The 144,179-nt window shown below is 40.1% G+C and overlaps 4 protein-coding genes across 8 annotated transcripts; 2 read left to right on the top strand and 2 right to left on the bottom strand.

Moving 5' to 3' along the window:
• The first annotated feature begins 29,132 nt into the window (after window positions 1–29,132).
• On the top strand, window positions 29,133–66,148 carry fam169a (family with sequence similarity 169 member A). Of its 2 annotated transcripts, none has more exons than XM_002934825.5 (13): window positions 29,133–29,291; window positions 50,073–50,209; window positions 51,650–51,749; window positions 53,753–53,838; window positions 55,148–55,319; window positions 55,935–56,114; window positions 57,507–57,635; window positions 58,241–58,401; window positions 59,079–59,121; window positions 60,417–60,549; window positions 61,003–61,186; window positions 61,702–61,986; window positions 63,534–66,148. In XM_002934825.5, exons 2-13 carry the CDS (start codon window positions 50,075–50,077, stop codon window positions 64,056–64,058), a joined length of 2,133 nt encoding a protein of 710 aa, XP_002934871.1. In that variant the 5' UTR covers window positions 29,133–29,291; window positions 50,073–50,074; the 3' UTR covers window positions 64,059–66,148. The 2 variants fall into 2 exon arrangements, with proteins under 2 accessions (XP_002934871.1, XP_017946259.1); XM_018090770.2 differs by lacking the exon at window positions 29,133–29,291 and adding an exon at window positions 29,438–29,459.
• A 2,578-nt stretch (window positions 66,149–68,726) lies between these two features.
• Window positions 68,727–73,503, bottom strand: nsa2 (NSA2, ribosome biogenesis homolog). Its single transcript, NM_001017326.3, is given in 6 exon segments — window positions 68,727–68,849; window positions 69,162–69,354; window positions 70,452–70,631; window positions 70,749–70,899; window positions 71,161–71,348; window positions 73,363–73,503. Coding segments are annotated over 6 exon segments (783 nt in total). The 5' UTR covers window positions 73,366–73,503; the 3' UTR covers window positions 68,727–68,781.
• A 299-nt stretch (window positions 73,504–73,802) lies between these two features.
• Window positions 73,803–94,502, top strand: gfm2 (G elongation factor, mitochondrial 2). 2 transcript variants are annotated; one of them, XM_004910397.3, is made up of 21 exons: window positions 73,803–73,950; window positions 74,676–74,804; window positions 75,218–75,305; window positions 77,432–77,477; window positions 78,335–78,432; window positions 79,201–79,326; window positions 79,417–79,505; window positions 80,327–80,415; window positions 80,584–80,644; window positions 81,857–82,042; window positions 82,625–82,705; window positions 83,931–84,079; window positions 84,174–84,314; window positions 84,400–84,499; window positions 85,677–85,866; window positions 86,715–86,791; window positions 87,167–87,305; window positions 88,563–88,748; window positions 89,633–89,748; window positions 91,049–91,231; window positions 94,002–94,502. In XM_004910397.3, exons 2-21 carry the CDS (start codon window positions 74,742–74,744, stop codon window positions 94,125–94,127), a joined length of 2,334 nt encoding a protein of 777 aa, XP_004910454.1. In that variant the 5' UTR covers window positions 73,803–73,950; window positions 74,676–74,741; the 3' UTR covers window positions 94,128–94,502. The 2 variants fall into 2 exon arrangements, with proteins under 2 accessions (XP_004910454.1, XP_002934886.2); XM_002934840.4 differs by lacking the exons at window positions 73,803–73,950; window positions 74,676–74,804 and having other exon boundaries at window positions 75,281–75,305; window positions 77,432–77,483.
• Window positions 94,503–96,334: 1,832 nt separating this feature from the next.
• hexb (hexosaminidase B (beta polypeptide)) lies at window positions 96,335–121,798 on the bottom strand. 3 transcript variants are annotated; one of them, XR_004221057.1, is made up of 15 exons: window positions 121,427–121,798; window positions 114,587–114,735; window positions 113,979–114,044; window positions 112,530–112,576; window positions 111,366–111,476; window positions 110,684–110,785; window positions 107,118–107,250; window positions 106,574–106,754; window positions 106,146–106,232; window positions 104,633–104,705; window positions 103,920–104,094; window positions 100,185–100,359; window positions 97,884–97,974; window positions 97,619–97,723; window positions 96,335–96,680 (listed from the first exon to the last, which is right to left on the bottom strand). XR_004221057.1 is itself a non-coding variant. In NM_001126987.1 (14 exon segments), coding segments are annotated over 14 exon segments (1,674 nt in total). In that variant the 5' UTR covers window positions 121,720–121,730; the 3' UTR covers window positions 96,337–96,619.
• Window positions 121,799–144,179: the final 22,381 nt, after the last annotated feature.

Below are 144,179 nucleotides of genomic sequence, written 5' to 3'. Positions count from 1 at the left end.
CACAAAGGCTTGGTCCTGCCTGTAGCCTGGGGCAACACTGGGAGTCTGGCCAGGTTTCTAGAGAATTTAGGGATAGGTCCCTGTACGTAAATGCCTGCAGAACACACAGGCATTTTGGTTATTTGGATTTGTACTAACAATCAAAAACCCAGCTTCCCACTGGGAGCCCGAAACCCACAATTATCAGCAGAAAACTTGCATCAGCAGCCAGTAGAAACTTCAAGTCTCTGGCAGGTGGTGGAGATATACTTACAAAAAAGCTGGAGAACACATGTGAGACCTCCTGGTTTAGTTGTCTGTGGTTTTCCAGAGTGGTGATAGGGTCCCAAAATAACACTAGGGATCTACTATCGCCATATATTAGTGAGCTGACAAGATCCAAAAAATTATTTTCCCTGTAGGACATCATCTGAGCCTGGAGGAAAGGTGGTATCACCACCAGTATAGGAAGGGGTTGATTATTGTATGGACAACACAGTTATGGCATTCCTTACAGGAAGGGAGCTACGGGTTGGTTTTAATTTAGCTACTTCTCTAGTTGTCAGTGGTTGACCAGAGTGGCAATGGGGCCCAAAATGACTCTACTGCCAGATCTTAGTGAGCTTTCCTAGAGCTGACAAATAAATACAAGCCCAGTATAAAGGTTTGTCTAATGTTCTACCTTTTCTTCCTTTGAGACTTTAGGAAAGGAAGAAGCAGTGTAGGAAGGAACTGATTTCTATCAGGACAATAAAGTTGGAATTCCCTAGTGAGGGAGCGAGTTATTCATGACTTGGACGTCTTTCTAGCAAGAAGTTGTTTGTTCTTGTGATGCTGATGCTTACAAAGTACTGGATCCCTAAATATCCCACAAGGAACATCACACACTAATAGCTGTGTCTGTAATGTGCTATTGATCACATGGAGAGGAATCAGAATAATGAGCAGAAACAGTGATCTGGGTACCTTCTCTTTTCAGCAAGAAGGTTTTTTTGCACTTTGCACTGAATTTTTCGACATAAATGACTGAGTATGTGTAAATGCTTCTAGGGTAATTTATTTGCATAAGAGTTGTGTCTATGGCATCCTCCATAGACTTTACTGAAACATCACCATGGCCACCATGGTTTTGATGAAGTTTTAGACAGCAATATGGCTTCTCACACTTTTCTAAAAAGGAAACATACATAATGAAATGGTAACTAACAGAATATCAGGGATAATGTCTCACTAGCATACTGACCAATTCAGGCCCGGATTTGTGGGAAGGCCTGGGCCTAGGGCAGCAGGATTTTAGAGGCGGCATGCCACCCAGCCACATCTAAATGCATTCCAAAGCACTGGGGATTGCTCCTTAAATCTACTAATACTAATCCCTAGTGCTCCCGAAAATCGTGTGTATGTGTATGTGCGCGCACACGTTCAGTGCAAGAGGGAGGGGGGGTGAGGGTGATGAGCGGCGCAGGCTTTGGGACGCCCGCAGTTTAAATCCGGGCCTGGACCAAATAGACCACTGATTGTCAGCCCGTGGGTTTCCTTTTTAGTTCTTCTTTAAGGTAGATTTATCCCAATAGATTGCAGATTACAGTATATTCTCTATGCCAGTTAGTGAGGATAACTAGGACAGTATAGAGAATATAACCATATAGCAGAAGGTCTTGTTATTTTCGATTTTACCCCTACTGACCCTACTTATATTCACTTCCAATTAATAGAACAGATCGCAATTAAGCTCAAAATAAAATGTTCTTATCAAATAATAAGATATAATTATCTATGTTGCTGGCCTTGCCAAGTGTAAATTGGTGGTAAGGCTAATTAGCATGAGTAAAGTCAGTCCAAAAGAGAAAATGTTTTCCTCTGTCGCAATAACACCATCAGTTCTTATCATTATCAGTCATGGCTATATAAAAGGAACGTGAAAAACACAGCCAGTATGGAGAGGGCAATAGCATATTAATCTCTGTATGTGACAACTTAATAGCACTGTCTTATTGTCCTCTCATTGTGTCTAAATGCAATTATTATTATTATTAACAACATGTATTTATAAAAAGCTAACATATTCTGCAGCGCTGTACAATAAGTGGGTTTATGCATTAGCTATTCAGAATTCCATACAAAACCCTCATACAATAATGTCTGTAGGGGACAGGACAGTCCTTAGTGGGTAAGGGGCCTGGGGCAAGTACCCAGCTGCTCATATCTAAGGCTCTACCTCTAAAGCCCAGGGTGCTGCCCCTAATTGCTACCCACTAGCCACAGCTTTGGTTCAGAATATTATTACCCCCCCATCATTTAAAAAAAAAAAAAAAAACATTCTAAGTAATAATGGACTTGATTAATTGAATGATTAATTGAAATAGTCATCTCATTATTCTATACAGGTATGGGACCTGTTATCCAGAATGCTCGGGATCTGGGGTTTTCCGGATAAGGGATCTTTCTGTAATTTGGATCTCCATACCTTAAGTTTACTAAAAAATCATTTAAACGATAAATAACCCCAATAGGATTGTTTTGCCTCCAATAAGGTTTAATTATATCTTAGTTGGGATCATTATTACAGAGAAAAAGGAAAACTTTTTTAAAAATGTGAATTATTTCCTTATAATGGAGTCTATGGTAGATGGTCTTTTCGTAATTCGGAACTTTCTGGATAATGGGTTTCTGGATAACGGGTCCCATACCTGTACAAGATTTTCATTAGATTTCAATCTAATGTGATAAACAATAAAATCTAGTTTTCTTATTGAATTGAATAATGGGGCAGATTTACTTCCATGAGAAAATGTTATTGGTTGATAAACCCAATTTACTGTTCCACTTCCACTTCTTCTTCTTCCACTTCTGATTAGTCAATGGGAAAATTGGGGTGTTCAGAGCAGCGCCACAAAAAGACGGGGGGTGGGATCGCTTAGAAAAGCACAAGCAACCTGCTCCGCTATAGGGCGAAGATGTGTGGGGAGTTTGGGTGTTGTACCCCAAAAACTGTAGAAAAAGGGGGCACACCCACCAGCAACCAATTACAATTCACCTATTGACTTTTATTGGTTTAAATTTAAACTGCTGCTGTTCTGTAACTATTAATCCCAGGGTCACTAAACTTTGCAGAGTTAGTCACTGGGTAACTGCAGTTCCAGGTTAGAAACAAGTGGAGCCACCAACTGTCAATTAGATATCACTCATTAACTTTCACAGGAGAAATTTAAATTGCTGCTATTCAGACACTATTAAATCCAGGGTCCCCAAACTTTGCAGATTTCATTCAGTGACTATGTTTTTCAAAACAACATGAAGTTTGTTGTCAAACTTCCCTTTCTAGTTCAGATTAAGTCCCCCCCCCCCCCCCATAGACTGCAATAGAGTTTACTTGTGATAAACAATGACATAAGTTTTTCCATTGAACTGCATCTGGATCTTTGGGAAAGTCTGGAGATTAGGAGATACGATTTTTCTCATCTAATTGATTCTGGCCCTGTTTCCGACAGTGACCTTGGAAGGAAGATCCTGGAATGAATGTGACACTACAGGAAGCAAACTGTTAAATACAAGCTGCCTAAAGCTCTGGCCTGTGAAGTGAAGCATAAATAAAGTATTTCCTCCTATACTTTAAACGTGAAGACAAACATATGCAGTATGTCAATTTATCTTTACCATGCAAAGAATGGACATATTCTATAACAGTGACACTGAGGCTGCTTCTAAGTTTAACACACCTACACCAATTTATCTATAGCCGAAAAAATTATAGAAAAAGTCATACTACCTTCTCAAGTGTAAATATCACTTATAATGTCAAAACAAGCAGAGTGACATACATTCATTAAAAGTAACACTTTTTCATGTGCAGAAGGGACAGACCACCCCACTATAGTCCAGATACTGAGCATAGGGTTGTTACCAATTGCCACATCATAGCCCCACACCTGTGACATCACTTCTCAGTGACATCACTGTCCCTGCCTCATGAAGTCACACCCCCTGCCTGGCTTTTGGGAGGGGGAAAGGTGGCAACCCTAACTGAGCACCAATAAAAACAATCCTTAGCATTTCCCTCTCCTTTTCTTTGGATTATAAGATACTGACCTCCAGAATTGAATGTAATTGTTATTATTCCTTTTATTTGCAGATCACAAGGACTTTGCTCTCTTTACACGTTATCTCTTTAAAAAAAATAAATAAAATCCCACTTTGTCCCAGTCATACTAGATGTTCTGCATATTTTTATCACTTTAAATGTAATAACCCACGAAGAGAGGGAAGTTATTTTCTAATTTTTCTCTGATTATACCTAAGGGTTGTGCCTTCCTAGCCAAGTATTGTCTTCAGCAAACTATGTCATCAGTCAGACGTCAGTATATGGAGACAATGGCCTGGCAAATTCTAAACCTACTTTGCTCACTATGCTACAATGCCAGCATTTACGTACTGCATAATGACTATTTTTCAGTGAATGACAATAAGTGCTGGAGAATTTTAAGGGCTCCATACACATTTATATATAATGTTCTTATAAAACCTGTACATATGTATAACTTTATTTATAAAGCGCTACTAGGAAATGCTGTACAATCTTACAATGTACAAGTACAAGTCGCCCAGTTTTTGAAGTGGCATTAATATGATTAGAGAAATAAAGGGACTGGCCTTTTTACTTTATAGGTTTTTTACCATGTTTACAAATAGGTTCCTTTGTATTAACAGAGGCAGCCATTCAGGGACCCAGAAGACCCACTTTGCAGGCCACTGCTCTATCAGGCTAAAGGCAGCCCTGTAATAAGCAGACTTAGGGGCACATTTACTTACCCACGAACGGGCCGAATGCGTCCGATTGCGTTTTTTTCGTAATGATCGGTATTTGGCGATTTTTCGGAAAATTGTCGCGACTTTTTTGTTGCCATTCCGAATGTTGCGCAAAATTTGGCGATTTTTTCGTAGCGTTACTACTTGCACGAAAAGTCGCAACTTTTTCGTAGCCTTCTCACCGAGTACGAAAGATTCGGATTCATTCAAGCTTCAGTATGGTGACTTTTCTTGGGCCAGGTTGGAGCTGCAGGGTGCCATTGAGTCCTATGGGAGGCTTCCAAAATCATGCTAAGTCTGAAAGTTTTGCCCGCCGCTTACGAGCGCTCAATACGAAAAAGTCACGACAAGATACGAGCGCATCGTAATGGCTACGAAAAACTCGTGTTTTTTTGCACAAATCGTATTGGTAACGAAAAAGTCGCGACAATTTCCGAAAAGTCGTAAAGGCGCCGAAAAAATCGCTAAAAATACGAAAAAGTCGCAAAATGTTCGTTTTCCAATTGGAATTTTTCCAATTCGGATTCGGATTCGTGGGTTAGTAAATGTGCCCCTTAATGTTGGGTTCCTTAGCTCTTTGCACCCCATTAGCCTACCTAGTTTGTGTGTTCGAAATCATGCAACAGCCCTTTCCCATCTCTGAATATAGTGCCTCTGAGCCCAGGCAACAGAGTGAGGCACAATTTTGTTTTTCATTCTTGGTGTCCCCAAGTGTACCTCTGGTCTCAAGAAGTAGGGGAAAAAATATATGGCTCTTTTTCACTTTGCACTTTGCCCTACCTTTGTAAATAAGCCCTTATTTTATTTAGCTTAAAAGGTATGTAGTGGCCTGAATGTGGCTGTGTTACTGTTGCTCAAACAGAGGCAGGAATGTGTGAGCAGGTGTTACACCAGTTAGAGCCCGTGCTATTGTGTGTGGTACGACACAGTAGATATTTTCAATAAACATGGACAATATATTTATTATTTCAGCTAGTTAATTTGTACTGGAAAGGAAACCAACACAGAAGGGATAAAAATAAAAAGCACACCCTGGGCTGCAGTCATGTCATAGAACAACGTACGTATTTTATTCTCTGTTCACTGATTTCTATGTCATTGTTTAAGTACCAGGCATATAGTAATAGCAATATTTTAAAACACAAGAGTCATGAATAAGCTTTAATAAACATCCCTATAAATAGTTCTTAGTGAGGTTATTGGATATAACTGGTTTCTACTTTTGTCACGTGACTCATTTAGACATGGAAAATGGGAGGGAATTAGAAATATCTATGGTTTATATGTTCAAAGAACTCCTTTGTGCATTTTAATAGGTGGTACACAGTTTGGAGATAAGGGGAGTACCAATTTCTTATGCGTCTGGCACCTGTGCAAGGACTATCCTGCCCATGTGCTGACTGCGGGGGGACAGGCAGATGCCTGGGGCAGTGCTGACTAAATGTATGTATGTATAAACATATATAAAGCCTTCCTTGTCTGGAAGCTTAAGAGAACTGTAGCAATTAGGGAAAGAAGGAGGTTTGTTTAGACAGAAAATATTGGTCCAAATTCAATTTAATAAGAAAAACATTTTGTATAGTTTATCAAAATGGGAAAATTTGGAATCAAATTAGGAGATATGTTTTTCTAATCTCTGACTGCATTGCACTTCATCTCTGTATATTTATTCTTTCTTCATTACAGTGTTTGTCCTCCCTGTGTGGACTTTTCTATACTGTAAGTGCAGTGGCACATGGGGAGAATAGTCACCTGTGGTTAAATCTCGGATACTGCTGGCGACTAATCTCACCAAAATGCCTTCCCACTGGTGATAAAGTGAATTGCTAAATGGAACATATACTTATTGCTTCATTTTCTTTTGCCCATTAATTGGCTGACCTAACATGTATGTGTGCCCTTGGTTTGTTTGTGTGCACATAAATCATATAAGCCCAGGAGGCAGCCCTTAATTCTTAAAATGGCAGTTTTCTATTTAGCATTACCCAATGGCACATACTACTAAAAAGGCATATTTTAGATGAAGCAAGGTTTTACATATGAGCTGTTTATGCAATATATTTTATAGAGTCCTACATTGTTCAGGGGTATAGCTTTTCTTTAAAAGATGTAATGATACCTGCTGTTCCCCTAATCGCAAAGAAGATGCCTGGAAATGGGATTTGTCTGTAATTTGACCTCATGGATAGAATCAATAGTAAAGTTATAAACAAGAGCTTTCAAGCCTTTTCTCATTATTCAGAAAAGATGTGCAAACTGTGAATCTGAGCATTGCCCAAACATAAGTGCTGAGGGATGAGATCAGTTGCACTATAAAGCAATTCTAATGGGAAACAATAAAAGCTGCAAGGCTGGAAGTTGGAGCCTTTACCACCATAAGTGCTAGAATATTTATGGTTTTCTGGATTTCAGAATATCTGCACAAAGTCATTTCACTTTCTGCCGGGGCTTGATGGCAATACACAGCAGAAAAGAAATGCATTATCACAATCCCACGGCCCAATTAAAATATAATGAATTATCGCTTTCGGTGTAGCTCTGAATGGCCGGCCAGCTCTTTGCTATTTAATGTTAGGACAGAAAATCAAATATTTGGAATGAGACAGAAATGCATAGGGTAACCCTAATACATTACAGACTGCAAGCACTGAAAGAAAGGTGTTACTGCCATGAAATAAATATTCAGAGAGTGATGAATAAATCAGAGAATATGTTAAGTGATTAATATTACCTTTTGCCCCCTCCATTCCCAACATTTGCTGCTTATTTCTTGGAAGTCTTCTCCATTTTTCTCTACCAGTAAGTACAAATGCATACAGGTATTTACTTAGAATATGCATACAGGCTGCTTAGAATATAATTTGCAGCGCAAGCTTTGTTGAAAGCCAGTTGGATACAGCCCAGTGACATTTGCCCACAGGAATGGGCACAACAAGAACCAAGTTATACTGAGTCGGAGAGAAGTAGAAGAGAAGATACTTAAAGAAAGATTTGTATGTATTTATCTGAAATGATAAAACTTGTTGGCATATCCCTGACTGGTTTACAAACTGCCGATATTTTGTATGTAGTAGATGATGTTGCTTCTTCTGTATAATGATTTATATCACAATTTATTGAGATTATAAAAAAGGGAAATTGACCTTAAACTGCACTGAGTTTACCTCTCTGACTATATTCCAAGAAACTTTAGAACACAAAATATACCAGCAATTTGTTGTAACAACATAGAAATTTGCAAGGGTTGGTGCCAGATTCTTAATAACTGCGCCCTGGCCATATGCTACTTGTCACTGAGGAAGTCTCTAAGAATATGAGTTTAACTTGCATTGAAAGTGAGGCATTTGAAATAGCACACTAACCAAAATTTTCCTTTCCTGGTCACTATGGGCAGCCTTCACGCCTATGGGTTCCCCGCCCATAGGTGTGAAGGCTGCCATAGTGACCATGGAAAAGTGGCTTGATAAGTTACAGAATCAGATTGCACTTTACACTGCTGAATTGCACATATTTAAAAATCATGAGCTTCAGACATTCACATCTGATTACCAGAACAGGCATGTTTGTAAGTGGCGAATGGGTGGGGCATATACTTTCAGAGGTAATTCTTTAAAGGTTCACTTAAAGGAGAATGCAAGTCAAAATTTAAAAAGCATACTGCCCAATAGTCCTCCTATTGTTTAGTAAAAACGCCACACTTTTGGCTCAACTAATCAAATATGTACTCAGTCACACTTACTTTACATTTTCTAGAACAGGCAGCCATCTCTAAAATGGTATTCTCCCTTCCTTTCCCTCCTTGCTTCATACTGCACATGTGTTTCATTCCCTCCCCCCCTCCCCTCTGCCAGATCCGCTTCTGATTGGCTGGTGGGCATGTGTAGCTCAGAACAGGAGGCAGGATCAAGTTACACACATGCTCAGAGAATAGGAAGGCTGCCGCTGGCACCTACAGGAAGGGGAGAGAGATTTCAGTGATGTCACTGTAGGCTTCACACTGCTGTAGGCTGCCAGCACCATATCTCAGAGAAGCAAGCAGGGATCTGGGAATTTAGATATGCAGTAAGTACTTAAAAAGAATGCCTTTAGGCTTACTTTTAATTTATATTAACCTTTCCTTGCCCTTCAACATGATATAATCTGTTGGTTGTATTCATTCTGGGGGTGTAGTTTTCCTTTGAACCATTTCCTTACAGCAGCTCCTCCTCAACACGCCAGGCAGCAACCACATCTACATTTACAGTATGATTACAAAATATCTCATTTTATATTGCTTAACAATAGTGCAGCCACCAATCCACACTCTCCCCTTAGGCCTATGTAGCTATTCAGTCCTTCAGTAAAAAAAAAAAAAAAAGATTTAATTTCCTTGCTGGATTTGTTTCGCACCAAAGGCAACTGCACAAGTAAAAATAATTCTCTCACAAATGCTATCCCTTAAGGTGGCCACACACGTGGCGATTTGCGATCTTTCATGTGACCATCGGTCACACGAAAGATTGTACAATCAGCCACACACCGTTCAGGGCTGAAACAGCAGATAAGGAGGTAGAAACAATAGGATTTCTACCTCCTTCTGCCGATTCAACGCTGAAGGCAGATTTTGGTCAGGCGCCTTCTATGGCGCTCGATCAAAATCTTTTAACTGGCCCAATCGGCGAGTCGATCGATATCAGCAGCCTCCTGCGATATCGGTCGACTCACCGACTTGCCATACACGCATCGAATATCGTACGAAACAAGGTTTCGTACAATATTATCGGTGCGTGTATGGCCAGCTTTACAGAGCAGGAGAAAGGAAAGAGAAACTTTATCAGAATGAGCAGATATTTGCCCAATTTTACCCCCGCAGGGATCTCAAGGAAAGCAGGAGGGAGAAGCATCTTCCTTCACTTCCAAGCACACTGAAGGGAAGCATTTCTGGATACCATTTACCATCTACAGATTTACAAGCTGCTTGTTGGTTTCAACTGGGAAACAGATCTGTAACTTTGTAGTAGGAGGGGAAAAAAACTAGAAGCATTTAAGAATTTAAAAAGAAAACTGCCTGCAGGGGTAGTTCAAGGGGCAGTTTACACCTTACAGTTCACTTTCAGTGTGATGTAGACATCAGTATACTAAAGCCATACACATAATGATTTTTCTTTACTTAATGACCAATTTCAGTGAGATCCAACAAAATTGTCAAATTATGGTAAGGTTGGTAGGCACCAAGCGATCTGGCAATTTTTCATCCAACATTGATCAAGAAAATGATCAGGCAGGTATACAATTTTTCATCTTTAAAGGAAAACTATACCCCTGCCCATATGTGAAATCCTGCTTCATATAAGTAAATCATTTTATTTATGAACTGTATTCATTCTAGGGATACAGTTCTCCTTTAAACAATGAAAATTGTCTATGGGATAGATTTCGATTGCTTAACAATTTATAGAGGCGGTGCTTAGACGACAAAATGTGGCACACAGGGAGATTTGGCGCAGCATATCTGCACTACCACAGGTGACAAATCTTCCAAAAATGCCTTCCACTTCACTTACCTTGGGATTGCTACAAGTAAATCATACTGCCCCCCCATGATGACAGCCCTGCATTCAAGTGGGGCAGTGTGCCATTTGCACACTGTGCTTCTTATACAGGGAGTGTTAGATAGACAACTAGAAAGAGCAGCCTTGTGCCAATGGGACAAATTTAGCCAGTAAATGTTATTAAATTCCTAGAGAACTTAGTGTATGTGTGCCACAGTACCTGATGTATAGAACTGTCGGATTTTTAGATAAGATAATTATTAATTACAAGAATATTCTGATTTGTTAATGATAACGTGATTATGTTACTTAATAGAATATATATTCATGAATGATATTATGCTTTTTGATGAATCATATAGGAATAAATAATGAATGTTATTTTGTTTAGTTGATCAGAAACGTATGTGTTGAAAAAGGAGGTTTGTATCGGATTACTAGCCCAGATGTATAACCTTTGTGTTAAAGCAAATATCAAAGGTTATATAATCCTTGGTGTCTAGGTGAACAAGATGAGAACACCTTGAAGGATCTTACAAACTCTCCACAATATAGAGCACACCTGTTGAGAGGGTAATAATTAATCAAGGACAGACCAATGACATATATTGTATGTGTACTAAGGTATTAAGTAGTTACACAGCATTGTTCTAGTGTGGAGCAATGTCAACAATAGTGTGTAACATCGAATTAAGGAAGGTCAAAAGTTATTTTATATTTTCTGAATATTTTCAGACCACAATATTGAGGAAACAGTGACATCCACAGATGGTGGAGGACATGACGGGTCCAAAGGTCACTGTAATAAATATTTAAATCAACTGGTGACAGTTTAACTTAAAGACTGCCCTTTGATGCCAGTTGGCTAGTTGATAAATCCCTGAGGTGGAGTTTTAGATAGAGATGAGGGATAAGTTAGGAGACAGAGGAAACTAAAAAAGAAAGGACTAAGAACTAATAAGAAAAAAGAGGGATCTAAAAGAAAGAACCTGAAAAAGAAAATCTAAGGGGATCTAAAAACTGGAAGAGGAAGGAGAAACTACTCTCAACTATAAGAAAACTCTACTCTGGTAAATATAAATTTTATTATACTTTTTCTCGATTAAGTTGTATGCTTGGATATTTATCATTCCTATGTATATTATAGTCTTACCCTAAACATTGACTTTCCCAGAGTTGCAAACTGGGAATAATCTGCTTAATTTGGGTCCATTTTATTTTTCATTAGTATAGATATATGATATCCAAGTTAGCGATTTAATGGAGAAATAAGAAAATTTAAGGATAGAATTCCTTAAGACCTCAAAATCAATTATTTACCCTTCCTTTGATTCAACATATTTAATTACCTTGTTATTAAGTATTGAAAGTGAACGTACATATATAATCTTGTGGATGCTTGCCATTTATTGAAGAATGTCTATTGGTCAATGTTCATTTTGATTAATTATTAGATAGATATCAGGGAGTGTTAAGTAATAATTTCATTTTTGTAATATTCATATTTAAATAAATTAATTATTTTATTAAATAATTGTCATGATTTCTCACCTTTGTACCAATTGATTGGGAAAGCTCGATATCGAATTCAGAGTTGGGCATATATTATTTAAGACTCCTCCTGTTACTAATAAGGAGCCTTGAATTCTTTTAGATATACGCAGAATTAGCCCGACATATATTTGGAGGCACTGCTGAGATAGAGATTATTTTCTCATATTGGTACAAATAGTGAAAAACCATTCCAATACTTCTGTCAAGCTAATTATTTTGTTTATTAATTGAGACCATGAGTGTTGCAAGCAGTGAGAATGGGAATACCCCAGAGCAAATGATCCACAGAATTGTTGAATTCATATATACACGGGTAAAATTTGATATAGGGATGGATGTTTGGATTAATGATTTGAAGAGAAATGCTAGTTGCAGGTATTGGGATAGTATGGAATAATATATTCCCAGAGATATCCACAGGATACAAGATTGGTTCCAAAAGTAGCCAAGTCGCAGAGCTTGCCGCTGTGTACAAAGCCGTACAAATGGCTATTGAATATGATATTAAAGAATTTGTTTTAATTACAGATTCCGATTATGTTCGGAACAGCTTTGTGGAATATTTTCCCGGATGGAAAAGATCCAATATGATGAGAAGTAATAAGAAACCAGTCAAACATGGTAAGTTGTTTTGTAAAATCGATGAATTAGTTACTACCCACGGCCTTAACATATATTGGAAGAAGGTAAGGGGTCATTCGAAACATCCAGGTGCAGATAAAGATGGAAATGACTTAGCAGATTCCCTTGCCAAGAAAGCAGCCATGGAGGGAGAGATCTTGGATATTGATGACCTCATGGGAACTATCCAAGTGAATGCCACAACCAGGAGTCAGACCCAAAAGGAATCTCAACCTAATGTGGCAATGTGGAGCCAAGATTCCCCTAGCGAAGATCTCATTGAGAGTCAGAAAGGGGATCCTATTATTGGTTTATTTTATAAATATATTCAAAATCCAAAGGATCATCCCATAACCATGGAAGAATGTGCTGATAAAGAGGAGTTACGTATTTTGGTGAAAGGCGAGTCCCAATTTTCATTACAAGATGGATTGCTGATACGAACCTCGAAAAATGGTATTACACAATGGGTAGTACCCGCAGCATATCGGGGTTTGATGTTACAACATGCTCATGATGCCCCGACAGCTGGTCATCGAGGAGAGAAAATAACATATGAATTGTTAAGGGATTATGCTTATTGGCCACACATGTTACAGGATGTCAGGACTTATTGTCAAGGATGTTTGATATGTCCTCAATTCCAGCCACAAGGACCCAATCACCGGGCACCGCTGATGAAAAGAGGAATATCCATGCCATGGTCAGACCTCCAAATTGATTTCATTGGACCAGTAACAACATCCTCAAAAGGAAACCGGTATATGCTAACTGTAACTTGTTTATTTACAAAATGGGTAGAATGTTTGCCATGTAAGACGTGTAGTTCTAGTGTATGCGCATCACTGCTCATTAACCATATATTTTCCAGATTTGGTCTTCCCCAACGTATTGAATCTGACCGCGGAAGTCACTTCACCAGCAAAGTGATGACTAAGATGTGGGAAATTCTAGGAGTAAAAAGGAAGCTACACATAGCTTACAGACCAGCTTCTAGTGGTGGAGTAGAGCGTTACAATCAATCAATCATAAACATTCTGAAAAAGTTTGTCAAAGAATCTGGTAAAGACTGGGATGTCAAATTACCACTAGTTCTCATGGCTATTAGAGCCACCCCGAGTGCGGCAACCAAAATTTCTCCATTTGAGATGATTACGGGTAGAAAAATGGTATTACCTCAACATCTACTTTATAGAACCACAGATCACAATTTGATGAATGCAATGACTGCACATCAATATGTAGAAAATTTACGAAAGCATCTACAGCATGCTTTTGCGTTTGCTCAAAGAAATATTGAAAAAGCTGCAGTAAGTACAAAAACGTACTATGATCTAAAAACAACTCAAAAGGAATATCAGGTTGATGACAAAGTTTATCTTTATAACTTTGCCAGAGACCAAGTAAAGGAAAGGAAATTCTTACCTTCCTGGAAAGGTCCATATATAATCACTGATAAATTATCTCCTGTGGTTTATAAAGTTAAAATTCCTAAGGGGGATGATTTTGTTGAAAAATGGGTGCACATTAACCAATTACGTGTTTGTCATCCTAGCTCACAGCTTCGGAGAATAGAGCAAGTCGAGAGCTGAGTAGTAAGAAATCAGGAGATTTTAGTTAAAGATGGAAGTAGAAATTAATATTGTATATAGATGTTGTATCATGATATGTCTATGTCTCTCTACCTTCCAAATATCCTTTATATTATCAGGGAACTGAAGTTTGCTGTGTATATATGACGGCTGAACCTAATGATTTCTTTTGATTATCTATAGGTGCAAAGATGCCATCCAAGATGATCGCTATTTTATATGCAGTCCTGATCTTGGGGAAAGAGTTACACGCTGAGCGGATTGTGATGCCAGGTCCATCATCTGGGATCATGCTACAGGATACAGCGGGATTCATCATGACCAACAAGAGAATCTTGTCCCAGAAGATTTATATGAGCCTAGATCCACGTTGTGTCATCGAAAGACAAGTCAACGAATCCAATATTCGATCACCGGAGATTCAAACCTGGTACCAGCTGCATATTGAATATTCACAAAAGCGGATTACTCAAATCCTGGAGCAAACCCGGAAAACTTTAATCAGAGAGCCTTTTTCGTCAAACCAAAGACCAAAACGGTTCATTTCTGCTATTGTTGCTACTATAATCTTTGCAATAGTAGGAAACGTGTTTGCAGCCGGAGTAACAATCGCTAATTCCATATCCTGTAAACATTGAGGACACTGAAGGAGAGGTGGAAAGCATTGATGCATTCCAAAATCAGGAGATTACTATAAGTCCGGATTTAAAATTTTTGTTGGACAATAAGCCCAGCCATACCATCCGTATGGTTATAAAAAAACATAATATCACCATGGATACTCCACAATTTTCACCAACCGATGACGAAATACTGTTTCCTTCTGTTTGGTCATGGGGGGAAAACTATATATGGAGTATATTGATCACAATTATAGTAGGGTGGTTAACTCTAGATAAACTATGGCTTAAATCTCGCCGATCAAGTTTACATAATGAGTATGATGAAAGAGTTTGAAAACCCTAATTAATTTTCCTAAAATGTTCATATTATAAGAAACATTTTAGAAAAATAAGGGGGATTTGTCGGATTTTTAGATAAGATAATTATTAATTACAAGAATATTCTGATTTGTTAATGATAACGTGATTATGTTACTTAATAGAATATATATTCATGAATGATATTATGCTTTTTGATGAATCATATAGGAATAAATAATGAATGTTATTTTGTTTAGTTGATCAGAAACGTATGTGTTGAAAAAGGAGGTTTGTATCGGATTACTAGCCCAGATGTATAACCTTTGTGTTAAAGCAAATATCAAAGGTTATATAATCCTTGGTGTCTAGGTGAACAAGATGAGAACACCTTGAAGGATCTTACAAACTCTCCACAATATAGAGCACACCTGTTGAGAGGGTAATAATTAATCAAGGACAGACCAATGACATATATTGTATGTGTACTAAGGTATTAAGTAGTTACACAGCATTGTTCTAGTGTGGAGCAATGTCAACAATAGTGTGTAACATCGAATTAAGGAAGGTCAAAAGTTATTTTATATTTTCTGAATATTTTCAGACCACAATATTGAGGAAACAGTGACATCCACAGATGGTGGAGGACATTACGGGTCCAAAGGTCACTGTAATAAATATTTAAATCAACTGGTGATAGTTTAACTTAAAGACTGCCCTTTGATGCCAGTTGGCTAGTTGATAAATCCCTGAGGTGGAGTTTTAGATAGAGATGAGGGATAAGTTAGGAGACAGAGGAAACTAAAAAAGAAAGGACTAAGAACTAATAAGAAAAAAGAGGGATCTAAAAGAAAGAACCTGAAAAAGAAAATCTAAGGGGATCTAAAAACTGGAAGAGGAAGGAGAAACTACTCTCAACTATAAGAAAACTCTACTCTGGTAAATATAAATTTTATTATACTTTTTCTCGATTAAGTTGTATGCTTGGATATTTATTATTCCTATGTATATTATAGTCTTACCCTAAACATTGACTTTCCCAGAGTTGCAAACTGGGAATAATCTGCTTAATTTGGGTCCATTTTATTTTTCATTAGTATAGATATATGATATCCAAGTTAGCGATTTAATGGAGAAATAAGAAAATTTAAGGATAGAATTCCTTAAGACCTCAAAATCAATTATTTACCCTTCCTTTGATTCAACATATTTAATTACCTTGTTATTAAGTATTGAAAGTGAACGTACATATATAATCTTGTGGATGCTTGCCATTTATTGAAGAATGTCTATTGGTCAATGTTCATTTTGATTAATTATTAGATAGATATCAGGGAGTGTTAAGTAATAATTTCATTTTTGTAATATTCATATTTAAATAAATTAATTATTTTATTAAATAATTGTCATGATTTCTCACCTTTGTACCAATTGATTGGGAAAGCTCGATATCGAATTCAGAGTTGGGCATATATTATTTAAGACTCCTCCTGTTACTAATAAGGAGCCTTGAATTCTTTTAGATATACGCAGAATTAGCCCGACAGAACATATTGAGAAGTATCTGCTGTTATTTTGTTAAATAAATTGTTACTTACTGCAAAAACCTCAGGTGCCCATCACTGTGTTAAGATTTACAGTTCAGCCACATCTGACCCCTCCCTCTACCTTTCAGTGTGTTCTGTAATTGCAAAACTATAAAATGGGTCATGGGCCTTCACAGAGGAGGAGATGGTGATGTTCCAGGTCTTTACATAGAAACAGACCTGTAATCTCCCCCTTTCACCAATGAATGAATAAGCTCTTAGCCTTATTTGCAAGTGATTCTGTGTGTTATACTTATTTAATTTGAGCGCAGTAACGTTTCATGGAGCCGACAAGGAACAGTCAGAAGACAGAAGGTACCTACGTCATGAAGTCAGTGTTTGCGTTACGCTCAACTACCCAAGGCATTATGGGGATTATAATAGAAAGACAGAGATCACGTGAAGGTGAATGAATGGTTAAAGATCAGTAACCAGTGATTAGCTTTAGGCTAATGGCACATGGCTCATTTTCTTTCCTGGAGTTTCCACATCAGTGGAGAAAACATCATTAGCCTTATGGTTACTTGGCCAGTCAGCTCTGTAACATGCATTTACCATGAAAATCACACAATTTGACATACTCTTATAGTCTCACAGGTAGGGCAGGTAAATCAGAAAATGTCAATGTGCCTGTCTGACAGCAGCAAAACATTTTAAGTCCTGGAAAATGTTAAAATTACTGTATGTGTCCCACTTATACCTTCCCCCATCTCCCAAGCCTGCACAAACATATAGAACAATACGTAGTTATTCAGGGACGTCACTACATATTTCTCATTAAAATTAACCAATTGCAAAACAATAAAAACATTGGGTTTTGGAATGAAATGAAAGCATATAGCACAATGAAGTTCAAAGGACCAAGGCCAAGGCTGGTAAAGTCTTTTAAAATCTCAAATATTTCAAGAATTCTAAATGTTATTTTCCTTGTTGCTTTCCAGTATGGCTAACCACAAAGGTATTACAGATATGCACCCCATAGGCGTTGCATGTATCTTATAACTTCCCTTTGTTGTGTGATTTACTTTTAATGACTGCAGTTAAGCAAGAAAAACCTCAATTTGTGGTGTACTTGAAACTTTATTTTTTATTTGTCGGTTCAGAAGGGTATAATGTGTTTTATTTGTTTATGCTCTATTTTGTAACATAACAATGGAGGGTTCTTGAAAATGCTTTTTATCAATGGACTATATTTATGAATGACCCTCTCCATTTCTGTACTGTTACGATTCAAAAATGAAACAAAAGGCAATGTTTGGTTTTCTCATTCTCTGTCTTAATTTTTTAATAAAAGGTAAAAGGTCATTCCTTTACAGGTTATGAGCCTAGTTAATTGCAGGTTGTATTATTGTTTTAATAAACATTTTGGTCAAATTTACCTTAGCTTTCTCACACATCTTGGGGAATGCAAAAGAAAAAATATCTTCTGATTTGGTAGATTGGGTCAGTGGGACACTGGGAAAAAAATATGTTGGGCCCCGCCAATCCAGACCCTATCTGAAGCATTCATACTAGTGATGAGATTTATTTTACCAGGCATGGATTCGCAGCACATTTCCGCATTTTGCCATTGATGAACTGTTTTGCAAAACTTCAGTGACATGACAAAAAAAAGTTGTGGTTGTGTCAAAAATGGGCGTGTCCATGGCAAAATGGGTATGGTTGTGAAAAAAAAAAAGACACGGCATCAAAAAAGTTGCGCGTCAAATGCATGTCGCAATTTTTCCGCCGTTTTATGGCAAAGCGAAACAGAACAGATTCGCTTGTCACTAGTTGGCACCCTCCTGCCGCCCTCTCTCCCCTGATCGTGGCAAAGTTAATATAAGGGGGGTTGACCTGTCATTAGTGGGGCCCCTGGGTTGGCAGTCCCGGTGGGCTCTGTACACCCCAGTCTGACGCTGGATATTCAGAGCCTTTATACTTCTATTTCCCAGAACTAGGGGTTGGCAACATAGGTGGGTTACCAGCAGGAAAGCAGATATGCATCAGCGTGGGTGTACCAGCTATCAGTTGTGTCAGTGGGTTAGGGGTTTGTAAGTTGGGAGAAATTGCTGGTTGCAGGGGTTTGCAAGTGAAGGGGGAAGGCGGGATAGGTGGGTGCCAAACCTTGGGCACAAACAGCACTTGGCCCAGCACCGCTATTCTGAGGAGGGTACAGTTTGTGTAGAGGAAGTCCTACTTGACTACAAGTAGCCATACTGACATACTGGCCATTGAAAAATGGCTGTTGAACATTCTCATGCGCAAGTTAAGCTTAAGGACATGCTTAAAGGTTACATTTTTTTTTTTGCCAGGTTATGACATTTCCAGTGAGAAGGCTTGCCACATGTACTGTGGACTAACACACAATTAAAAAAGCACAAATATGGGTGGATTCAGGGTGTGGCCACTGACAATGTAGGTGCTTGGGTGCAGTAAGGAGGGACCCTTTCAATAATTGGAAGCCACAAGCCTCTGGTTACTTTCCTAATCTGTACAAAGAAGAAAATGCTCATTTTTTTCAGTAGTGACTTCCTTTGAATTACCCCATTAGTAATGTTATGAGGGTGTAGATGGAATCATTTATTAGATTATTTACAGAATTGAGAGTTCTGGTTGGTACATTGCTGGCTTTCAATTTCTTTCTTGAAGTAGACCAATTAAAGCTTATTGATTAGTTGCAGTGAGTAGCTGCACCTGTGGCCCTTCACTTGTTGCCCAACTGCCCCTCCCATCCAACCCCTTTAGCGGTTAGTGGAATGCTCGAGGCTGGTCAACCCTAAAATAAAATGTTCCCCTAATTCTGGGGCTCTCAGCCTTCCTGCAGGGGCCCCTTATCACTAACTGGATCACTGGTGCAAAATATGGGCAGAACCCCCAGAGCAGAGCTGGAAATCACTAGGTGGATCAGTGTGCTCAGACTCTGATTGTAGGGGCAAGTAGCATATATCACAATTCTTTGGGAGAAAAATAGTAAGGGGCAGACTGTGCAATACCCTGTATACTCAGTTGGGAGACCTTCTCAGGTCGTATGGAGAGCCCACAGAATCCTGCCAGGTTTAATAAGCAAATATTTAAACCCCATTTCCATAACTAAAACCCCACTGCATATTAACATAGCATTGGAGCGTGTCCTATTGGCTCCTAAGGGTGGCATACAGAGTAAGAAAATCAACAGTTCTGGCATGAAAGTCAACTTGTTTGCAGACCTGCTTATTTCCCTGGACTGCCCACAGGAGAGTATAGCTGTTATATTTAAGTTAATAGAGGAGTTCCTGGCTTTCTCTAGTCACACCCTTCATTTCCACAAGGCTGAATGGATCCTGTTATGGGAAACCCAAAGAACCTAAATATAACATGAAAAGAACTTCTTAACGAAAATGTACCCACCCCAACCTTTAATTATATAGGGGCACATTCTCCCAGACACAGCAGGCACAGACAGGGAATTATAAACCTGAAGAGAGGGGCCATAGAGATTTCATTTTGAAGATTTCTTCTTATCATGGCTTTACTAAAGATGGTGCAATACTCCAGTATATTTAGGGTTCTGCTGACATTTTCTTTATCCATATCAGAGCTCATAAACTCAAGATTAAAAACAGAAGCATAATCAGCCTAATCACTGGGGAAAGGCTAACTGTCTCATTGTTCCAGGTAATGGTAAAATTCAACTTACAGGCATAGAATGCAAGGCTTAATCTTTAGAGGGAAAACCCAGTTCAAACTTGATCTAAAAAAAAGCTTGTCAGATTTTTTCAGTTCAAGTCCTACTGGAAGGAACCTTTAATCAGAGCCCCACTTTGCTCATGAAATAAGTACAGGTATGGGAAAATATCAGCGTATTAGTCATTTATCTGTAGTTCCAAGAATATCTAGCAAAGCAAATATATATTCACCCCAAATTTCACCCTAAGTAACGTTCAAGCTAGACTTTCAGGCGCATCAAGGAAAACAAATGGCCAATATCTCCAATCCTCATCCTACCTGGCCTTCAGGCTGAACCCTCACGTCACTAGTCCAAATTTCCCCAGGGAGGTACTTGGTGTATAATAAAAAAAGCAGCTAATGCTAATGCTTTTACATGTGTTTGCTGCCATCTTGTGGCTATTGTTTTGATAATCTGCCATAAAAATATGAATGCATTCTCTCAGACTGAGGCTCACAGCCTGATTTATTATTGCTCAGAAAATGTTACTAAGGGGTATATTTATCATTCTGTGTACAAAGTGGAGTAAAACATTACCAGTGATGTTGCTCATAGCAGCCAATCAGAAGCTTTGGTTTGGTATTCTAACTGTAATCCAATTGCTGATTGGTTGCCCTGGGCAACATCACTGCTAATGCTGTACTTCACTTTTTTACACAGCCTGATAAATATACCCCTTAAGTCTGCTCTGAAACACAGAAAGTAATTTCTGACTTTTTCAGCATGTAACAGGCACTGGGGAGTAAGAATTTGGATGGGTGTAAGTGTTGATGCTGAACTGCAAATAGCGCTTGACAAAGCAGATCTGCCACAACTGTCTGTTATGCAAACTGGCACTCTCATAATGGCAAACAATCTGTCTCTCACACACCCCTCCTACCCACTCTCTGCAGGGCAGGCTAGAACCATCCCTCTTTCTGGGCCTGATACCAACGGTGGCAGCAGACATTATCCTCCCCCATCCTGACTGGCACTGGTTATACAACACACATCACTATCCTGTGCCCCCATCAAAATCATGGGACTTATATCATTCATTAAATGGTATTTATTTACATTAACATCTATAGAATTTAAAATATGTGTATGGACTGTAGGGCCCAGTAACTTCTAGTTATAGTGTAATTGCACTTTTTGTTGGGGTGACACACTTGCTAGGCCCTTTGTGCAAACCATAATAGTAAGTTTAGTAACACCTGTAATTCTGGTTCATTTCAGATCATCCCATTGCTGCTGTTAGTGGGTCTCACACAAACTCCTACTGAACAGTGATTAAAAACACAAGGTATTTACTATAAACAATGCTTTCTTAAGAAACACAAACATTGCCATTTTAAGCCCTAATAATTTATTAATATGTTTGCAATCGCCATTGCATTTGCAAGTACAATTTAAATTAGGCGCAACTACTTTCTTTCCAATATAGTTACATAGTTACATAGTTACATAGTTACATAGGGTTGAAAAAAGACCATTGTCCATCAAGTTCAACCCATCCGAGTAAACCCAGCACACAACCTATACTAACCAATCTATACACTCACATACATAAACTATATACATACAACCAGTAATACTAACTGTAGATATTAGTATCACAATAGCCTTGGATATTCTGCTTGTTCAAAAACTCATCCAGGCCCCTCTTAAAGGCATTAACAGAGTCTGCCATTACCACATCACTAGGAAGGGCATTCCACAGCCTCACTGCCCTCACCGTGAAAAACCACCTACGCTGCTTCAAATGGAAGCTCTGTTCCTCTAATCTATAGGGGTGACCTCTGGTGCGCTGATTGTTTTTATGGGAAAAAAGAACATCCCCCAACTGCCTATAATCCCCTCTAATGTACTTGTACAGAGTAATCATGTCCCCTCGCAAGCGCCTCTTTTCCAGAGAAAACAACCCCAACCTCGACAGTCTAACCTCATAGCTTAAATCTTCCATCCCCTTTACCAGTTTAGTTGCACGTCTCTGCACTCTCTCCAGCTCATTAATATCCTTCTTAAGGACTGGAGCCCAAAACTGCACTGCATACTCAAGGTGAGGCCTTACCAGGGACCTATAAAGCGGCAAAAATATGTTCTCATCCCTTGAGTCAATGCCCTTTTTTATACAAGACAGCACTTTATTTGCTGTAGTAGCCACAGAATGACACTGCCTGGAATTAGACAACTTGTGATCTACAAAAACCCCTAGATCCTTCTCCATTAAGGATGCCCCCAACACACTACCATTCAGTAGATAGTTTGCGTTTATATTATTCCTACCAAAGTGCATAACTTTGCACTTGTCAACATTGAACCTCATTTTCCAGTTTGCTGCCCAGTTTTCCAATTTTGTCAAATCGCTCTGCAAAGCGGCAGCATCCTGCATGGAACTTATAGTTTTGCACAATTTAGTGTCATCAGCAAAAATAGAAACAGTACTCTCTATGCCCACCTCCAGGTCATTAATAAACAAGTTAAAAAGCAAAGGACCAAGGACTGACCCCTGCGGTACTCCACTAACCACACTGGCCCAATTAGAAAATGTTCCATTTACCACCACTCTTTGTACTCTATCCTTCAGCCAGTTTTCTATCCAATTACAAATATTATGTTCTAGGCCAATATTCCTCAATTTGATCATTAACCTTCTGTGAGGTACTGTATCAAACGCTTTAGCAAAATCTAAGTAGATGACATCAACTGCCATTCCAGCATCAAGGTTCCTGCTCACCTCCTCATAAAAGGCAACTAAATTAGTCTGGCAAGATCTGTTACGCATAAAACCATGCTGGCACAAACTAATAGTATTGTGAACTGCAATGTATTCAACTATCCTATCCCTTATTACCCCTTCCAGAAGCTTTCCTACTACTGATGTCAGACTAACAGGCCTATAGTTTTCAGGCTGAGAACGAGATCCCTTTTTAAATAACGGCACATAATGCAACATTCTCATTGCAGTTGGATATTTAGATGGCCCTGTGCTGCCACCATGTGGACACTTAGCAAATGGCATTAATGACAGAGCTGTAGAGAAATACACAGCACCTTGAAATGCAGTAAAACACTGCAGCTCTTACATCTAAATTGATCATTTCAGACACTGATGTTTGATGGTAGCACAGGCCTGGCCCCTATTGCCCATTGGTCTATTTACTACAGCACTAAAATGGTGTGGAAAAAGGATATTTTTCATGAAGAGGTGCTTAACGGGAGTTATAATAACTTTATATAAATTAAGAAGGGAATCATATAATAATCTCTCTAATGCTTTATTTACCAGTAGGTCCTTCCAGCAGATTCAAGGGCATCCATTTAAGTTAGAAGAAAAGAGGTTCCATCCAAAGATGCAAAAATGTAACTATATAGAAGTGCAAGGAGTGGCTTTGGATGCATTTACCTTCAATAAATGGCGTAGATTTGTGCAATGACTGTGGCAAAAGTTGGACTAGTAAATGAGCCCTATTATTACTGGCACACTGCTAGGGAGCCATATTTTTAGCTTTTTCATAAAGGCCCATTTAAGTATAACAAATTGTCATTACTTTCAATTATCACTTAAAAACTCAAGATTGCACTGTCTGACAATTAGCTACAGGGGCAAGACAAGCCTGCCAGGCACCCTAGGCAACCCAGCTGGCCATCTCACCCCAGGCACCCTCACCTCAATACTACCCAATACTGAGCAGTTGTAATTACTACTTGCAACCAGCAGATGGCTCCTTGCAACCATCAGGTAAATCAGCGATACCCAACCTTTTTTACTTGTGAGTAGGGTTGCCACCTGTCTGGATTTGACCCAGACTGCCTGGTCTATTTTTTATGCTGTTTTAGGCTAATGCCAGACGTGGCGTTTGGCGTATATTTTCAGCAAGCCAAAAATCGCTTGCCGAAAATATCGCCATACGCCTCCTACCTGTGCCTGCACCCAAATGAAATACGCTCAGGGGCTGGAACATATAGCCGATATCCTCCAAAAACCGCGAGACTTCATATCGGCTACATGTGCCTGCAGCCGAGCGTATTCCATTCATTCGGGTGCAGGCACAGGTAGGAGGCGTATGGCGCTATTTTCGGCAATTGATTTTCGGCTTGCTGAAAATATACGCCAAACTCCACGTCTGGCATTAGCCTAAGGTGAGTAATCTGTGTCTCTGTCTTTCTGTCCTTAGAGTTGGGGTGGGCTTTTGTATGATAGGGATAGTATGAGTTGTAAATATGTGTATATATGTTGTTATGTGCAGAGTATCCTACCATGATATTTATCTTAAAGACTTTTGTTGAAGTAGGTAAATGCTTGTAAATATATGATTTGATTTGAGAAGGAAGTTCAAGTTTATTGATACATTTTGTTTTGTTTATGGATTTATATCTGCTTTTGTTTTGTAAACATATTATTTTTGTGTGTTTCTTAAGTTGCTTGTTTTTCAATAAAAATGGCAGTTTGTACCATCCTCTGGAACACTTCCCTGCCCCATTAGACACTCAGAGCCTCCAGGCTTTCAAATGGTCACTTAAAACCCAATTTTTCATTCAAGCCTATGACCTAAGTCCTCAGCAGCTTGACCACCCATCAAGCCCCCTACTCATTGCAGGTTACACATACTCACTAGCTACTGGCATTCGCCTCTTACTCTGCACTTACCATTACTAACCAACAGGAACTCTAGAATCACTATCCTCACTGTATGTCTCACTCACTTCCTCTCCCTCTTAGAATGTAAGCTCTTGAGACATTGCAGCCATATACTCACCTGACCACACACCTATTCTGCCTCCAGTTCAACCAAATTCAGTGTGAAGCCTTCATCCTTTAGGATTCCTACCTTGCCTAATGTTGGCCATGACCAAAAGTGTCTACAGTAGACAGCTGTCTGTCCAACATCTTATTCTAAAATTAGGGTTGTCAACTATTTAGGCAGTGGCGGGCCAAGCCAGGAGGCTGCCCTTGGCATGTATGTGCAATGACTATGGGGGGTGGTAAATGATAAACCATTGGTGGGAGTCAAGAGTCTGAACTAAGGGTAGACAAAACAAAAGCGATGTACTTCGTGACCCCCCCCACACACACACACACATTTTTGTGCACAAGGCACGTATCTCTTCTGCCTACCCCTTGTTGCAGTGTTCAGATACTTTTTGCCAATGAAGCATATGCCTGACCAGACCCCTATTTACATACCAGGTGCCCCTAGGCACTCACTGATAATGTTCCTATGAGTACCAATGGTGATCAAATCCCCTCTGTTTCAGGAACTTGCTGCCAAAGATTTTATCTTGTTTGCACTGACCAACATTCATACAGTAGGTTACTCACGAGCCCTGTCATACCTCCATACAGCACAGTAAATGTGTTCCTATGGGCACTGGATGGTTGAAGAACACATGCTTCGTTGATCAGTTTCCTTTATTTACTCTCTCTGCACATACACAGCATATCCTGCTTAGCAGGTTCTTCTTGCCATGATGGACTGTAATCAGCCTCAAAACCTTTTTTCTGTAATTCTTTTTAATTCCCTGGGGGCAAGTCTATACTGTATTCCACTAGGGCTTGTCACTACTTGCTATTTACAATGGATAGAAACCCCTAGCAATTACTGCAGGGTTTTTTACTCTATTTTTGTATTTAAGCGCCCTATGTTGTCCAACATAAGGTCAGGTCCTCTTATATATGACATGGTTGTTTGTGCTTCTGTGTGACAAGTACATTCAGCACAGCAAATCAGTATCACAAATGCACAGGCAAGTTACTAAGCTGTGCCTGACTGGGCTCCAGAAATAATGGACCCCTGTACCCCACTGATGGCTGCCCTGTCTGCACCCTGAGTGAGCTCCTGCTCACAGAAGTAGCAGCTGAAGAAGAGATGCTCCAGGAGAGGACACCAGAAGCATAAGTGACCTGTGCACCTTTAGTATGGTTTAATATGGGGCACCATGTAAAGGGTGTCATGTGGGTATCACCTTGGACATCATGAAGTGGCTCCTTTTAAGAAACTGTGAAAGCAAAGCATTGTGAGAGCATTTATGAACCATAATTTGGATATTGGGAATTTAGCAGCAGCTGAACCATCATGTGATTCTGTAGCCATGATATCTGAATGGTGCTCAAGGAGGTAGGGTGCCTATGTGCCTCCCCCCACCCCCACTCATGAATACAGCACTGGCAACCACAGGCAGCACTGCATTCATCAGGGGAACTCAGGCCTCTGCACTCTGTTTTGGCAACATTTTAAAGTGCAGTGCAGGGTACAAAGTACTCAAAACATGGCGTATTTCATCCAAGTCTGAATGCCACCAATTCCTGAACCAGATGGTGAGTGTAACCCTAGAATGTTGTGCATAGTGCCAAGAAAGGGCTCAGACTGCCTATGCTGGTGAATTTGCATTTAAGTGATATTCACTTTGCTTCCCACACCTACCGCCATTGAAACATGAATGTGCAAAGCAGTGCACTTTTCTGCATTCCGCAGCACAGCACTGCATGTGTTAATTGATCCAATTGGGCCCTGTGGATACCCATGAGTGCCACCATGCAGAAAACATCAGCCATGAAAATAATTGTGACTGTACCTGTGTGTATTAACCCATACAGGAGGATTGGATTGCCATGCAGATGCAATGGGTGTACAAATTGGTGTTTAATAAGCTGTGGGTAGGTACCCTTACACTTACCTGCCCTGATTTAACTTACACCTCACTTTATATGATATACTCAGAAACTGAATAGTGGCCGCCCTATCATGACATATTTTCCCTGGCCCTGCTTGCATCCCCCACTCAGCTGTTTTGCTTTGACAAATACTTAAGCTGTGCCTCTGCAGGAAGGGGGCCGTGCCCCTGGTGGGGCCCACAAGCCAGTGTGGATAACACTGGTTACTTTGTCTCTTAAAGGACAACTGCAGCTACAAGCAGCACTGTATTTGTGTTGCACGCTTCCCTATGTAAATAAACACAGAGCTATATATTTAAAGATGCATACCTTTCATGGTAACTGGAAGAGTGTAACCTTGAAAACAAAACAAAAATATATATGCATGACTTAAAATTAACAAAACTTTAAAGCTAAATATTAAAAAAACAGGATTTTCTGTGTATTCCTTTTCCTTTATATAGACTTCAAAGCATAAGGGTATGTCCATATGTACATGTAGAACATTCCTTACTTGCATGGTTGCATTTATACTGTATTTGTTGTTTAGTAAAGACCACGGGAGCACTTACCGGACCATCAGTGTGTGCTCAACGTACAGCCGGAACCCAGACGGCAAAATAGACTGCAATACCAAAACTTTATACGGAGCAACGCCAACACTGTTGTTTTCATAAAAATCTTTCTTTATTTATCCAGTCTTTTTAAAAAAGCATGTTGTGCTTATACAGAAAAAACATGATGCAGCTTTTGAGAAAGTGGTGTGATACCACGAAACGCGTCAAGCGTATGGTTTTTTCTGTATAAGCACAACATACTTTTTTAAAAAGACTGGATAAATAAAGAAAGATTTTTATGAAAACAACAGTGTTGGCGTTGCTCCGTATAAAGTTTTGGTATTGCAGTCTATTATACTGTACTTGTTGTTCTGCCTCAGTGGAGCTACAGTCCAGTCCTGTTGAAGTTTACAGAAAACATATCAGCCAAGGCAAGCAATATGGCATCTCCCACTGTTATTAAAAGTATAAGTATATAGAAACCCAAAGTAAGATGAACTCAGGGTGCTCATACCAACTCACTGCTTACTAAATAAAACATCAGACTAGGTTAAGTGAATATATGTTGTTGCTTTGAGCTGTATATTGAAGCCCCAAAATTTTATAGGGGGGTCAGATACTGATCCCTGCTACTTCAGATTGCCACATTTTCTGGAAAATATGCCTGCTTTCTTCTTATCTCTGTTACGTTAATGATCAAGGATCACCAATCAGGTAAAATACAGGCTGGGCTGCAACCCTTCTGTAATTGGTGCTCTTAGAATTTATAGGGCATGCTGATGCTCCAATAGTGAAACAGTGAAAGCTCCAGTCATGCGAGAGCAGCATAGGTCAGTTTCTGCCAACGGCTGAGGGGAAGGTCTGTTTACATAAACTCAGCTTGGTTTGTAGGGCTTGTCCCAAGTCTTAACTTCTGTGGCATAAACTGTATGTGAGTTATCAATTCAGCGCCATTCACACAACTGACCTCTTATAAACAAGTCACTGGTCTGAGATCTGATGCCCAATTGGGTCAAAGATGCATCAGTGCCATGTTGGATGAATACTTAGGCAGTCTGCTCTTCAGTTTGTAGTTCACTTTGGGTTCCTCATAAAAAACAAGGCAACCTTTATTTTATTTTGCTACAACTATTCAGCTATAAGTAGCCTGTGTGGCATATACCTATAGAAGTGCAATGTGGGGGAAATGTAATATCTATATAGGAAGTGCCAAAGATTGGTGGGCCAATGCAGGAAGATAGGCCAGACACCATGCAATCTCTAATTAGCAACTACATTTCCCAGCACCTCTTGAGAAACAGGATGATATTCAACCTATATATACATATTTTACAAATGCCAAGAAACTGGACTTGGCTGCATGTGGCCCCTGTGCCCCACACAGGGGAAAATATAATATTTCAGGGATTAACATGCAGTAGCTAAAGAACCAATCCCATAAGGAGCTTTCTCTATGGTATTTGAGAGTTATTTTTGGAATCCTGCTTGTAGCAATAAAAGGCTGATTAACTGTCCTGTTACTCAACACAATATAAGGTCAGATGGCTGCTATTCTACGGGGGATATTTTTATTCCTATGAAACTTTCCCTTTCTTGTATATTTAGCAGTGAGCCTGTGTAGGGCTGTGAGGTAAAAGCAAAGAGAGAGGATGGGAGGTGTGCCTGTCGCTTTAAGGCTGTAGGCAGTGCAGGGACTGATGACAACGTCAGAGAGGTAGGGGCAGCAGACAGCGGCTTAGGGGGAAGGGGAGAGGATTCAGCCTGGCAGTGTCCGCTCGGCGCAACCATTCAGCACCTAGGGAGGACCACCTTTAGCCAAGGTAAGTGCCCATGTGCAGAGGAAGGAGCTGCCATGCACGCTGGCCTAGGGTACCGCTGATAGGAGCGCTGGGCATGGCCACTGTGCGCAGCATTGACTGGGGGCACTGGTACCACCCAACTTGTATTTCATGGAATAATCATTGTCCTTTCCAGGGGCTCCCAGGCAGGTATGCACAGCAGCCAGGATTATGGCATCCGTGTCTATTTATTTATCTATTTATTCATGTCATTGCATTTGGTGCCACCGGGCTTTAATATAAGGTGCCAGAGATGGTTGCCCATCGGTGCTGCTTGGTGCCCTATAGCAGGGTGCAACCATTGTACATATTTGGGGGGGGGGGTGTTGTTTAAAGTGAGTGTTTCATTTCATTGCTGCTGCTGTTAGCAGCCAGTGACAGCAGGAGAGCTCCAGCCTCAGACTGGCAGATTGATAGAAAGCCTTTGTTGCAGTACATGCCCATCATAGCTGGATGCCATAGCTGGCATTGTCCTTCCCCATACCTTATCATTACTGTCATGTATTTATTTCCTTTCTTCTTCAGGCCATTCTAATGAGTCTGCCTTGTGTAGCTGCTTGTTTCATTTAGCAGCTGCTGTTATTATCATTATTGTGCTTTTTGGTGATATAAACACCATTTGTTCCTACAGGCCATTCCTGCACAAAAGCCTATGCCACGGATGGCTACAAACTTACTTTGCTTATTCTCCTCTTAGCGGCGCATGTATTATGTTCCTTGCAAGTCTGGGCCTGCTTGTATTCCTGATAACAGTATAATGCCTTTATTTATCATCACTGGGGGAGAGTGGGAAAATGTTTAAATAACACTACATTTCCAGAAGCGCATGGGTATTGTCTTATGTAACAGAAAGTGAATGGCAAGACCGGCTTATCGGCTTAGGGATATGCCAGCTTCCAACTGTAATGTAGATAGGAGCAGAACAGAGAGACATCAGGATTTCTGCTCAGTTGTGGGGTTACATGTTAATGCTTGTGTACTTGTAGTTATTCTCTCCCAATGATCAGTATTAGAGCTAGGCATGCACCAAATCCACTTCTTTGGATTCGACTGAACCCCTGAACCCTTGTAAAGGATTTGGCCGAATACTGAATCCGAATCCTAATTAGCATAAGCTAATAAGGTTTTGGAAGGGTTAAATCTGGAAAAAATGGGAAAATTTTTCAACTTCTGTGTTTACGTGACAAAAAGCCACGTGATTTTTAGGATTCGGATTCGGTTTGGCATAGATTTGGCTGAATCCTGCCGAAAAAGACAGAATCCTTAACCGAATCCTGGATTCGGTGCATCCCTAGTTAGAGCTCAGCTGCCCAACCACAGGCATACCAATCGAAACCACAGACGCCGCAGCGAGGCCCAGTTATATGTAAGCAATATACTTGTGTAAAACTATCGATATTTCCTCCCATATATTGGTACATAGGAACATGTTAATGGTCAAGTTTTGCCCAAATTGGCCAACATATAAATTCTGAACCGATTTTGAGAAGACTTATTGAGAATTGTTGCTATATACAATCCTATAACTATAACAATAATGATCTGATTGTTTATCCATTCCTCAAATGGCCAAATCAGAATCTGAATTGGCTAGTTTGGCTGTGTAGCCTGGTTTACCAGTGATCTACCAAGTCTGCCATTGGCAGAGATTTGTGCAACACAACCCAGCTTTTACTCTTCTGTGGGAAGGAATAATTACCTGTTATATGCACGCATATATATTACCCAGAAATATCCATGGAGTTTGTTAGGTGTCAGGGTCTAAAATATTTTTTATTTTTTAATATTTATTATTTATTTCTTGTTATTTATATAGTGTTGACACATTTCTGCAGCACTTTACTGAGATTATTCATCATTCACATCAGTCCCTGCCCCAGTAAGTTTACAATCTAAGGTCCCTATTCCATTCACACACACTATGGGTCAATTTTATCAAAAGCCATTTAACCTGCCTGTATGTTTTTGGAGAGTGGGAGGAAACCGTCACAGACGTTGTCTGTGCTTAAAGGGACAGTATCACCAAAAAATGAAAGTGTATAAAAGTAATTACTATATAATGTAATGCTGCCTGTACTGGTACAACTGGTGTGTTTTCCTTAGAAAGACTACTATAGTTTATATCAGTGATCCCCAACCAGTGGCTCGTGAGCAACATGTTGCTCCCCAACCCCTTGGATGTTGCTCTTAGTGCCAAAAAAGATGGTAGTTATTTTTGATTTCCTGACTTGGAGGCAAGTTTTGGTTGAATAAAAACAAGATTTCCTACCAAATAAAGCCCTGTAAGCTGATAGGGTGCATAGAGGCCCCTAATAGCCAATCACAGCCCTTATTTGGCACCTCCATGAACTTTTATGGTGCTTGTGTTGCTCTCCAAGTCTTTTTACATTTGACTGTGGCTCACGAGTAAGAAAGGTTGGGGATCCCTGGTTTATATAATAAAGCTTCTGTGTAGCCACGGGGGCAGCCATTTACAGGAGAAAAGGCACAGGTTACTTAGCAGATAACAGATAAAACCCCATTATATTCTACAAAGCTTATCTGTTATCTGCTATGTGCCTGTGCCTTTTCTCCTTTTTCCCAGCTTCAATGGCTGCCCCCGTGTTGACATAGCAGCTCAATTATATAAAATATAGTAGCGTTTCTGTTGCAAACTTACCAGTTTTACCAGCGCAGGGCAACTGTACATTATATTTTAATTACTTTAAAACACTTTCATTTTTTGGTGTTACTGTTCCTTTAATCTTGGCTACTGTAGGCGACTAATCTCCCCAATATGCCTTTTCACCGGCTATAAAGTGAATCACTGGTGGAAAGGCATACAGGTTGTTTACTTTTCTGAAGTCCCGTGAAATTGCCTGCAGGAGGAAACTTTGCTTGACTTCGGGAAAGTGAAGCGACGTATACCTTTCCACTGGCAACTCACTTTGTTGCCTGTGAAAAGGCATTTCGGAGAGATAAATCCCAGCGGTAGCAGAGATTTTCACCATGGGCGACTAATCTACCTATCGGACATCAGCCTATAAACTCCACCAGTGAAGGGATTGATGTAAAGCGCTGCAGAATTGTGTCAACACCTTTTAAATAGCAGGAAATAAAATTTAAAAAAAAATGTTTTCCAACAAACATCCTATTTAAATGTGAAAGGTTTTTATAATCCTGTAGAGAGCCATGAGATGCATTTGACCCCTGTTTATCTCCCCAGTAAATGCTAAAACCTTTGTATTCTACACAGCTTATCAGTTATTTGCTAAGTAAACATGTGACCTATTGCCCTAGTTCAACTACATGGCTACAGGGCAGCTTATCTATAGAGTCTATTGAAGCATGATAACAATAAAAAAGACTTTTTTATTGTTGCTGATGATAACACGAACACCTCATTAAAAACCACTGGTCTGGGTGGTCCCCCCCTCCACAACTGAGCAATGTAGTGATTTCTGGCCGCAGTTCTTCATATGTTGTGTCCTCTTACCAGGGAATTCACTTGTTCGATTATGATTTACATGAGCATATGAGCCTAACCTTGTACTCCAGCTTGATGCATTGTTTTAGTCATGCTTTGATATCACAGCACACTAAATGGTGGAGTTAACATTCATTTTGTTTGTATACTATGCTAACAGAAACCCCTGGCCGGGGATTTCAGGTAAGCGAGGACAGTCACTGGGGGGTGCCTAACATTTTGTCACCTCCCAGTGATTTAGCCTTTTTTCTCCTTTAATTATATCTTAGTAAGACTCAATTACAGAGAAAAAGGAATTATTTAATAAAAATAAGGGATGTGGGAGATGGCTCACATATATCATTATTATTATCATAAAAAAAATAGATAGATAGAAGACAAGAGGTCCTCCAGTCAAACTGAGCAGTAGATGGAACTCTCTATAGCAAGGAAAATGCCCCTGTGTTTTCTCATATTCTGTACTGTGATACAGTGGAGGAAATAATTATTTGACCCCTCACTGATTTTGTAAGTTTGTCCAATGACAAAGAAATGAAAAGTCTCAGAACAGTATCATTTCAATGGTAGGTTTATTTTAACAGTGGCAGATAGCACATCAAAAGGAAAATCGAAAAAATAACTTTAAATAAAAGATAGCAACTGATTTGCATTTCATTGAGTGAAATAAGTTTTTGAACCCTCTAACAAAAAAAGACTTAATACTTAGTGGAAAAACCCTTGTTTGCAAGCACAGAGGTCAAACGTTTCTTGTAATTGATGACCAAGTTTGCGCACATTTTAGGAGGAATGTTGGTCCCACTCCTCTTTGCAGATCATCTCTAAATCCCTATGGTTTCGAGGCTGTCTCTGTGCAACTCTGAGCTTGAGCTCCCTCCATAGGTTTTCTATTGGATTAAGGTCCGGAGACTGACTAGGCCACTCCATGACCTTAATGTGCTTCTTCTTGAGCCACTCCTTTGTTGCCTTTGCTGTATGTTTTGGGTCATTGTCGTGCTGGAACACCCATCCACGACCCATTTTCAGTTTCCTGGCAGAGGGAAGGAGGTTGTCGTTCAGGATTTCACGATACATGGCTCCGTCCATTTTCCCGTTAATGCGAATAAGTTGTCCTGTGCCCTTAGCAGAAAAACACCCCCAAAGCAAAATGTTTCCACCCACATGCTTGACGGTGGGGACGGTGTTTTGGGGGTCATAGGCAGCATTTTTCTTCCTCCAAACACAGCGAGTTGAGTTAATGCCAAAGAGCTCTATTTTGGTCTCATCAGACCACAGCACCTTCTCCCAGTCACTCACAGAATCATTCAGGTGTTCATTGGCAAACTTCAGACGGGCCTGCACATGTGCATTCTTGAGCAGGGGGACCTTGCGAGCCCTGCAGGATTTTAATCCATTGCGGTGTAATGTGTTTCCAATGGTTTTCTTGGTGACTGTGGTCCCTGCTAATTTGAGGTCATTAACTAACTCCTCCCGTGTAGTTCTAGGATGTTTTTTCACCTTTCTCAGAATCATTGACACCCCACGAGGTGAGATCTTGCGTGGAGCCCCAGAGCGAGGTCGATTGATGGTCATTTTGTGCTCCTTCCATTTTCGAACAATCGCACCAACAGTTGTCACCTTCTCTCCCAGCTTCTTGCTAATGGTTTTGTAGCCCATTCCAGCCTTGTGCAGGTCTACAATTTTGTCTCTGACATCCTTGGACAGCTCTTTGGTCTTTCCCATGTTGGAGAGTTTGGAGTCTGCTTGATTGATTCTGTGGACAGGTGTCTTTTATACAGGTGACTAGTTAAGACAGGTGTCCTTAATGAGGTTGACTAATTGAGTAGAAGTGTCTAACCACTCTGTGGGAGCCAGAACTCTTAAAGGAACAGTAAAACCAAAAAATAAAAGTTTTTTAAAGTAATTAAAATATAATGTACTGTTGCTCTGCACTGGTAAAAGTTGTGTGTTTGCTACAGTAACACTACTATAGTTTATATAAACAAGCTGCTGTGTAGCCCCGGGGGCAGCCATTCAAGCTGGAAAAAAGGAGAAAAGGCACAGGTTACATAGCAGATAACAGATGACCTCTCTAGAATACAATGGTGTTTTATCTGTTATCTCCTTTGTGCCTGTGCCTTTTCTCCTTTGAATGGCTGCCCCCATGGCTAAACAGCAGCTTTGTTTATATAAATTTCTGGGGCAAACACACCAGTTGTACCAGTGCAGGGCAGCAGTATATTTTATTCTTATTACTTTTATACTCTTTCATTTTTTGGTGTTACTGTTCCTTTAATGGTTGGTAGGGGTTCAAAAACTTATTTCACTCAATGAAATGCAAATCAGTTGCTATCTTTTATTTAAAGTTATTTTTTCGATTTTCCTTTTGATGTGCTACCTGCCACTGTTAAAATAAACCTACCATTGAAATGATACTGTTCTGAGACTTTTCATTTCTTTGTCATTGGACAAACTTACAAAATCAGTGAGGGGTCAAATAATTATTTCCTCCACTGTATACAGGTATCAAACCCCTTATCCGGAAACCTATTTTCCAGAAAGTTCCGAATTACGGAAAGGCCATCTCCCATAGACTCCATTTTAATTAAATAATTCATATTTTTAAAAATGGTTTCCTTTCTCTGTTATAATAAAACAGTACCTTATACTTGATCCCAACAAAGATATACGTAATCCTTATTGGAGCAAAAACAATCCTATTGGGTTTAATTACTGTTCAAATATTTTTTTTCAATAGACTTAAAGTAGGAGATTCAATTTACAGAAAGACCCCTTATCTGGAAAACCCCAGGTCCTGAGAATACTGGATAATGGGTCCCATACCTGTGCTATACAATTATGTCACGTGTAACTAAGTACAGTTCAGCAGGAAAATAGGAGAATGGCCCTTTAAAGGAGAGCTAAAACTTACTAATGACTAGGTTGGAAATGAAGTAGCTTATGCATTGGGCTTTTTGCCCCAGTCCTGAGGCCAATGAAAGTAAAGATTCTTGTTGTCCAAGCTGTTTGTGGAGCTCACAATTTTTCTTTCCATAAGTCCTGTGTCCAGAGGCCTTGAACATAGGCAGGGATTCTGTGTGACTCACTTCTTAGGGACAGTGGAAAAGGGACATGGTGGAACAGAAATCAGGACTTCTCTATACTCTAACTTTGCCATGCACTCATTTGCAGACATTATGAAATGATTACAAGGGAATTGTCAGCCATACCTTTGGGAGTGGATTTCAAACAGACATTTCTTTTATACATAGGGTTATTTATCCTTCATGTCCCTTATCTTGTGTTTAAAATGCTCATCCCCAGTAATTTTTGTTCACCCTCTATTATAACTACGTACTTGACACAGGCAGTACCACCTCCCAGTTAACTCACTCCCAGTTATACATACCCCCCTTTCAGTGACATGTAATTGTTGGACAAGTGAGCAGCCATTAAGTGCAGTGTGAGTATTTTACATATGTCACTCAATATGGAAAATAAATAAATCCGGTACACCATGCTCTATAGCATGATGAGTACATTTCCATGTAATTTATTATTAATACATTCAGAAAATGGCAGTGACAGAGTGGTGACTTGAATTTCTCAGGCAGTGTTTTACCTATTTATACAGATCAGGCAATAAAAAGTAAGAATTTGTTTTGCGGGTAACAGTGGAAAGCTCATTCCCATCTACAGTTTATTTTCATATTTAATTCACACCTCAGTACAATATTCTAGCCATTTTTCAGGTTTGCTGGTTATTTTTCAGTTACATAAGAAAATTTTGGCAACCTACAGTGATGTAACAGTACTTTAAATATGCTCACATTACAGACCTTTTTGAAAAGCTTTCTGTTCCAAAATGGCTCCAGCCCTGTGGTAATAACAGTGTTTATCGAGCACTGCGGGTATAATAGGCCCCGGCTTTTAGCACTGTGTGATGTGCCAGTCTAGTCTGTGTGCTGTTTGCTGCACCTGTGCATTTGGTAGCATTTCTAGATATTTATTTGACGGTTTTTATGACTGCTGAACTGAAATAGAAAATATACAGCATTTAAAGTGAAAGTTTACCCACCACTTACTTCTTTATACATAGTCTGAAATGCAGTGGTTGTAGGACTTATGCAGTTCACCATAAAACCTTGGGTCAACCCCTCCTCCAGAGTACCTGACTCAGGGGCCCAGAATAAGAAAAGTATTAGTAAAAGTAGCAAACATAATTACATATGTAAACATAATTACATAAGGTAAGGTACAGTCATTTTGCAGGTATATTCAGTTGAGCCCTGTTAGCATGACACATACGGAAAGTGCAGTTCAATCCTGCACATCTAGTACCACTAAAGAAAGTTTAATTGAGGAGTCCTTTGGCTAAAGTATAAACATATATATATATAAAACGACTCCCTATCTTTATCAAAATTATGAAAAATCAATGGAATAGAGAGGATATAGAAAAGAGGGAGAATTAGGAAAAAACAGCAAAAGAGAAGAGAAGAAATTAATAAGTGGGAGCATGCTAACCAGTTGTATCCACTGGTCAGTTGTAGGTAGATGCGGACTTATCCACTTCATTGCCACCAATTTCTTAGCATAGAATATGTTCTATATATAGAGGGTTTTAATTTTATTCAGCGGTACCAGCTCATAAACTAAACCAAGCAGGTACACTTTTTGGACAGATATTCCTGGTAAAAGGATGTGGTCGCTCAATTATTTTGTCACTTTTGACCAGTATTTGTAAAATGTGGGACATTCCCATATTAAGTAAAAAAAGCCAGCATCAGTGGCATGGCATTTGGGACAGGTGGCATTTCGGTTTTTGCCAATTATTTTTTTAACCTCTATGGCGTAATATACATCCTATTAATTATTCTGAAGGGAACCATTCTGTCTTTTGTTACATCTCCCAACATATCATCATCTAGTTGAAGAATATCATCCTCCCATTTGCCTTTGGCTGGCTCAGTGGAGCTCCTGGAGATGTTATAAGCATACAGATCTGATACAAACTTTTAGGGGTTCAACTTCCATAATTGTGGGGCCATCTGGCAGTCAAATTGTGCTGTGAATGCATGGTGCAGTTGGAGGTAGAATAATGGATGGCTGGTTTCTTGTAGCTGGTCCAGAGCTGGGAATGTGCCATCAACCAGGAGCTCTTTTAGATGATAGACTCCAAGTCTGGGCCAGTAATGATAGTCTGGCAGGTGCAGAACGTGCTAATAATTATAGTTTCTCTACAAGGGAGAGCAGAGTGCAGGCTGGGAGGCAGCCTTTGTGGTTAGTGGCTAGTGACAAAGTTTTTTGTGGAACCTTCAGAACAGGGGGTAGCTCGGGGGTCCCTAGTTTTCTGTATGGGCTTCTTTGTATCCTGCACAGTTGGCATACAGGGCTGCAGAGATGTAGTAGGGCTAGTCTCCCTTTGTCCTTTCGGGCCATAAGCGACTTTCTGTTTACCCTAGGAGGCTTCCGGGCCCAGAGGAAGGAAAAAAGGAGTCAATTTGGTTAAAAGTTTGCGAAGTCAGCCATATGGGTGCCTGTTGCACGACATACACAAATTTGGGCAAATACACCATACAGTGAGTGGTAGGTTTAGAAAACATTTAAATTATGGAGTGAAAAAATAGCCAGAACACTACTTCCTCCTTTGCATCTCTCTTACCTGTTTAAAGTTAGTAACAAATTAGTGACCTCGGGGGTGGGGGGCACATGCACATAGTAAAAAACAGAACCAGTGGCTTGTGAGCAACATGTTGCCCACCAACCCCTCTGATATTGCTCCCAGAGGCCTCAAAGCAGGTTTTCATTTTTTAATATCTGACTATATAATATATTTATCATTCTGTGTAAAAAGTGAATTAAAACATTATCGGTGATGTTGCTCATAGCATAGCTACCTACTAGCAACTTCTCCTTCCCCATGATATATATATATATATATATATATATATATAATTTCACTTATTTATACTTGTGATATGGGGGTTATGATTTTGAATGTCTGAAAATTATAGACTGCTTGGTTGGAAAACCTTTCTAGCCTTTTTTTCTTTGTGAAACCCTGGAAAAATGGACAAATTGGTGTCTGTGTCTAAACCCATGTATGGGCACTACCGACGGGCCTGCCCGACCAATATCTGGCCTGAAATCGGGCAGATCTCGATCGGGCAGGTTAGAAAATCTAGTTGGATCGGGGACCACATCGGCTCGACTTTTGCTATGCCCATCTTTATAATCCGACCGTTTGGCCCCAGGGCCAAACAATCGAATTATCCTGGATTCTCCCGATATCGCCCACCCATAGGTGGGGATATCGGGAGAAGATCCGCTTGCTTGGCAACATCGCCAAGCGAGCGGATCTGACTGTGTATGGGGACCCTAACTGAGTAATCATGATATTGTGTAGGGGCTTCTGGCTGTGTGCAGAGTCAAAGAAATCATGGAGTTGCTTTTATTTGTGAGCATTTTACAAGTGAGACAGCTGATTATGTTAATTCTAAATTGGTTGAAAATCAGATTTTTTGGTAAGGCAAAGTTCACTAAGTGGAAGCCTTGGCAGCTTAAACGTGGTGGAACATTTGCATAAGGAGTATGAGGATCTACCAAGTACATACTGATTTAAAATAATGTGTTCATTGACTTTTTTTCTTACCCACTTTCTGCAAAGGGAACCAACTGAGAAAACAATATTTTTTCCCAATATGTTTCCCTTCTGGAGGCCTTTGCATAAGATTTGTGGCTTAACAGAGTGCCTCTCCCCAGCTGTGTTTAGCACTTGCATGCAGAATGTATCTAAGACTTTTCAGCCAGAAAGAATGCCCCTGAGGGAACCCCATTGCATTCTTATCTAATATGGAAAGACTGTTGCACACACATTATTATTATTAGCCTTTATTTATATAGAGTGCCGATATATTCCACAGCCCTTTACATCAAGTGTATAAGTTACATGTGCCTCCAGGATTTAAGACTGTTGAGTTTTGCTGCATTTAATAATAAGGGATCTAAAGCATTTTTACTCTCCAGCAGGAAAGGCTGGTCTCTTTAAAAATGTGTTTTGGAAACAGACAAAGAAAGTGTATAAGTTTGAACTAAGCATTTTCATTGCTTTTTATAGGACATACCTCCTGTGCTGCTCCCCATTTCTAAATGTAATTGCAATTGAAAGCAGTGTTTATCTGTAACTTTCTATTTCTGACTTATTGCATTATTTTGTGTTCATTTATTTTTTGAGTTGATTATCATTAATTGTTTTCATTCAGCCAAAATATTTCTAAAATGTTTTATTTTGAACTTAATTAAACTGGACCTAAAGTATAAAAACAAAAATGTACTTTCTGGTTCCCCACATAAAATCATATCGTTCCCACATATAATCATATCACCAATATAGATGCATTTGCTACTGTCTCTCTAATAACTGCATTTACCCTGTGTTCTCAGAGCTGTTGGCAATAGAACCCTAGTCTGCCGCTGGCTGCACTGCTTGAAAGTTTGGGTCCGTGCTTGGACTGCCAGGCAGTATGAAAGCTGTGGCTGTGTTTGTTTTCATTGAAAATTTACCTGTTGTAATGCCAAACAAACATGGCTGCCAGCTGCATAATGCATTTTGGTAGAAGTAAACTATTATGTGAACAGTTTTAACGACAAAGTGTTGGCTGATTTTTTACATTCTCCTTCCTTCCCTGCCTGTGCAGGGCAATATATGAATTAGTTTGATAAACTTTAATTTTCTGGTGTTACTGTTTCTTTAAGGAAATAACTAGCCACACACAATGTAACTACAGATAATTACATCTTTATATATATATATATATATATATATATACTTGAAATATGATAACAGTGACAACTGACGGTGTATTGCGTGCTGTACAAGTAGCTAATCAAGTCTCGGACACTTCAGCTCAATACATTCATGCAGTGTAGAACTATGTTACCTTTGTCCCAGTTCCATTTTCTCTGCATACAGCACTTTTGCAGTGTTCTATAGCTGTCCTCCCAGTAGAACTCCCAGCAGAACTTGCCTCACATTGAGGCCCTTATTTCCAGTTTCCAGTATTTGAAAATAATTCTCATGTTGCAGTGGGAAACGTGTTGAGTTGGCCTCAAAAATAGCAGTGGTGCAGATCTCCAGCCAGGTACAGTAGCATAGGGCTAAATAAATTGCTCATGACATGGTGGGGATTGAAAACTTTTTTTAGATGTATACCAGCACGTATCCCTGATGCGAATATGGTAGCTTGCTAGTTCTAGGGTCTAAAAGAATTAAAGATAAAAAATGATTTGGAGAGATGAGAACCACCAAAAAAAGCTGTGTTCAAGAGACCAGAGATTTGGAAAATTGGAGCTGAAAAAAAACCTTGGCAGCTGAATGGTTAAGAACACTGTACCCAGAAGTACTACAGATACTGCCAGTATTTATAGACAGCAAGGGATCCCGGAGAGCATGCAAAGTCAGACGGTGTTTTAGGCAATTGTAGAGAGGTAACTGGGTTGATTGGTACTGTAAGAAAGAGAAGGGGAAGCTTAAGTACACAAAACCTAAGGACCAAAATGTATATGGTATATGTAAGACTTTTGTCAGTTCAGTGCATTTACATGTATATATTTACATACACATTTTTATATAAATTATAGATGATGTTTAAAGGGGTAGTTCTCCTTTAAATGAACTTTTAGTATGATGCAGACATTGATATTCTGAGACAAGTTGCATGTCGTGTTGATGTTTTATTGTTATGGTTTTTCAGTTATTTAGCTTTTTGTTCAGCAGTTCTCCAGATATTTTAACAGCTATCAAGTAGCTAGGTTCTCATTTACCCAGCAACCAGTCAGTGAGTCAAGTGAGAGTAGGGTTGCCACCTGTACTGTTTTGACCCAGACAGCCTAGTTTTTTGAAAATAAATGGAAAATAGATTGCATTAACGTAAAGTTTGGGTGCAAACTATACTATGCTATGTCAGTTTTACCCATAGTGGCATTTAGTAACAAAGTATCCGGTGCCATGAGAGAGCCCATAGCATGGCCAGATGGCACTGTTAGAGCTTGACCACAACTCTGCTTTTCATCTGTAGTTTGCAGACCTGAAAGTAGTTTTTAATTATTCATGTAAAATGACATGCTCTCTGTGGGGACAATAGTAACCTATATGTTCTGAAACATGTTTTATACAACAGTAACTGCTCTGAACCTGGGGTTTTCCAGATTGGATGATATTTCCAAAATCATTTAAACATTAGACATTAAATAAATAGGAATCCTAATAGGATTGTTTTGCCTCCAGTAAGGATTAATTATATTCAAGCACAGGGTCCAGTTTCATTATTACAGAGAAAAGGGAAATTCATTTTAGAAAATTACATTTTTAGATTAAAATTGAGTCTATGGGAGATGACCTTCATGTATTTCAAAGCTTTCTTGATAATGGGTTGTTTCCAGATAACAGATCCCATACCTGTACAATACTGACTATAGACAATTTCAGACAGTTTCTTAGTTGTCCTAAGTTCAGGTTTTTGGGGTCAATGGAGGTTTTTGTAGGCCATATAAATGACAATGTAGTTGAATGATGTTCCAAACGGATGAGACCTATTTATTGATTACAATAGCCATGTAAATATTTTGAGAACCCCATTGAACACAGTTTTCTGTTAAATGGTTCCTGAGAAATGTGTCACTTGGGAAAACCAATCCTACAGCCAAACATGCATTCTTTTCCTGTTCTAATGACCCCACACTGGTAACATAATCCTAGAAAAGTATACATTTTATAAATGCAGTGGTTTTAGAGAACTAAAAAAATATACAAATATCTGCCAAACCTTTTGCTGAAAAGTGCTGTTTTAGGATTATTTCCAAGTATTATAAAGAAGAAAAGAGTCAGACACAAATTTACATTTGTTAGTAATGTATATTTTTTTTACAGACATCTCTTTTTCATTTAATTTATTGCTTTACTCAATATGCACAAGATGCTAAGTGCAGTGCTTCAGCTACAGCCCCTTTCATGATATCTTGGATGGGCAGAGTGAAATCCACTTTTGTGGACAGAACCAGAGTATTTTGGGTTCTGCATAGATTAACTGATACAGCACCAAACTGAAAGACTTATAATTAATTTTTAAAGGATCTTTATTCTTTTGTGTTATTCCAGAGGAAACCAAATAAAACCTCCAACCCAGCCCTTATAGCATGACAACTCCTTCTTGTACTTAGGGTACTTCCTGTGGTCCCAGGTCTTGTTACCTGCATTACACGGGCAATTAAGGGACTGATTTACAAACATAGGGGATAAATTGCACAAGTGCATTTGCTGATAATCAGCAGTAAAGCTGGCCATACACACTCAGATTTTAGTCTTGTTTGGATATCGGTTTTATGTTAAAATGTAACAATCTGAAACTGTAGGATAAAGCCCTAAAAATACAAACTGGAGGGTGTTCTGAACATAAAATAGTTGGCACCAATTGTAATAAAGTGACTTTTATTGTAGGTCCCCCAAGGATATCGTCCGACACACAATACATGCGCAGATTTTATCATTATGTGACCAAAATTTTCTAATTTGCCAGTTTGACTAAACGACCGATCGCCACGGTCCGAAAATTATCGGAACAATAATTCTGAGCCCACACACGGTCTGCAAAAACCTAGTTCTGTGCAATTTTATCAGTACGTGTATGGCCATCTTTAGTTCTGAATGGTTAAAAATAAAAGGTTGTCTTTGAAGCTGGCCGTATACTGGCCAATAAAAGCTGTGGACATGACCTCTCCAGACCAAGTTGGTAGCTTATTAAATGGTGTATGGGGTGTACGTAACTTACAGAGGGTTACTGTATTTTGCAGTAGAAACATGCTCACAAATGACTACACGTGTTAATGTGTAAAGAATACTACAATACTAGACTGTCAGTGCTATTATTATTTTTTTATTATGTTTTTGTTAAAATATATATAAGTGGCTGTCTACTGCCCCATTCCTTTCTACAGTGTATTGATCCATTTTCTGTTCAGGGTGGAGCTGAACAATAGTTTTGAAATCTACTTGTGTTATGTTGCTTATATCTTAAGTGAAGCTTCTTGCCTTTACAAGCTGTGGGATCCTTTTTATGTGCTACATATACCTGCCCTTTCCATGCAACTGACTGGTCAGTAGGAGAGTGAAACATATACATTACATGAATACTCCCCCTTCTTTTCTCCATTATGTAAATGATACAGTTCTTGGAAATCGATTGCGGTGAAATATATTGTGCTTGGCAGAATAGTAAGCACTTCTCCCCACAGCCAAGTGCTGCCCGTGCAGTTGCTATGGTAACTACAGAAATGAAACCATTTATTTGAAATAAGTTACTGTCTAAAATGATATATTTTTCTTTTGGATATTGACAGAACATAGAGTATTAACTCATATTTATTTAAAATACTTTCTTGTAATTGGTAGGTAGAGATATACACAGCAATATTTTAACAGTAACAGAACTAAAAAAAGTGTCATACATCTATTGTGGTTTAGAATTCAATACCACCAGGTTGAAATTTTAGCCGAAATATTCCCAAACTGTAGAGGACCTTAGCTGGGAATGGGGCGGTCAGTAAAGCGTGAAGGTTGATAAGAATTAGATTTGGGGCAATTGCTTATTTTCTGTACTGGGTACACCATTTTACTTGGGGAAGGGCTCAGGGCTCAGGGGCTATTAATTGGGGGCTGATTGAGGGACTGGAGTACATTGGCCGATCATTTTAAAGTACTAAAAATGGAAGGTTTAGCGGTCAGTGGTTATACAGTACATATACGTGGAGTAGGTTTCTCCCTCACACTTAGGGGCACATTTACTAACCCACGAATCCGAACCGAATTGGAAAAATTCCGATTAAAAAACGAACATTTTGCGACTTTTTCGTATTTTTTGCGATTTTTTCGGCACCTTTACACCTTTTCGGAAATTGTCGTGACTTTTTTGTTACCAATACGATTTGCGCGAAAAAACACGAGTTTTTCGTAGCCATTACGATTCGCTCGTATCTTGTCACAACTTTTTCGTATTGAGCGCTCGTAAGCGGCGGGCGAAACTTTCAGACTTAGCATGATTTTGGAAGCCTCCCATAGGACTCAATGGCACCCTGCAGCTCCAACCCGGCCCAAGGAAAGTCTCCCATAGGACTCAATGGCACTCTGCAGCTCCAACCCGGCCCAAGGAAAGTCTCCCATAGGGCTCAATGGCACTCTGCAGCTCCAACCTGGCCCAAGGAAAGTCTCCCATAGGGCTCAATGGCACTCTGCAGCTCCAACCCGGCCCAAGGAAAGTCTCCCATAGGGCTCAATGGCACCCTGCAGCTCCAACCCGGCCCAAGGAAACTCTCCCATAGGGCTCAATGGCACTCTGCAGCTCCAACCCGGCCCAAGGAAAGTCTCCCATAGGGCTCAATGGCACTCTGCAGCTCCAACCTGGCCCAAGGAAAGTCTCCCATAGGGCTCAATGGCACTCTGCAGCTCCAACCCGGCCCAAGGAAAGTCTCCCATAGGGCTCAATGGCACTCTGCAGCTCCAACCCGGCCCAAGGAAAGTCTCCCATAGGGCTCAATGGCACTCTGCAGCTCCAACCTGGCCCAAGGAAAGTCTCCCATAGGGCTCAGTGGCACTCTGCAGCTCCAACCCGGCCCAAGGAAAGTCTCCCATAGGGCTCAATGGCACTCTGCAGCTCCAACCCGGCCCAAGGAAAGTCTCCCATAGGGCTCAATGGCACTCTGCAGCTCCAACCTGGCCCAAAGAAAGTCTCCCATAGGGCTCAATGGCACTCTGCAGCTCCAACCCGGCCCAAGGAAAGCCTCCCATAGGGCTCAATGGCACTCTGCAGCTCCAATCTGGCCCAAGGAAAGTCTCCCATAGGACTCAATGGCACCCTGCAGCTCCAACCTGGCCCAAGAAAAGTCACCATACTGAAGCTTGAATGAATCCGAATCTTTCTTACTCGGTGCGAAGGCTACGAAAAAGTCGCGACTTTTCGCGCAAGTTTTAATGCTACAAAAAAATCGCCAGATTTTGCGCAACATTCGGAATGGCAACGAAAAAGTCGCGACAATTTTCTGAAAAATCGCAAAATACCAACCATTACGAAAAAAACGCAATCGGACGCCGTCGGAACGATCGTGAGTAAGTAAATGTGCCCCTAAGTAAATAGTATAACTGTTGCTGGATGCCCTGACTCTTCAATAGGGTTGCACCTTTAGTGGGAAAAAAAATACCTGTTTACCTATATTTTTTTGCCTTATTAATAACACTGGTACCAAGCATAATTTTTCCCAGCCATGGTAAAAAAAATTAAAAAAAAACAACCTCCCTACTTTTCATACATAAAGAACTGACAGGAGTCAATATATTTGTGCTAATCTAGATATTTTGGGGCATACTTATTAAAGTGTGTAAGCCAACATCACTGTTAATGTTGCCAGTAACAACCAATCAGCTATTAGATTTGAACAGTCTCCTACAAAAAGCAAAGATCTGATTGGTTGTTATGGGCAACATTACCAGTGATTTTGGCTAACACAATATAATAAATATGCCCCTTAATCTCCTGGCCTACATTGCAGTCTCTTAGCTGCAAAACTGCTGTTAAAAACCAGTGTTGCTTGAGGGCATTTACTTAGTTCTTTCACACAATTTCTTATTTGTTTATCAGAAAACACTGTTTATTGACTTTTCTTGTTCTATATTCACTTTTTAAATAAAAACACTATAGTACAGGGTATAGTTAATTGATAGAGTTAATTTTGAATCTGTATTGAGCTCTCAATCTCAAGACTCCAGGCCTCATTTTCACTTGCTTGTGTCACCGCCTCAGAATCCCTCCCTGACAGAGACCATTTTCTAACCCAATGTTCTTGCTTAAAGCAGTTTTACAGATCATCAATTCCTTTATTATTACAGAGAAAAAGCTAATCATTTATAAAAATTTGAATTATTTAATCCAAATGGGCTCTGCTTTCATATGAAGTTGAAATCTAAAATATTGCATTAGAGAAGTAATGTTGTGTCTTAGTACTGGTTCAGCCTCATAGCATTGGGAACCTCATACCCTGTATGTCTTCCCAGCCCTGAGACATTGATCTGATGTTGCTGTACGTCCTGTTTGACACATTGTTAATATACATAGATAAGCATGTATAAATCTCTTTTTTTAGGAGTGAGTTATGGTGAATTTGGGTCCCCCTTGGAGCCTCCTCTTGGTGATCATCAAATCACCTACAGTATAATTCTCCACTGCAAAGAATAGCACTGTCTACAGCCTATTAGATTTATCTGTATTTTGTCAAAGAAATAGCACTGTGGGATAGTATATAATAAAAAAGTGCAATTTATTGTCATAATCACACTGTATATTGATTGTTCAGTGTAAGGCCTCTAGCTGTTATTAGACTGTAACTTCCAGGAAGCTGGAATTTGCAGTTCAGAAACTGGAGGGAACCAGGATGCATAAGCCCTGCTTAAAATAAATAATATAAGTATGGGTGCACCATACAGAAAATATTTGTCATGGGCCTTTCCATCACTCACAGCAAATCTGGGGCCCCTGCAATCAGCTGCAAGCTTTCCCATAATTCTGCGTAGTGTCTGTTTTTCCAGGCATCCAGCTTTGTAAAGTAATAGCCTAAACGTCATCTCTAGGTCTTCAGACGCCTCTTGTGATGTCTTGTGTGTATGATATTGGTTCATTTACATCTGACTACTTATTTTCCTTAACTTATCTTTTTTTATTCATATTTGAATGCACCAAAATACATTCTCCTAATGTTTATGTAGTGATGGGTAGAGTACTGCTCACAGCAGCTCTTCCTATCCACTGGAATTACAGAATTGGAGTGAAAACAAAATGGTATCCATAACCACTTCTGATTTTCTTCAGTAATCAGCCAGGGATCCTACATATTGAAGTGTTATCGTATTTCTGTAAAATACACAGGGTACATTTTTATCTGCTTCATTTGAACATTCTTTTCCACTTCAATATCCGTTCCGCATGAGTGCGTTTGACGAGATGGGTTGCTCGAGGCTGCTTTTACTTTACTCGGTCGGGCGGAATGTTTTTTGGCCAATCAAAGTGCAGATTCATGAGAAACCACATGATGTGACACATATGTGACCTGACGGGTTTGTTGGCATATAATACAGCTGTCTCTGCAGTTTGCTTTGTAATTCCCAATATCATTGCATATTACTGCCTAGATTGTGCCAATAGAATATATGGCATCAGGGCATCCGCGGGCAATTAATATTCTAGTTTATTGGGGGGTGCCCACTCCTTTTGGTAGAGAGCCTAGAAACAGATATCTGGGGTAATTCTTGATGTAAAAGATTTTAATGTAGATTTTTGTGCTTGTATGATAAGAAACATAAATGTATGGACATTATATGGTGATATGGTTTACACATGGAGGCACATTTATCAATTTTAGAGTTTTTTGAAACCACAAATAAAGTTATTTCCACAAATGTCTAGTCATTTATAAATGATTCAAATTAAAAAAGCACAAATGAATTAAAATGCAGAACGAAAACAACACAAAACCGAGGTTTTCATAAGGATTTTCATGAACTTCCAAATGAAAAACCCAGAAAACCTCTAAAACCACAAATTAAATCAGGATTGTTACAGTTGTGTAGGACAGCCCCCTTTGACTTCTACATGACCTCGACAGTTTTTAATAAATCAGGTTTTTTTTTTGAGTTTTCAGGTAATTAGTAAAATTCATGATTTTTAGCACTATTGCACTTGTTGCTATTGGTAAATTCACTGAAGCAATTTATTACCTGTGTTAGTAAATCAACCCCATGGTAATTTGGGTGAGCACTAGACATCAGCTGGCTTCCAAAAAACACATTGAGGGTGGCAGTGTTATGGTACTAAATTAAAAATGTTCCCCTTTATTGCCTTCTTTATATAGAGATATAGAGATTATGTAGCTGTACATATATATATATTATTGTGATACTTATGTTCACAGCACTGTGCAGCAGAACAGTAAATTAATAAACAAACTGGTCATTGCGATAATAAATGCAAAGTACAGTTACATTAAAGAGTTAAGGAGCAGATTTATCAAAATGTGGTTTTAGAGCTTAAAGGGGAAGGAAAGGCTTAGTCACTTGGGGGTGCTAAAATGTTAAGCACCCCCAAGTGACTTGAATCGCTTACCTCGTGCCCCGGGCTGGTGCCCCTGTTAGGAGAAAACAGCACCAGCCCGGGGCACCTGGGGCGATGCGCTTCCTCCTTCCGGCTTCCTTTCCCTGAGACTTCAAGTCCGGCGCATGCACAGTAGAGTGAAAAAGCCGACTTCTCTGTTAAAGTTCCACTATTCACTCTAATGCGCATGCGCGCGCGATCGATACAGGAAGCGATCACTGCTAGCCCGGGCTGGTGCTGTTCTCTCCGTACAGGGGCACCAGCCTGGGGTAGAAGGTAAGTGATTCAAGTCACTTGGGGGTGCCTAACATTTTGGCACCCCCAAGTGACTTAGCTTTTCCTTTCCCTTTAATACATAAAAACTCACCCATATTCTATTCATTCCGATGGGATTTTTAGAAATGTGTTTATCAATGGGTGAAAGTTAAAGTTTACCAATTGGTTTTTAAAATCCCATACAAATGAATAGAACATGTCTATTTTTATGTTTTAAGCTCTAAACTCACGTTTTAATAAATCTGCCCCTAAGGGGCTGATTTACTTACCCACGAACGGGTCGAATGGAGTCCGATTGCGTTTTTTTCGTAATGATCGGTATTTTGCGATTTTTTCGTATGTTTTGCGATTTTTTCGGATTCTTTACGAATTTTTCGTTACCAATACGATTTTTGCGTAAAAACGCGAGTTTTCCTATCCATTACGAAAGTTGCGTAAAAAGTTGCGCATTTTTCGTAGCGTTAAAACTTACGCAAAAAATGCGCAACTTTTCGCGTAAGTTTTAACGCTACGAAAAATGCGCAACTTTTTACGCAACTTTCGTAATGGATACGAAAAACTCGCGTTTTTACGCAAAAATCGTATTGGTAACGAAAAATTCGTACAGAATCCGAAAAAATCGCAAAACATACGAAAAAGTCGCAAAATGTTCATTTTCAAGTCGGAACTTTTCCAATTCGGGTCGGATTCGTGGGTTAGTAAATCAGCCCCTAAGTGTCAAAGAGACAAGAGGAAGGATATCCCTGCCCCACAGAGCTTACAAGAGATAGAAACAAACATGGATAGATAGACAGTTCATGCTTATATAATCTTTGAATAAAACCTAATTATCTGTATAATATAATTCTTTTTCAGGCATGGCTTTCCCTGTTGATATCCTGGATAATTGCAGCCTTAACGAACTGGAGAACTCAGCAGAGGACTATCTGGCTGACCTGCGCTGTGCTGATCCTGACAATTCAGAGTATTTCACCCTAGCAGATCGCAGAGAGGTAATAATACTGCAGTGAGCGCCACCAGCAGGCGCTGCTCTGAGGGCCGTGCTACAGCAGGAGTGCCAGTGCAGCATATTTCAAATTGCTGAAATAATTGTGTATTCGTCTACCATTGGAGACCAGCTACTTGTTTACTGAGGCATTTAAACACAGCAAGCCTAAGAGTATATAATAGAGTTTCTAGATCAAAAAACTGGATTGCAGTAATTAATCATGTTGCCAGTAGGTATATAAACCCCAAGACTGACTGTGTAATTACTGCCTAACATGGTAATATAATTCAGAGCTTATGCAATAAAGCAGTAAATGAATTGCCTCTTCATTTTCCCCCTTTCTGGGGGGGGGGGGGGGAATGGGATAGGGAGGCGAGAGAGCCTTTTTTAATTTCATATTAAAGAAACAGTATAAAATCAATTAAAAATAATGTACTATTGCACTAGTAAACATTGTATATTTGCTTCCAAAACTATATAATAAGCTGCTGTGTAGCCATGAGGGCAGCCATTCAATCAGGAAACAGGAAAAATTGCACAGGTTACATAGCAGATAACAGATAAGTTCTGTAGAATACAATGGTGTTTTACAGATCTTAATTGTTATCTGCTATGTAACCTGTGCCATTTGGTGCCATTTCAGTTGAAATAGCCATCCCCATGGCTACACAGCAGCTTTGTTTATGTAAACTATAGTAATGTTTCTAATACAAACACACAACTTTTACCAGTGCAGGGCAAAAGTACATTATATTAAAATGACTTTGATAAACTCATTTTTTTGGTGTTACTGTTCTTTTAAAGCTCTACATGTGACCATAACATGAAGCAAAGGAATACAAAGGATGTTCCACGTGGTATTCGTGGTTCATTTCCTAACACTATGCAACTTTTTGGTATAGACTTTTGGGCTTCCTCATATAGATACATACAGCAGCCCTACTCAACAATAATCACAAACATAAAATGTAATCTTCTTATAAAAAACATATGTGAGTAGTCTCTAACTGGGAACAGTGGGGCTCAGTTATCATGGAAACAGTATATTTGGGGACTCAAATATATTACAATGTATTCTGGGTTGTTTGCATAATTATTTATCTCCTGAATTTATATAGTGCCACACATTTCTGCCCCGCTTTACAGAGATAACACATCATTCACATCAGACCCTGCCCTAGTGGAGCTTACAGTCTAAAGGTGGCTACACACGTGGCGATTTCCGATCGTACAATCGGCCACTAACCGTTCAGGGCTGAGACCCGACAATAGCTTGCGGATGTCGGCACAAACTTGCCCCACCGGCTGGCAAACCTGAAGACTCATTAGAAGAGCATACAAATTTCTTGTAGCTAGTGCCCAAAGTGAAATTGAACTTAGGACCCCAGCACTGCAAGGCAGATCCAATGAGCCACAATATAATTGTTTTTATATTGCTTTGTAGGTTCAAATCAGCTTGTCTACAGTAGGTTTTGTGCCTCTCTTTGGAGGAGATCAGTCACACAAAGTCCTTGCTCTCTTTGCACCCCAGGATACACTAACAGGTATGTATGTATGTATGAATATGTATTTTTATTTTATTTGTATAGCTCTGCTTGTATAGGCTATGCACAGTGGATGTGGAGATGTGGTAAATGCACTTAATGGATACCTGCACATCTGGATAGTGCTTCTTCCTGCACATCTAAATAGTAACGAAATGCACAAAAATCTTAAAAGTTTAAAAAGGATAGAACTGGCAGTTATTAGTGCTCCCCAGATTAGCCAGTACAGCTACAAAGCTATGTTTAGCATTTAGTGCATTATTTATTTTTTGTGATGATATGAAGGAGCTTTGAGATTCATCCATATATATGGAAATATATGGATGATGGAAAAGTGTAGTAAGATTGCATAAAGATGTTCAGAGGGATGTTACCACTGATACTGGCAGTTGCTTCATTCAGATGAGACTGCAGTATGTGCTTGGCTCCAGGTAGAACCCAATGTCCCGACGACAGCATTTTATTGTTTTTACTTGTAAGCTCCCAAACTTCTAGGCCCAAGTCACTATGGAGTTTAAGAGGCATGGTTCCTGCCTGTTTTTGTCTATGGAAGCATATAGCAGACCAACTTAAATTTGTTCTTGATTCAATAGGTGTGGATTTGCAGGCTACTATAGCTCAAAAATGTAAAAAAAATGCAATCCCAAATCAGATCCTGATGGTAGCAATTTTTAAAAATTTCAAATAATATCGATTCAACACAAATCAGATATTTGAATTTGTTTGTGTTACATGGAATAACCCCAACCCCTTTCATGCTCTAGGGATTATAACATAAAGTAAACAGTGATTTTCAGTACAGCTAGTCACTCAGCTATAATCTGGTGAGAACCTCTAGTGCTCTGACCTACATATTGTTTGCCTGTGAGATTTTTAACCTCAGTACATTATATTAACTGAAGCAATAAATGCAGCAGGACCCAAATACCATGAGGTAGCCAGTCTCTAGTCATAACTAGATTTTACTACAACTATAACATTTCTGTTTAAAATAATGTGTAAAATAGCATTGTAATGAAAATGTATTGAAAAGTAGAGATCTGGAGAAAAAAAACTGATTTATGTGAAGTGTAATGAGCTTGTATTACTCAGGAATCTGGCAAGGAAAGGAAGAAACTTCGCAGCAGTTTTATTATGCAGTATGCAGTATCCCCATTTTTTTTTCCAGGGGACCAGATAAAAATGGTGTAAATGCAGGAAAATGTAAAATCAAAAAAATATATTATGCAATATTATTGGTGGGACCATGGCCTAACTGTGTAAAATGATGGAAAACTTCATCAGTGGATGTAAAATTGAGGCTTTACTGTATGTCATATTATGAAATGGGGTAGAATCTGCAACAGAAACCTGTCTAGCACTGATCAGAAATGCTGTTATTCAGAATGCTCGGGACCTGGGTTTTTTTGGATAAGGGATCTTGCCGTAATTTGGATCTCCATAACTTAAGTCTGCTAAAAATCATTTAAATATTAAATAAACCCAATAGGCTTGTTTTGCCTCCAGTAAGGATTAATTATATCTTAGTTGGGATTAAGGTTCTTTTTATAATTACAGAGATAAAGGAAATAATTTTTATAAATTAGAATTATTTGCTTATAATGGAGTCTATGGGAGATGGTCCTTCCGTAATTTGGAACTTTCTGGATAATGGGTTTCTGGATAAGGGATCCCATACCTGTACAGATAAAAAAGGGAACTTTAAGGATTATAGTATCCATGTAAATATAAAAAGAATTGCTGATTTGTTAATGTACCACTGCTATAATATAAGAAGTATAAGGTTCTATTGATGATATTTCTAGTAAAACTATTCAACCAGTGATAATGTTCTGACCTACATAACGTTTATTCCTAAAAGAGTGCCATATGTTGTTCCTTCCAGTCCAGTACATTTGTTCTCAAGATTATAGCTACCTTTTCATAATTTATATGAAGAATATACTTTAATGGTAAGGAAGACATTTTTTTAATTGTAAAATATTCTCCTTTCTGTGTTGCAGCTGTGGCTTTCTACCTTGCTGATCAGTGGTGGGCTGTTGAAGACATTGTAAGGACATCCAATCCTTCCCGGGAAGGCCTTCAACAGGTTAATATCCCAGACATGTACTGTAGGCCTTTGAAGTGGAAAGATGGTGGTACATGGACCATTCAATAAATACAAGTTATGCCATTTATAAAGAGAGAGTAACACTGGAGAAATTGATTTTATTGGTAAATTTGGTTACATTTAGCCTGATATGGTCATTATGCTACAGTCAAGTTTCTAGTTGACTGCACAATAAGGAAGTCATTCTGTATAAAATGTGAGGTGTTTTGTTTGAGAACTGTGTACCCTGCATAACATCAGATTGGTTTGGTTACATGGGTACCCCTTTGATTGCATGGACCAGTTCCTCTAATATTATTTGGCCTATATTGTCATTATGTTTGTAGAATATATAAGGCACAGCCCTCCGATTACCAGATCCCATAAGTAAAGATGGGCTAGAGCAGTGGTTCTCAACCTTCCTAATGCCGCAACCCTTTAATACAGTTCCTCATGTTGTGGTGACCCCCAACCATAAAATTATTCCTAAGACGATCAGAAATATGTGTTTCCCGATGGTCTTAGGCGAACCCTGTGAAAGGGTTGTTCAACCCCCATAGGGGTCACGACCCACAGGTTGAGAGCCGCTGGGCTAGAGCATGGGTTAAAAGAATATTCTAATTGCAGATTTCTCTGATTGCAGTTGCCATTTTAGCTTAGTGTTCATAGCAGATGACACATTCCTAAGAGTGGGGGGAGTGAGTTTTATGAATTCTTAAGGAAGGGGGGAGCAGGAGAGAGGCGAGAGCTCTGGCCCCTGGAATGAATGATTTTTCTGAGAGAGGAGATCAGATACTCTAAGAACATGTTTTCAATAAAGGAGACAAGAAATCCTGTGTTTCTTTTAATAGAGGACTCTGTTTCTGTGAGTGCTTATGGCTGTATTTACATAGACCTTTCTGATAAAGCTTACTTAGTTTTTACCTTTCCTTCTCCTTTAAGGAAGCAGTGTATGCAAAAAATATAATTAGTAGATGCTGCATATTTATTGACACTGCCCTTTTAATATAATTAGTTTTATTTATAAAAAAAAAAAATCATTAAAAAAATATTCCCTTTTAGTCAAGACAAGATTCCTGTGAAATAGCATTGATGACTAATTCATTAAACAAGAAGGAAGAATTAATTATGAATCGTCTTTCTATTGGAGAACAGAAATCAGGCACTGATGACATGTGGCACATCTGTTGCTAAGTTACAGCAAAAAACCCCCAGAATATTTCTTTTAAATATGACTGTTGTATAAGCTTACTCTAAAGTAGTCCATGTAGGGTATGTGACAGACCTTAGATCAATTTTTATTTTGCAGGTCAGGACTCTGGGAGAACGAGTGGTTCTTTATGTCCTAAATCGCATTATATATCGAAAGCAAGAGATGGGGAGAGATGAAGTTCCATTTTTGTGCCACAGCAGTTCAGATTATGCAAAGATCTTCTGGAAGAGCGGGGAGGCTGTGGGATTTTATTCTGTCAAACCCCCTGGTCAGTGGTGTTTTTGTTTAATGTTACTAAGTTCTGTAGTCATGCCTAATTTTTTAAAATTTGTTAGAAAACTGTCATTATGTTCCTTTTTAGAAATAGGTTTAGAGCTATATTAGTAATTGATATATCATCAGCAAATATGGCTTCCATTGGATCTAGCCTACTACTTCTTGTGCTTTACTCTCCTTAATATTTGCCAACTCTCCTCTTATAGGCTTAAACAGCCCCACAGCATGGAGAGAGGCAAAGTGCCAAGGAGTTTGCTAGAAGAATAGTGACATCTGAAAAAGGGATAGATAAATAATAGGAATGAATGGAATCCATAATTTTTTAAATTGGTCATATACTGAATCCTCTACAAAATGTTGACATTACCTTGTATATTCAAATGAGGGATAAATCAAAACATTGTATGTATCTGTGATGACAACATATTTGCCTTTAGTTGTTCTAAGCCGCCAAACTAAATCCAGACAATAAAAATGTCATCAGAATCCTGGACTTGGTGTATTTCAAATAGAGATATTTTACAGAGATGGCCAGAGTTGTTGGTGATTCGCAGTTCACTGTTGCGCATGTTTAAATGGCTGCACTGTGATTTGATTGCATTCACAGGAAGTATGTGTCCCGCTTACCTAACGCAAAGTTATCAGCTGCCTGTGCTGGATACCCTGTATGTCAGGAAGAAATATCAGGATAAGGAATTAGCTCTACAGATACTGGAAGACTTTGTAGATTCCTTCACTGAAGAGAACCTTGGCCTGAGATATCCTATGTCCACATTGATGTATACAGGTAACTGCTTGGGTCAATCTAAGACTTTACTTAAATTAATTTCATTCCCGCATTATAAATGTGCTTTTGCTTCAAAACCTATTAAAGAACATAGAGCATGTACTGATATTATTATTAGTATAGTTAGCAGTATTTGTAGTATTATTCAAGTTCAAGTCATATCTAAAGCTCGGAAACATTATATTGCACTTTTTCATAAAATCTACTGGTGAGACCAGTGCATATAGCATTTCCAGTAGGAGGTTCTAGCATTTGAAAGGGAACAGAATATAGCTATCCAGATTATAAGTATAACAGTGCTTTATTGAAGACAGTAATTTCATTAAAAATGCTGTACTTGAGGGTGCTCTGCCATATCAGTAATCTTATTTTCCATTACAATGAACTTACGAATATCATTGAAATTAGAGTTTTAGATTCCTTTAAAGGAACAATAAATGTTAATATACTGTTGCCCTTGCCTGGTAAAAGTTCAGTTCAGTTCAGATGCTTTATTGTCATCACAATACATAGTAATATATACCATTTCTTCTCCTCTGGGCCCAAATTACATGCCCATAAAAGAATTAACAATACACAACACATATTACAGCAAAAAAGTGAATAAGACAGCAATGCAATGTGCAATTCAATGCAATTCCAATTTTACAAAGTTTTGTGTTTGCTTGAGAAACACTACTATAGTTTGTATAAAAGCTGCTGAGTAGCCATGGGGGCAGCCATTCAAGCTGAAAAAAGGCAAAGAATACATAGCAGATCACAGATAAGTTCTGTAGAATTGAATGGATCTGTGTATCAGTGTATCTGTTATCTGCTATGTAAACTGTGCCCGGTGGGATGGCATATGCAGCGGCGCGATTTGCCGAAGTCGCAGAAGTTTCAAGTCTCAAGGCAACTTCCGCGACTTCGGCAAATCGCGACACTGCGTATGCCATCCCACCGGAGATTTACATTCTAGCCGATGGTATGGCATTTCGGGGAGATTAGTCGCCCGTGACAAGGGAGATTTGTCACGCGGCGACTAATCTCCCCGTCTGTCACAGCCCTTAGCCCTGTTTTAATTTGAATAGCTGCCCCCATAGCTACACAGTAGTCTTTCAGAAGCAAATACATAACTTTTACCAGACAAGGGCAACAGTACATTATATTCTAATTACTTTGATACATTTTTTGGTGACACTGTTCCTTTAATTGACCCCATGCTTTGATTGAAATAAGAGGCTTGGGGTTTGGGGGGAAACTGTAATTTATTTCAAATTGGAAATAAAGATGCTTTTTTTCTCAGTAACTAATACTGGAAGATGTAGTTTACAACCTGCCATTCTGAAATCTTGGACAATACAGTTTTGGACAGTTCATTGAATATATTATTGTATTGGCTCTACATTTTAGCCTGCCAGCAGTATCTAGAAAAGTACCCCGGAGACCGGGAACTCTTGTGGGAGGTGGAAGGAGTTGGTCACTGGTTCCAGAGGACTCTCATTTCAAGTGCATTTCAGAAGAAAACACAGAGACTGTCAGGTATATATACTACACGAAAGTAAATATTAAAGGGTTGTTCACCTTTGTGCAACATTCACAAATCTAACAGTTCACATTAATAGAACAATCTTTGCCATATACATAGTTACCAAAAAATGTGCACCTGAAGAGATATTTACCTCAGAATCATCCCTTCTGCACAGACTCTGTGCTGGGGGGGGGGTCAGTGACCCCTATAAACACTACAGTTGCTTTTTACTTCCTTATATGACGTCATAGTACTGGCAGCAGACTTAACTCCTATTGGTTGTGCCTCCTGTCAGTCTGATACTGCTTCCTGTGCCTGTGGCAGAGTTTCATCATTGCTGAGTCTGTTTGCCATTGCAACAGAAAAATTAACCAATGAGCTTTTACTTTATGCAGCGTGTTAGAGTGCACAAGCAACCAATGAATTGGTCCAGTAGGAAGCCATTCTACTTTTTTTATGGAAAATGTATTTTCTAACATGCTGACAGCATTGTCGGTGGTTTAATAAGATTTGGACATTGAAGGTGAACAACCCCTTTAATGTCCTATAAAAGTGCTGCATTTTATAACTACTTCTGAAGTTTTTAGGTTTATCCTTTATTTTTTGTTACCTGTAGAGGCATCAAAAAGCGATTCAGCTCTAGACACACTACGCAAAGAACCCTGCTCACTGCAACCAGAACCTGTACCTGAAGTAAAGGATCCAGTCTGCGAGTGTCAGAGTGAGCTGAGTGAGCCGAGTGAGCCAAGCGAGCCGTGCTTACCGATGGATATCCAGGTCTGTTTTTGATTTAGAAAAAATTCCATGTCTGATCTCCATCCCTTCAGAAAGTCATGGTAATAACAAGCAGAGCAATATTCAGGTGGAGGAGGTCAGTGCTTAACAGGGGGCACAAATACTTTTTCTGTTAGTCATCTGCATTATTACAGTGTGAAGCTGGCTTTGTCTGTCTATATGGAGTGTTGGCAACACTTTATTGAGATGTGGATTAAAAGCGGGTAATGCAGGCTTCACAAGAGACAACATAGAACATATTATTTGTAATCAGAATGTACACAGCATGAGAGCTTTCATGTCTCAATGAGAAATGACATTTATCCAAAGATGTAAAGTGAGGTTCAACAATAAGTTTGCCTTTGTCCTGACATTTATGGAAGCAAATCTCTGAAATATAAACCCTCAGGTAGTGCTCTAGAGATGGTTGAGCGTTTAGGAGTTCTGAGAGAGGAAAATTTTTAAGGGCAGATGCAGATCAGGTAAAATGCTTACAAATAACAAATCTAAAACAGGTGGTGGCCCCCATAAACTTGATTTACTTTTAGATATATAAATAGATTAATGTGTGTGTATGTTATTAAAAAATAATCACAGTTAATGTCCACCTTAAAGCATATTGAAGATAAAGTTGCCAAATCATATATAGTTCTCTTTAGTCTCAAAGTTCTTTTTTTTAGGAAGATCCTGAAGAGGAGAAACTTCTGGAAGATAACGCTGAAGGTAAAGAGCTTCTTGGAGAAATTTATTTCTATTCTTGCATCATGTTTATAAGAAGCATTAGAGCCAAACAGCAAGGGTGTGTACTGGGCCCTGAACTATATTAGGGGTCATTTATAGTCATGCCAGACGCAAGTGAAAGAGCAGTAAGGGGCGCAAAAGCAAATCCTTTACTGTTGATTTAAAAAGCACTTGTGTAAGGGGTCTGGCTGTGTTCTGCACAATGTGGCAGATAGAAAATCTGGGGTGTACAGATGCCTTCCCCCACATTCCCCTCATAATTACAGTGGGGCTGAATGCAGCCGGCACTGTATTTATCAGACAAACACATGTGTCTGCTTTATGTTATGGATTGTGGAGACTTGCGGCAATTATTCTATGTGTGGGGCAGGGTGCAAAGTGCAAAAAAAATTCGAATTGCACATGTTTTCACTCTCTGCAATGCATGTAGCAAATGACCCCTACTGTTTGGCTTAAAAGCAAAGAACTTATATTAGTTCTCTGTTTAACAATTTAAAGATATTTAACCAAAAATGTTTGGTTTGTATCTCAAATATTATTCGCTATAAATAATAAACAAATAATAAAACCAGTTATTTAACATCCACTACAGTTTGGGTGTATTTATTAGTTATTAAATATACAATGTTGGTATATGCAGTTTATGTATGTGAGTGTATAGATAGGTCGATATATGTTTATGTGTGTGCCGGGTTCACTTGGAAGGGTTGAACTTGATGGACTTTTTTTTAACCCAACTTTACTATGTAACTATATAATAATGATCATTTTTATGGTACAGTGGATAGAGGCACAAAGAAGAGAGCTCATGAAATATGATATTTATTATGTTTTTTTTGTAAAGTATAGGAGAACAAAATAACAAAGAACTATAGAGAATTTATCATTGTGTCAGTCCTTCTCCCTTTTAAGCCTTTTTCAGCTCTCCATTCTATTCAGTTTCTTCTTTCCGAGAAGTAACTAATAAGGTCATACAGTCAGTAAAATCCAAAGTGGGTTTTCCTGTAGTCAATGAGCTACTAGTTAGTTTAGGATTAATTCTGTATTTCCTGTAGAATAAACAGTGTCATGGGGCAGGCAAATAACAGTGACTTACGACTATGAAGATTTTCATTCATCCAGGTCATGGTTTATCTAGTATAAGTAAATCTAAAGCAGCTGGACTTGCTAATAATCAATTAATTTATTGATTAAGAAGGACTTACGTTGTCTAGTTAAGATGTATTGGGGGGGGGGTGATATGTAATAAAAGACACATACTTTCTGTCCTGTAACAGAGCCGGATCCGACACCTGTTTCAACTCGTGTTCGAATCAGCCAGTTAAATTGCCCAAAGGTTTTAAGAAATGAACTGGAAACTGAAGAGCAGGAGGTGGAGGACAACAGCAGCAGTCATAATGAACCATCAAAGTAATAATGTTACTCAATAACTGCTTTTAGATTTGGATTATAACTTTATTTACAAAATGTAGAGCAGTCAACTTAATAGATATGTGTTTCCAATGTTTTTTGTGTTCTAGATATAAGGTCTAGATGTATGGTTAAGTGACAATCAAGGTCAGGGCTCCAGTGAATTGGGTGGGTTCGGCTGTTCAGATTACTGTCTGTGAGGGCCCTAAATGAAATTGAATATCAGAGCAGGAGAGAAAAGAAAACCACTGCCACATAAACATTTTATACAAATACCTGTAGATCGTATGTAAATAGAAATGAACAGGATCGTAGAAAAATATATATAATATCAAAATATGATCCACTTTGCTGGAGTAGAAACACCAGTTAAGGACTTGGCTAAATGATTTGTGTTATAGTTGTTATTATCTAGACAGATGGGTTTTCAATAAAAACTTATGCTGTTTGCAGACTGGAATCCAAGGAACAGATAGTAGAAAACTTTACAGAACTCATACAGCAGCTAGCGGAAGACAAGGATGACAGTGACATGGCCAAGCTGCAAGAGGAGATTTCATGTAAACCTGTTGGTCACCTTTTGGAGGACAGTCAGGATATTCTGAGACACCCAGAAGAAAGTGGTGGCAGTAATCAGGTGGGGAAATAATTCTACACTCATACTTCTACCCTCATACTTCTACACTCAGAATGGTTAAAAGAAAATTAGTCTGTATGTACATTGCATTTATACAGAATAATGGTGGTGTACATGAGGTGATGTATATGATATATAGCACTGCTGTATTTTGAAGCTTTCTAGATAATGGGTTACTGAACAACGGGTTTCCTGGATAACAGCCTTTCTTTGGAGAGTAAAACTTCTTGGCACAACAGTTACAAATATATAATGATATAATACCATCTGTTGAGTATGGTCTCTTTTGGCATGCTAGTTGTAGTGCACACTTACAAGAGGTTTCATGTATGCCAGAGGCTCAGCAGCAAAATATGGCTGGGATTTATTTTATGTGTGGGCTTGCATGTACTCATCCAAATTGTATCTACAATTATTGATTAATTTATATCTTTAATACAAATTAATTGCTATATTAAATACAAAATGTAAGACTATTGTCGTCCTGATGTTTTGTACATTTTCTGGTTATTTAGAGCACAGAACCAGAACCAGTAGTGCCAGAACCATTTAATGGTGACGTGACAAAGGAAAGTGATGATACAGCAAAGGATGGCACAGCTGAAACAGATGACACAGTAGCACAGGACATAATAAAGGAGCCTCTGGAACCTCAGGTGCTGGATACACAAGAAATAGAAAGGGAAGTACTGGATACTGAGTCGAATCTAGAGCCTGGAGACACAGATGAAAAATCACTAACAACCCTTGTTTCAGTTAATATGGATTTAGAGAAATCCTTGGATTCCTTTCCTGATCAGGTGAGAATTATAAATGGCTTAAATGTGTTCCTAGCATGGGAATAACATTACCGGTATTATCCTTTATATATGTAAGGCTCACAGCATTTTACAGAGAATGTTTTCCATTTACATTACTCCCTGCCCCAGTGTCCCAGTGGTGATATCAAACCAGTTACATTTCTACTGTATCTCTCAACAAAATAGCATGAATGTACTGTTTGGGAGAAAATCATTTACTTTAATGCTGAAAAAAGAATATTTTGGAATTATTAAAGGGAAAACTAAGCCCCAGAATGAATAATTAACCAACAGATCAGATATATCATATAAGTGGCATATTTATTACAGATTAAACTGGAATATATATATATATAAATATTTTCATCTTTTCCCTTGAGCCACCATTTAGTGATGGGCTGTGTGCTCCCTCAGAGATCACCGGACAGGAAATAATGCAGCTCTAACAGGAAGAAGTGTGGGAGCAAAAGACAGCAATTTGCCCATTAATAGGCTGTGTTACCTAACATATATGTGTGCCCTTGGTTTGTTTCTGTGCACTGTGAATTGTATCATGCCAGGGGGCTGACCTTAGTACTTAAAATGGCAATTTTCTATTCAGGATTACCTTATCAGTGATTGATGACAAGGAGCATGTAAACTGGAAGTCTTTCATCCCTCTTTATCATTCATCCTACTGTCATTCCATAAATATCTAGGGCAGCATATGTGCCCACTCCATAGCTGACAATAACTGTCCCCCGCTTTGTGTGTCTATAAATATCTAGATATTAAGGAAAGCAAACTATTAATCATTTTTAACAATGCACTGCACTGATGCAGTCTAATCAGATGGACAACTGTGTTATTTGGGGATACATGGATAAACGGACTAAGACTAAGCGCCTTTGAAACCTCCTAGATACCATTTGTTACTGCTATAGAGTTATAGGCCCACCTACTGACCAACATTGTAGAACTCCATGATACTGGAGAACCACTCAGCAGCAGAATTTTGTGTGTGTGGGTGTGCATGCGCACATATAAAACCTGAATTGTTAGAAGTTCAAGAAACTTTGGAATGAAAAAATATTCAACCTTTTCATTATTCTTAATATAATAATATGGGTTGGAGCAGTTCTCTAAGCCCCGCCCCCTGTTGATCTGGCTGACTACTCTGAGACTCCTGCATCCTCCAAATCCCACAATCCCTGTACATGTGACATCAGTAAGGAAAGGAACATCACAGAGCAATGCATTGTGGGTTATGTAGTTCCTGCATGCTGTCTGTAAACTACCAATTGTAACAACTACGAAGTTGTTACAATTGGTAACATCAATGTTTTAGTCCCTCCTCCCCTGCCACCATTCAAATGATGCAGAAAGAGAATAACTGTTTTGCAGCTGAATTTCAGCATATACAAGTCATATTTATTCATATGTTTTGAAGGAGCAGATTACAGGGATATTGGTATATTAGGGGTTTCTGAGTTGTGTGGGCTGTTTAACATATTTTGTTTTAGAAGCTGAAATTGCCCTTTAAATGATCAAATCTGTCTTACTTACAGGTCATCAGTTCAGATGACTTAGAGACCTCCTCCCAAGAGAACATGGCCGTTGAATTAGAAAACACTGTGATGAGGCAGGAAGAAGACATAAAAGAGGCCCTGGAAGTAAAAGACACAGAGGCATGCATCCCAGAGCTCTCAGGTAACGGACTGGCAAGCTATGAGGAGACTGATGGTGCGGAAGAGTGCTCCACCTCTGATACAACTGAAACCATGGACACAGGATCACTTGAAAAGCACCCCCTCAATGTGATGACAGACACACTGCCCACCCTTCGGCAAGGTCCCTTGCTTGTTGTTGAACTGCAAGATGTAGCATTTCAGCAACTCTCAGAGGGACAGAGGGATCAGTCGGAAGAGTCGGCAGTGGAGACAGATCAGTCGGCGCAGAAATCTTTGGAACGAGGCGGAGAGAGCAGTTCGGAGGAAGCGGAAGCAGAAGTACCAGTAATAGAGAGGAGGGGCTTACGCAGGAAGGCCAGGGCATATAAAGGACCAGCCAAGAAGAGGAATAAGGTTGTCTAGCTGAGCGCCACCTTTGCATAATTGTTGTTATTCACATATTTGTAAAACTAAATACCTGAGATTTTTTTTAAAGTTCTATAAAGTTGTTGGACCTAGGGCACAGGCATTTGTATTTGTACAATTTTCTGGTTGATGTTATTTGCTGTTTTTTTTTAATGCCACTTAAAGACCACCCCTCCCCACCACCCCGCCCAGTTTGTGGTAATGACACAGGTACAAAAATATCAAAGCAGGCTTGAAGCACAAAAATGACTTCCAATCCACTACAAAGCAGGACTTATGGTTCTCATGGACACTTCCTCTCTGCAAATTCATTTGAAACAACAGCATCACCTGCTGATCATTTTGGCTGACAAGGGACAGTCCGTAGAAAGTTTAGTTAGTGATAAATATGAGGTTGCTCATTATTTGCTCTGCTTAGAACTGACCAGAGAAATGTCATGACTCTTCGCTGTTCACAAACTTAATTTTTTGAGCACAGCAGCATCACAGGTCTTTCCATTTTTCACAAACTTAATTTTCTACTGACTGTATCCACTTGGCCAAAATGAACAGCAGGCGGCGCTGTTGTTTCAAATTTAATATATTAACAGTGTAAAAACTGCTAATATCTTGAATACTAGAACTACATAAACTGCAAAAGTATTCAGAAGAAGACTCTGACCAGTTTTCCATTTATTTATTTGAAGCGTTTCATTTCCTTTTAGCTACAACTCGGAGCATCCCACCAACAACTGGGGGTGCTAGGGTCTTAATGCAGGCAACCTTTTCAACTGGAGAAAGGAATACAAAGGCAGATTAAAAGTAATGCTTTTACAAAGTATGCTAAATATAAGAAGTGATAGTATAAAAAGTGAATTTCTATGATGAGGTAAATGCAGATTTATAAGGACAACCGAGACAAAAAATTGTTTTTTTCCATTTATTTCTGTTTTCTGATTCCTTTATAGTGTACTCCCCTCTGCCCAGCATGTATAGTTGCAAATACATGACAGTATTCAGTATTCTCAGCATTCAATAAGCTATCAACCCTGGGAGAGGTTATATCTTTCATGTTAAATGACCCACGTGAGACAAACCGTTGTTAAATTGTGCTATAGCAGGTACAATATATTTTTTAATTACAATTTACTTATTTTTAAATTTCTACTGCTTTTCAGGGACTAATTGGCTGTTTCACACTTAAACACATTAGTAGCATTTACTTCCATTTTAAATGTTCTCCCTTTTTCTCTTCCTGGGGAAACAACTAGGTAAGCCCCAACAGGCAGGACAGGTATGAATGAATAAACTGGGAAGGCTGCCCCCCAACCTACATTCCACTTTCTGTGCACTCCGCTTTGCTGTTGGAGATGTACCCCCCACTGAGGTATATACACACTGCTATCGGATTGCAGTCTTCCACTGCCGCCTGGATTTCTCCCTCTAGATATCGTTTACTTTTATATTTTTACAGAAGTGCAAAATAAATATGTCACTTTGAACATTGCTGCATCCTTAATGGCACCCTTGGGGGTGAAGGCAGATTTTGGGGAAGGCACAAATCAGCACCCAGCAGTGTTCTATAAATGCAGTGGCACATGTTGTCTTCTTCTGCTTCCATGAATGGTCCCATGAACATGCCAAGAATTTGTGATGTTTGGGAAACTTTAACCCCCACCCCCGTCAGTGTAGAGGACTTTTAAGTGAATTCTATGGAGAACTGTGCATTGCTTTATACGTTAGTATGTTTCAACTTTTGTTACAAACATGTTTAGCAGGTTGGTTTGTAAAATAAACATGAGCTTTATTACTTATCTGATGAGGAATTATGGTGCCAGTGCTGAAGGAAAGGCTATGTTTATCATACGCCGCCGAAACACCCAAGGAAGCCTACAAGTGAGAAGCTATAATATATATGTATATATTAACATTTACATAATGATTATATATACATGACCTACAACAGCTGTAAAGCAAATCTCCTTCCTTTCTGATACATAAAAAGTTCTACTGCTTTTATAATAACTGTATTTTGTCTCATGGAATAAGCAGACATGTTTATTAAAATGACTTTTCTGAAGAAGGTACATAAAGCCATCTCCTTTTCATTTTTTGTACTGTATTTGTAGATCATAAACCCCCATTTAAGTGCCCATATTAGCAGCTCATTCCTGCGTATAAATGGTTTCTTTTAAAGGGTAAGTAAAAAAATGTTACGTAAAATTTCTCAGGGTACATTTCTAAGCATGTTTGCTGATTACATTCATTTTTTATTATTTCCAATTTCCAAACAAGTTTTTATTAGCTGCCACCTGCTGGTCATTTGATGTAACTGTACAGTCAGAGAGAGAGATACCTTCAGAAGGAAAACAGAGAAGTATTCTGATGTTGCTCTGCTCAAAAGAGAGATGAGAAAAGTGCTTAGAAAAGAACCCTGAGCAATTTTACATTCAAATTTTTTATTTTTACGTATGCGTCATGTCCATAAAGTAAGTTTCAGAATATATATATATATATATATATATATATATATATATATATATATATATATATATATATATATATATAGCAAACCCAGGGTGGCACTCTGCTTCAGCTCTTAGCTCGGGTGCAAGGTAAATGACTTAAATATCCAAAAAAGACCAGCAACACCGAGTTATGTTCCAAAAACAATCAATTGTGTATTAAAAACGCATGAACAGCCAACGTTACGTTTCGGTCCCCATCGGGACCTTTCTCAAGGCCTTGAGAAAGGTCCCGATGGGGACCGAAACGTAACGTTGGCTGTTCATGCGTTTTTAATACACAATTGATTGTTTTTGGAACATAACTCGGTGTTGCTGGTCTTTTTTGGATATATATATATATATATATATATAAATAATGCATAGCTTATACTGGTTTTCTCCAGGAGAATTGTGTTGTGTAACACATTTTTATAACAATCAGGACATTTTCCTGGATAATAAACACCCTTGGAATTAAAGGAAATGTAAACACTCAGAACTAAAGTTAAAACTGCTAAGAGCGCTCTCATTTACAACTTACATTTTGTTTCCCTAAATTTTAAGATATTAGCAGTTTTGAAACCATAACTATATTGGAATTGAAACAACAGCCCCACCTGCTGCCATGACATATGTCGTCTGAAGGTGGCAGAACTTTGCATTGCAGAAAGTCAGCCTATCCCCATTTAGCAGACAAACAGCCACTCGCTTTGGTATCTAGCCACACAGGAAGCAGAAAAGATACTTTCATGGGACAAATCCAACGTGGAAGCTTTCCTGGTGGTTCAAATGATAGAGGCCTATCAGGGGGAAGGCACAACTCTAGGGGCGCATTGTGGTCACTACTACACTACCTTTTGTCTGTGCTTTAAGTGACTATTTTATACTATTTAACTCACAGTCTCTGGCCTCAGAGGCCCATAAAAACAGTTTGGCAAAAATAAAATGTGTTTGATTTGATTATAGTCAGATTACAAGGAAATAGCATTTGGTTTGAACTGATTGCACGGAGAGTTAAAGAGACTGCTGATAAAACAGACTATATAGTGTGAATAAATTGACAGGCAGGGTTGGACTGGCTTACAAGGATACCTTGAAAAATCTTAGTTATTCCCAGTCCTGGCAGGTTCTGCCACCCCAGCAGGTCCAGCTCAAGGGACCCAAGATTCAGAAGGAACTGCCCTCCTTCCTGGCAGTCCTCACACCCACCTTTAATCTCCCCATTTGCTGCACAGATGCTCAATATTTAGGCCATTTACTTTACAAATTTAACCAATTAGTTGGGCTAATACTTTCCTGCACCTACCCAATCAAAACACAGCTCTCCATTCCAGACAGGCAAATGTACCTATCCAGTGCTTCACACAGAGCAGAAGCAGGCAGGCAGGCCAGGGAAGAAGTTCAAGATAAATGTAGGACAGAAGAAAAGAATGAGAAACAAACTCAGCTGTAAGTAGTACTTGAGGTGAAGTCTTATGGTGGGATCAAGTTACCCTGCTCTGGCACGGGAGAGGGACCATGAATTGTAAGATCCACCGAGGCACGGACTGATGTTTAATCTTTATAAAACCTGAAGCCTCCGATTTGGCATACATGACCCCTAACTTTTGCTGTATCTGCCCAGCTGATCTGTATAGAGTTATTGACACCATTACCTAAGGCTGATGCTCAGCCTCTGGATAAACAAAGGCTGAGAGTCTGCCTCTATGTGTCAAAATATTGTTGTGCCTGCTCGCGTAAGCAGTTTTGTGCCAAATTCAGCGTACGGGCAGATTCTTGGCCAATCCTCACCAGTCTGGCATCAGCCTAAAATGCTGCTTTGTGAATAGCAAATCTTTAGACTCAGTAATGTTTAATCAGTTTGCGCTCAGATCACTGTTCTCCAACAACCTGTGCCTTTCCTTCCTTCTAGGCCCCTATAGTTACTGCAGTGAGCAATGTAAAAGGAAAATAGTACCTGAGAGCAAGTAAAATACCTGCAACTCTTGCCCAGTGCCTAAACCAAACCAGCCTCAAATTACAGATGCCATTTGGATATTGCCTGGTGTGCTTTACCCAGATCCGATCCTGTTCCCAAATAAAACTAAACAAGTATCTGGCACTTGTAACTGCAAGAAAAAAAAAAACAGACATGCAATCATTTCATTTTCTACAAATTCCATTTCCATAAATACCAACATTTTATTGGGAAATCCATTTTATTTGACAATTTTGCAGAAAAAAAATAATCAGTGTTATACTAGCAGAACTGCATTTATACACCCATCATTTTCTGGATTATTTGTGACTTGTGCATATTTTCCTAAAGGGGAAAAAAGACAAGAGAAATAGGTTAAAAAATAAATATTTAAAGGTGCACCCATCAAAGCAGATTTTTTTTTTAAATGCATTAAAGCCATTAACTACATCTAAAGTAAGAATTAGGCATAAGTGGTAAAGACTAAATTATTATAAAATGTTTTTTTTTGTCTGTTTTTTCATTGTACCATGGGCCAACTACCTGCCTATAACACTAGGGAATAGTAAGTGATCCTGCCCCAGGTCTGTAATATAGCCAAATAACATTCCCAACAACATAATATCTGTTTAGCTCATATAAGAAAAGACTACTTACCCCAAACGACTTTGCCTCCTTGTGTGACAAGACCGAGCTCGCTTACGTTCACCTCTATAACTGTCCCTTTAGTAATGACACCTAATGTTGTATATAGTGGAGAGGAGGGGTTCTTCTTTACACCAAGAATAGGAAGGCAGAATGTGGCTTTAAGTTCAGGATGTGTCACGTGTGCTTTCTTAAAACGTAAGCCCTGTAGAGAAAATGTATGTTAGAGAAAGGGAACCTTCATGGCTATTGCATTAAAAATGGTGTCACACAAGGTCTATGGAGCTCTTGAGCAAGGTTGGGGGACTTCCAAAGTTTTTTTATCTGGTATGCAGGCTCCCATAACACAACACTTACAATATAAATGAAAAAAAAAAGACTGGGTCTGGGTTAGAGGCACAGTAGTTCTACTTCAGCCTATTATTTTATATACAAACTTAGGGACTCCCTGGAATCAAATGGTAGCAATATGTGGGCTCCACATATGATCTGATAAAATCTTCAACGCTTGAAATAAAACTAGAGTGGAAATGCTTTTACTACATGATATACCTGTCAGTCAAGCCTCTGCTACTTAAAGGACAATGAAAGGTTAATATAAATTAAAAGTAAGTCTAAAGGCATTCTTTTTAAGTACTTACTGCATATCTAAATTCCCATATCCCTGCTTGCTTCTCTGAGATATGGTGCTGGCAGCCTACAGCAGTGTGAAGCCTACAGTGACATCACTGAAATCTCTCTCCCCTTCCTGTAGGTGCCAGCGGCAGCCTTCCTATTCTCTGAGCATGTGTGTAACTTGATCCTGTCTGCTGTTCTTATCTACACATGCCCACCAGCCAATCAGAAGCGGATCTGGCAGATGGGAGGGGGGGAGGGAATGAAACACATGTGCAGTATGAAACAAGGAGGGAAAGGAAGGGAGAATACCTGTTTAGAGATGGCTGCCTGTTCTAGAAAATGTGAAGTAAGTTTGAGTAAATATTTGATTAGGTGAGCCAAAAGTGTGGCGTTTTTACTAAACAATAGGAGGACTATTGGGCAGTATGCTTTTTAAATTTTGACTTGCATTCTCCTTTAAACTCCTGTGTGTGGAAAGGCTGAAATGATGTGACCCATGTCTACCACCATATACAATCACCAGTAGTTTTGCAATCTACAAAGCTAGTCTGTAAACTACAAAATGGGTACAAGAGGGCCCACCTCAATATAAATAATATTTGCGTTCCCGTAGTAAAACACTTTTATAAAGGGCAGGATACGAACACACTGAAACCCAAGAAACCTCAACTATAAATAACTCACCATAGGTCTGATGAATCTTTCATACTTGGGAGGCTTTCGGGTAAAGCCATCGCCTACAAAGCACACTTTGGTGACCATTCTTTTCCAGGCCTTCTTCTTTCTCTTGCCAGTGCGGATTACTTTCAGCACTTCTGTCTCTCCTTGAGCACGCACTTTAGGCAGTGGCACTTCCCATTTACCCTAAAGTCAAAAAGGAACAACCAAAAAATGCAATAAGTGGTCATAATGCTGCAAATGGGAGAGGCCCAATTGGCAAGGCCGGTAACTGTCTGTTGTTTACCATACAATATTACTTACAGCTTTCTCTTTCCTCTTTTGCTTTATCATATTGGATAGAACTTTGGCGCGAGTCTGACCCTCTCTGTCCAACAGATATGCTGGTACAGCGCCTTCTGGTGTCTTTTCATCATTCTTCTGCTTTGTGTTTCGTTTTTCATGCATCTTTATACTAAAGGAGAATATTTTAATTAAAACAAAGCCAAAAATGTTGCTGTTTCCTGTCTCCCATACATCTAATAATATCAATAAATATCTAGTCCCACACTCTAGAATAGCTCACTCTAGGTCACTTTTACTTTACCCATGAACTCTGCCTGGCCAGTCACCCACATAAATATCAATTTATAAACACACACAGGGAGAGGAGAAATACAGCTGGTAACACTTTACTACTTAAACCAAAGGCGCTAGTGAAGCTTCAGATACTCACGTTTTTTTCATCTGTATTTTCTCAGCATGTCGCTGCTTGTGGTACAGCTTAGCTTTGAGACCAATAAGCTTCTTGGCCTTCTGTGAGCGTTCATGAGCCTCACGGCTCTCCTTCTTCCTCTTCTTTTCATGGTAATCCAGGCGATAGCCATAGCGTTTGCGATGTAATTCGATGTAGTCGTTCTGAGGCTGTTTGTAAACAGAACAAAAGCAGCAATTAAGGCAAGAAAAAGATAACAGTGTAATCGCACGTATTTTTTTTTTAAATGAACAAGTGGAATCTACCAATAATGTGACACTATCATTGACCATCTAGGCTCTGTTGGTGAGATATAGAGAAACTGAAATGAAAGGTGTGGTTTACCTTTATGTTATCTTGTAGGATGTTATAGAAAGTCCTATTTCTAGCAACTTTTTAATCTGTCTTCATTATTTATTTTATGTACCTTTTCCTCTTCTGCTTCTTTCCAGATTTCACTGACCCAGGCAGCCAAAAACTATTGCTCTGTGAGGTTACAATTTATTGTTATTTTTTTTATCACTTATCTTGCTATTCAGTCATATTCCAGCCCTTAATTTAAACCACTGCCTGGTTGCTAGGATAAATAAGACCCTACCAACTAAAGAGGTGCTGCATACCAAATTGGGGAGCTGGTGAACAAAAAGCTTAATTATAGAAAAAACACAAAACATACAAGTACTACAGCAGGGAGTGCTAACATGTGGCGCTCCACTTGTTGCTGACTGCCACCCTTGAGTGCACCCCTGGAGCTGTAGTTTAACAACATCAGGAGGACCCTATGGAGGAAATTCAAATTCCTATACCTATACAGGACAATGCTCGTTTGGCAACCTTTGCCAAAATGCTCACTTTAAGGTGGACAAGGTGTGGGTGATATTGGGCTGATCCGATTGTTTGGCCTTTTTGTCACAAGACTGGATCACAAAAAGATGTGCAGGCCATCGGGGCAAGCATCACATCAACAAGCCAAAGTAATTCTTGTCCCAACGTGATTTTTAAGCATGTCCAATCGATGGGCACATGCATAGGATGTCTCTATACACAGGCAAAAAATCTGTCACCTTGGCAGCTTAAATCTCACCGTGTATGGCCACCTTTAGCTTGCTATGCAGTATGTATATTTCCTGGTTGCTGCAGTGATGTCACCCTAATCCTCCTTTACTGCAGTGACGTATAGGGTGCTGTCACCTACTCAGACCAATCCAATAGACAGTAAAGCTGGCCATAGTCTTTTTCCGACAAAAGTCGGTCATCCGTTTAAATGCAATGATCTGAAACTAACATTCAGACTGAAACTGTAGGATAAAGCCCTACAAATATCAGGATGTTCTAAACATGAAATAGTTGGCAGGCACGAATTGTACAAAAGTGGCTGCCATTGTAGGTCCCCCAGTGATATTGCCCAATATACAATACATGTGCAGATTGTATCCTTATCCAACCAAAATGCTCTAACCTGTCTGATCAACTAAATGACTGATCGCTATGGTACGAAAATTATCGGGATGATAATTCTGAGCCCAAACATGGTCCAAAAATCATACAAAACTAGGTTTCATACAATTTTATCAGTACATGTATGGCCAGTTTAGCCCAATAGAAATATTACACCAGGAATTCTGTAAGCACCTTCTCCAAGCGCTCTGAAGCTGGGGCACAAAACGCCTTAGTGAATAAAAGCCAGGGCAAACAGTGTGCCCTGAAACAAGTCATCATTGGCCAGTCATGTGACCATGAGGCAGGGAGTATGGGGCCCATATTATGTTACACTGCCCCAAACACTGGGCACTGAGGGGCACTCACTCCCACAGACAATATGCACAACCTGTTACTGTCACTGACTGAGAGAAACAGCACACAGTATGGGCTAATATCCCTTATCCCAGGACTCATCCCCCTTATTATCCGATTTAATGCCTTCCCATAACCAAACCCATTACAATTCCCCGCAATGTTAAACATGTATGTGTGCCAGCCAATACAGCTGTTTTGATTTCAGAGAGAGAAATACCAATTGAGAGAGACAAGACTGAGCCACAGGCAGCGATGGAGAGACAGTGACAGATACCAATGCAGAAAGAGACAGAGAGCCAGCGGCGGAGAGAGCAGAATGTTAGGCAGACACAGGGAAACCATGAGACGGAGTGTTTGGGTAGAGAAGGCGGAGCGCCATGTTCTCACCATGCTGGCGGCGGGTTCGGCTCTTCCTTTAGCTCTGACTTTACGGCCGCCTTGTCCCTGTTCTTATGAGACCTTTTTTTGCCCCCTGTCCGTGTTCCGGCGCTCCCCGGTAACACTTAGATGGTAACTGCCGCAGGAGAGCCACACGGCTGCACTCCTAATGTGGAGGCGGAGTTTAGTAAAGAAAGTTGTCCCCCCCCGCCTTGGCGATTAGGTCACTTCCTGTTACTTCAGCACACATGGGATTCCCCGTCAGATTTGCTAATCTTAATTTGCGCTCGTAAAGCATTTTTTTATATATAGCTGCTGCTTGTATACAAAACTTAAATAAACGCAACTTAAATATACACATTTTAAAAAAATAGAACGCCACGGAACAGAATAAGCGTACCGCAGTTTCCAGCCGGAAGCTAAACTAAGAGGTACACATGCGTGCAGGGGATTCTGGGAAGTAGGTCAAGTACTCGAGTAACAGTGACGTCCCTCTGCGTAATGTCTCCCTGACGTTTATCAGGAAATAGAGCGAAAGGTCACATGTTTAGAATGTGTCATTTCCAATGGGGACAGGGGGAATCCTGGCTAGGGTTGGTAAGTTGAATTAAAGTGTACCTTGAGCTGACTGCTTTGGTTGCGCTGGGAAATATTAGTGCATACTAAAGTCTTTTATTAAGGTTTTGGCTCACACTCGGTATAAGGTACACCTTTACTGAACATGAGGACAATACATTATTATTAATAACACATATTTTTAAGGAACCAGTATATGGTTTTTCTTCTTTTAATCATATATTATCCATGTTTTCCTTTTTTGTTGTTGCTCTTATAAATCACTAATGGAATATTGTTTTGTTTTACTGAGCATCCCCCTCTCCATATGTAACCAGGGTCATTTGTTCAAATGGAGTTAATGAGCTCTGTATAAACAAACCCCCCCTTTACCTAAGCAGGAGTCTTTCTTAATCTTTGACATAAGAAGCATCTTATAATACAGAGGGTGTATTTATTGGCTGGTTAAGTGTTGTACTACCCACTCACATGTGACACTGTGGCTGCAGAGAAGAGATGCTCCTCCTCCCTGAAAAGTTTTTCTGTGTGAACTGCAGCTATTACAGTAAGTTTATTGAGACACATAGAAACACAGTCTTTGCATGACACATGCATGACACATATTATCATACTCAGGGGAACATAATCTATCATGTTTTGGGTAGAAGTGAGAAAAGATGGACAACCCCAAGAAGTGATGTATGTCAATAAATCGGCTTTATTATATTGCAAGAGGATTGATGTTGGCTAAAATTTTTATTTTATAGAAAGGTGAAGTTACCTGCTATCGAACTTAATGTTTATGCTGCGTGAAAATAAAATTGGGAGCAAACATGTTAAAAGTACTAAACCTATTACCTGGGAAGCTTTCCACCATAAGCTGCCTACATACAGAGGTAAGAAATGCTTCTATTCCAGTTATGCCACATGTGACTGGTATTAATTGCAGTCATAACTTTCTAAAGAGAACAGGGCCCGACCTCAGGTAAGTGATGCTTTAGTACATGTACAGCTTTAGTAGTATTTTATTTTTATTTGGTTTATATCTGTTGGCTGAAGGGTCAGCTATTAGTGCCGTGGTACAGGGTATGAGAGGAGGAAAGGGAACCCAATCCATGGTCTTGTACCCCTCTGTTGTTCCCATCCATCTGGTATCTGTAAATGAAGGGCAAATATGCTCAAGATGTGCTCTTCATTGGCACTTATAAGTTTGCTTTTCCAAAAGAATGTATGTGGATATCCTGATTATTCTGAAATAAAGAATTTATTTATCATTTTGTTTCCATTGTTTCCTCTGAAATTCCCCTAGTGCCTGCAGTGCTGTAGAAGAAGAGCTTTTCAGAATAGAAAAATAAAATATTATATTCACCATCACCGACAGTTTAACTTATCAGCAGGTATGTACCCTCTCACCTCAGCTCCATTATTCACATCAAGTAACCTTTGTGTGGCATAATATACAGTATGCTGCTCTCATTTTAAAGTGGCTTGCGCTGAACATAGTTTTTGGCTTATGTTTGAAGTAGGAAATATGTAAGATTATTTCTTGCATTTAACAGGGCAAACTATTAAAAGCAGCACAATTATCATCATCATCATCATCATCATCATCATCATCATCATTTACAGTGGAGGAAATAATTATTTGACCCCTCACTGATTTTGTAAGTTTGTCCAATGACAAAGAAATGAAAAGTCTCAGAACAGTATCATTTCAATGGTAGGTTTATTTTAACAGTGGCAGATAGCACATCAAAAGGAAAATCGAAAAAATAACTTCAAATAAAAGATAGCAACTGATTTGCATTTCATTGAGTGAAATAAGTTTTTGAACCCCTACCAACCATTAAGAGTTCTGGCTCCCACAGAGTGGTTAGACACTTCTACTCAATTAGTCAACCTCATTAAGGACACCTGTCTTAACTAGTCACCTGTATAAAAGACACCTGTCCACAGAATCAATCAATCAAGCAGACTCCAAACTCTCCAACATGGGAAAGACCAAAGAGCTGTCCAAGGATGTCAGAGACAAAATTGTAGACCTGCACAAGGCTGGAATGGGCTACAAAACCATTAGCAAGAAGCTGGGAGAGAAGGTGACAACTGTTGGTGCGATTGTTCGAAAATGGAAGGAGCACAAAATGACCATCAATCAACCTCGCTCTGGGGCTCCACGCAAGATCTCACCTCGTGGGGTGTCAATGATTCTGAGAAAGGTGAAAAAGCATCCTAGAACTACACGGGAGGAGTTAATTAATGACCTCAAATTAGCAGGGACCACAGTCACCAAGAAAACCATTGGAAACACATTACACCGCAATGGATTAAAATCCTGCAGGGCTCGCAAGGTCCCCCTGCTCAAGAAGGCACATGTGCAGGCCCGTCTGAAGTTTGCCAATGAACACCTGAATGATTCTGTGAGTGACTGGGAGAAGGTGCTGTGGTCTGATGAGACCAAAATAGAGCTCTTTGGCATTAACTCAACTTGCTGTGTTTGGAGGAAGAAAAATGCTGCCTATGACCCCCAAAACACCGTCCCCACCGTCAAGCATGGGGGTGGAAACATTTTGCTTTGGGGGTGTTTTTCTGCTAAGGGCACAGGACAACTTATTCGCATTAACGGGAAAATGGACGGAGCCATGTATCGTGAAATCCTGAACGACAACCTCCTTCCCTCTGCCAGGAAACTGAAAATGGGTCGTGGATGGGTGTTCCAGCACGACAATGACCCAAAACATACAGCAAAGGCAACAAAGGAGTGGCTCAAGAAGAAGCACATTAAGGTCATGGAGTGGCCTAGTCAGTCTCCGGACCTTAATCCAGTAGAAAACCTATGGAGGGAGCTCAAGCTCAGAGTTGCACAGAGACAGCCTCGAAACCTTAGGGATTTAGAGATGATCGGCAAAGAGGAGTGGACCAACATTCCTCCTAAAATGTGCGCAAACTTGGTCATTAATTACAAGAAACGTTTGACCTCTGTGCTTGCAAACAAGGGTTTTTCCACTAAGTATTAAGTCTTTTTTTGTTAGAGGGTTCAAAACTTATTTCACTCAATGAAATGCAAATCAGTTGCTATCTTTTATTTAAAGTTATTTTTTCGATTTTCCTTTTGATGTGCTATCTGCCACTGTTAAAATAAACCTACCATTGAAATGATACTGTTCTGAGGCTTTTCATTTCTTTGTCATTGGACAAACTTACAAAATCAGTGAGGGGTCAAATAATTATTTCCTCCACTGTATTTATTTATTTATACAGTATATATAGTGGAGGGAGGTATATATTAATATATGACAAGCAAGACTTAAAGGATATAAATGGTATCAGAGGGCCCTGCTCACAAGAGCTCACGATCAAAACAAATTAGCAGGCCAGTGAGCAGCCCTCTTTATAAACAAAACCTTAATTTGAGCTGGAGCCTTCATTAGACTTTGTCATAAGGAGCAGCTCATTTTACAAAGACTGGTTGTTTGTAACAAAAACGTTCAGTTTAAGGAGGTCTTGTCTTTTCTTTGCCTTTCAGGAGATGTCAAATCACTGCGGACCATCATAAACCCTCCAGTATCCAAGTAAATGTAATTTTCATTACAAAAAAAAGTGAATATTTAAGTATTTTTTTAAGGCAACTGACACCTAATAAATATTACCTAACATCATAATGGCTGCTGTACCTGCTTGTGGGTAAAGAAGCCCTATGAAACCTAAACTTTGTTTCTCCACCATTCTGTGTGCTGGTCAGTTGATGTTGTATTTATATGTAGTAAACAAATCTATGGGACATGGGCCTGATCTTCATTGTCATGTGATGTATTGGGCTTCAGGCTGGTACAGTAATGCTTTGACTTGGTATGGTCTTTGGTCAGACAAAACCTATTTGTAAATCATCTTTATTATGTTAAATGTTTAGCTTTAGGCTACAGACCAGGATCAGTGCTGCTAAAATGCTCACCGATCATTGATACCATTGGCTAGCAAGATTCAACCAATCCGAATAATGATATGCATATGAAGCAGGAGAAGGAATGCATGTGCAGTAACCAGTTCATTGTCAACTTCCTGTTTGGGCAAAATTAAAATTGGTGTCTGTGATCCCTTCCAAAGAGAGAGGAGTGAGAGTTTTAGCAACGCTGGTCCTGGCCTATAGCTTCAAAACTAAACATTTTAAATAATAAAGATTAATTACTTAGATTAATTAAAATGTTTTCTGACAGCTGCTCTTCAAATGCAGACTATTGTCTGAAGGTGAATATCCCCCTCAAACTATTTGGCATTCAGGAGAATGTTTTGTAAATGTGCTAGAGTTCAAACTACTGGCAACCCTTCAGGATTCCACTTCTGTGTTCATAGGGTGAATTGAACTGAAAGTTATTAAGCATTTTCTAGGGGTTTTCATAGAGGGTTTTTTTATGTTGTCATTTTCTGGTAGGATCAGAAATATTGGTATCATGGCACATATCGATGCAGGCAAGACAACTACCACTGAAAGAATGCTTTACTACTCTGGATATATCAGGGCACTGGGAGGTAAGATAATTCCATCTTTCGTGCTGTTTCTCATCTTAAAGAGCTGAAAAAAATAATTGTATGCTTTTCATTATCTTATTGTTTAAAGGGGAAGGAAAGGCTAAGTCACTTGGGGGTGCTAAAATGTTAGGCACCCCCAAGTGACTTGAATCGCTTACCTCGTACCCCGGCCTGGTGCCCCTGTTAGGAGAAAACCGCACCAGCCTGGAGTAGCTGGGGCGATGCGCTTCCTCCTCCCGCATTCATTTCGCTGCGACTCCGAGTCCGGTGCATGCGCAGTACCGTGAAAAAGCTGACTTCTCTGTTAAAATTCGGCTTTTCACTCTACTGCGCATGCGCGCGCAACTAAAAAGGAAGGAGGAAGCGATCGCTGCTACCCCGGGATGGTGCTGTTCTCTCCATACAGGGGCAGCAGCCTGGGGTAGAAGGTAAGCGATTCAAGTAATTTGGGGGTGCCTAACATTTTGGCACCCCCAAGTGACTTAGCTTTTCCTTCTCCTTTAATAGCACATAGCTATATGTGCTATATTATAGTTAAGTTGGATTGAAAAAGGACCAAAGTCCATCAAGTTCAACCCTTCCACACAACCCCCAGCACATACAGAACCAAAGATGTCCATTTTGACTCTTGCCTGCATCTGTGCACAAAGCATACACATCATGTCCTGAGACACGGAGCAGACTTACTTGATGTATCTAAGGAACACAATCACACCCTATTTCTGCTGTATTTGTCTCTTCCTTTCATATGAATGTTATTTATCATAGATGTTGATGATGGGGATACAGTGACTGATTATATGGCGCAAGAAAGGGAGCGGGGAATCACCATTCAGTCAGCTGCTGTTACATTTGACTGGAACGGTCACAGGATAAACCTGATTGACACGCCAGGTGATTACCATGACTTGACTTGAAGTCTCTGATGCACAGACAGTCTCATTGGGCTTGACATTAACACTGCATCACTGTTATTGCCTTTAGGGCATGTGGATTTCACTGTTGAGGTAGAACGATCCCTGAGGGTGCTTGATGGGGCAGTTGCTGTATTTGATGCTTCAGCTGGAGTGGAGGTAACTGTTTAGTGTTGATACTGCAAATCAGATCTCTCTTCTAAAAGATTCTCCTTACAAAAAAAAAAAAATGAGCAAACTGGCACACCTTTTACATAAGAAGTCACTTAATTCCAGAAGAGCTGCATTGTCCTTTTATAGAGGAAGGGTATTATATTGTAAGAATAACTACACATACTCCTAACCAACACAAAATGTGCACTAGAGAAAACAATATTTTAATATAACTGATGGAAGAGGGGTCAGCCCAAGGACTGGGATATAAGGTGATCCCCAGCTCAATGTCTCTCTGCTCTCTAATCTCTCTAATCTAATTAAAGTAGATTTTTTTACCTGATAGGCCAGTTACATGTATTAAACCCACACGACAAACCAGTGTCTGGAGGAAAGTAGTATGGGTGTTTTATCTGTAGTGACAGGCCAAATCAACTGGACTGCATTTTTCTTGAGAGAGAACACACACAGAGCAAACAAAGTAATAGTTGCTAATCTAAATACAAGATGAGTATAGTGGGTATAGTGTTGCATCTCCATCTTGTTCACTCTTCTCAGGTTCTTTGGTGCAGCTCTGAACTGGGCACGTGCATAGTAGTGTATATTAGGGAAACCCCCTCTAACTTTGAACTGTCCAAAGACCAGAATACACCACAAACCTTAATATGTAGGGCTTGGTTTCCAACTTTGTTAGTGTCCTTAGCTATTACTGCCAGATATGTTTGACTTCCTATACACACTCTTGTTCTTGGTATCATCCATAAATGTACTTACCAGTTATAAATTGGTCAGTAAATATCCACACAAAATGATTTTGCGTTTCCCAGGCTCAGACACTGACAGTGTGGAGACAAGCGGACAGACACACCATCCCACGCCTGTGTTTCATAAACAAGATGGACAAAACTGGAGCCAGGTAAAAGCACTGGGCTGTACAACTCTACACACGGGATAGATATTCTAAAAGTTGAAAATTATTAAACATTTTCATGTTCACCAACTGAGTACAGCATGGCTTGAGCAGCTTCAATTCAACATTATACAGGATTGTTAATTTTATTTTTTTTTGTTTTTTTAATTCTAGTTTTAATTATGCAGTGGAAAGCATCAAGGAAAAGTTAAAAGTAAAGCCGTTGGTGTTACAGGTACAATTAAATAAATCACTGACTCACTAACTTAAAGGAGACATATTGGATAAATGGGGAGCAACGCTAATTTTGTAGGCAATTATGAATAATATCCGGTGCTGGTTTCACTTTGTGCTAAAAATAAATTCTCTCTGTAAAAATGGCCCCTTTATTGGAGCTCCCTATAGATCCTCTCACTTCTCCCTCCAGTGTGAAATGGAGAGTGGGCGTGTCCTAACGGTCCCTGCCAGATACACAGTAGGAGGGGGAGAGCCAATCACAGCCCTGCACTCACACAAGCACAGAGAGGCTTCAGTTCCCTATCAGGTCAGCCTAGCTGCTGATTGGTTCCTATCCTACAGTGCAGGGTATGGAGGGCCGCCGGCTCCCCAGCTCATCCAGAGAATTCAGCCAGCAGGAAGTGGCACAGATGGGCGGGGCTAGTGGGGGTTTTGTGGAATTTCTCAAAAAATCAGTCAGAAACACAACTTTTTAAGCACAATCCTTCTATATCTAGAGGAGTATAATTCCCTGGTACATTCATCATTTTTATAGGATATGTCTCCTTTAAAATAGACCATGGTTCAGGTAGTTGGGAGTCAGCTATGCAAGTTTTAAATGTATTTCTGTTACTATCATCAAAGCTTCTTTGATAGTATATCTGTCTTATTACATTTATCACAGTCTGCAGTGGCCTGTGGCCCTATTATGAAACTACATACTTTCCCAAGTATATTTGTGCTGGTTTGTAAAATAGCACAATATCTATAGGGCAGTTGATGAAACAAAATAATGCCTACTGTCTAGTTATTAAAACATTACATTATAATGATATGGGACCGGATTACTTCTAATAGAGAATGCTTTCTCCCTACATGCATTGGGGATTAAGGCTATCACCTTTGATAATTGTGTCAGTTCATTAACACTTTCCTAACTCTTAATTAATTAATAAATAATTTGATAAACAGGTAATATGATACAACTGCTGGGAGTCCTTAATTCTCTGGTTTAATATATATATGTATTTAATGTACCCCTATACACAGAAGAGTGCTGATTCAAGTGTAGGGGAGGTTAAACAAAGGCTGAGAATCCACCATGTGTGGTATAAGCCTATATGAGTCGGCCAGTTAATGAAATAATATGAAATAAACAGGATGCTTGACATTTTTTAATCACTATGGAGAACTGTATCAGATTTGTAATTCTGTATGGTTTGTTTTTAAGTTACCAGTGGGCGAGGGCAAATCATTCAAAGGACTGGTGGACCTGGTCAGCATGGAAACAATTCTGTGGAATCCGAGAGCCCAGGAGGATGATGGGAGACACTTTGAGAAGAAGGCTGTAAAGGAAATAAGTGATGTAGAAATACTGGACATTGCCACTGATGGAAGGAATGCTTTAATAGAACAAGTAAAGTGTTCAAGTAAATATGTTTAAAACTACAGACATTTCTTTCCATTGTAACACAACAGTCAGTTCCAGTGCCTCATATAAGTGTCCAGACTACAATACAACATTTGGGGGGCTCTGGACAAAAAAAAACATCAGTCATTGCTCGCCGTTCCTACACCATGCATGTATGTCTCATAGACAGTATTGTTAGAGTGGTGGCAGTGACAACCAGGGGCACAGTCTAGGAACAGCATTTACTCAGATCCAAATAGAAGTCCCAGGTTCATAAGAGAGATTTAGGGCAACATACCAGCATGATGTTTAAAAACAGAGGGGCAGTATAGATATTCTTACATAATGTGTTTTGTGGGCAACTAAAATCTTCATAGTGTACCATTTTTCTTATCGATAGCTGCTGATTGGAGGAGAGCTCATACAATAAGTTGGCCACTACAGATACCAGGGTACATTTTTTTTATCGGAGATATTTTTGTAGCTGTTAAAACTGACCCCTCGCACTCCTCCAGCTTTAGGTTGAAAAGCTAGAATGCATTATGTATTATGTATTATTATTTTAACCTAATCCCTCATTGTGTGCAGGTTGCAGATCTGGATGATGAATTTGCTGCCTTGATTCTAGGTGAATACAGTGACCATTTTGATTTAGTGCCGCTTGAAAAGGTAACTCAACATTTTAATATTCAGCCTTTGTTGTATCAGAAGTGACACAATTTCTCAGTATCTATATCGCCTGTTTAGACAACTGACCTGTTCTCCTCTTGTTCTAACCTTTTTGAGACTCCTCCATATCAGCCATTTGTTAAAGTTAGTGCCACATTTAAAGAAATGAGCATGCATAATGTATTTCTTTTATAATAGGCCAAGCTTACAAGAATTATTGTTTATGTCTAGACCACAGAATTCTCATTATAATATTCACAACACATTTAAAATGGAATAAAACAGGAGGAGTACGGAGCCCTAGTAACAAGAACTTGAATTCCTAGCTTTTATCATACTACCACATAGCCAAATCATTTTTAGCTTCTGCATAATTGTCCATATACAGCATTGTCCAGGTCATATGATATATAATGTAATAAATAAGGTCTGGGGAGCTCATGAACCACATAAGTGTTGCCATAATATTTTTAAGGGCCACATCTTGCTCACAGGCCTTCAGTTGGACAGCTCTGTGTAAGGTGGATACATGATATTGTCATTTAACAGGCCTGGTCATAAGACTGTGATATATGATTGTGTGTAGACAAGGTCGGATGTCAGTATGCAAAGACAGAAGTTGTTTATTAAACTAAAATTAACTTTAAGAATGATGTAGAGCTTGAGATTCTGAGACAATTTGCATTTGGTCTTTACTTTTTATTTTCTGAGGTTTTTTTGAATTATTTAGCATTTTGTTCAACAGCTCTCCAGTTTGAAATTTCATCAAGTAAAGTAAGAAAATAGAAATAACAATTAAAGTGTTAAAGTGTAGTCTCGCAGAGCAATAGTTTCAGGCTGCTGGGGTCAGTGATCCCATTTTGAAAGCTGGAAAGAGTCAGAAATAAAAAACTATAACAAAGACCAATTGAAAAGTTACTAAAAATTGGACATTCTATAGCTTAATAAAAGTTAATTGAAAGGTTTCAGCATCTGGAAAGATGGTACTGTTGTTATAGCAAGATTAGCCGTACCCTTACACATTGACAGAGGAGACACAACTAAAATGTTTCAGCATGAAAAGACAGCAGACGTATATTAAGTTACACCACCGTTGGATAATTGCAAGATATCATTAAGGGGGACAATATAAGGATTTTGTATCCTAAAATGAACAGAAGATAAGTATGAATGTGCTTGAAAAGACTTGTTTGCTTATACATGTTTTGAACTTCTGCCTGTGCAGTTACAGATGGCAATACGGCGCATCACTCTAGCACAGTTGGCGGTCCCCATCCTGTGTGGAAGTGCTTTAAAGAATAAAGGTGTTCAGCCTCTGCTGGATGCAATTACATTATACTTGCCTTCTCCAGAAGATTTTTCTCATGATTTTGTGTAAGTGAAAAAGTGGTTAGATTTTGTACAGAGTGGTTACAAACCAATTCCATCATCTATTCATGACCACCTGTGTCTCTGTATCTCTGTGCAGAAAGTGGTATCAAGGGGACTTGTGTGCATTGGCATTTAAAGTTATGCATGACAAGCAGCGGGGGCCCATGGTGTTTGTGCGGATATATTCGGGAAACATGAAACCACAATCTGCACTATATAATGTGAACCAAAACTGCACGTGGGTATAGCCATCCATTTTTTTTTAATTTATTCTTTTGTATCGCTGCATTGATTGATGATAAGCTTATGTATATATTCTACAGAGAGAGGATGAGCCGTTTGCTGCTGCCATTTGCTGACCAACATGTTGAAATTCCTTCACTGTCATCAGGCAACATTGCTCTAACTGTTGGCCTGAAGCAGGTAAGCATAGATCTGTCTGCACTTGCACAAATAATAATGTCTTTATGCTTAAATTAGGGTTCATGTACGAAACTAAAGGGTAAAGGAAGATATTACACCTCTCTAAAGTGGCTTCAAATATGCTGGAGCCTAAAGGGGATCAATAACTTCATGTGAACAGTGAGAATAAAGAATTAAGTTGTAGTACACATTTGGGATGTGGTCTCCACATCCTCCACACCAAATTAGGAGGAGGAGACAGAAACAAAATGGCACGGGGCAGGGGCACAAGTGCATAAGACAAGGGGGTGTTGCTGCAGAGAAAGTGATTTTAAGGAAGAGTTAGAGTGGGGGCTTTCCTGATGCAATAGAGCATTCTAGGAATATGGTGTCATCAGCGAGAAAGGTTTTCTGCACTACTCTTCTGGTAAATTGTATGGTCAGTAGATTGCCCTGTGCTGTGTGCAGGGAAGGGACAGAGGGTATGGAGAGATGAGAGCAGAATTATATAAGAGTGCAGGGCCATAAAGGACAGGGTAAGAAGTTTATACTTTATGTGCAATGGGTGAAGATATGATTCAGGGAGACCAGCTAGCAATATGTTACAGTAGTCTGTCCTGGAGAGTATGAGGGCCTGGAGCAGTGTATTTTTACATTATTCTTTAGAAAGGAGCTGCAAGTTTTGGTCAGGGATCCAATGTGGGCTGTGAAGGGAGGGAAGGGGTCCGAAGTAACATCTGCTGTGGGAAACTGGATGACAATTCCTAGGAACAATGCCCACCCAGTGGATAAATTGTGATGGCAAATATGGCAAACACCTGATTTAATTAGGGAAAAACCCCTCTCTCTTACATGGGGGTTATGCTTCACCTATCAGTGTCATGCTTTACTGAGAAAACATTTACTTGTATATGTCAATGCCTGCATTAAACCACTGGTTGATAAAAGGACAATGTATTGTGTATTTAAATGTGTGCATATGGTAGGTCACAACACAGGCTATTGTGAAGGGACTCACATCTTAAATCTTTTGGGCCTCTCTTCCTCTGACAGCATGTTGAAAAAACTGTTTAATGTTGTCTAATGTTAACTAGACACGTACATGACTCTTGACTCTTTGCATGACTGTGAGCATATAGTGAAATGCCTTGTCTTTATGATATTGTTTCTTAAAAATATTGTGCTCTGTATTTTTTAGGCAGCTACAGGGGATACCATTGTCTCCTCTAAGGCGGCGGCAGCGGCTGCTGCACGCAGAGCAGGCCGGGAGGGGGACAAGAAGCACAGAGATGGGAAGACAGAGGGAAGCCTTGTTCTGGCTGGTGTGGAGATACCAGAACCTGTCTTTTTTTGTACCATTGAGCCTCCCTCTGCAGCCAGACAGCCAGGTATGCACAGCCAGGCATCCGGGATATGGGCAGCCAGGCAGCCGGGTATGCGCAACCATAAGGGTCATATGCTAAAACCTAAGTAATGATAAACAGCAGATTTTATTGTGTGGTTTTTGAATGGATACCCTTTGTGTTCTGGTTGTTGGAGTCTGTGATTCTCAGCAGGCAGAGAGTACATTATTTTCTCACCTATTCATTCTTTGCTGGTACATAGAAACACTTTTTCATTTGATGAGATTATCTCTTTAAAGGAGACATATCCTATAAAAATGATGAATGTACCAGGGAATTATACTCCTCTAGATATAGAAGGATTGTGCTTAAAAAGTTGTGTTTCTGACTGATTTATTGAGAAATTCCCCCCAAACCCCACTAGCCCCACCCATCTGTGCCACTTCCTGCTGGCTGAATTCTCTGGATGAGCTGGGGAGCCGGCGGCCCTCCGTACCCTGCACTGTAGGATAGGAACCAATCAGCAGCTAGGCTGACCTGATAGGGAACTGAAGCCTGTCTGTGCTTGTGTGACTGCAGGGCTGTGATTGGCTCTCCCCCTCCTACTGTGCTTCTGGCAGGGACCGTTAGGACACGCCCACTCTCCATTTCACACTGGACAGAGAAGTGAGAGGATCTATAGGGAGCTCCAATAAAGGGGCCATTTTTACAGAGAGGATTAATTTTTAGCCCAAAGGGAAACCAGCAACGGATATTATTCATAATTGCCTACAAAATTAGCCATTTTTTCCATTTATCCAATATGTCTCCTTTAAAGGAAAAAGGAAAACCCAGCAAGATTATTTGGAAATTATTATTTTTAATTACACTTGCCTTTATTATCTTTTCTCTAGATTTGGAAAATGCTTTAAGGTGTCTCCAGCGGGAAGATCCAAGCCTGAAAGTAAAGGTGGATGCTGACTCTGGCCAGGTAAGCTGTATTAATGCCTTAGTTTAGAAGATAATCAGATTTAACTATAGGTCTGCATACAGAGGCAGCCAAGTTCTTTTACCATGTTGTATTGTGTTATGTCTCTTCCAGTTAATACAGGGAAAAAAATACCTGTGGTCAGCATGGCGTATAGCATTTTCTATTGTGTTTTGCTGGCAAGTTTTTGCACTCTGGCACCATCTAGAAGCAGGATTTAACACTCAGAAAATGGTGTCTGGACATAGTAAGACAAAATGTGAAAATTTCCTGGCTGCATGTATATGTCACATAATATAGGTAAATGAAAATCTCAATGCCAGGTTAAAAGAGAAAAATGTGCAATAATCTCACTGGTTGTTCTGCTGACGCCACTAGATGATCCTGTGTGGGATGGGCGAGTTGCACATCGAGATTATCCATGAGCGCATCAGGCAGGAGTATGGACTAGAGACCTATCTTGGACCATTACAGATTGCATACAGGGAAACCATCCTGAGTGCTTCTAGTGCTTCAGGTATAGTGTTTCATTTCCTTTCTTACTTGCTCTGCTTGTTCACTTATAATGCATTTTCTCACTGTATTTCATTTTTGCAATAGAATGTCAAATTTGGGTGGCGTTCCCCTTTAATGTAAAAGTGCACTCATGGTTACTTTTGCAGTTTATATTATTTTGTTTCTTGTTTTGAGTGTGAATGTGTAACAGAGCGCCCTCTGCTGATTTGTCCTGTTGGCATCCAGATAGAAGAAGAGTAAAAAGCTTGAGTTGTCTGTACTCCTGAAACTTCTCTGCTTTAGTTTATCACTTACTGAAGCGCTTCCTGCTTCAGTTTTTTTTTTATCTGCTCCCAGGATGGAACAGCAGGGGGCGCTCCGGTTATACATTCATCATATACACAGTGCCCTTGGGAATTGTATAGCTGACACCAGCTTGTGAGTTGAGGTTCAAGAAAGGGGTTACTTATATAAAAGTAATGCTTAAAAGTTAGCAATGTTCACGAGAAAAGAAAAAACAGGTCATTATGGAGATGGATGTTTATTTCTATTAGAAGGAAAATTCTCAATAAAATACTGTATACAATAAGTGATTTCACCTTTAGGGTAATGTCACATGGGGAGCAGAGATAGTAGAGATTTATCACGGGCGACTAATCTCCCTAAAAAGCCTTTCCACCAGCAATTAAGGGAATCACCGGTAGAAAGGCCTACGCATCACTTTGGCTTTCCCGAGTCTCACAATTCCCTTTTTTGCTGGTGGAAAGTCTTTTGGGGAGATTAGTCGCCCACGGCAGCAGAGATTTATCATGGCAACTAATCTCCCTGTGGGACATTAAGGGCTCTGGCACACGGGGAGATTAGTCGCCCGCAACAAATCTACCTGTTCGCGGGCGACTAATCTCCCCGAATTGCCATCCCACCGGTGACAATGTAAGTCACTGGTGGGATGGCACACACTGCGCAGGCGATTTCAGCAAACCGCCGAAGTTGCCTAGCGAGGCATTTTCGGCGATTTGCCAAAATCGCACCGCCGCGTATGCCATCCCACCCTTACTTTGTTGCCGGTGGGATGGCAACTCGGGGAGATTAGTCGCCCGCGAACAGGGAGATTTGTCGCGGGCAACTAATCTCCCTATGTGCCAGAGCCCTAACCTAAGAATAGGAGACAAAGGATATGTACATATGTGTGTAAACTGTACCCTGCTGTGTGAAGCAGAGGCCATTGTGTTGTTGCTGGTGAATCTGTAGGCTTTACATTGAGCTGTGCTACTGACAGATACCCTGGACAGAACAGTGGGGGATATGCGGCACTTGGTTACAGTAGAACTGGAAGTGAAACCCTGTGCCACTGACGGCCATGGACCAAACCCAGTTATTGAATATGCTAAGGAGATTTCTGAGCCGCTACTGAAAGACTTTCAAGAAGCAGTGGAAAATGGCATCAGCAGCTCATATCTGCAAGGTGGGCATATTATGATTATTAAAATGTGTTAGCAATTGCATTTTCCTTCATATATGCCTAGTCTTCATTTTAGGTCTGGTTGGTTTCTTGCAGCCCTGTGCATATGATACAGTACTACACAGCCAGATCTGTAGACAAAGAAAGATATATACATTTGTTATTGTGGGCAGTGGCATAACTACTTGGGTGACATCTGGCCCCCCCTGCAAAAAAATTTTCAGAGGGGCCCGGTGTGCACAGCCACCCCTACAAGTCCCCCCCATTACCCTGCCCACTCATGTCCCAATGCCTTGTCCGATCTCAGGCAGGGGAGCAGTTGGGAGGGTGGATTTCTATTCAACTATAGAGGAAACAGACCCTTAGCAGGTTTACTGTACTTTCTCTCGTTGTTTTCTGTTTTTTCCCATGTCACGCAGATTTTGGGGCTGTTTTGGGCATGTAGTAGCATGCTTGTTATGGGCTATTGAAAAATGCAATGTAACAGCCTAAGTGCCATTACTCTTGGGAAATTGTCCCCCTTCATGTGTGACAGAGCACCTGAAAAAGCCATCCCATTGGGAAGAACATAAATGGCCTTGGGGCAAACCCATAAGGTGCCTTACACAAAGGCACAAATTACAGTTTACTGTTGTGCAAAGGGTTCCGGCACACAGCAACACAGAATAACAGTTGCCCTGTTGCCTGTACTATTATCCATTGGGTGGGGGAGTCATTCTCCTGTGCCCCATGCACCTTGTGGATAAAAGTGGAATTGAAGTAAGGCTGGTGTAAAGTGTTGTTAAGGGGGATTAGAAAAAAATACAGGCCCGTTGTACGGCTATTAATTGCTGTTTGCGGAAGTTCACATTTGCCTCTCATTCATATATTCATGGTTTCCTTTTCAGGTCCCCTGCTGGGTTCCCCCTTGCAAGATGTTGGGGTTACTGTAAATTCAGTCAGTGTGCATCCGGGTACCTCTGTTACAATGGTGTCTGCCTGTGTTTCCCGGTGTATGAGTAAGGTAAGCATACAATGCTTCATAGAACCCCAGATTCCTTGGTGCTGGTGTTGTCTGTAAGGGCTCTGGCACACGAGGAGATTTGTCGCCGGCGATTTTTAAAAGAGCGATTTGGCGACAAGATGAATGGCAAGACGCCAATGAAAATCGCCAGCATCAAAACATACGAGGCTACTTCAAGTCGCCTGCTGTTTCAAATCGCACACAGACCCTTTTCTGAGCGACTTGAGTAAACATGTGGGAGGGGTAACTGTTGAGTGTACCATGGGTAGCAGATCGCCTGGAGCTCTACTTGCATGAAATCTCTTCGTGTGTATTGTCGTGGTGACTTGTCGCCAAAGTGCCGGGGGGGAAAAACGCAGGCGACAAATCTCTTCGTGTGCCAGAGCCCTAAGAGAAATGTGGCTATTTTACATTCCCTTGAATGTGATAAAGACTGGGGCTATTATACAATCCCCTGTATGTGATAAAGACTGGGGCTGTTATACAATCCCCTGTATGTGATAAAGACTGGGGCTGTTATACAATCCCCTGTATGTGATAAAGACTGGGGCTGTTATACAATCCCCTGTATGTGATAAAGACTGGGGCTATTATACAATCCCCTGTATGTGATAAAGACTGGGGCTGTTATACAATCCCGGCCGCTGCGTCTGCCATCCCACCGGCGACTTACATGTTCGCCGGTGGGATGGCAGGGGTAGGCAACTCGGGGAAATTAGTCGCCCGCGAACAGGGAGTTTTATCGCGGGCGACTAATCTCCCCCGTGTGCCAGAGCCCTTATACAATCCCCTGTATGTGATAAAGACTGGGGCTGTTATACAATCCCCTGTATGTGATAAAGACTGGGGCTTTTATACAATCCCCTGTATGTGATAAAGACTGGGGCTGTTATACAATCCCCTGTATGTGATAAAGACTGGGGCTGTTATACAATCCCCTGTATGTGATAAAGACTGGGGCTGTTATACAATCCCCTGTATGTGATAAAGACTGGGGCTGTTATACAATCCCCTGTATGTGATAAAGACTGGGGCTGTTATACAATCCCCTGTATGTGATAAAGACTGGGGCTGTTATACTATCCCCTGTATGTGATAAAGACTGGGGCTTTTATACAATCCCCTGTATGTGATAAAGACTGGGGCTGTTATTCAGTATTCTGCATTTAACAGTTAAAGGGGAAATGCAGATTGCCACCACATTAATTTATACAAATTATTAATTTATTTTAAATGTTAAAATATTATGGTCCACTTGAAATATAAACTAAATACACTGCCCCCCCATCCTTTCACACAGGCACTGAAGAAAGCAGAGAAACAAGTGCTGGAGCCTCTGATGAAGCTGGAGATCACTGTGAGCGAGGAGCATCTGAGCTGTGCGCTGGGGGACCTTGCACAAAGGAGGGGCAACATTCAGGAAATACTGAGTCGCTCAGATAACAAAGTTGTGGTTGCGTATGTTCCTTTAGCAGAAATGATGGTAAATTTCTCACTTTAAAAAAATAATTCTAGTTTCTGCTTTACATTTTCAGCAATTACAGTTGTGCGGTTGACAGTGTGAGTGGAGGCAGTAGCTGCCCCAGCCCAGAATGTAGCTTGTGGCTTTTCAGTTAGGGTGATATATATATATATATACGTGCTACACATATACACTAAAGGATACTGCAGCTTTTAGCAGCTCAGTAATCTGTCAGAGCGTGGGGGGACAGTGTAGCACAAGGCTGGTACCTCTCCCAGACTCATATGCTGCCTGTTTGTCTTTGTTCCACTAAAACATAAGAATATTGTCTCCCATAATATAAGGACACTTGAGCTGAACATTTGTGAAACCTTCAAGCAGTTGGGAAAATGATTAGCAAGTCAGTAGCCACACTGAAAACAACCATCTGGCCCCCTTATAATAAACATACAGCTCCTCAATCCTGTGTTTCTATTATAAAATGTACATATGTACTTTCCTGCTTCAACAGCAACTTCCCAGTGCTCCCTTTGATCTGCTGGAGGCAACCTAGTGATGCCTTAAAGGGACAGTTCAGTGTAAAAATGAAACTGGGTAAAATAGACAGACTGCACAAAATAAGAAATGTTTGTAATATAGTTAGTTATCTATAAAGGCTGAAGTGGGCAGATTTCTAACATAATAGCCAGAATACTACTTCCTGCTTTCAGCTCTCTAAGCTGTTAGCAGTCAGTAACCAATCAGTGACTTGAGGGGGAGCCACATGGGACATAACTGTTCAGTTAGTTTACATTTGAATCTGTCCTGCGTGCTCACAAACTAACTGAACAGTTACGCCCCATGTGGCCCCCCCTAAAGTCACTGACTAACTAAGAGGTTAGAGAACTGAAAGCAGGAAGTAGTGTTCTGGCTATTATGTTAGACATCTGTTCACTCCAGCCTTTATAGATTACATTTTTGCCTAACTAACAATATTCGAAACATTTTTTATTTTGCAGTCTATTTTACCCAGTTTCATTTTTACGCTGAACTGTTCATTTAAAGGAGTAGTTCACCTTTAAATTAATTTTAAGTATGTTGTAGAAAGTGCTATTCTGAGACAATATGTGGCTTTTGTTTTTTACTTTTATTTGTGGTTTTTTTATTTTTTTTATTTATTTTTTATTCAGTAACTGTCCAGTTTCTCCAGTTTAGCTGCTACGTGGTGGCTAGGGTCCAAATTACCCTAGCAACCAGGCAGTGGCTTAAATGAGAAACTGGAATATGAAAAGGAGTGGGTCTGAATAGAAAAAAAAGTTATAAAATGAAATTGTAGCCTCGAAGAGTAATTGTTTTTTTGGCTGTCTTCCATCTAAGGTACAGCCCCTGTGCAGCATGGATCAGCATGGCCCTTAGTATAGAGCTGTACTATAGAGTGATATTCTACTGTGGCTACAGACAGGGACTGCAGTATTGCAGTAAAAACAGCAGTATTGGATGGTTCTTTGATTGCCTGGGGTTCTCTAAGGGGCCTCCTGCCGTGGCTAGGGTGTGTTTGCTCCAGGGGATGGTTAGAATGAAAAGCTTTCTGTACATTGTCCATAACAATTTGGCTTTGGCTGTAGGGCCCCTTTTATACCAACCACTAAAGGGGATGGGCCAGTGGTGTAGTAAAGCTTTTGGGCTCCTGGGCCCCACAGCAAAATCATTTAGGGCCCCCATGATCTTTGGGATATGAAATAGTCTATAAACATTGCATTTGCTTATTAGTCTGTTCCCTACTGGGCCTGAGGGTGAGCAGGACAGTTGCAATCTGCAACCCTGCCTGCTCTGTACATGCATTTTGTGCATCCTACTGCAGGCCTACTACTAGGTGTATCTTATTGTCTTGCAGGGTTACTACTAGGTGTATCTTATTGTCTTGCAGGATTACTACTGAGTGTATCTTATTGTCTTGCAGGATTACTACTGAGTGTATCTTATTGTCTTGCAGGATTACTACTGAGTGTATCTTATTGTCTTGCAGGGTTACTACTGAGTGTATCTTATTGTTTTGCAGGGTTACTACTACTTGGCGAGATCACCAAGCGAGCGGATCTTCCCCCGATATCCCCACCTACGGGTGGGCGATATCGGGGAGCTTGAAGTTAAAAAAAAAAATATAATAATCCGATCGTTTGGCCCTGGGGCCAAACGACCGGATTATGTAGGCGGCAATGGGGCAGTCTGTTCGGGGACCGCATCAACGAGCCGATGCGGTCCCCAATCCGACTGAATCTTTCAACCTGGCCGATCGATGGCCAATTTCAGGCCAGATATCGGTTGACCAGCCTGCTCTTTTCTGCCCCTACACGGGCAGATAAGCTGCCGAGTCGGTCCAAGGGACCAATATCGGCAGCTTCTATCGGCCCGTGTATGGGGGCCTTAAGTGTATCTTATTGTCTTGCAGGGTTACTACTAAGTGTATCTTATTGTCTTGCAGGGTTACTACTGAGTGTATCTCATTGTCTTGCAGGGTTACTACTAAGTGTATCTTATTGTCTTGCAGGGTTACTACTGAGTGTATCTTATTGTCTTGCAGGGTTACTACTAGGTGTATCTTATTGTCTTGCAGGGTTACTACTGAGTGTATCTTATTGTCTTGCAGGGTTACTACTAGGTGTATCTTATTGTCTTGCAGGGTTACTACTAAGTGTATCTTATTGTCTTGCAGGGTTACTACTGAGTGTATCTTATTGTCTTGCAGGGTTACTACTGAGTGTATCTTATTGTCTTGCAGGGTTACTACTGAGTGTATCTTATTGTCTTGCAGGGTTACTCTACAGATCTGCGCTCCTTGACATCAGGCTCAGCGACATTTACCCTCGAGCTGTCTAATTATGAAGCAATGAACATGCAAGATCAGAACGCTTTACTCAAGAAAAAGGGCTTTGCATAGTCTGTAGCATTACCTTATCGCTAGCCACTGCCCCACTGCTGCTTCCCACCAACATTCTCTATTTATTGTCCTATTGAACATAGAAATACTTTTCCAATAAAACAGGAAATACCATTACCACGTCAATGTAACATTTGTACCCCACATGGACTGAAATAACCCTACGGGGAGCCGATTATCAGCAATCTGTATTTAAGAGCTGCCTGCAGGATCTGACAGCAAGGCGAGTAGCAATATAAGGCAGTGGGCTACGGTTTATGGGACACAACATGTTTCGGAAGCTCTAACTGCCAGCTGAGGAGCACTCAGAAATGATACAGGGGACCTGTCGCCCAGACATAAAAAGCTGTATAATAAAATTCCATAAAACCTAAATTCCCTTTTTTTATTAACACACCCAAACCCATTATACAGGCATTTAAAAATCCCAGCTGTCAATCATATATTGCCTGCCCCGCCTCTATGTCTTGTTACTTTCTTGACAAACACAATAGAAAACAATTTGGATTATTTCTTAGGGTGACAGGTCCATTCAGCAGATCCTAGATGTCACTGCAATTCTCACTTTCCCCCTCTCTCCTCTCCATCTTGTGTAGCCAGTGTGTTAGTATGGGCATCTGGCCCTCTGTTCTATCACAAACAAGATGTTGGCAGGATACAAAGCTTGCCTTAATAACAGTGCCCATAAAATGGCGCCTGCCTGCTTGCTGTGATAGTATAAATCCGTCAGCCTTGGAATTTACAATATCTGTATAGTGTAAGTGATGTATATTTTGCTCAACTTAAATTGATAGAAATACATTTGGAATTATTTCTTAGGGTGACAGGTCCCCTTTAAGGAGGGTTTAGAATTTGTACTTGAGTTTAAGAGAATAAATACAATTTCATATCTAATAAAACAAAGAGCTACAATGCGAATAGCCGAAAAGCTCCCTGAAAAAGTTACTATGGCCTTAAAGTGAAAATAAACCCAATTACTAACGCGGGCGCTAAATTGCACAAGTACAATGGCAACCAGTCGGCATTAAGTCCATTTAACATTGATGTTTGTAAAAGAGCCCCAGAATCTGTCAATAGGGCAGTCACACACAGTTTTGATTGCGGCTTCTTGTAGTGGTCACAACCCACATATCCAGAAAGTTCCAAATTTCAGGAAGGGCATCTCTCAGACTCCATTTCAATCAAATAATTCTAATTTTTAAAAATGATTTCCTTTTTCTCTGTAACAATAAAACAGTACATGTACTTGCTGGTAACTAAGCTGGATGAAACCATATTGGTGGCAAAACAACCCTATTGGGTTTATTTCATGTTTAAATGATTTTTAACTGGTGGCAGAAAACTGTTTTTTACAAAACACATCAGTAGCGCTCCTCCAGCAGAATCCTGCATTGAAGTCCATTTTCAAATTTACACTTAAATTTTGAAATCTGACATATTCTTAATTTCCCAGGTGCCCTTAGCCATGTGACTTGTGCCCTGATAAACTTCAGTCACTCTTTACTGCTGCGCTGCAAGTTTGAGTGATATCATCCCCCCCTCCTTTCACCCGCAGCAGCAGATCAGCAAAACAAAGGGAAGGGGGGAAGGGAGCAAGATAGCAGCTCCCGGATGCCTGGATTGCTAAAAATGCCCCCATGCCCCACCTAATGGTACACCAGAAAATAGCACTCAATAGTAAAACAAGTCCGGCCATGTTATGTTCTCCTACTCAGTTATATTGAGTAGGAGAAACAATAGGTTATCTGAAAGCAGTTGCACAGGGAAGTGGGTACAATTTTAAATTGTAGAGTGAATTATTTTCAATGTACCCAGTGCAATTTAGTAATAAAAATTACTCCATAAAATTCATGACAGAATCCTGTTACAGTATGTACAGTTCAAAATTACAAAAAGATCCCTTATCCAGAAAGCGATGGTTCCAAGCATTGCAGATAACAGATCCTATATATATATGTGTGCTACTTTCAATTTAATGCCTCACACAATTACAAAAAGCTCAGAGACATACACATAAAATCTGTTGCTTGTGCATATGAAACAAGGGTTTCTGCCCTTATTTAGTGCTTAGCAGTTTATTCTGCATTGCTAGCAACTGTAGTGCTCAGATGATGGACCATATTCAATAACTTGCTTTTACGGTACAAAATATCTTATGGGCTTGGTTGTGCTGCTGTAAATCAAGGCTACGTTGAGAAATAAGCAAATGTATTATTAAATATAGAATTTTATTATGCAATATCACCTGCCTATATGTAGATCATCATTTATTTGAAATAAAAAAAAAAAAAAAACAGTTGCACAGGGGTGCCAAACATGCGCCCATTATCTAACCTGGGGTGCTGCCAGAGGACATGGCCCCAAGAAAGGCTGCAGGTTGGACCCCTCTGCTTTACATATGATCAGGAAAATAATTAAGTGCATTTTTTGGCCCTGTGCATCCCGTCGCTGTTCCCTGATTGGTGCAAGCACTGCAGTGTCACGTGACCGTTCTAGACATCCAGCTCATGGTCACAGTATCCCACATATAAAGGCTCAGCTGCTATTCCACGCCTGTGAAAGGGAAACAAATCATAGGTCAGGTAAGTAAAACTGAAAGTTGGCCGTTGTTGCCAAGCTATGACTTTAGGATGCTCCAGCCCCAGTGAAACCTCATTGAAAAGTACAGGCTTAGTTTCTTCCTGCATTCCTGAGGCAGAACGTATGAAACATTCACCATAGAGGAACGCAGGAAAAATGCCCATGTGTAAAAGCTCTAATACTTTCACTTCAAGGACACCTACCACATGTAAAAGTTCTTCCCACTGGCACTAACATAGCCGTGACTCTGAATAAGGCAAACATTAGATTTTTTTTTTTATTCAAAGTGCTCTGCCCCCGAGCCACCAGTGCAAGAAGCACTTTCTGTGATACATGCCCTTTAAATATGATGTGCAGCTATTTATACTGGAGATGAAAAAAAAGCAACTCGGCTTAAAATTAACCGCTTACCTGCTGTACAGTGTTTAAAGTACAGAATCTTGCCAGGCATGTGGCATGGAATAAATGAAAGAGAAAACCAAAGTGGCTGGATTTTACATGAATAAAATGCCTCCACGTCTACAATTCATCAGACTTGTAATGTAAAGTGTATTAACATTTTATTCACATCTCTATTCAGCCGCTATAGTAGTTCCTGGTGATCCTAGATACAACCCAGCTCCCCTCCTCTAGTGCTAATAAGCACCTTGCCCTTATTGCTTGGGGGCCCAAAGATTAGACTGAAAACAGTTACACTGCTTGTATTTTATTAATATTCTATGAATACCTTCTATTGTAGGAAGAAATTTCACATTACAAAAGGAACTCTGGAGTCCAAACTCACAGTACAATATGGTGACTGCGCTGCTCTATGAATCAGGGATTATTCTAAGCTAAGTCAATTCCTGCCTCCCTGCATTGATACCATGCTGTTTGAGCAGTGAGACTAGTGAGTTACGCACGGACTGTACCTGAGCATACGGCAGCGGTGTTTGACAAGCCGATTGTAAGCATCTCCCACTGACGTCACATTCTGGTTGCTCCACAGTCTCTCAGCTACAGCACTCGCCCGAGGCCTGCGGGATACAGGGGGAAGGAATTGTCAAATTGACATTCAGATGGATTCACTGCCATAGATTGCACCCAGCAAGGCAATGTGTGCCTTTATCCAATACATACTATGGCAAATATAGCATATACATGTGTCAGGCAGAATACAGAATGGCACAGACATACCATAGTCTTGGAGTAAGATTAGTGGCATCCACAAATTCACCCCACATACAGGCTTCACCTCCAATCACAAGCTGCTTCTGTTCAGCAGTCCCTGTAAAAAAATTAAAAAATTAAGTTTAATGGGAATGAATCCCAGCATCTATTGGCCTTGCTTATCCGTATCTATGGTATCAAGCCCCCCAACTTTATGGCTACAGTGTACTGGACAACAATGCATGTAAGGAGAACCTTCTCCACAATCAGCAATATTATTTATGTACCGCATGGGTTAATGTGCCACCAAAAGTATATAAGAATACTAAAAAAAAATCACAAGAGTCTAAAATGGCACAAGCTCAATGCACTAGGGTGCATTATGGATTCCAGCTGGGGGTACACCACCCATTACAGTTCATGGAATAGATATCACAGAACTGCTCTACAATGATACAGCCCTAACTTTACATTATACAGTGCCTGCAAAAATAGAACATGAGACAATTTCACAGATGAGAAATGATCTGTTCCATGTTGTAAAAACCATTCCAAGGCAAGCTTCCTGCATGGCATAAGAATGGTACAGTAGGGCCTTTTATAAACAGAGAATTAAATTCTCCAGTTTCCTAGAGTGCTGAATATCCCTGGCACTGCAAATGTTACCCAGCATGCATGGGGCCCCTTTGCCAGTTCCTCATGCCATGATATGCCATGCTTGCTCTGAGCCAGGTATTAGCCAGCCAGAAGCCCTGAAGGCAGCAGGAGGTTTATTGAGCTGCCATGTTGGCTAAAGCAGGAAGGAGAATGTATACTTAGAAATAACTACACTATGGTGGGAGAAAGACCAGAACAAATTACAATACTTGCCTTCATGGCCACACTAACTATTCAACCTAAGAGGGCCGTTAGATTTAGCCACGTGTAATAGGGTACCAATAATTTTTCACAGAAGATCACTCCATCCAAATAACCAAGTCCTACACTGTCCACTATGAACTTATTATGAAGCATAACCGTGGCATTTCCTACGGAATACCATATTCTTTACTTTCTATTGAATACTAATATTGGTGGCAGCAAATACTCATATTGCATTGAAGTGCAACTCTACTCTTCCCTTCTCTCATTCTCTACTATTTGCCCGTCAACTTTTTTTTACCCTCTTCTCCCCACCTACTGACTACACTTTTAATGGTCTTACACTTTTAATGCTCCCTATTATGCATGTCTTTTTCTGCTATAAATGACCCCCGAATGTCTTTCTCTGCTCATAATGCAAAAGAATTAATCTTCTCCATAACCATCCTGGCAACAGGATAGAGAATAAAAACTGAGCCTATGCCTAGCATGTAATATGTAAAGCTTGGCCAGACAGCTGCAAACCTAATGTAAGCCATATAATTTTACTAGGCATACATAAATGCATAATATATATACATTTCAAAACAAGGTTTATGGAACATGGTTCTATAGCACTTTCCTTGCCACCTACTGTAGATTCTATGCACACTTGTTTCAGCACTAGTGAAGATAACTAAAGACAAATGGAATGTACCTGCACATATCCCACACAGTTCTGCAGTGGCCAGGTGACAACAGGTACTAATAAACATTGCTGAGAAGAATGTTTGAGATTTTCAGTGTAATTATAATATAATCCAATAAACCTGAATGGTCTCCATGTTGGTAAAAATGTCATTTGGGCATAGCTGAAAATCATATCTAGATTGTGTAATTTGGTTTATTAGCAGATATGGAGTACGGCTTAGCCCGAAACAGCAAAAATCTAGAAAGGCACCCATGCTGCGCATAGCCCTTGTATGGTATCCGTCCAATGAACCTGCTAGATATCCTGTCTGGCTGCTAATTTATGGCTTGCCTTTACTGCTCATGAAATGACCTCTAGAGCCAATACACACACAGAATGATCTTTATATCTGCTCTCCTAAAAGTCAAACTAATTCCATTCCTTCCTGTGTACTAGTTGGCATGGCTGAACTTTAGGTATTTTAGATAAATAAGCCCTTGGCAGATTCTCTTGTAGATACCAAGATGCCCGGGGCAAAGTACAAATCAAGTGCATTTTGTATGACACCCTGCATGTCCTTTATCACCCTCTATTACTCCTGTTTTAGTTACATTGCCTTAGCTCTAGTGGTATTAAAAATATGTAAACCTGCCCATGTTAACCACCATTCATTCTCCTTGCGAGTCTCTGCTTTTTATAGGGAGATATTAGAAAGGAAAGAGAATAATATGCCAAGCCATGCCAAGCTGCCCATGTTTAGTTTTGATTCAGCAGCAAATCAGGTACCAGGGACGCACCATTAAAATTAGCTGGTTCAACTTTGTAGACCTGGATCCAGTCCTGACCATAAGAGATGCGGTTTAGATACCAAGGGGAAGAAAGAAGGGCTTGGAAGCCGGCAGCTGTAACAGCCGCCATTTCCTCTTGATACAGCTGCTCCTTCCACACTTCAATTATGGTGTCTGGATTCAACTGGGGAATTTAAACACACGCCTTTATTTAATCAATGACATTTGGAAATCAAATCCAATTAACCTCACCCTGAAAACATAAAAAGGTCTAGTTATTGAATTGGTTTGGGGAAAAAAAAAAATATATAAAGTGCTCCCGGAACTCCTGCGCCAACCATCTGTGTATGGGAAGAAGATGTCCATTATGTCAATTACAGAACTCCATAGATTTAGGTTAGACAGTGTTGGAGCAAAAAGTCTTTGCACAAAATGTTACTTTTGCACTGTTTAATTGGAAAATCTTGTTTTTTAACCTTATGGTAAAAAAAAAAAAAAAAAAAAACTAGCTGGTATCTCACTATATCCTGCAATGGCCAAATCCTGCCCAACCACATCCACTAGAGAAAACAATTTGATTTATGAAATAGAAACACTGCAGAGATGGGAAGAATTACACATTATTACAATAAATGCCATATAAAAATCTTAAAATTCACCTTCATATATCAGAACCTACTAATGAAGACATGTTTATAATGAATAGAACTGTCACTCATCCATGGAAAGGTAAAGTTTGGCAAAGCAGTCAATAACGTGAAACTACAGATAATGTTTAATGTACATTAATATTCCAAAGAGTAGTTTTTTTTAAATGGAAGCTTCTTACAAATGGGAACGTGAGTGGGAGATTCATAAGCTTACAGTCAACAACAGGGGAGAACTGTGCTAATACAGTCACATGATCCTAACAGTGGGCATTGTAGGTAGGCCCCAACAACCCCCCCAGCCCACTAAAAAGTGACTGTCTATGGCATCTTACAGCAGCCCCACTGGCATTTGCCAGAATCCACAGATTGCCAGTTCGGCCCTGATTGAGGGTGATCAGGTGATCTAGGGCATTTTGAGTAATGGTGAAAATAAAAAACCAAAAATCACAGCAGTTGGTACTGACTGGAGATAACCCAGTCAGTACCCTAAACTGCCTCATTTACAAAAATTTACAAAATACAAAAGCCCTCAATAAATGCTGGCACCATTTCACGATTAGATGTATACAAAGTGAAAGAATAAACAGTAACAGTAAAGGGGATATTTAAGAAATGTAAAGCCCATATAGCTCTAGGATCGGATATTATTCAGGCACATACTAATTTGGACCATTCTGCAAGTAAGCAAAATAGCAGGTTTAGATACACTGCATCCACTGAGCAGAAATAAAATAGATATTTAAGTATACATGAACTTTATTAGGTATAATGATATGGGACTGTGCATTACTGTGAGGGACAATTTATCTGGGAAGCTTCGTTTGGGAGCCTCTCTGCTCGTTATGTTACACAGCTTTAGATTGAGTTGTGTGCTGTAGCCCTTGTATTTTCTCCTTTACCCTCTCCCCATAGCTCCAGGAAGCTAGCATTTTAACCGTTTAAGCCCTTCCTCCATAATCAGTGTTTCTAGTTTGTATAGTTAGTGGCCATTTTACATGTTTTGTTACAGCCTACCTAGCCCTGGCTCCAGGGAAGAACTCTGGTTCAGCTGTCTGTGTTGGTCTGCTCATACCAATGTTCTATATAGATTCTGGCCCAGATGTAAGGAAACTTTGGTCAAGTCCAGCAAAATGAAACAGACCACTGCTGCAGGTGAAGGCAATATCTAGAAGCTCAGACAGACCACCCTGTATGCCAGTAGGCTTCCTTCTGTGGCTCGCCTGAATCACAACAATCACTGCAAATCACAACACTCATATAGAATTAGATTCAGATAGTTTTATGAATGAGCACACATCTACTTGACAGAAGCTACATACGGCACTGGGACCGAGAAGTAAATAACATCGCTGATCTCCTGTGTTCCTGGCTACTGTGAGGACCAATTAAAGTAGCCACAAAACAAAAATGAATAGAAATAGTTTATGAAGACATTGGATTATCAAACCAACACTGGCTGAGTTACATTTTATTTTCCTTTTAACATTAAAGAACAAATGCAAAGCTTAAAGTGAACATGGCACCACTGGTCATACTGCAGAATGTGAGCCACCATATTGTTCATCTTAGCTGAGACATGGGCATGGGTCTCAATTTAACATCCTAAACTAGCTGCCTACCCTTACGTTCATGTAAGAATGGCTCAACAGAACAAACATGGCTGCTTTATCTGCTGTACTTATAAATAAGGGTTTTAAAGTGGTACAAAAGAGAATTCTGCAGAAGCAGCACATATAAAGTTTAAGTTCAGTGTGGACATGCATTCTGTTCACATATGCACAAATTTCCATTGTGTTCTGTTTGGTCAAGAAAAAGTGCTATTCCCAAGGGCAGTGTGTTAAACACATAACGAAAAAAACAGTAAATAACAACCTACATTTTACTCATAAAGTGATTTAATCATGTGGTGAAAAAGTGGCCAGTAAAAGCAGATGGCTTGGCCCCTACAGACCGACCTTGTATTGTGCTCTACTGATAGCCTGCCGACCAATATCTGGTTGAAAATTGTGTGCCAAACAAGAGTATTATCCCTAAGGGCACAAGGAGCCCAGCCTGCATTTTTCTTTGGGCTGAGAGAAGTGGATTAGCCTCCATAAGCAGCTCTGTGTACCTGCAGTCAAAAGCTTCTGCCTGAGTGCAGGTACACACAGGAGGAGGTCAGCCCAACATGCCTTACCAACGCCTTCTTAATGTTTGTTTCCAGTCTGTTCCCCACCCACTGGCATCAAAATGGGCACTACTTTTAGGGATGTACCAAATCCATTATTTTTGGGTTCCGCCGGAATTGGAATTTGATTATACAAATTAACCTACGGAAGGGCTAAAAAATGTTTTATTTCTGTGTTCACCTAACCAAAAGTTATGTGGTTTTAAGGACTCCAATTCGTTTTAGCCAGATGCTGAAAAAGGCCAAATCCCAAACTGAACCCTGGATTCGGTGCATCCTTAATTGCTTTACGTTATTAGAAACAGGGGTTTTCAGCTTTGCAATGTAATTAATAAAATAGCACAATCTGGCAAAATATTATATGATCAGTCCGACATTGAGCAATTGGCCATTTGCACTTTTGCCACAGGCTGATCTGTTTTATGTAGAAGCCAAACATACAACAAAGCAGTTGGCCCTCAAAGCCCAACAAATGACAAAACTGTATGTTGCCATTTACATGGAATTCCATCTACTACACAACAGCTTCCAGTTCTTGAAAAACAAAAACAATGGCAACTTCCAGAAACACTAACCCCCTGTTTAGAACATAATGAATAATGCTTCAGGCAGCTCTAAAGCAGATAGTACAACACTATTACTCCATACTGCTGTTTACTGTTCTGCTTATAAAATAACATATTAAGGCCAAACAATTATCAATTCTTTTTTATATGTATAAGTAAAAAAATGGCAACTTCCAGAAACACTAACCCCCTGTTTAGAACATAATGAATAATGCTTCAGGCAGCTCTAAAGCAGATATTTCAACACTATTACTCCATACTGCTAACTGTTTACTGTTCTACTTATAAAATAACATATTATGGCCAAACAATTATCAATTCTTTTTTATAGGTATAAGTTATTAAAAGCAAGTTAACAAACCATTGAAACTTAGCGGCTCAACTTTGTAGTATTTCTGCCAGTCTTGGCCATAACTAATGTAATCTAGGTACCAAGGGGCGGCCATGATAGCTGGGAACCCTGCAGCTGTCACTTTGTATAGTTCTTCATAACAGTTCTGCCCCATCCACACTTCCACTATCGTGTCTGGATTAATCTGGAAAGATTACAACAGATATCTGAAATTACAGTTAGTTAGAAGTCAGTCTCATTACATTACAAGTCAATTCCTTTGTTGAAGGGAGGAGAGTCAGTGGCAGCAACTCCTCATTTTCTATCAGATCAGCCCATCAGGCTGATGGCCAAAAATCACACAATACCCATCCAACTTGGCTTGTGTTTGCCACCTGCAGACCCCAACTGGCAGTAATAAAAACAAGCAGGTTCTGGAATGTAAGAACATATTAAAACCTGGACAGAGGGTAAGTAAAATGGATGCGTTGAATTTATAATTTATATACATAAAAATTTTTTAAATCAGAACCTCAAAATAAGAGAAACTAACAAAACTTTTCTAAAACTTTTAAAATCTGTTATAACGAACCTGGGTGATTATGTGATCTTTGTATTGTCAAATAAAAAATGCCCTATATGTATCTTGTGCATAATATTTATATTATCTGTTGTTACATGTATGGGGGGGGGGGGGGGCAAGTAAAAAGGGTTAAACACGTGTCTCTGAAATATGTACATACCTTTACATTGTTATCAAAGACCTCCTGCCAGACCATGTAGCCCTTCTTAAGAGATGAGACAATGCCCAAGACTCTAGAGAAAAAAATACACGCAAAGTTACATTCCATCTGCCAATGGCACAGTAGATTCCAATCAGCACACCATGGGTGCCGTATCCCATAACTTATAAAGCAAGATATACATACAGAATATAATAATGAATACACATAGACATTTATAATTCTATTAGTTGGAATCCAAAAATTCAAAATAAATAGTTGCCAGAGACCCGGGTTTAAAGTCCGAATACATGTCTTTCACTGTGAAGTTCCTGGGTGTGCTTAAATTACTATGTTGGCTTGATCTACCAGTTCCTGACTTTCTGCTTTGTTTCTGACTACGCTGATTGCCATTTGCTACAAACTTTTGCCTTAATTCAACCAAGAGACTTGCTTAACCTCTTAGCTGAACTTTCTCCTTGGTCCGGATTACAACTGACATACACTGACATTATGTGTATGGCCAGCTTAAGAAATATAGAACAGTCTGATTAATTATAAAATACAAAGGACGTGCATTTGTAAGTTTGTAATCTTGCAGGCCACAACTTGGGCATTTAATGAACTGCGATTATGTAGAGATGCTATTCACAATGAAAGCTCAGTTTAAAAATAGTTTTCACATTATACAGGAAGATTTCATCACTAGGGCAAATCAGGTTATAAGCCTGTTTTCAAAAATATTTTGAAATACTGTACATTCAGATAGAACCATTTGGCCTCGGGGGGAATAAAATCTTACAATACCTTACCTTTAGTTCAGAGGGAGGAGGGGCAGACTGAAGATCACTTACCATGACATCTGAGGTGAATGCTTGTTTTTATCATCTGGGAAACCCAACCTGCAGGCCATTCAGGGTAAAGTATGGGGTTGTACTAGAACTGTAGTGCTCTTCCACTAAGGAGTGGGCTCAAACTCCAAACAATAATAAAACCTCTGCTCTTAATCTATACCACGACTGACAAGATCTTCTAGTCAGTAAAAAATGCCATTTATAATGTTATTATGTAATAATAAACTGTGACCTTTTTTACCCTATAATTTATTTATTTATTGAGACATTTCTTGTATATTTTTCTCTTGTTTCTGAGTCCCTTTTCAGTAATAGAGATGAAATTTACACTGCATATTTTAGATGCAGCTGTACCAATGCTTTGTAAAGGGCAGAATGTGGCAAATCCAGGATGCAGTTTAGCTAAACAGAATTCAATGGGCAAGGTCAAGGTGATTTATAAAAAAAAAAAAAAAAAAAAAGAAGATGCAAATTTAGAGTATACCCATACTCATGATGAATCTACTGACGAGGATCCAGTCAGTAGATCCAGTTATGGATTCTATGCATCCCTAGTAAAGGGATTATATTTTGGTGGTCCTAACTGCTGCCTCACATTGATAGCTGCATAATTAATATAATGGGAGCAGTAAGCTGGACATGTGAACACATACCAAAATTCTGAATCATTAACAACTTACTGCTGGATATAATAAGACTCTAGCTTGCAGTAGTCTGTGCCGAAACCATGGTCAGTCATGAATTTGGTAACATCAGGATTTGATTTCCTATAAAAAGAAAAGCAATTGGGTTCAGAAAGCAGCAAAAAATCTGTACAAGTAAAACAAAACTAACAACACTCACAGGGCAGGTCAAACAATTATGAGCTATTACACAATGGATTCTCAATAAACATCTCCTACACTAAATGGTTTTCTGCTACATTTATTTTACCTGGATGTAAGAATATACATATTATACATATATACGCTACTGGTTGCTGTTAATATGTTGACTTTTAAAACTTCATGTTAATAATGATGATGATGATGATGATGATGTGACAGAACATAAAGACATGAAGGTAAAATTTAGCTTGTGTTTTGTCCATTGGACATTTGCAACATACCAGCAAGAAAAGTCTACTTCGTCCCCTCCTAAATGGATGTATTGATCAGGGAAAACGTTGCTGATTTCTTGAAAAAATGTGTACATGAAATTGTAGGTATCATTGAGGATGGGATTCACAGGGCCATATGCACCACTCAGTTGTCCTTTGTTAAAACAAGGAGTTAGAAGATTTTGCTGCCCTGCAAGAAAAAGGAATCCTCTGTTAATACTTTATTAAAGAACAAAGAAAAAAAAGGCACTCTTCCAAAAAAATTGATGCACAAAAAGTACCTAAAATTGCCCAGAGTGCCATAAAGCTATATGTCCACAGTAAGGAAAGTGAATTGATGCAATACAGTTATAAGGCTCGTAATGTTGAATATAGAAGAGAATTATTAAGTATTATAAGAGGCTGAAGTCTAAATAATTCTCTCTCATGGATTAAGCTATCTCCAGACTACCTTCTTGCTATGTGGGAAAGGTCATTATTATGTAATGGGTTATGTTATGTAATGTTATGTTGGAGCGGCACAAAGAATAAACGTGGAAATTCTATTACTCACCTTTACCCCAAGAATCCGTATGTCCTGGTGAATCAAACTCTGGTACAACACGAATTCCTCTCATCCTAGCATATTCAATCACTAACCGGACATCAACTGGTGTGTAAACATGTGTGTATGGGTGATAAGAACCCTGGAAGCACACGTTACATAGTTAACCATACAGACATTTAAATGAGAGAGACAACTAAAGAAAAAATATTTAAAATGGAAAAAAGTTAGACTGATCCAAAAATCAGACATTTCCTTAGATTTACGGTTATTCCATAGAGATGGGAGTGCTTTCATCAGGTACTTTATACTTAGTGTTTGCAGAGATAATGAACAGAACACCTCAGTAATAACCAGTTATTCCTGCTGCTTGTCTTGGCAGCCGACTCTATAAAAACAGCTGCCTCTTCAACTTCTCTGAACGGTTCAGCTAAGTCAGTTTCGCAATATGTTTTTCCCACTAGTCATTAACACTAAGCACAGTGATAAACACTTGGGCAAATTATTCCTGTGCTAACTCCTTGCTAAACCCTACAAAAATCCTAAACTAACCTTACAGGGGCAATATACCCTCTCTTTCAACATTAATTCTATAAATTGGGCCTTGTGCTGAACGTAACTAAAACAACAGACAAAACGTAAAAAACATGTATGGTTTTTGTTAGCTAGTCTGGCACTTAAAATACAAAATCTAAATAAAAGTCACATTCTAGTTTCAGGTACATGAATTGTACCAGGGCTGTGGAGTCGGTAGATAAATTCTCCGTTTCTGATACTTCCGACTCCGACTCCACGACTCCGATTCCTCTGTTTTTAATATGCTAATGTATTTTATACATCCAGGAAGGGGCAGGGGGGAAGGGGCACTTAAAACACAACTGAACTGATAATAAACTGATAGACAATTTTATCTATACTCCTACTAATGATTTCCCTAGAATCCCATAGTCATGTTTAAAGTTTAAGCTAACATTACAGCTGAATTACAGCAGTTTTTCAAATGTTTTAAAGCTTCAGTCTTAAAGGAACAGTAACACCAAAAAATAAAAGAGCTTTAAAGTAATAAAAATAAAATGCACTGTTGCCCTGCACAGGTAAAACTGGTGTGTTTGCTACAGTAACACTACTATAATTTATATAATAAGCTGCTGTGTAGCCACGGGGGCAGCCATTCAAGCTGGAAAAAAGGAGAAAAGGCACAGGTTACATAGCAGATAACAGACAAGTTCTGTAGAATGCAATAGTGTTTTATCTGTTATCTGCTATGTGCCTGTGCCTTTTCTCCTTTGAATGGCTGCCCCCATGGCTACACAGCAGCTTATTTATATAAACTATAGTAGAGTTACTGTAGCAAACACCCCAGCTGTACCAGTGCAGGAATGGCTGCCCCCGGGGCTACACAGCGGGGTATTTATATAAACTATAGTAGGGTTTCTGTAGCAAACACCCCAGCTGTACCAGTGCAGGAATGGCTGCCCCCATACTACATAGCAGCTTATTTATATAAATTATAGTAGATTTTCTGAAGTAAACACACAGTGCAGGGCAGCAGCACATTATATTTTAGTTACTTTTATACATTTTCATTTTTTGTTGTTACTGTTCCTTTAAACTATTGACTATCCATTCCCTTCACGTATACAAATATTTCTAGTCCTGCAATTTTTTTTTACTTAATTAGTTATCAGTGAGAGTTAGGCTAGGCTCCCAGTGGGCATTGGGTTCCCTGTAACAGAGGAACACGACGCAGTGGAGCTGCCGCACCTTAACTGTGCGTTACGTCCCATTTAGTGAAGCATACAGTCAATGAAAAGCATGCTTCATGGTCACTCAACGTGTTCGTTTATGCACTGCATGCATTGGGCTTTATTCTTATAGCAGAGAAGTAATTAATTATGACTGTTTGTGAATTGGGACATTTATTTTTTTTATTCCCATTTAAATTTAGTAGGAGTCAGAGTCGGTTCATTTTTTGCCAACTCCAGGTACCCAAAATTGCCTCCGACTCCACAGCCCTGAATTGTACAAAACAAGTCATCAATTCACTAAGAAGCGGTTTGAATAATGAGCTGATCATTATCTTGAGGCCTAACACAAGTGGCATCTAGATGAAGCAAGGGGTTTGTTTATACAGGGCTTCTCCGTGGACTGGTGATTTGTTTTGATTTTGCTCATATGAACCAGGAAGTAGAACGTGACTTTACTTGCTGTTTCTGCACTGTTAAGTGCAAGATAATAACAAAAACCATACATATATTTCCTAAAACAATAGGATAAAAGTATATTCAGTGCACTATACATTAAATGTATAGTGTTTACTGGAACACTTGCCCTTTTAATTTGAATATTCAGCTATTTATACACACTAGCTATATTTTATTAAGCTCCACAGAGCCCTTTTCTAGTTCCTCATCTCCACCCATGCCATCTCTCCCCCTTTGCTGTTAGAAAATTTATAACCACAAAATTATATTTTACTGTGCAGGGTCTGTAGCCAACGGGGCCTGCATGGCCTTGCTAGTTTCCACAAACAGGCATATTTGCAATCAAATGTAGTCAGTTTGGAATCACAAACCTCAAAATAATTCTTAAGAAGAACTTGATAAACTGAATGAGACAGCTAAAACATCCCAATAAAAATAAATTACCACAAATCAACATCTCTCTGCACCTGAATTCCGAGTGCTTGAAAGATGATGGTAGTGATAAGCCCAATCCTTAAAGGAACAGTAACAGCAAAAAATGAAAGTGTATAAAAGTAACTAAAATATAATGTGCTGCTGCCCTGCACTGGTAAAAGTTGTGTGTTTACTTCAGAAAGTCTACTATAATTTATATAAATAAGCTGCTATGTAGCCATGGAGGCAGCCATTCAAAGGAGAAAAGGCACAGGCACATAGCAGATAAAACACTATTGTATTCTACAGAACTTATCTGTTATCTGCTATGTAACCTGTGCCTTTTCTCCTTTTTTTCAGCTTGAATGGCTGCCCCCGTGGCTACACAGCAGCTTATTATATAAACTATAGTAGTGTTACTGTAGCAAACACACCAGTTTTACCAGTGCAGGGCAACAGTGCATTATATTTTCAGTGTCGGACTGAGATGGCAGGGGCCCACCAGAAAACCCTGGACCATGGGCCCACATTCAAAATTGAATTCCTCCCTCAAACTCTTTATTTATCCTAGTCTCTTTTCTCTACATACTATACTCTATTCTTCCATCTATCAAGCTTTCTTCTTCCCATACAGAAACAGGGAATGACCATGAAATAGGCTAAATAGTTAGAAGCAAGAGGGCCCATTGACACCTGGGCCCACCGGGAGTTTTCCTGGTATCCTGGTGGGCCAGTCCGGCACTGTATATTTTTATTACTTTAAAGCTCTTTCATTTTTTGGTGTTACTGTTCCTTTAATAAGGCTGACAGTCACTACAAGTGAACTGCACTGTGACCACAATAAAAATAATCACAGTTGCTCAACACAACAACATCTGCAGCAGCACCCACACACCACTGTACCTCAGAATACATAAAGTCCCAGCAAATGTGCTCAGCTCACTTTCAGTGTCTCACCTTGTCACTAAGATCAGGAAAAGTAACACTCTGGTAGGGGAAAGATGGGTCATCAACAATATGCCAGTGGAACACATTAAATTTGTTAAAGGCCATTGCATCCTGGAAGAAAATAATGAGTGACAAGTCAGGAACAGAGTCAGGAGGTTAAGCAAAGAGAATGCTATCAGTTTAAGAGAATAACTGATAAAATATAGTAACATGATCTATCTGTACATAAGCAACATGAAACATAGCAAGGCCCAAGGTAGTAAGGTATAGAAGAATTAGCACTGGCACTCTGGAGCTGTATACGGGACAAGCCCTTTAAAAATCTATTACGGAACTGCAACGTTTCGAGGCACAAAGTAGCCCCTTTGTCATGCTTTGTGCCTCTATACTGAATTTTGGGAGAGTGCCGATCCCTCCAGCAGTGTGCACCGAGCGGTGAAATTGTCAGGAGAGCCGAGGGTGTGCGAGTTAAGGCAATTTTTCTTTTCCAAGGTAGTAAGGTGCCAGCAAGCAAATTCATTACAGTATGTCCTACCCCACAAAAACTGACTATGCACTAACAAACCTCATATGTATTTCTGATATGGAAGTTACTTGTTATGGAAAAAGTAACCTTTATGCCTTGGGTGCACAGACGGAGTTTAAAGGGCGAGCAATTACAAACACATTACAGTTCCCTCAGCCAACTTACTAAGTTCAGAAAAATGGTCTTCAGTGGTAGGTAGTGCCTGGACGTGTCCAGCAGAATTCCTCTGTGTGCAAACCTTGGGAAATCCTCTATATAACTTTTGTTGATTAGGAACTGTTTAACGGAACATAAAATAAATTTAGGAGGAATGAAGAAGCTATTGCAATTTTACATTTACTAGCACATTTCTTTTAAAACAGAAGATTTCACTTTAGTTTGTTTTTTTAAAATAAAAAAAACTGTAAAATTATTCAGTGGTACATGATGATTTCTTTTTCAAATTGAAGGGGCAGTATACCTTGTTTTTTAACAAAAGATCAATAAATAGGGCTTGCACTGAACATACTTTTTGCCTATTGTTTAAATTAGTTGTTTCTAGCAATAAAGAAACCAAAGTTATATTCTGCTTCCTGGCTCATACCAGTAGAATCAAAATAAATTAGCAGTCCACTGACAAGCCCCTGTATAATGACCTGCTGTTTATTTCACAAGCGAAAGCTGCCCATACCCGAGCTGATAAAAGCTGCAGACTCTACAGATATCTGCCGGGCAGGTTTAAAAGAAAACCCATCAACCGAGCACCACCGTGGCCTGTTGATGCGATTCTCATCTGATGGGTTTTAATCAATTCTGTCAGATTTTATAAGGGCTCTGCCAACTCATCCTGGAGGGGCTGAGCGGGCAGCCTTTATCTGTCAGGGTATGGCCAGCTTTAGGCGTTGTGATAAGGAGCAAATCATTATACAAAGGCTTCTCAGTGGACTGTTCATGTGTTTTGCTTGGGCTTGTACAAGCCAGGAAGTAGAATGTGACTTTACTTTCAATTTTGCAGCTTTCGACCAGCTTAGTGTATGAAATAAAATCAACCATACATACATATTTCCTAATTAAACCAGGCAAGAAGTATGTTCAGCTGAGTCCTTATTTCATTGCACTCATTAGAAAAAGGAAACGGGGGTATAATATCTCTTAAAAGCCAAGTGTGTGTTTAAACATATTGATTATTATAGAGTTGCCTTTAGTCCATGAGAACAAAGTAAAACTGCATAATAACTGAAGTATTATTTAACATTTATATTACCTTCCCTATATTAATGTGCTGAAACAAATGATTCCTCTAGCATCTTACAGTATTTATTACATTTCTCTTTTATAGAAAATACTTACAGCTCCAAAACGGTCTTCATAGATAAGTTGACTAAAAGTCTCCAGCCCTTTAAAAATGATTAACAACAAAATGTCAAAAACTGTTTTTTTTACCAGTAACACTGAGGCAACTTCCCCATAGTCCTACACACCCTGGCTAGAACAACAGTCACAAGTCTGCATTGTTGACTCTACACATCAAGCAGCACAAGAACAATAACTGCCTATTAATCTGCCTAGATACTAAGCCTTCCTGAAAAAAAAAAAATATATATATATATATTGGTTCAGTAACCTGCCATCAGCACTCCCTAACTACTTACAATGCATGGTTTAAACAGTTCAAAACAAACAGGATCAGCAGATGGATTAGGTCTATGCAACACACAATTCACCTGCCACATTGGTATTTCCTGGAACCAAATTTAGCATCTAAATCTATGAATTACTAGCAATAGGAATCTTATGAAAATGCCAGCACTGAAAAAGAGATCACATGATTTTATACTGTTAAAAAGTGTATATACATTGTCAGTTTTGATGCTTTTAAGTTATTCCATTTGCTGTTACCTTGAAGGCTGCCTGCTGCTAAAGTTACAGCGGTGAGCAAAACACATGCATGTAGTGCCATGGGCTTAAGGCCAATATCGGGTGTTTTAATCATGTCCATTGAGTAAGAAAAAACAAAAAGGACAAGATGCTCTGCCACATAGTTTATTTGAAGAGGAATTAGAAAACTGTTGGGCTCTCATATCATCATAATGAAAATGGACACAAACTGATGTATAATGTCTAAAAGATATTTATATGGTGCTACGTGAAATAAAGGATAATAGTAATATTCCTTACTAGTGTTTAGAAATCATCTGCCACTTTGGAATGTTAGGGGGGGGTACTGAAGAGCAATTCAGACACCACAAGCAATTAGGCTAAAATGAATGTATCTTCAGCCCCTGGACCACCCTGAAGATACCGGAGCCCTCAGACAGTAATTTAAAAAAATAAATAAAAAAAAATCATATCCTTATGTAGTATTTTTCCCAACCCCTGCTGATTATATCCCCAAACATACACAGTGTGTAAGCCACCATAGCCACCAATACGCAATTAATGGTCACCTACGAGTTAGAAAACAAAATAAAAAATCTGATTGGTTTCTATGGAAATATTACCGGTGATGTTAGCTTGCACGGTTTAAAAAATATGCCCCAGTGTGTACTAACCGAGGCATGACCAGTAAAAACCACTGCAAGCAAGCGGAGCATATACAGTTCCACTGACACCAGGCCTTTATGGTTTCAGAAGGAAGCCACACATGTGTGGACAACTTTAGATTTCCTGTCACAGGGCAGCTGTACATCTGGGCTTACAGTAAGCCATATACAAGCATATCATAAATCACCTGTTTGTCAGACTCTCACACCTTTAAATAGTTATTTTTTAGATATTTTCACTCTTTCATTTACTAACCTCTGAGGGCACCCCAAACTTGATTGGCTTTCAGGACAGCTACATTCTCTCCAACACTTAATTCATCTGCAAAGACAAAAGCAATTTAAAGGTTAATTTAACTGGTGATAAAAATGCTATACTGCTGAACAAGTAAACCTGTACTCAACTACATTGCTACAGGGACAATATCAACGGGTGAGCTAGGTCAGTGTGGGGGGCGGCATTTGTCAGTGTGATGGCGATGGCCAAGGAGCAGAGAAGACAAGTTTAGGTAAATCTTGGGTGTCTCTGGATGTATACACACACACGGGTACTTCCCTGTAAAGTCAAGATTGGAAAATAAATATAAATAAAATTGAATAATATAATGCAATGTTTCATTTTTATGACAACCACTGAAGCCCTACAAAGCCCAACTTATTTTTAATCATTTTATGTTGCCATGCTGGGTGTTGCTGGAAGACCCGGAAAAATGGAAAGTAATAAAGATATAATTACTATTTAGAAATAAGTATGATGTATGTTTGTGTTCATTGTGTGCAAAGGCTGTTCATTTTTTGAGTTACTTTCCCTTTAAATACACACTAGCATTTTGCAGAACTAAAGTGAACAGGAAAAATACCTACATGATTCATCAGATTGAACAGTGGGATAACGATGACATTGATGGTCCTTAGAAAGAATTACAACCTGAAGCTGCAGCAACTGGCCAGCATTTGAGGGCTTTGCGGATGCACGTTTCCACTTGGAATAGCCAAACATGTAGTCATAATACCTGCAGAGATAAGGAGAAAACACATATAAAAATGTTAAATGACATAATTTTATAATGTTAAATAATTACATATGTTCATGTCTTTGCAAAAAAAAAAAAAAAAATTATATATATTTATTATATATAAATAAAACAAATATCTACTGTAAAACTTGACTTTTTATTTTATGAACTCCCAAGTAGCAATTCCCAGGGGAAGATGTTTGGCCTGCATACATATAGTGAAACTGTGCATCCTGAAAGATACTACCTTGGCCCTTATACTGGTGCTCCAACCATAATGCCTGTTGCCTATATTCTCATTTTTTGTGCCCACATTACAAATATACAGTAATCCCAGTCTGTGCATATAAAAGTGAAGGCTGATTGCCAATGTTCTTGCTAATGAACACATGACAGATCAGGAAATGAAGCAAGTCAGCCATGGCTCTATGCCAAGTGGCCATGACCCGTAGAAGCATTTTCCTAGGTACTTTGCACAAACAATACAAGCCCTTTCCCTGCCTGCAATAAACCAGTTTTTATGATTAGTACTGATTTAAAGGGACGGTTTTTTTTATTATGCTTTATCAGGACTTTCTCTAATATCACCATGGCAACCAACTAAAATTTCTCATTAGGTTTTGCCACAAAAAAGTGCTTATAGATTCCAATGTGTGAATGGGTGTTTTTCTTGCAAAAAAAAAAGTCAGCCACTGACTTTTTACATTTTTTTTTCGGCAAAGCAAAATGAGACAGATTCACTCATCACTAGCAGTAACCCATAGCAATACAATGTTTGTTTTAAACAGGAGACCAGTAAATGCTTCCTGATGATTTCTTGCTATGGGTTACTAGACCTGCAGCAAACTTTGCACATTACCCCTATAGTTCACATGGGAAATCACAGGGAGATTTGTAGCCCCTATTTATAGCTGCTTAAAAATGTTTCACTGATCATAATTTGCTTTTTCTTTAGCACTGGATAACATGGAAAATGGCAACACAGGTCAGCTGAAACACTCGACCCTAGGCACATTCTTGCAAGCCATAGGTTTCAACCCTTTCAACTGGCATAAAGAGCACATTAAAAAGGCATCCACTGTATGTTTCAGGGCTTGCCCAATATTTATGGCACAAAGCCACTGCTTCCCTTAGCTATTTAAAGACTACAGTCTGTTGAATGAATCAATGCAATGAAAATGACAACATTAAACACTTATATCCCTTTAAATTACACCTCGCTTTGAATTAGTTTGGAAAAGAGAATTGGTACCCAGTGAACTGGGTAGTCTGCCGCTTGCATTCCAATGCTAAATAATACATTTGCTTGATGCTAGATTTTAAGCTGGACAGTGAGAGTATGGAAGATAGGGTACACGGGGACATGGGCATAGTAGGGGTGGCGAGGTTAAAGGGATTAACCAGCAGAAAAGGCAGAACAAGAAGTCAGAGCCTAAGCAGCAGTAAACAATGTACAAGCTGGCAGCAACATTAATGTGCCCGAGGCAGTAGCGCAACTCATTTTCTGGGGCAACATTTGCAGGATTGGCTCTGCACCTAGAACCAGCAGTGCCCCGTGCAGTCGCACCCCAAGCTCCTTGTATTTATGCCACTGCCCAGAAGTTTGAGTAAAATGGGGGATCAGAACGCATGGCACAGCGATAAGAAGTTGTTGGAAAGTGGAAAACTATCACTATTCACTTGCAAAGACTAATGACAATCTTTTTTTTTTTTTAAATGTATTATCAGTGATCAGATATAGGTGGAAAGGGCAAGCTCATTAGCAAAATGGAAATATTTTGGCTATAGGGGATGGTGCAAAAGAAAACAAGTTCATAATTTAATTTCTCCAGTGTTACAGGAGCTGGAAAAAAACGCACTGAAAAACATGACCAGGTCAGTGACAGTGATCACTGCCACATAGACTTGATGCATCCAAACAGCCACTCCTGCTCAGTACAGTGTTTGGTGAACAGGTAAAGGGAAAAGTAGGTTATATGCTTAATCAAGTCCCAAACTGTGCCGCCACTCTCTAATTGCATCTGTGGTGCTCAGGGACTGGGATTCAAAATAGGCCCTGGCATTATAAGTACACAGAGGCCCAAACTATCCCCCCACCAGCCCAATAAATAGTGACTGCCTGTGGCATCTTACAGCAGCCCCTCTGGCATTTGAACCCACAGATTGCCAGTCCAGGCCTGGTGGTGCTCTACGTATACCCTCCTACTCAGGTGTCTATGAGATGTTCAAAACACGAAACAAATCCACATTACATCTGGAGAGAGCACTTGAAAAAGTAGGTTCTGTCAATAAACAAAGCAATGAGAGGTGTGTGTTGCAGTAAATACAGAACCCTTAAATAAAAAAACAAAACAGTCATTGCAGGGTAAATTCCACACAGCTTCATAGCATGAAAAGAAGAAAAACCAGCTATATGTGCTTGTGTGAGCTTTACAGACACAATTTAAAGGGGATATTAAAGGGGATATTCAGTCAATTTGCAATTGATCTTTTGTTTTTTGTTTTTTTATTTGCGGTCTTTGAGTTATTTAGCTGTTGAGTTATACAACAGCTCTTCACTTTGGAATCTCAACAGTTATCTGGTTGCTAGGGTTACCAGCAACCAGACCCTGATTTAAATGAGAGGCTGGAAAATGAAAAGGAGAGGGCTTTAATACAAAGATGAGCAATAAAAAAGTAGCAATAACAACTAGAAAGGGAAGTTTGAGAAAAAACTTCATGTTGGGTTGAAAAACATAGTCACTGAATGGGCTCTGCCCACTTTCTCTAACCATGGACAACAGTTATACAGTAAAAACCACTGTGCAAAGTTTGGGGACCCTGGTTTTAATAGTGTCTGAATGGCAGCAACTTAAATTTCCCCACTGAAAGTCAACGACATCTGATTGGCGGTTGGTGGCTCCACCCCCTTTTTCTAACCTGGAACTGCAGTTACCCAGTGACTAACTCTGCGAAGTTTAGGGACCCTGGGATTAATAGTTAAAGAACGGCAGCAATTACACCAATAAAAGTCAATAGGTGAATTGTGATTGGTGGTTCCGCCCACTTTTTCTAACCTTGAGTCGAAGTCACCCAGTGACAAACAGTGGGCACCCTGGTATAAATAGTTTGAGAATGACAGCATTTTAAATTTAAACCAATAAAATTCAATGGATGAATTGGCTGATTGGCTGTTAGTGGCCCAACCTACTTTTCCTATTTTTGAACTGCAGTCCCCCAGTGACCAACATTGCCAATTTTGGGGACTCAGGCATTCATTGTGAGGCTGACAGCATTTTACACTTCACCATTGAAAGTAAATAGGTGAAATGTTATTGGCTGTTGGTGGCTCCGCCCACTTTTTTTCTAACTTTGAATGGAAAATACCCAGTGACTAACTCTGGAAACTTTAACAACCCTGGAATTAATATTTAAATAATGGCATCAGTTTAAATATAAACCAAGGAAATCTAATGGGTGGAAATGGATTGGCTGTTGGTGGCTCCTCCCACTTGTTTGGGAACCCTGACATAAATAGTGTGAGCAAAGCAACATTTTAAATATAAACCAAAAAAATTTAATAGGTGAAGTCTGATTGGCTGTTGGTGGCTCCACCCACTTTTTAAAACCTACAAATGCAGTTCCCTAGTGACCCTGGTGTTAATACTGTGAGAATGGCAGCAGGTTGAATTTCCCATTGAAAATCAATAGGTAAAATCTGATTGGCTGTTGTTGGCTCCACCCACTTTTTCTAACTTTGAACTGCAGTTACCAGGTGATGAGCTCTGCAAAGTTTGGAGACCTTAATATTAATAGTTAAAGAATGGCCGCAGTTTAAATTTAAACATATGAAGTCTATAGGTGAAATCTAATTGGTTGTTGTTGGCCCCACCCACTTTTCTAAACTTGGAACATAGTCACCCAGTGACAAACTGTGCAAAGTTTGGGGACCCTGACATTAAACATGTAAGAATGGCAGCAGTTAAAATTTTCCCACTGAAAACAATGAAAGAAATGTGATTGGCTTTTAGCGGCCCGCCCACTTTTTCTAACCTTGGGTACAAAGTCATGCAGTGACTGACTGTGCAAAGTTTGCAAACTCTGGCATCAAACCAATAAAATTCAATGGGTGAAATCTGATTGGGCATCCAACAATCATCATATTTTCATTCAGGCTGAGCCCATGACTGTGTGATTCAAGTTTGGGGAGTGTAGTCTCAAAGCTGTAAGTTTGGCAGCAGTTTCAATTTCCCCATAAAAGTCAATGGGTACAATATGATTGGCTGCTGTTGGCCCCTCCCACTTTGTGGTTTTTTTTTTTTTTTTTTTTTTAAAAAACCTGAATGCGTAGTCACCCAGTGACTGTGCAAAGTTTTGAAAATCTGGCATCAAACCAATAAAAATCAATAGGTGAAATCTGATTGGCTGTTGGTGGCTCCGCCCACTTTTAAAAACTTAAACTACAGTCCCCTAGTGACCAAGTGTAAAAAGTTTGGGGACCCCGACGTTATTACTGTGAGACTGGCAGCAGGTTGAATTTCCGCCAAATCAATAGGTAAAATCTGATTGGCTGTTCACAGCTCCACCCACTTTTGGGCATCCAATAATCATCCTATTTTCATTCAGGCTGAGCCCATGACTATGTGATTCAAGTTTGGGGAGTGTAGCCTCAAAACTGTAAGATTGGCAGCAGTTTCAATTTCCCCATTAAAGTCAATGATTAAAATTTGATTGGCTGTTGTTGGCCCCTCCCACTTTGGGGTCATCCAACAAATGTTGCTGCTTCATTCGGGGTGACCCCATGATTATGTTATTCAAGTTTGGGGGCTGTAGCTTCACAGCTGTAAGTGTGGCAGCAGTTTGAAAATCTTCCCTGTCAAAGTCAATGGGAAAATTGGGGGGTTCGGAGCAGCGCCACAAAAAGACGGGGGGCAGGATTGCTTAGAAAAGCACAAGTAACCTGCTCCGCTATAGGGCGAAGATGTGTGGGGAGTTTGGGTGTTGTACCCCTAAAACTGTAGGAGGAGTAGCGTTTAGAAAATGGGGGGCGCTAAGAAGAAGAAGAAGAAGCGGAAGAATAAGCTAAAGTGGAAGAACAGTCTGTGGGGTTTTCAACCCAACACAATAATATTGAACCCTTAGCGAGCAGTGACAAGTCAGAGATAGTGAGAGCTAGCAATTATAGGGCAAGCAAGTGCATTGTCACGAATAAAGTGAACTATAAATGAGTCATTTGGGGAAAGCTGGTGTTTTGGTGAAATTCTAACCCAGAGATCCCCAGCCTTTTTTCCCATGAGCCACATTCAAATGTTAAAAGAGTTGAGGAGCAACACAACCGTAAAAAAAAAATTTCCTGGGGGTGCCAAAAAGGGCTGTAATCGACTATTAGGTAGCCCCGTGTGGACTGGCAGCCTACAGGAGGCTCTGTTTGTCAGTACAGCTGGTATTTATGCAACCAAAACTTGCCTCCCAGCCAGGAATTCAAAAATTGGACCCTGCTTTGAGGCCGCTGGGAGCAGCATCCAACGGACTGGGGAGCAACATGTTACCCCTGAGCCACTGGTTGGGGATCACTGAACCTATGATCACATTCCCTGGGGCTAGTATGGGGGCCCACTGTGTGCTTCAGCTGCATGAAATGTGCCTGCTCTACAGTAAAACTATGTAATAACAGAACAGGGGAGCTACTGGGGAAATACAGGTCTGTAGATGTCCTCAGCACTGCCGGAACCCACAAACAACTCTTTCTGCACTTTGCCCATAGTTTACAGTATGTGACAATGATTAAAGCAGCGTGACAGTTCCTGTATTAGATGGCTCAAGTAACAAATATGTTTTACAAAACACAGACTGGCTCATATTTACTATCCCTAAGCCAATATGCCCTGGACAGCAACCCACAGCAACCAATTAGCGTTTAACGTTGTCCAGGAAAAATAACAAAAGCTAAAAATGGAATTAGCTGCCATGGGTTCCTGTGCTAGTTTGCTTTTGCCCTGATAGTGAATGAGCCCCAGTTAAAGCGGTTCATGTGATGTGTGGGAAATACAGATACAATCTATAAAATCAGGGAGGTGGGGCACAGGATCACCCCCGGGCAGGTGGGGCACAGGATCACCCCCGGGCAGGTGGGGCACAGGATCACCCCCGGGCAGGTGGGGCACAGGATCACCCCCGGGCAGGTGGGGCACAGGATCACCCCCGGGCAGGTGGGGCACAGGATCACCCCCGGGCAGGTGGGGCACAGGATCACCCCCGGGCAGGTGGGGCACAGGCGCTACCCCCGGGCAGGTGGGGCACAGGCGCTACCCCCGGGCAGGTGGGGCACAGGCGCTACCCCCGGGCAGGTGGGGCACAGGCGCTACCCCCGGGCAGGTGGGGCACAGGCGCTACCCCCGGGCAGGTGGGGCACAGGCGCTACCCCCGGGCAGGTGGGGCACAGGATCACCCCCGGGCAGGTGGGGCACAGGATCACCCCCGGGCAGGTGGGGCACAGGATCACCCCCGGGCAGGTGGGGCACAGGATCACCCCCGGGCAGGTGGGGCACAGGATCACCCCCGGGCAGGTGGGGCACAGGATCACCCCCGGGCAGGTGGGGCACAGGATCACCCCCGGGCAGGTGGGGCACAGGATCACCCCCGGGCAGGTGGGGCACAGGATCCCCCCGGGCAGGTGGGGCACAGGATCCCCCCGGCAGTCGGCACTCACCTGCGGAAGGCGCTCTGGAGCAGGACACAGGAGGTGCCGGCGGTGGAGCCGGAGCCATGCACAATGCTGAAGCCGGACGGCGGGATGTAGAAGGAGTCGGCGGACAATATCACAGTTTGAGGCAGCGGCCACAGAGACCCGAAGGGTGAGTCTTGTGCTACAGTCAGTTGTATGTCCGCATCCAGCTGCTCCTCCCTGCCCCGTAACTGCCGGTGTGAGTGGGAGCGCTCACAGACACACAGGGAGAGACACAGGGAGAGAATCCCTAGCAGTGCGACTCGCCGCAGAGCCATAGCTGCCTGTCACTAGTTACACTGCCGCCGCTACAGTCCGAACAGCGGGAGCCACAAGACTTGTCATGTGATACACAGAATATGGCTCCGCCCCTTGATTCATGTGATCCAAGAGGAAGTAGGTTTGAAACTGGGACTGAGTGATTGTGCTCAGGGTTACTGTGTCCATTTTAGCAGAGCTACGCATCAAGCTCCAGTGCGTCCTGCTCTTAAAAATAAATCCATGTAGCACCTTGCCAGCCCCCACTGCTGGTAACAAGCGATCTTCTTGCACTTTGTGTTGATAGCAACTCATAGGGGGATTTTCAGTAAGGCTAGAGGCTAAGCCTCCCCAAACCTGCTTGGTACCTTAAAATAATCAAAAACAAAAAACCCTCACTCGGTTTCTGCACTGTCCTGCAAATCTGTTCCAGCAAGCTTTTTTCTTGTAGATTCCCCAATCAAAGCACAGCTTTCCTGACAGACAGTAAAATTGACCAATCAAAGCACAGATGCAGACAGGGCTCTGGACATATTACAATCTGAAAGCAGTGCAGAAATGAAGACTGAAAAGAATCTGCAGCTGTAACTTTACCTAAGAACTAACTCTAAACTTTTGCTGCAGATTTCATCCCACTCCCACAGGTACTATACACAGGTACTATACACAGGTACTATATACACAGGTACTATATACAGGCACTATATACACAGGAACTATACACAGGTACTATATACACAGGTACTATACACAGGTACTATATACACAGGAACTATACACAGGTACTATATACACAGGTACTATACACAGGTACTATATACACAGGTACTATATACGCAGGTACTATACACAGGTACTATATACACAGGAACTATACACAGGTACTATATAAACAGGCGCTATACACAGGTACTATACAGAGGTACTATATACACAGGTACTATACACAGGCACTATACACAGGTACTATACCCAGGCACTATACACAGGTACTATACACAGGTACTATATACACAGGCGCTATACACAGGCACTATGCACAGGTACTATATACACAGGCACTATACACAGGTACTATACAGAGGTACTATATACACAGGCACTATACACAGGCACTATACACAGGTACTATATACACAGGTACTATACACAGGCACCATACACAGGCGCTATACCCAGGCGCTATACCCAGACGCTATACCCAGGCGCTATACCCAGGCGCTATACCCAGGTGCTATACACAGGTACTATATACACAGGTTCTATACCCAGGCACTATACACAGGTACTATACACAGGTACTGTATACACAGGTACTGTATACACAGGCACTATACACAGGTACTATACACAGGTAACATAGTAAGTTGGGTTGAAAAAAGACATACGTCCATCAAGTTCAACCATAATGCTTATATATAACCTGCCTAACTACTAGTTGATTCAGAGGAAGGCAAAAAACCCCTCTGAAGCCTCTCTAATTTGCCACAGAGGGGAAAAAATTCCTTCCTGACTCCAAGATGGCAATCGGACCAGTCCCTGGATCAACTAGTACTAAGAGCTATCTCCCATAACCCTGTATTCCCTCACTTGCTAAGAATCCATCCAGCCCCTTCTTAAAGTTATATAATGTATCAGCCAGTACGACTGATTCGGGGAGGGAATTCCAGAACTTCACAGCTCTCACAGTAAAAAATCCTTTCCGAATATTTAAATGGAACCTCCCTTCTTCTAAACGAAGTGGGTGCCCTCGTGTCCGTTGGAAGGACCTACTGGTAAATAAAACATTAGAAAGGTTATTATATGATCCCTTTATATATTTTTACATAGTTATCATGTCACCTCTTAAGCGCCTCTTCTCCAGTGTAAACAGACCCAACTTGGCCAGTCTTTCTTCATAACTGAGACTTTCCATACCCTTTACCAGCTTAGTTGCCCTTCTCTGGACCCTCTCTAACTCAATAATGTCCTGTTTGAGCACTGGAGACCAAAACTGAACAGCATATTCTAGATGGGGCCTTACCAGCGCTCTGTAAAGGGGAAGAATAACCCCCTCCTCCCGTGAATCTATACCCCTTTTAATACAGCTCAAAACCTTGTTTGCCCTTGCAGCTGCTGCCTGGCATTGCTTGCTACAGCCAAGTTTATTATCTACAAGGACTCCAAGGTCCTTCTCCATTATGGATTTGCCTAGTGCAGTCCCATTAAGGGTATACGGGGCTTGCATATTTTTACATCCCAGGTGCATGACCTTACATTTATCCACATTAAATCTCATCTGCCACTTAGCTGCCCAGATTGCCAGTTGGTCAAGATCCTGCTGCAGGGATGTCACATCCTGGATAGAATTGACTGGTCTGCAGAGTTTTGTGTCATCTGCAAACACTGATACATTACTCATAATACCCTCCCCTAAGTCATTTATGAACAAATTAAACAAAAGTGGACCCAGTACAGAACCCTGAGGGACCCCACTGAGGACCTTATTCCAAGTAGAGAATGTACCATTAACAACCACCCTCTGTACCCGATCCTGTAGCCAGTTTTCTATCCATGTGCAAACGACTTCACTAAGACCAATAGACCTTAGCTTAGAAAGCAGTCGTTTGTGGGGAACGGTATCAAATGCTTTGGCAAAATCCAAATAGATTATACTATTTACTGCATCCCCACTGTCCAGCTTCTTACTTACCACATCATAAAAAGCAATTAAATTGGTCTGACATGACCTGTCCTTCATAAAGCCATGCTGATTACTGCTCATAATGGCATTCTCCACTGCATAATTTTGAATGTGATCCCTTAACAAGCCTTCAAATAACTTGCCCACCACAGATGTCAAACTTACAGGCCTATAATTGCCAGGCTGAGATCTTACTCCCTTTTTAAATATGGGAATGACATTCGCCTTCTTCCAATCCCTAGGTACCATACCTGATGAAAGAGAGTCTGAGAATATCAGAAACAAGGGCCACTGCAATTCTGCCCCTAGCTCTCTCAGTACCCGAGGGTGTATTCCATCTGGCCCAGGTGCCTTGTTTACATTTATCGTGTGTAACCCTTTAAGCACCATATCCTGTGCCAACCACTGTGTAGTTAGAGCTGAGGCAACAGTGCAGCTATTGGGTGGGACTTGGCCCACTGGCTCCTCTACTGTATACACAGAAGAAAAGAACTGGTTAAGCACGTCTGCCTTTTCTGTATCCGCTGTAACCATATTGTTATTATAACTCAATGGGGCCACACCCTCAACCTGCATCTTTTTACTATTAATATACTTAAAAAACTTTTTGGGGTTAGTCTTGGCCTCGGCTGCGATGCGCTCCTCATTTTCTATCTTTGCCTTCCGGATTGCTGTTTTACAACACTTGTTATAGTGTTTATAATCATTAAATGCATCTACTGTCCCCTCTGACTTATATTTCTTAAAAGCTTTCCTTTTCCTCCCTATTAACTTCTTTACCTCAGAGTTAAGCCACATAGGGTGATTCTTAACACTTCTACTTTTTCTTATTAATGGAATGAATTGAGAACAGTAATGATTTAATATCATTTTAAATGACAACCATTTCTGCTCTGTGTTTTTATCAGAAAACATAATGCCCCAATCTATGCCCTGAAGCGCTGCCCTTAAGGAGCTAAAATTTGCCTTCCTAAAATTCATTGTCTTTGTTGCCCCCGTGTAAATTTGTTTCCTGCACCAAACATCAAATGAAATAACATTATGGTCACTATTACCCAGGGGTTCAACCACTTGCACATTTGCTATACGTTCTGGGTCATTAGAGATCACTAGATCTAGTATAGCATGGTTCCTGGTTGGCTCCTCAACAACTTGTGACATAAAGTTGTCATGCAGCTAATCACAGGCACTATAGCCAGGCACTATACACAGGTACTATATACACAGGTACTATATACACAGGTACTATACACAGGCACTATACACAGGCACTATATACACAGGTACTATACACAGGTACTATATACACAGGTGCTATACACAGGCACTATACCCAGGCACTATACACAGGTACTATATACACAGGTACTATATACACAGGTACTATACACAGGCACTATACACAGGCACTATATACACAGGTACTATATACACAGGTGCTATACACAGGCACTATACCCAGGCACTATACACAGGTACTATATACACAGGTACTATATACACAGGTACTATGCACAGGCACTATACACAGGCACTATATACACAGGTACTATACACAGGCGCTATACACAGGCGCTATACCCAGGCGCTATACACAGGTGCTATACCCAGGCACTATACCCAGGCACTATGCACAGGCGCTATACTCAGGTACTATACCCAGGTACTATACCCAGGCGCTATACCCAGGCGCTATACCCAGGCACTATACACAGGTACTATATACACAGGTGCTATACACAGGTACTATATACCCCGGCGCTATACCCAGGCGTTATACCCAGGCGCTATACACAGGTACTATCCACAGGTACTATACACAGGTACTCTACACAGGCACTATACACAGGCACTATATACAGGTACTATACACAGGTACTATATACCCAGGTACTATACACAGGCACTATACACAGGTACTATATACCCAGGTACTATACAGTTCTAAAGGCTGAATCACTAGTTGAAATTAAATTGTTTTTGACCTGACATTTATAAAATCCCCTTTACCTACCCTAACATATAGAGGGTAAGTTAACTCTTTCCCCCTGAAAAAGCTCATTGTGATTTTATATATTTGTTGTTGTTTTTTGCAGTTACTATTTATTTTTTAATTCTGTCATTGTTTTGTTCATTTCGCAACCTTATAACAGGGCCTGTCGCCGCCGCACAAGGAGCCACATAAGAAGAAGGAGCGTGTATGGGGGCTACTGTCTATGGGGGCACTGACTGACTTTGAATTAATATGTAGGAGTTGCTATATTGTTTTGCTTGGGTAGTACAGAATGAGGGTATAGCATATTTTGCATCTGATCCCACCATTTCAACTATATAAAAGGAGTAGTTTAAAAAAAAAAAAAAAAAGGGGTGTGTGGTAATTGGGGCATGACTACAAAAGTGGGCGTGGTCAAAACATTTTTTCAAATGTTGGGAGGTATGTAGTTAGTTACAGTGGGGCCAATGTTGTGTATCAGTGCCAGTTTTACAGTTCCAGGGCCTGAATATCTGCCATCTGTACCCACTGCCTCTCACTGTATATAATGTGCTGGTTTTGTAAATACAGACTGCATTTCACTGTATATAATGTGCCTGGGATGTGAGTACCCGCTCCCTCTATCTCTATAAAACTAACTAAAACACATCCAAAAGGGTTATTCACTTTTAAGTTAACTTTTAATATGTTATAGAAGGTTCTATCTTAGCAACTTTTCAATTGGTCTTCCTAATTAATTTTTTTTATAGTTGAATAATTTGCCTTTCTCTTCTGCCTCTTTCCATCTTTCAAATGGGGGTCGCTGACCCCAGCAGCCAAGAAGTATTGCTCTGCGAGGCTACAGTTTTATTATTATTGTAATTTTTTATTACTTATTTTTCCATGCAGACCCCTTAACTATTATTCATATTCCCATCTCTTGTTTAAACCACTACCTGGTTGCTAGGGTAAATAAGACCCTAGCAACCAGATAGCTGCTGAAATACCAAATGGAGAGCTGCTGAACAAAAAGCTAAATAACTGAAAAACCATTAAAAATAAAAGAGGACCAATTGCAAAGTGTCTCATAATATCTCATAATGTCTACATCATATTAAAAATGAATTTAAAGGTGAACTACCCCTTTAAGCTAACTGATCACAAACACAAATGGATGAAGAACCCCTCACAAAAGTGCATGTATGAATGCTTTTACATCCTAAGCATTTTTGGGTAAAAAAAAAGCCCTCTTACTGCACTTTTGCACAGTATTTCTGGGAGTCAGTGGGAACCATAAGAGGTAGTTGGGAGTTTCATTTTTTACACCAGCAGCGAATCCACTAAGTCTCACATTAGCTGTAGGTCAGTCTCTGTATGGCCCATCTTTAGCTTCCCCAAATAAAAAAGTCACCCTCACCCTCCAGCCTATGGATAGCCTGTCCTTCCTGCCCCATTCATCCTCCTCTCTTCTTCCCTCTGCCTGCCATTCCTGCTTTTTTTCTGTCCCAACAGCCCTCTTTATCCTCTTCCATCCATGGTCCCTCCGGCAGTGGACTAGTTACCTCGCCAAGTGAGCAGATTTTCTCCCGATATCTCCCAATATCCCTACCTGGGAACAAACGATCAAATTAGGACGGTGGGTATAGGCACAGTCCCCAATCTGACGGAAAAATCAAACCTGCCCGATTGAGATCTGGTCGATTTCAGGCCAGATGTCGGTCGGGCAGGCCTGTCGTTTGTGCCCATACACGGGCAGATAAGCTGCCGAATCAGTCTAAGGGACAGATATCGCAGCTAGAATTGGCCCATGTATGGCCACCTTAACCCAGAAATGGGAAACATCTGCCGCTCCCAAATGTAAATCAGGCCCAACTCGTGAGGTAGTCATACACACACCGATAGTATCAAATTAAACGAGGCAGTGGGAGAAAACGAATGATTGGTCACAGGAAAGATCTTAAATGTATGTGTTTGGCCACCTTTAGCTGGAGATAACCTTCCCATGGGACATACCTGAAGGTTGGCAAACCTTTACCTCCATACACAGGTCTAGACTGGTATTCAAACACAGCCCCCACCATCCCACTAAATAGTGACTGTCTATGGCATCTTACAGCCACCCCTATGGCATCTGCCAGAATATACAGATTGCCTGTCTGGGACTGCCCCTACACAGGTATGTAGGGTTGCTACCTGCCTTGTTTTGACCTGAACAGCCCGGTTTTCGGTAGGGCTGTCAAAACTGCCTGCCTGATTTTCCCAATTTGGAAAATTGGGCAGGATTCTCCAAGATTGAAGCGGTGATTGGACAATTGCCATATCATAGCCCCACCTCTGTAATATCACTGCCCATTGATGCCACGCTCCACCTCCCTGCCTGAAGTATCCATGCAGAAAATGTGGGAACCCAGCAGGTATGGGAACTGTTATCCAGAACACTTAGGGGCACATTTACTAATCCACGAACGTCCGAATGCGTTTTTTTCGTAATGATCGGTATTTTGCGACTTTTTCGCGAATTGTTGCGAATTTTTCGAGCGCTCAATACGAAAAAGTCGCGACAATTTGCGAAAGTCGTAATGGCTATGCAAAAGTCGCGACAATTCACGAAAGTCATAATGGCTATGCAAAAGTCGCGACAATTCACGAAAGTCATAATGGCTATGCAAAAGTCGCGACAATTCACGAAAGTCATAATGGCTACGAAAAAGTCGTGACGGTGACGAAAAAAATCGCAAAAATACAAAAAAGTCGCAAAATGTTCATTTCCAATCCGATTTTTTCCCATTCGGGATTCGGATTCGTGGATTAGTAAATCAGCCCCTTAGGATCTACAGTTTTCCAGATAAGGAATCTTTCTGTAATTTGGATCATCTTACTCTGCAAAAAATAATTTAAACATTAAAGAAACCTAATAGGATTGTTTTGCTATCAATATAGATTGGTACAGCATAGTTACCATTAAGTACAAGCTACTGTTTTATAAAGGAGTATATCGTAGTTTGTCTTCCTGTAATTCATAGCTTTTTAGATAAATAATAAATCCTACTACTGTGCCTTGTATTGATTAAACACTAATAAATTATAAATAGTTATATCCGACCTTTAGTCATAACTAGTTACTAGGTTATATAGAAACTGTTTTTATAATACAAGCTTGTTTTAAAACAAAAAGTAGAATATAAAAAAAAATAAAAAAAGTTTTTTTCCGCAAATTAATTGCAGTCAAGGTTTTATGTAAATATACCAGTGACTGAGAAAGTAATTGTAAATAAGGAAAAATAAAAAGTTTATTTAAAAAAGCAAAGTCTTGATCACTGGTGGGGTGCCAAAATGTTAGGCTCCCCCAATGATTGCAATCGCTTACCTGATACCCCGGGCCAGTGCTCCTGTTAGGAGAAAACCGCCCCGGCCTGGGGTACCTGCGATCAAGCGGCCCTCTTCCTTCTCCTTTAAAATTTTTTCTTTGATTAAGTTCAGTCTCTCTTTATGACTGGAAATATCTTTGGTTTTTAAATTACTTATTAATTGAAATACTAATTGTGAAGAATAATAAAACTGAGGTTTGCTAGTACAGTAGCTTTGAGTTTAATTTTAGGTTTAAGTTTTCTTTTAAGGAAGTTAAAGGAAGATATTATGACAATCAACAGAAACTGAAGTTCTGGGGAAAGCCAGAAGCAGAGGAACTTGATAATGTAATATTTCCTCTTTTGTGTCTGTATAATCTTACATTTCTTATCTATAAATTATGCAACTTGCAAGCGAAATACATTGCTACAGTCTAGGGCAGCGGTTCTCAACCTGTGGGTCGGGACCCCTTTGGGGGTCGCCTAAGACCATCGGAAAACACATATTTCTGATGGTCTTAGGAATAATTTTATGGTTGGGGGTCACCACAACATGAGGAACTGTATTAAAGGGTCGCGGCATTAGGAAGGTTGAGGGGGTGGCGCACCCCTCCGTATATAGGGTTTTTTGCATCAGAGGGGGCCGCATCGCTACTGCAGAGAACACATCACTCTCTGCACTAGAATAGCAGAAATTATGATTAAAAAATCAGAACTTTAGCTATTGACGTTACCAGGAGCAGTTTTTGCTGCTGACGCCTGAGGCGAGTTACTCATCTTGCTTCATGGCAGCAGGGCCCCTGTATACACAAAAGGAAAATGGTTATACAGATGTCCCCCTTTGTTCTGTCTGACATGTAGAGCACTGCCATGGCTGGTCCTGTGGGAATAATTTTGGTCCAAACTGTTATTTTTTTTTTTTTATTTAAATTGTACCACATTATTTGTTAGTACACTTGAGCTTGGCTTATTACAATAGGACTAATATTGAAAAAGATCTAACAAACTCTCAAGTCAATAAAACACATCATGAATAATATGTGATTTAAGGCCACAAAAACCCAGGCCTTGGGCGATGGGCTGCTGTACACTTTATGCTTGTAGCTCAATGCTGCCAGCAGTACTAGGTACTGGGTGGGAGATTCAAACAGCAGTGTTTTCCCCATAATTTCAGAGTCTTCGCCGTCTCAAAAGGGTGATATGTTGATTACAAGGGTCGTGTAATAAATTGTGCAAAGGTTGCTACTGGTTTAGTCACCTATAGCAACCAACCAGAAGGTAACATTTACTGGTTACCTGTTTAAAAGGATGGAGAGCTGGCCATTCTGTCCCTGAGGAAATTGCCAAGCTGCATAATGCGGGTGAGTAACTTAGAAGGATAAGGATAATAAGTGATTCAATTTGCAGTGGTTAGCGATGAACAAATGTGAAACAGCAAAGAGTCGCAAAATACATAGAGTCAATGGGTGTTTTCTTCATGCCACTGAAGTCTATGGGCATTTTGGCTGTAAATTTTTTTTGCTCATCCCTAGTTGTGATACCTGGGTGCTGTTTTGTTGATGGGTTCACCTCAGCCCTGGAACTAGGGTGGGGGGTAACATTTGAGTGCTGCTGGGTTAAACCTGCCAGCGAGCAGGAATGTGGACAAGAGGAACTTGCCTCGGATACTGGTACCTCCTGATCCGGTCCTGAGTTTTTTTGTGTTTTGCTAAAGGTACACATGATACCTAATGGAAACATTGGCACAATTTACAATGCTTTTTTACTCAATTTTCAATATTATTTTCCAGAATTTCACTATTATTTCAGCCCTGCAATCAGAGACAAAATACCCCAGCATGCATCAGGCCGTACATAGTGTAAGTACCCCCCTTATTATGTTTGCCCACTGCTACCAACTTGGCATAAAAAAAATGTAAAGCACTGATTTGGCATCAGGATAGTGTGTGCCCTGGGTGCATAATATGAAGAGTGACATTACAACATACACACAAACAGAACAAGAGAAAACAAAATTCAGCTGAATCCAGACTCTCAAGTTTCTATTTAACAGACAACAAGTGATAGATAAAACTGCTTCATTCAGCAATATATGAACACAAACAGGTCAGTAGTGCAACAAATAGCACTTGGGTCAGCACCTCAGCACACAATCCTGCGGTAAACCAACTGGAAGAATGTGAATATCACATGGGAGAGCCTTTACCAGCATACAGTGTCTCTGCACAGACAAGCAGCAGGCCTAATACATGATCATACATCTTAATACTAATCAGTTATCTAGCATGCGTATTTTTCTATTGTACTGAAGGGTAAACAGTAATAATAAAAATAAAACACTACTATGGAAAGATAACATCAACATTTCAACCGGCAATGAGAAGCAGGTCACAATTACCTGCAGGGCCTCCATCAGGGAGTTACAGGGGGTACTGCAGTCAGGGGCCCCATTGGGGGCACCAAGGGACAGAAAGATGTGATTCAAGGGTTACAAATCTTTGGTGGGGTTTTGCTTTAATGGGGCACGGGTGAGAATATGAGGGGCATGATCATGAATGCTAGTGGAATTTTTGTTTCCATTGGGACCCCATTCTACTTGTTGGCAGGGTCAACCACCCAAGGGGGACCAGGTGACTGGTGGGCTAATGACTGGGCCCCTTTGGTTGGTGGGGCCCTGTTAACTCAGTAGTATAGGGCCTCATGATTACTGGTGGTGCCCTGCTACCTAGAGCCCAGAACATAACCCTAATTGTCCATGAGCAAAGCAGACTCCAAAAGGGGCTGGAAGTTGTTGTGGTTTGGGGCAAATATATTGCAGTATTTGGGCATTGTGTGGGGTAAACTGTTCCAAATTTTCTTTTTCGAATGTTGGCATTCATTTCAGAGGTACAGAGAGACCCAGCATATGAACCAACCCAAAAAGCTACAGTTATAGTGCTAATGCTAAATATTGTTAGAGCAGCTCCAACATGCTCTATTAATTTAACAACCTCTCTGTCCTATTAATATTATATCATGGAAGGAACCTAGGACCAATATGGGGTGCTTGGGGTTACAATTTAGTGCATACAAACCCAGGCTACCTTGTAGTCTTAATCCTCTAGGTCAGAGATCCCCAACCTATTTTACCCATGAGGCAGAAGAGGCTCCTGCCTAGGGCGTAATGGCAGGGGGGCGTCAGGCCCTTTCCCCTTCCTTCACCTACCCCTAGTTCCTGGCCCTTTCCCCCTACCATATAACCCTCCTCCAGCGGCCTCGCCAACCCTGCCCCCCATGTGCGTGCATCAAAAGAGATGTTTTATAAGGAGTCAAAGTTAGAAGAAAATGTGCTGGCTTTGCCTGTTGTGACCAATTAATACACGAGCCCCCACGAGTTTAATAATCCTCCTCTGAACACTTTGTTCTCTATTGACTAGTTGCACATCCCATAGATTATATAGATCTGGGGAATTAAATGTCAAGGCTGAGGGATAATTCTATGATTAATTACACAAATGAATTACCTGTACTTGTTAGGAAATGACACTTTGTGCAACATGACACTTGGGCACAATAACCTTACAGTTCAATGTGAATTGATTCATTTACTTGCTAAGGAAGGTCTGACTGTGCCATTTTATTTCTGCTTTAATTTACCGCTCGGCCAGATAATCTCACCATAGGCAGTGAGATCATGGAAGTAATACCTCTACTGAAAAGTAATGAGTTTTTATTTCATTTTATTATTTTCTTTCTTTTGTAATCAACATATTACCATATGCACTAATCACTCCTCTCTTAGCAATAACCATTATATTCAACAGGTACATCCTGCTTCTCAAATTTCTTCATTGCCATATTCCATTTACTCGTTAACAGGTGAATTCTCTGTAAAATACAGCACATAGCAAATTTAAAATGACAGTGCTAGGACAGGGTGTCCTAGAACCCAAGACACACCTAGTAAATGTTGTCTGTGCTACCCACATGCTTTTTATTAACCTTTGCTGCCAAAACAATGAAAAAAAAAAGTAACTATGGAAACAATACTACCTATGGTAGCAATTGAGGCAAGAACTATGGTGGCAACTATGGAAACAACAGGAACTATGGAAACAATAGGAACTATGGAAATAATAGTAATAGATTGCAATGGCAACTATGGAAACCATTGAAGCAATGGTTATTATGAAAGCAATAGTTACTATGGTAGCAATACTAACCATCCTAAGGTTTTTAAGAGTGAAGCCACAATAGGAAACATTAGTAACTATGGTAGTAACAGTAACCATGCTAAAGATCTTAAAAGTGAAGGCACAATGGCAACAATGGAAACAATAGTAACTATAGAAACAGAAGTAACTCTGAAAACAAAAGGTACTACAGAAACAATAGTAACTATGGTAGCAATGGTAACAAAGGGTAGCAATAAAGGCAACTGCAACTATGGCAACAATGGTAGCTATGAAATGTATGGAAACTAAGGAAAATATGGTAACAATAATAGCAATAGACGCTATGGTAACTATGGTGAAAATTAAGGCATACTGGCATGGTAAAAATGTATCAATAATAGGGTTGCAAGAAATCCACTGTTTTGGAATTTGACTAAATTCCCAACCAAATCCAACTGCATGTGCAGCATGCATAAACATTTTTGCAATTATGTTGTCATGTCATTTTAAGGGTTTGGATTCAGTTTGGCCAGGCCAACAGATTAATCCGAATCTGAATCTAGATACAGTGTATACCTAATCAATTAAAGGAATGGTTACACATGGTAACATTGAAAAATATGGACATTATAACAATAAGAACAATGGTATCTATAGAAGTTATGGCATCTAGAGATGTAGCGAACTGTTCGCCGGAGAACTAATTCGCACGAAAATCGGGTGTTCGCAAGTTCGCGAACTTTTAGCGAAGTTCGCAATTTTGGGTTCGCCTTAGCTGGAGCCAAATTTTGACCTCTCACCCCAGAGCCAGCAGATACATGGCAGCCAATCAGGCAGCTCTCCCTCCTGGACCACCCCCGGACCACTCCCTTCCATATATAAACCGAAGCCCAGCAGCCATTTTACATTCTGTCTGTGTGTGCTTGATGAGTTAGCATAGGGAGAGAGCTGTGCAGGGGTTTGAGGGACAGTTTAGGTAGCTTTGCTGACTAGTAATCTACTTTCTACTGCTCTGTATTAGCACATAGGGAGAGAGTTGTGCAGGGGTTTGAGGGACAGTTTAGGTAGCTTTGCTGACTAGTAATCTACTTTCTACTGCTCTGTATTAGCACATAGGGAGAGAGCTGTGCAGGGATTTGAGGGACAGTTTAGGTAGCTTTGCTGACTAGTAATCTACTTTCTACTGCTCTGTATTAGCACATAGGGAGAGAGTTGTGCAGGGGTTTGAGGGACAGTTTAGGTAGCTTTGCTGACTAGTAATCTACTTTCTACTGCTCTGTATGTAGCTGCTGTGGGCAGCTGTCCTGCTGATCTCATCTGCTGTAACCCAATAGTCCTTGTAAGGACTGCTTTTATTTTCTGATTACTGTTACTCTTCTTTTCATTGTGTACTGCAGCTCCGTCTGTGTGTGTTGGAGACAGGTGTGCTGCTCATAGTAGTGCACTAAGCACCAACCACACATTCACATCATTTTTTTTATTTGTGTTTTTTTACTTTGCTACTGTAATTTATAGAGCCCAGTGCTATTAGTCTAGCTGTGTTGGGGGCTGGTGTGCTGCTCCTAGTAGTTCACCCCCAGCACCAACCAGAGATCACTTTTTTTTTTATTATTAATTTTAAAATTTTTAATTTAAGTTACTGTTCTTTAACGTGCCCAGTGCTGTTTGCTGTTATTCATAGTAGTGCACCAAACACGTTACACATAGTAGTGACATTGCATTGCAATAAAATCACCTGAGCGATGTTTTTCCACCAGCAATAATATATTCCGAATGCACTACTGCGGCGTTTTGTCTTTGCGTGTGAACCGGCTGTAACCTTTACACGACTTGATTGGCATGTTGACACCGGACGTTTTAAAGCAGTTTATTACACAAGTTTAGAAATGTAGTGTGATTTCTGCCCTGTACAGCACAAAACGCAAAACTGTGTCAACAACATATTTTTCAGAGAAGTTTTTGCCCTTGATCCCCCTCCGGCATGCCACTGTCCAGGTCGTGGCACCCTTTAAACAACTTTAAAATCAGTTACCTGGCGAGAAATGGCTTTTCTAGGTTTTAAAGTTCGCCTTCCCATTGAAGTCTATGGGGTTCGCAAAGTTCGCACTTTTTGGTGGAAGTTCGCAAACGGGTTCGCAAACTTTTTTTGTGAGGTTTGCTACATCTCTAATGGCATCTAGGGTAAAAATGGTAACTATGGGGAGTATAAAAACTGGTAGAATCCCAAACTATGGTAACAATGCTAAAATCATAGCAATAGCAACTATTGTAGCACTGTTAACTATGGTAACAATGGTGCGTATGTAAACAAGTTGAAGCAAAAGTAAGTACGGTAGTAATGGTGATTATTATAACAGTGGTACTTTGGTAAGAATAGTGGATATGGCAACAATGGTAAGTATATAACCATGGTGTTAACTGTGGTTAAGGGCTCTGGCACACAGGGAGACTATTCGCCCGTGGCAAATCTCCCTTGTTGCGGGCAACTAATCTCCCCGAAATGCCATCCAACACGGTGAAAAATGTAAATCAGCGGTGGGATGGCATACGCGGAGCCGCGATTTCCCCTAAATCACAGAAGTTGCCTTGAGAGGAAAATTATCACCTATGAACTGCATTATAGTCTTCTCAGTCCTTAGAAAGTGTCCTTTGGCAGTACAGCCACTAGAGGGCGACATTACTTCATGGACCAGACATTTAGTTCTGAGTAAGAACTAAAGATGTTATACTTGAATGAATCTTTTTAGCTGCGAACAACAGATTCATAGAACACTAAATAGAACTAATAGAGAATTAAAGTGCTTAGAGAAGAGGAAGGGGGGTTCCTGAACTGTAGAGCTTACAGTCTTAAGTGGATGGGTAATCCCAATACTTCAAAAGGAGCCTATCACAGGTGGAGTATAATTTCCAAAAGCAATAAAAAATAAAGTTTGGCATAAATTCCTGTATTGAATACAGTATCCATAACCTCAACTGAAACTTGTCACTTCGATAACACGATAAGGAGAATAACAAGGTACTGATATTACCCATTATGCAAAAATCTAAAGTAACTGGGTTTCATTTAGGAGCTGAATGATTCTTCTTTACTCCTGGACCCGACTTAAACTAGATCCACTGGCACCACTGCCCCTATTGCTACAGCTCCCTTGATATTCCTAATCAAGTCCAAAGCATGAGCATTTTTGTTGGGCGATATTTAATGGGAGATATGGAAAACATATTTTGCTGGCAATAGCTGAAATGCTCAAGTGACTAGCATCGAATTCAAGGTTGGAATGGGGTGGGCAGGGCCCACTTGAGATGCAGCCCCAGGGGCAGGGTCAGACTGGGCTGCTGGGACATCTGGAAAAAACCCGGTGAGCCCCGGCAGGCCAGACCCGACCCTTGCCGGCATTAAACTTATGCTCACTCAGGGGGGGACATCGGGTGGGAGACTCAGCAGGGGCCCCTGTGGGGGATGTGGCCGGCAAAGGCACCAGCCCTGGTGGACCCTGCACCCCCAGTCCAACCCTGCACCCCCACACACCCCCAGGGGCCCCGACTACCTACCTAGGCAAAGTAGTTAAAGAGTCATATCGACCCTTTAACTGTCCCTTAAAGGGCTAAAATGGCAAGATGATCCCTTGCCATTCCTTTTAATAAGCCAGGGGCAAACAAGCAACAGGAAAATGATTACACGTTCATTTCTTGCTATATCCCTTTAATGTACCTGTTTGAAAGCAAAAATCTTTGAAAGGCTCTGACCTCTTTCATTACTTGTTTTCATACGACTTGTGCATCAGCACCATCAGTAGTTTCTTGACCACCATCAAGTCTATGGGATTTGAAAATTCCTTTGCAACATACCTTTGCAACATGCTGATGCGATGAGCTGTTTTTTTTTGTCATTGAGTGGTTGTAACAGATTGTATTGGACCAACTTTCATCAATCAGAGCAATTGCTTATACCCCAAGCACTGAGAAATGATGGACAAGTTTGTTTGAACACAAGCAGAATGGCGGCCAAACAACTGGAATCTTGTTCTTGAAAAGCAGAAACCTCTGAGGACGACATTCACTTGACTCTGCTTAGTGTTAATGAGACTGATCGAATGCATCCAGTCAATGTGCAAATTACAGCAGAATAAAAATGTGTTAAATCTCAAGATGGCTCAATTAACCCCGTACTGTTCTGCGCTCAGCTCTGCCATATTGCCTACATAGCAACGCTATCAGATGCTTAAATCAATTAAACACGGGCAAATATAATATAAGTCTTAAACCCTGCTTAGCTGCAGCACTGCTCTGTATGTGGAGCTGTAGATAATAACCCATTCCCTTTACTCTAGAAGATCTTTACCCGATTTGGCCACTAACACTCCTAAATTGGGCTGATCTAATTATTAGGCCTAGGGAGACTTGTTGGGATCAGAGTACATCAATACACTGATATTGTCCTTACCCATTGGGTTTTTATGACCTGCTCAATAGACAAAAGGTTGCCACCTGTCCGTTTTTCGCCTCAACAGCCTGGTTTTCAGAAGGGCTCTATAGGTGAAAACTGCCTGTCTGGATGTCCAAATTGGGAAATCCGAACAGGACATTTAAGATAATGGTGTGTTGCATCACGTGCTATACCCCCAACGTTATATACCCTCTCCCTCCTGTCTGGATTCCCGAGCCACAAAGTGTGGCACCCCTAAATAGACACCTACCTGATTTTGGGGCAACGTGGGCCATCTTGTTATCTGAAGAGCAGTTGACAGCTTGTATTGGCCAGTGTATAACCACCTCTGCAATAGGAAAAAACCCATTAACAATTTGAGCCCAAAAGGTGCATGGCATGTAGCCCTAATTGTAAATAACAACATACAGAAATCACAGATCTTGCCATTTCTCTAGATGCACTTCCAGTTTCAGTGTAGAAGGCTCTATAAATAAACATCTCCATACCCTAGAGCTTAAAATAATGTGTAAACTCTTTAATGGCACTTGTCTAAGATCACCCAGCTTGCCAGCAATGGAAATGCGGCTGCTTCTGGAAGTGTGAAAGTCTCCGGTGCTGTTACAATCAACACTTTTCAGCTGAAAGCAAAGCAGTGGCACCCCGCTGAAAAAAGGGTGTTGTATAAAAAAAAAGTGAAGTGCAAAAATTGCAACACTGGCTTATTTTTTTTAGGATGATATTTTGTCTAGAACCACTAAAAGTATTATAAATTGTAAGTCATGGTTATCAGCTAGCTAAGGCAGTTTTAGTTAGGAACAGACTAACAATGAACATCAGACCTGGAATGCCCAGCTCACATTCACATATACAGTATTCATGCTTACACTGAAAGGTAAACGTATTGATATTGCCTTGTCAGCCAATAATAATATATCAACACACCCACCATATTCCACCAGCCCTGTGCATTGTAGCCCCATATACTATATGCAGTTATGCCATAATACTGGATGTGTCATGGCCACACCTGCTCCATTCCTGACCATACCCATTTCCATGTTGTACATGATGGTGGCTCTATGTACATATAATACCCCCTACTGCCAATAGGCTTTAGTAAGATAGTGTATTGTTAGTGAGTATTTTGGAGACTGCAAAAATCATCAGCTCTAAATAATTAAGTAAATGTGAAAGAATGAACAGTTGCCCAGAGCTATAGAGCTATAAAAATCTCTAATTCCGATGATCCAGTTCTGGGACGATTGAACTTCTGACAAATATTCAAAGCATCCATCATTTAGCGAGAGGCTGGGTGCCAAATAACCTAAGGTGCATTCTGTACCTTCTGCCAATCTAAATGGTTTACTTTCTGATGTATGTTTTCCGCTTACATAACTTAACAGTTTTATCCCCTTCCATGTCTGCCCCTGGCTCTGCTGTTTGTCTGCAGTTCAAAGAGACAAACAGTTCTTACACTGTGTTTCTTATATTAACTTAACATTGAATACTGCCTTAGCAATGATTCCTGATTCTTCAGCTTTTGTTAATGCCAATTGCCATATCCTTTCAGTATTAAGTATCCCAGTCCACCAGTCAGTCCTATGTAAGACTTAGAACTCAAACAGCAATACACAATGGGTCCAGTAAGCAGGGAGCATGTTGGACAAGTATTCTGTCTGTGGCTTTAGTCTATAAGTCTTCCTAATGTGTTGTACTAAATGGTGCAATTTACACGTAACCTCCAAACAAATTATTGTCAAATTGTTCTGTTCTGGGGGCAGGAGGCGCAACAGCAATTTGACATTAATTTGTTTGGAGGTTACAATTCCTTCAACAATTTTGTCTAACAAAGCTGAGCCGGAATTCAATCATTTTTGGATGAAGTTAACTCATCAGAGCAATGATAGCTACACCCACTGATATGAATAAAGGCAAACAGGCAGGTAAACAAGGCTCTCAGAATTACTGCAATATGTTTAAAGGGGTTGTTTGAGTTACCTTTTAGTATGATGTAGAGAGTAATATTCTGAGACAATTTGAAATTGGTTTTTATTTTTATTGTTTGTATGTTTTTTTGTTTAGCAGCTCTCCAGTTTGGAATTTCAGCAGTTATGTGGTTGCTGTGGTTCAAATTACCTTAGCAACCAGGGTGTGGGAGTGACTTAAATGAGAGACACATATGTTTACATGAGAGGCAGCTTATCGGCCTGTGTAGGGGCAGCAACAACGGGCATGCCTGACCGATATCTGGTGGGGATATCGGGAGAAGATCCGCTTGCTTGGCGACCTCGCCAAATGAGCGGATTTTAACGTGTATGGCCACCTTAACTGGTGGTATAGGATGGGGGGGGCATTCTCCTTTAATACCTTGAAATTTCCTCTGATGATAGAAAGAGAGTGAGAGAGTACTTTAGAAAAATTACAGGAGACTACATAATCAGTGTCCTAAAAATCATTGCAAAGAAAAATAATGGGACTAACTCAGATAGAACCAAATCCTGGAAACCGCTAAGAGCAGCACAATGGAAAGTGAAACAGCGCATAGTGTGGGGGAATTTAATATATCAACTAAATCAAAAGTCGAGACCTGGAGCAATTATTTTAAAACTGCTGAACTATACAGGAAAATATAAAACCCTTTCAGGCTCACAGAAAGCTGAGTACCCAAATGGCTCTCATATATTCCAATTGTTATCTACAGTGGTTTCTATAAGGAGAAATATGGACGATGTATAAAATCCTCCAGGTAGTTAAACCGTGTTTCACCATAAGAAATAGTCATTTAGCAATATATAACAAGGGGAAATTTTATTTTATTTAAATTCTAAAGCTAGTTGCTAGCCTTGTTTCTTGGACTCCACTTTGGCTGTGAGAATTCTCCTCCTTCTTCAAATTTGTATGATGACAGCATAAACGTTTACATGTTGCAGAGGTGACCTTTGTTGAGTTTGGGGGTGTTCTATTTTGACTGACCCCAGGAGTGATTTAAATAGGTGGTTGGTACGGTGAATTGGTAACTGGACCAGCAAAGGCCTGGGCCTAGGGTGGCACAAAACTAGAGACAGCATGCCACCCAACAGCAACTGTCTTTAGAGCACTGGAGGCGCAGAAGTCCCTAGTTCCCAGTGGCTGGAAAAATAAACAAAGTAGTGGATGGGCATGATATGGGGACAAGGAGTGTTGGGTTGCCAGGTAGGTGGGTGGGGCATGCGTTTGCAGTTGGCCTAAGGGTGCCCAGTTTAGGAATCCAGCCCTGACTGTGTAGGCCTGGGGTAGAGTGAGGAGGTTGACTGCCCTGGAGGGGACTGTATAGGAGGCAGGACTCATTATTCATGCTTGGGTTTAGGGGATCTTCTTGTCAAGGTTTTACTGACAAGTCTTGTAGACAATAATGAATATAACCATGGCCACTTTATTTGAGATCCCCATAGATCTGAATCTGAGCCATAATCTACATCCTCAATGAATTGTTTCCTTAAATTGCCCAGACTAATCTCCATGGGCTGCAATTCCAAATAAAATAGTAATACTCATACTGTTATATGGCTGCATCAGAGACAAAATAGTTAAGAAAAAAAAAGTTTCCTGAAAGACAATATAATATTTTTTAGAATTGCTAATATTTAAAAAAAAAAAAAAAAATTAAAAAAAATCTCAGTACAGGAACAGGTCACCCCGTAAGGTTACGCAGCAGCTCTGCAGCCATGGTGGGCACTCTCTCATGTTCTCATCCTCAGATCCAGCTTCCATGCTTTGCCTTCTCTGCAGCAACTGGCTCCCTGACACTTCTTTCTCTTGTTTTGTCTGTAGTACTCTAACGTTAGCGCTGTGTATCATTGTCTCTAATGTGAGATTAGGTGTGAGACAGCCGGGAGGGGCTTGAGCAGAAGAGAGAGGAAGCATAAGAATTACAAGTTCTAACACTTTTACAGATTTCATGTTTTTTATTTTTGCTCTTGGGTTAGAGTTTCAAAAGAGATATATTTTATTATTGATTGTATTTCTTCAATTCATTTCCTAAGCTTTCCTGTGAGACTTGGGGAGGGAACAGGATTTTGGTAGTGATTTGTGATGCGTAAATCTGTCCCGTTTCACTTCAACGAAAAATTCACAAAATGCAAGTCAATGGACTTTTTCCACAGTGATTTTTTTGGGGGGCAACTTTTTCCACTCAAAATACATTGGAGTCTATGGGTGGTTTTTCACTGTGACTTTTTTTTGTACAAAATACGTTGGGGTCTATGGGCGTTTTGTTGCCATGTGGAAGTTCACTGCAAATCTATACCTGGCCAAAAATTTTGCTCATCACTAACTAGTGACAGACTTTGTTAGACAGATTTTAGTGTCACTTTAGATTATTACACATATTCTTTTTGTCCATCCAAATATATGAGTTTTTGTTAGAAGCACTTGCTGGCTGCTAAAGGAACATTAAGGTGCCTTCGTTCATTAGTGGGCATCAGACAGATGAGACAGCACTATACTTGGTACCATAGTGAGGCATTAAGCGATGTCAGTAGCACTGTCACTGGGCTTCCCATTCCCACAACCTTCTGCCTCCAGCCCCAAAAGCTGTGAATATGTTACAGCTCCTCACATGGATACATGATAAAGAACCATGTCATATGACCGTGCCAGGGCTAATCAGCCTATGCACTGAAGTATTTAATACAGGTATGGGACCTGTTATGCAGAATGTTTGGGGCCTGGGGTTTTGCAGATAAGTAATTCTGTAATTTGGATCTCAATAATTTGTCTACTAAAAAATGTAAACATTTAATAAATTAAATAGGATTGCTTTGCCTTCAATAAGGGGTAATTATATCTTAGTTGGGGGTTAAGTACAAGGTACTGTTTTATTATTACAGAGAAAAGAAATATGTTTTTAAAATGTTGAATTATTTGGTTGAAATGGAGTCTATGGTCTATGGAAGGTTAATGAACTTCCCATAATTCAGAACTTTCATGATAATGGGTTTCTGGATAATAGATCCCATACCTGTACTGTTCACACTTGCCATTCTATAACATACTTAAATTTAACTTAAAGGTGAACCACCCCTTTAATTGCAGCTATGAATGAAATAACAAATGACGCTCCCTCTTTTTTTTCTGTTTGTTACTAGTCCTGTTGTGACACAAGTCCCTTGTTCATACTTGTACACCAGGCCCCAAGTTCCCAAGCAGCCCCGGTGGTTTATTTAATATTATATGACCGAATGGCTGCAATATTCTAACTATGCAAGATATCTGAGGCGGGAATTCTGTAAGGAATGTATAAAAAATTTCCCTCAGAGCAACAGCAGGAACTGTCATTATGTATCATTACTACAGCAATGAGTTAATGGAGAACTAAACCCTAAAAATGAAAATGGCTACAAATGCCATATTTTTATGTTGGGTTGAAAAACCCTACATGCTGTTCTTCAACTTCAGCTTAGCGGAGCAGGTTGTGCTTTTCTAAGCGATCCTGTCCCCCGTCTTTTTGTGGCGCCGCTCCGAACAGCCTAATTTTCTCATTGACTTTGACAGGGAAGATTTTCAAACTGCTGCCGCACTTACAGCTTTAAAGCCACACCCCCCAAACTTAGATAACAAAATCATGGGGTCACACCAAATATAACAGCAACATTTATTGGATGACCTAAAGTAGGAGGGGCACTTGCTTGTCAAATCCATAATTGCTTAGTACAGGTACTGGATCTGTAATCCAAAAAGCTGGGGTTTTCTGGATAAGGGGCCTTTCCATGATTTGGATCTACATACCATAAGTATTGCTTTAATAATATGGTACATTAAATAAGCCCAATGGGATTGTTTTGCCTCCAATAATAATGATTTATACCCTAGTTGGGATCAAGTGCAATGTACTGGTTTATTATTACACAGAAAAAG

The sequence above is a fragment of the Xenopus tropicalis genome, chromosome 1 (assembly GCF_000004195.4).
Source record: "Xenopus tropicalis strain Nigerian chromosome 1, UCB_Xtro_10.0, whole genome shotgun sequence".
NCBI classification, from domain to species: Eukaryota; Metazoa; Chordata; class Amphibia; order Anura; family Pipidae; genus Xenopus; species Xenopus tropicalis.
Note: the sequence above shows the minus strand (reverse complement) of the source record. Positions and strands in the feature narration are given on the sequence as shown.

What these genes read in the sequence shown, in the direction of transcription:
- fam169a (XM_002934825.5), top strand. Translation starts at nt 50,075, where the DNA reads ATGGCTTTCCCTGTTGATATCCTGGATAATTGCAGCCTTAACGAACTG. An exon ending in CCCTAGCAGATCGCAGAGAG is followed by an intron (nt 50,210 to 51,649) that starts GTAATAATACTG and finishes ATTGCTTTGTAG; the next exon opens with GTTCAAATCAGCTTGTCTAC. An exon ending in GAAAACACAGAGACTGTCAG is followed by an intron (nt 57,636 to 58,240) that starts GTATATATACTA and finishes TGTTACCTGTAG; the next exon opens with AGGCATCAAAAAGCGATTCA.
- gfm2 (XM_004910397.3), top strand. Translation starts at nt 74,742, where the DNA reads ATGTTAAAAGTACTAAACCTATTACCTGGGAAGCTTTCCACCATAAGC. An exon ending in ACAGTTTAACTTATCAGCAG is followed by an intron (nt 75,306 to 77,431) that starts GTATGTACCCTC and finishes TTTGCCTTTCAG; the next exon opens with GAGATGTCAAATCACTGCGG. An exon ending in ATAAACCCTCCAGTATCCAA is followed by an intron (nt 77,478 to 78,334) that starts GTAAATGTAATT and finishes ATTTTCTGGTAG; the next exon opens with GATCAGAAATATTGGTATCA.